Source organism: Lonchura striata, chromosome 17 (genome assembly GCF_046129695.1).
Source record: "Lonchura striata isolate bLonStr1 chromosome 17, bLonStr1.mat, whole genome shotgun sequence".
In the NCBI taxonomy this organism is placed as follows: domain Eukaryota; kingdom Metazoa; phylum Chordata; class Aves; order Passeriformes; family Estrildidae; genus Lonchura; species Lonchura striata.
The window spans coordinates 5,553,279-5,677,677 of NC_134619.1; the positions used below are offsets into that span (position 1 = coordinate 5,553,279).

The window sequence follows — 124,399 nt, forward strand, 5'->3', positions numbered from 1 at the left end:
CAGTGACATCAATTTTAGATCTCATGCTTCATCCCACTTATATTAATTATAACTTCTCATTAACTAGATAAAGAGAAAAACTATTTTAATATAGTATCTCTTGGCAGAAGACTCAATTGAACAGAAAATTGAGAAAAAAATTTAGACTCACAATGCAGTTAACCATCAAAATGAAAATATTTTCCTCAGCTGCCCTCATGTTATAATAGGTCACAAAGTTTTACAGTTCCATTATCTTCCATGATTGGTCATTTTTTACAATGTAATTGGCAATTGTTGTTTCAAACTGAAAATTAAAATATAGGGTCTGGTGACAAAAGAAGTTTATTTTATAAAGACGTATTAAAGAATTAGGAGTAGCTCCAGTGACTGAACTCAGCAAATTTAGCCCAGTGAAATAAAACTTCATCATGTTTAAATTATTTACAGTACTGTTTGCTCATAACTGAAGAGTAAAGGGAGCAGTACAAATGGGATATTCACTGTTCCAGTAAGTTTGTGATCTTCATTTTCTAGAAATATGTTTGTCAAAGAGCTTCCTATTATGAACCTGATTATTACCTGTATTAGAAACAGGAGCCTCAAAGAGCTGTTGTCAAAACTCATTTCAGAAATTGGTCTGGAAGGCAAGTATAAAGGAATTTAATCAGCAATCCTGTCTAATAAAACTGATTAGAAGAGCACAGGTTTGCATGAGCCCACCTTGATCATAGTGAGAACAGATAGCAAATGTTCTGAATTTGAATAAATTAGCAACAATCCCATCAGGGAGCAGAGATAAGGTAATATGCAGATATGAACTGCAGCAATAAAGGTAAAGTGGGAAATGAGATAAGATTATTTTTCATAACAACTCCACTAAGTTGATCCAAGAAGAATAACTAAAAGAATTCAAAGTGAATGCAGCATATTGTGGTTTTGGATTCCTCTTCCAGATCAGACTGTGGATACAGTGGAAAATTCATCAGCTCTCCCAAATCCTTTGAAGGTTAATTACACTTCTGCACAAACAGCTACACACCTGACACTTGAAGTAGTTTTTTAAGGGTGGAAATATTTCCATTTAATCCCACTTTTGATCATGGAATATATTCATAAACCAACCAGACTCCCTTGCAATGGAGAGAAAATAAATTAAATCAAATTGACGGAATAGCCAGACTCCTTAAAACAACTTTAGTAACTGCTATACACAAAATGGGGAGAAAGTGCCAAACACAAAATGGGGAGAAAGTGCTCCTTTCCTTGCTGTGCCCAGGGATGAAAGCCACCATGGATCATCTCAGCTGGACACTCAGAAAGGCAACAGCAATGAAATGTTGTCATGAGCAGGACTAGAGCTTCTGAAATGAGAATACAACAAAAATCAGCCCTGGAGATGAATATTTGGCACCTGTACAAGGACAGCAGTCACAGCAGGCCCAGGGCTAACTCTGCATCTGGGTTTTTATTGCTTTCACTGATGAAAATCTGTCCCATAAAAAACTAAAAAACAAAATAAAGGAATATTAAAATGATGAGACCAGTTTAAAGGGCATCATTTAACAGAGGCCCAGCACAAAAAATTTGCCACTAACATTATTTTTTTTCACCTCTTATTTTAGGTCTTTTTCCACTTTGGCTATTGAACATTTGGTTTTCAGATTAATAAGTAAAAGGGAGAACAGCAGACCCAGATATCAGGGAAAACAGACATTGTGAGACAGGCCATAACAGAAGGCAATTTCTGAAAAACTCAACTTTGTTAAAGTAAATTTGGTGGAAGGTTTTTCCACTCACAGAGCTGGAGCATTTTGCCCCCTGACCAAGGTCAGGTGGTTCTTGTAAGGTCACAGAACCCTTCCTTTAAAAGCATCAAACAAAACATTGGTAGATACAAGTTCTAAACTTACCCCAGCTGTAAATATTTTCTACTGGAGACTTAGTCATTCAAATGAAAAACAGTGGTGATTATATTTAACATCACTGAAAGCAGAGAGCACTTAAGGTAATAGCTTCCAGGGAGGGGAAATGAAACATTGGGGACAAAGCCATCCTTTAAACCTTGTATATTTTTATTATCATTGCAGGAGCAATTCAGAATTCTGGTGTGCAATCTTAATAGGACAGATTATAGTTCACCTGAGCCCCAAATTTCTTACTGCTAAGGCAAAAGAGATTTTTACTTATTATTTTCTTAAAGTCTATTGAACTCTATTATATGGGAAGACGTACCTGGATTCCAAACAAACTTGCATCTGCTTCTAATGGGGGATAAAAAAAGAAAAGCTTTTGAAAGTCAGATATATGTGATTGAATAACTCCTATCACAGGTGAAGGCGAGTGAACCTTGGGCCTAATTTATCTCTCTGAAGTTACTGCAAAAAGAAGTTTTCATTTTCAAGGTTTTGGTATCTCATAGCAGCCAAGAAAGCTTGAAAAAGAGCTGTGTGCTGAAAGACTTGGATTTAGCTCTGAGGTAAAGTAAGTTTGGCAAATATAAACTAGACATTAAATTTTCCTTCACGTATATTCAGTCCCTATAATACAAAGTGCATAGAGCCATCAGAGTTAACAAAAATCCCTCAATTAGGATAGCAGTTAACAAATACACTGATTTTGTGTGAATGAAGGGTCAGTTTTGCCTCTGTCCCATCCAGCCAGAACCAGACTCCTTGGTAAATGGGAAAAATTGTTAATGAATGAAGATATTTTTTTTTAAAGAGGATTTTTGTCCTTGTTAATTTCTTTTGGCCATGCAGCAGCATCTCCAGTGTCCTAAAGAACGGGCATGAAAAGGTTGGGGAATCAGAGAACTCTGATATTGCTTGGATGTTCTTAAATTATCTCTCCAAGAGAAAATGTGTAGCAAATGCTGCTGCTCTACCCCCATTCCCAAGGGCTGCTCGGAAGTCTTGGGAAGGCAGGAGAAAGACCCCCAGGGACATTGGCACCTTCTGTATCAGCGTTCCCTTCTGTATGTCATCAGCATTTCCTTTTGAATGGGAAAGTGTGAGTAACTCAGATCTCATCAGAGATGGTTTTAAGAATGGGAGAAGAGTGAGGGAGCCTTGATTTCTCCTTCAGGGACTGGAGGATGAGTCAGGAGCACCAGGGCGTGTGGGTGGGATCCAAAGCCCTGTGTGCATGATCAGCCTCATCCCTCACCTCCCTGTTCCAGGCTGTGCACACAGAGTTTATGAGCTTTTAAAAGAAAGACCCCCAAAAGACACAACAAAAATCAAACAGGTCTTTTCTTTTTGTCTCACATAGATAAATGGTGAAATTGGCTATTATGAAAGAAATTGGGCTCTTCATACCTTTCAGAAAATGCCTTACATTTAGTACTTTACCTTTGATATTGTCTCAAGGAGCATAAAACCAGCATGAGTGGCTGAGGCAATTGAGAAATCCTGACTAGGAGGAGAAGTTCTGTCTCTTTGCAAAAAGCTTCCAGGCACAGCTTGCTGGGAAAAGCTGTGGCATGTGCTCCCAGGCTCTGTCCCTAACATGATTATGCAAAGTAGATGACAGTAATAGTGCTGCCATGCCATCACTTACATTTGCTCTTTTCAATTTTAGGTAATTTTCACTGAATTTAGGTCCATCAGGTCTATAGGAGTCTTGTGAAAATGAGATCCTCATTCAAAGCAATTGATGCAGTTGAAGAAATGGGAAATGTTAAGATTTATATCCATTATGCTAAGGACAGGAAACGATCCCCAGAATGCAAAGAGATAAAATCTACTTAAAAGTGCAGGTTTTCAATTACTTCCATTCCATAAAAAAAAAAAAAAAAAGCACAGCTGTCCTCAGAACACTTGAACATATGTGTTCAGGTGGGAATTATGATATATATGTAACATTGCTGACAGACCTGACCCAGCAAAGGCTGCATTCCCACGGGAATATCAAGATGGAGTTTGGAGTGAATGCTCCAATCTTCAAATATCAACTTTGGAATAGAGGCTACTGAGCAAAATAAACAAGGGATAAAGCAGGAGCAGTAATTTAAAGGCAGAGCTTGATCTTAGTAAAGCAGCAGAGCACATTGGCCAAGTCAGCCCCTGACTCCACTTTAAATTCCTGCAGCTCCAGAGTGTAATGAGGTGCTGCTCTGAGTAGGAAACAGTGCAGAAAGTGGCAATTAGAATTCTGGATGCAGTAGAGAACTGCTGATCCAGTGGGTAGGTTTATGCAATTAAGTCTCTGATGAAGATATCATACATAATTTACCAAACTTCCTCAGCAATCCTTCATTGGCATCATTGGCTTTTACATCAAAATATAGCACCACACTAGAGTTTAAAAAAATCCCAGAGTTTTGCCACACAAACTGCAATGCACTGAAATAAAGTTCTGCCTGCTGAATCAGAAATCAGGAAGTAGCCAAGTGTATCAATCCATAACAAAAATTGCACATTCTACCTTGGTGATATTGTTAGCTGTATCTGTGCCTTTTAACAGGAACAGATTGATATATATATATAGATTTTTTTAGCATATTTTTTATATAGTGATGTCAGTCATGACAGTGTTGTCTACAGCCTTTCTTTAAACCTGTTTATTTACTTGAGGGTTTTTTTTGCTCCTGAGACACCCTAGGCAGGCACATAGTAAAAACTGACATTTTTTTGGCTATGAAGACGGAAACATTTCAGATCTAACCCAAATACTTAAAATTACTGATAGAGATATTTTGATTTTATTTTTTGTCTGTGTTGTTTTAGAAGGAATAACTGGCTTTGCAATATGTGCTGTAAATTACAGAAAAAAAAATTAAGAGTCCCAGGCCTGAAAAATAATAACCAATTATCCCGTCTCCTCTTACAGATATCTCCTAAACAACCAAATAAACAGAAAACAGAATACATTCTATAGAGAATTCTACCTTCACTGACATAAATGGATTTTTTCCCCTTTGATTCACACTTATGCATAAAAATACTTTTTTTTCAGTCAGTCTGGTTTAGTGTTATTAAAGATGGTGGTGGAGTCATTGAAAATGTAAAGGACAAAACTCAGACTTTAGGCCGCACCAGGCAAAGTTGCTCCTGATCCAGGGCTGCATCTGCCTGGCTCAAGGCAAAGTGACCCAGGTTAAGAACATCTCCTATGGAACCACTGCAAATACACTGGTGATTTCTGAGAATCCAATTTCTTCTCCAGGTGATGGAATTTGGTTCAACAGATAAAGCTTCAGGATGAGATGTATTGGTTTATCAAGCATTCCCTACTGTGAGTAATTATACACTTTGCACCTTGAGGAAAGACAGAATTACACAGCTCTGTTTTGCTTCTGTAAATCCCGTGAAAATTTAGAATAAAACCAGAAGTGTTTATAAAACAAAACAGGAGATGGGACAGGACTTATTTCCATAATCACTGAGAAAAAAAGATCCAGTTAGTAGAACTCTGTGAACTCTTGTTTCAGAGACACACCGACTTTAGAGACCTATTTCTACAAATTCAGACAATCCTTGACAAATTACCTGGCTTAGACCTGGCTGGTTCTACTGATTTATCATCACTGCAAGCCAGATTTCAAGCGGACTTGTTCCTTCCCCAGCTTTCTGTGCTGTTTCCTGCAGCATTGCCTGCCTGGCTGTGGCTGCAGTTTTGCCCCTGCTTCGGATCCATCCTAGGAAACAACTTCAGGCATCGCCCACACATTGCAGCCTAAGGCATGATGCTGCTGAAAGATGCTTGTGAATACCCTTAGCAAAACCAAATGCCAAAAAAAAAAAAAGGGTTCTAAGAGGATCTCCCAGACCCCTGAGTGGTTCTGTGCGTGTTTAAAGGAGCAGACGTGCTCCATGAAAATCTGCTGCCACCCACCGCCACAGCGACAGTGAGTGTGGCTGCGGTTCCAGTGCCAGCTAGGCAGGGTTACTGCTCCTCTGCTTCCCCTCTGCAGATCCTCTCTGCCCATGCTGCCTCTTTGTTATTTTACAAATTAATAGTTGTAGTTAAAAAAAATTAAAATTAAATGCCCCTGAGAAGAAAGGATGAGCTGAACAAGCCTAATCAAATGTTGAAACTGTCAAGGAAGGGAATTCCTTCTGGATCTGTCCGGACCAGCTGGGCTAATGGGACTTTAGTTTGCTGGCAGGTACAATCAGTAAAAATCACCTTCAGTAAAACATACTCTGATGTAGGCTTGGGCTAGCCAAGGATTCAGGAATTGATCCTTGTGCTCAATGTTCAATTGAACCTTGAGCTTGTTCATTATAAATCCACTGGTTCGTCTTTCTGCCTCTCTGTAAGCCTGGGGTATGATGGATTTATCAAACTGAAAAATCAGTAAATGGCTTTTCCTTCTCCAATCCCCTCTGTGCTGGGATATTTTAAAGCACAACAGCAGCAGTAACAAACGCCTCTGTGCATGCTCAGAGATAATTATTTGCACTGTTTTCATCTACTTTGCCAACGTTTGCCATCTGATGCCCACCTAATATGAAGCTTCTCTCCGCTGGGAGAACGAGCACAAATGATCACAAGGGAAAAATTCAGTTTGGGAACATATGTTGGAGCAGAGTGGATCCCCTGTTTGACAGCTGCTGCCCTCAGCCTTGCTGCTTCACCCTCATTGTGATTTAAATTCCCTCTTTTGCACCTGTAAGAAGCCGTGCAGAGCAGATCTTGAGAGTGAATTTTCCATTCAATGTCCTTGTTTAATATAATCTAATACACCTTTAAGCAAAGAAAAAAGGTAATTATCTGGAAGAGGCAATGCTGCTCTAAGGGGCTTTGTGATAAGACTCTAACAACAGACTGCTTTATCTTCTAATAGGGAGAAAACCATCCCCATATCAAACTATCTTCACTGATTTATTAAATGATATGTAAAATAAACAAGCTCCAAGTTTTGGACAATTCCCTGGGCAGCTCTGTTAAAGCAAATTTTCCCACAGATTTCACACTTAAAAAAAAAATGGATTCTGAAAGTACAGCTAAAGCTTACAAATCTCATCAGAACTCTCTCTTCAGGAGGTCCTCCTCAGTCATAAAGGGTATTTTATTCAGAAATACTGGAATGTGCCAAGGTATGGAGGTTACTTATTTTGTAGGAGGACTTATGGATCTGAGAGGAATTTGTTGCAGGAAGAAGCTCCAGAAAAATGTACTTCTGCATGTACTTCTTACCTGTGTAAGAAAAAACCTGTTAGACTCTCTATTCAAGAAGTTCTAAACCACCCCCAGAAAAGGTTAAAAGATTTGGTTTAATGCAAAAGTAGGCAGATGATACTCTTTTACAAATGTTCATGAGGCACACCAAAAGTTACAGGATTTGGAATTAAATTTTTGCTTTGTTAAGGGCACTAGCACATGGTGTTCTAAAATAACGACAGAAATAGTTGTAGCCATATTGCTTATCCCAGAAATCCAACACTTCTAGGGAGAATGCCAAATGCCAGGCAGATTTCTCAGTTGTTGCAAAGTCTTAGGAAATTACTGATCATCTTCTGGTGGGGGAAACACTGATCCAGCCAAGGGCTCAGCACCCTTAGGTGACACAACAACCAGCCAGGTTTTTTAAGCAACCTAAAGAGTAGGGAGAAAAAGGAAGAAATAAAATCATGCACTTCTTACACAGCCCTTATCTGCTTAAACCCAAAAGTAGAATTTAAAGTTGAATGGGAGAAGTGCAATTTTTTCTGAAAAATCTGTTAACTGACTGGGAAAAAAAACCAAACACACACACAAAAAAAAACCCAAACCAAAAAAAAAACAAAAAAAACCCACAAAAAAACCCCAACCTAGTCAAATTTAATGAGGGAAAAAAATAAACTCTGGTCAAGATCCAGGTGGAGGCTGTACGTAGCATTATTATAGGCTCCCATATGTTTCCTAGAGGCATTGAATGTGACAAGGGAATTTAGACACACAGAAATTATTTCTGATTGAAACAAAATAGCAGCCAGTTTGTGCACATACTGCTCCTGTTGCACTAATATTATTGTACTGAATTGAATTGTTTTCAGATGCTGTTTTATTTTCAGAGGTAGGCATCAGTTTTTTCATACTCTGTTTCATGTTACTTTTTTTAGCCATCAGAAGTTAGTGACATAAAAATTGCTGTCTGAGTTGACACACTTATTCCCTCTTGATGTCTTTAAGTAGGAGCATAATGTGACAGATGAGTGCTGAAACTCAGTGTCTCACACAGGCTTAAAAATAAGTTATGCCTGCAAAACTTTGAAAACTGTTCTACTGGGGAACAATTTTTACACTCTGAAAATTTGCTTTCCTTTCTCCCCTCATACAGAAACATGTATGAAAACAGGGATTTAGTTGTGCAGGAGATCATTTCCTCCTGCTGTGCAACCATCACAGGAAATCATAAGCCTTTCTCTCAGTAGCAGCTGAAGACCAGGCAGCAGTGTAGATCAAATAAAAACTGGAAGATTAAACAGGGCTGAGATTTAGGGCTGGGTTTAACTGCAAAAACATGAGGAGCTGTCTTTGAGATTTGCAAAGTCCTGTGGATAGGTAATTTTGGTTCAAAACGAGGAAATCGGTGTGAAGCCTGAGCTGTGTGAAGGCAGACCCAGCACAGCCAGGACACAGGTACAGCAGTGACAGCAGGCAGAAGGAATAATCCTGAGATTCCTGTGGTCTTGATGCAGAGAAGTTGTTCCAGCAAGATCTCTGCTCACTCTGGAGCTCTCAGAGAAAGCTGTTCCTGGAGAACTTCAACAGCATCAAAGCCAGACTGGAGTCACAGAATCCTTTCCATTCCAAGAGGCCAGAATAAACCCCACTGGAAAAGAGGATTTGTATCCAGGCATCCACATCCAGGATTCACACAACAAAACTTCTCAAGGCTTCACACATGAGGTTCTGGGCTTAATTTATTTCAAATGTTTATTTAATGTTAGATTAACCTGTGTGGGGTATTAACTACATCAAGCCCAAAACAATGATACGAGTCAGCTCTTTGGGTATGAACAGGTACAGAAAGTTCAATTACAGAAAATTGCATATTTCCCTTCCTGCTTTTTATTATTTGGATAATTTGCATGAAAATAATATCTCTGCTTGTGAGTGTTTGCCCCCACTGCTTTATTATTCACTCAGAACACTCATTCCTTGCATATGACGCGATCGTTATTTGCTGTTGAAATATTTTTAATGTCACAAAATGGATTAAATCTTCAAGTGAGGAGTGAGCAGTTGGAAAGCCCTATCACCTAAGCAACAGCAGTCCTATTTCATGCTTGTGTGTCTAATTATACTTAACAAGGCAAAAACCCTTTATCGCCGAGGGAGTAATACGTTCCCTTTCTTCCCAAACATTTTTTTTTTTTTTTACATCTTAAAAGATGGGCAAAGCTGGTAGGTTCTGCATTTTGTAACCAAGCCAGGCACAGTTATTTGTTAAGCATCAGCGCCAGGTTGGTATTTGATATAAAACGATCCTGTTGTGTCAAGGAGCAGTCAGGGGGGTTGCAGTGCTTGGGACATCCTTCACCGTGGCAGCTCCTCGTGCCAGACAAGGACAGGCCATGGGGATAGATGCTGAGCTGGCCAAGACCTCACAGACCAGGAGGGGAAGCCCTGGGGTGGCCGAGGCAGCCGGGCTGACCGCCAGCCCAGCCGCAGGGCTCTCAGAACGCAGAGCCGAGCCCTGCGGAGCCCACGGGCACTGCAGCGCGGCCTGACACAGCAGCGCGCTCCCTCAGGCCCTTCCCAGCGCTCCCTAACGCTGCTCCCAGAACCCCGCGAGCCTCCTGCCGGGCAGAGCCGCGGGCTCGCCGCTCCTCAGGGCCGCCCACCGCCGCTGCCCGCCCGGTGCTGCCCGCCCGCGGGCTCCGGCGCTGCGAGCGCGGGGCTCCCCGTCCGGCGGAGCCCCCCCGAACCTGCGGGGCCCCGCCGAAGCTCCCCCGCCCCCAGCCCGGCCCCGGCGCGGCCGAGCCCGGCTCCCGGCCGGCAGGAGCCGCTGCGGGCGCGGCGCGGCGGGGATGAGCGAGGCGGAGGGCGGCTCGGCCGCCGCCGTGGAGAAGCCGCCGCTGCCCGCGGCCGGGCCCGGGGCGGCCGCGGCGGTCGCTGCCGCTGTTGCGGCCGCGGCGGCGGCGGCGGCCGGCCCGGAGCCCGGCGCGCCGGCGGAGGAGGCGGCGGTGGTGTGGAGCCCGGAGGTGGAGGTGTGCCTGTTCCACGCCATGCTGGGCCACAAGCCCGTAGGTGAGCGCGGGCCGCGGCCTCCGGGAGCGGCGGGGCCGGGCGCGGGCTCCGGGCGGCCGGGCCGGGCCGCGGGGCCGGCGGGAGGGAGCGGCGGGCCCGGCCGGGCCGGCGTGCGAGCGGCCGCGCTGCGCCTCCACGGCGGCTCGGAGCGGGCCGGGCGGCGCGGGCCCGGCTCGGCAGGGTCACCGCAGAGCACGCGGCGCAGCGCCGTGTGCCGGCCGGCCTGCGATAAATCCAGCGAGGGAGGCTCCGCAGCCGCTCTGGGCAGTGTGTTCCAGTGCTCGCAGTAATGAGGTTCTTGCCTGTATGCAGGTGGAGCTTCCTGTGCATCAGTTTGTGCCCGTTGCTTTATGTCCTATTGCTCTGCACCACTGAGCAGAGCCTGGATCCATCCTCTTGGCACCCCCCTTTTCAGAAACAATAATTCATAAACATTGTTTGAGATCCCCTCTTAGACATCTCTTCTGAGACTGAACAGACCCAGCTTTCTCTCCTTTTCATTGTCAGAGGGATGCTCCAATTCCTTCTCTCAGTGCAGCCACACCAGGAGCTCTGTGTCTGTATTGCAGTCAGGAGCCCAGAACTGGGCACAGCACTCCCTATACATCCCTTGGGATGTTTCTCACACAGCCCCTCTAAAAACTCTGTGTGTGTTAGAATTAGCCACAGGGGCACCCGCAGCTCCCTAGAGAACAGCACCTGCAGTGTAGGGTGAAAGATCAGCCAACCCCGCTGCCAGCTGTCTCTCCTGTTAATGTATGGATTCCTTGTAACAACATAGCTTTTTTAATTCATAAGTAAATAAATAAATCTCTTTATATCTCTAAGTATCATAACTAAAACTGTTAGCAGCGTTAATTGCACTGGGTTCTTCCCCCCAGGTGTGAATCGCCATTTCCACATGATTTGCATCCGGGATAAATTCAGCCAGAATATCGGACGGCAGATCTCATCCAAAGTGATCTGGGACCATCTGAGCACCATGTATGATATGCAGGCTCTTGTGAGTATATAGGGTTGGTGCTGCCACATGGTTTCATGGAGTTCAGAAGTTTTGCCAGGCCAGAATCACTGGGCCTGTCATGGTACTTAGAATTAGGTGTCATTCCAGTGAGTTGATCGGGTTTTCCCTGAATAAAAGTAGATTAGGTAGGAGACAATAAAGCCTGCAGTGGCTTTTTTTGGGTTTTTTTTTGATACCATGTTCTGACTTTGTTTATTAAAGTCACCTAAATTCTGATCCAGAAAATGTTGATATACATTTATAAGTGTCAAAGGAGAATGTTATCATTGTGTACATAAGAATTTGCTATGTTTGAGTTCCAAAAATGATCTCAGATGATGGTGAGTTGTGATCTTAGGTATCCTGACCTCAGTAATCAGTTTGATATTAGAAGCCTCCTGATTTTCTAACATCTGAAGTGTCTTGTTAAAAATTATATAGCTCCTAATTGCATGTAAAATAGAACTTGAGATTGCATGTCAAAATTCAAATTAAAGTCTTTACCAGTCACTCACAGAGATCCTTCTTTTCTTTCTAAGCATGAATCTGAGATTCTTCCATTCCCTAATATAGAGAAGAATTTTGCTCTTCCTGACGAAATGATTCAAGAAGTGAGAGAAGGTGAGATGTGATTGCAGGCTCTGATTCTTGGTTGCTTTATTCTCATCTCAGAATTTTTAACAAAATTCCCCCCAGAAAACATGTATTGTCAAATCTAATAGAAATGTACAGGAGTTTGACAGAAATCTCAGGTTGAACAGCGAGAGAAGGATTTTGAAATTTAGCTGATGTGTGTTATACAAAGTAAGAACTAGAAAATTCAAGCACCTGCCAAAGACTTCTTGGGATATTTTAAACTTCAGTGGAATGCTTCTCAATTATGAGGTACATTAAACTTTAAAAATTCAGTGAAAAATCTTAGCACAGATAAGACATTGCAATATGTTTTGCCCATGCAGCATTTCACTTTCTCATGTTAATAATAATTTCCTGGCACTGAATTATTGCTGAGCGTTGCATGGACTATTTGCAAACATACAAATATGCAGAGGCTACTAATCCAGAAAAAATTCACGTGGTTCTTTAAAACCATCTAACTAATGCTAACAATCCTTTCTGTAGGAAAAGTAATGATGGAAGAAGAAGTGAAAGAGGAAGTTTTAAAAGAAGAGATGGAAACGCATGCAGGTCCTGAAGAAGGTAATTTTGTAACTCTCTACTGTGTAATACGAGATTAAAAACCAACTGTAATTGAGAAATTAATGTTAAAATGTAAATCCAAATGCAGTGTACTGTGTGATTTGTACTCAGACTTAGCCTGTGCTCCTGCTAAGAACTTGACTAATAGTGCACAGAGTAAGCAGCTGCTTATTGAAAAGATTTCTTTTTTTGCTCCTAATTCATCTGTACAAAGTTGTATAGCTTTGGAGATTTTTTGCTTTAATATGTACTTGACAAACCCCTGGGAGTCTGAAGGAATCTGAGGATCTCTGGAAGAAAGCTGAGTCTGATTTTTTTGAACTTAAATGCTCTGTGTTTGGAACTTTGTAGTCATGGGGGAAATAGGGCCTATAAATCAAAAGAGATTGTAAAATTGCGTGCTGAAATGGGAAGGTGGGCAGAATGCTTATTTTATTTTATTCTCATTATCTTGCTGCTTTTAAATAAAAGGCTTGTTTTCCTAACACTTCGCTGTAGAACAAGTCAAATGTGAACAGTAGAGATCCTGCTATTTATCTTAACAGACCAAGCCAACTGCTAACTATATAATTTCATCATATTTATATCACTGAATAAGTGGTGTTTAAAGACTGTAATAAAAGATTTAAAATGTATTTTAAAATATATTAAATTTTTGGGTGTTCAGTTTTAAAATTATCTATGGTACCAAATGTAATGACTCCTGTTGATTATAAATTCCATAGATTGGTCCTATGTTTCTGTAAGTGTTCATTTTAATTATTTCAATATTAAGTGCTGTTTAATTCCACTTAAAGAGTTTGATTTTTAGCCTGTCAAAATATATGCCTGTCTTTAAAGCAAATAATAAAAGCAAGATGTGCCTTTCTCAGAGATTTTTCCTTTAGAACTGAAAGTAAGACTTAAATGATGGACAAGTATGCTGAGAGTCGATTGTTTTGAGAAGTTTTATGGAATATAAAGAAGTTTGATATCACTCTTGTTTGCCTATGTGTATGACTCTGATCTGGAATCATTACTTTGGTCCTATTTCAGTTTTTGCACCCTCTGGAAGTTTAGGAAAAACAACAGAAAAGCCAAGCACCAAAGAGAAAGAGAAAACTTCATCAGATCCTGGATCCAAAGAAGGGTCTGATAAGAGGAAGCGCAACAGAGTCACCGAGAAGGTTCTAAATGCCAACAGCAACCCCTCGAGTCCCAGCGCCGCCAAACGACGCAGGACATAGAGCTGAGGAGCAGTGGCAGACTCTGGGATGGGAGGAGGGAGCAGCAAAAACAAGGAGCGGCACAGTCGCTACAGAAACTTTCAGAGGAAGTAAAAGATACCTGAGCCAGTATTTGAGGAATTTGCGCTTTGGCTTTGTCTCTCCTGGGGGTTTTTCTGGGCAGCAGCGAGGAGCTGCCTTCCCGGGGTGTGGGGACAAAGCTGGCAGTGGGGAGGGTGGGTGTGGCAGTGCCAGGGCTGCATTTCAAACCAGCAGCACACTCCGAGTCAGCACAGCTCGTGGAAAGTGCCCCGTGGGGCACAGCGCCTTGGACCATCACCCAGAGGTGATTTCTCTAAGTGTGGGATTGCATTTTCTGCTGTCTGTGATTGTTACAGACCATCTGTGGGTAATGTTTGGCCATTTCCCTTCCATTTGTATCAAATGTATCAATTTGTTGGTTCAGCAAAGTAATATTATTTTAAATGCAGATGACCACTGCATTTGAAGTGTTCTGTTGCTCTTTGCTGGAGGAACCTAATTTCACCCTTTCTGATGTAAAATTTTTTAACCATAAGTCAAGTGAAAATTATAGTGCCCCTAGCCCAAATAATTTAAAGTGTCCTAAATAAAATACCTGGTGATGACACATGGTTTTATAAGGGATCAGCTGAGCTGTGCCTGAACGTGGAGGTGTTGCTTCATCCATTTGTAATACAGTAGTGTATGACAGTGGGGTTTGTACTTAATTTATTTTTTTAAAAGCAGTTTTAGTAGATGTGAATGGAATTGGTTTTCCAAAATGTTTGTTTTGTTCTACAATGCAAGAATCTTGCTGACATTGTAATGTTTATCTTTTATATGCTAGAACATTGAGATTTGATAAAGTTACTATTTTTGTGTTGTCAAAAGATAAATTACAGTCAACACACACCTGTTAAATGGTGAATGAAGCAGGCTGAAATGGTACTGAATTTGTTTCACTGTATTAACTATCAGTTAATAAAAAGAAGAATTACTTCTTGATCTCTCACTATTACCTTCAAGGTGAGGTACTAGGAGTCTTCTCATGTTTTGGCTTTATTCTAGGTACATAGCCAAGTTCTTGTCTGCCTAATTTGCTTCTCTTGTTTTATACAAAGAATAAATTTGGCTTGTTTTTATTTTACTAAATGGCAGTTGTTGTGTGACTTGATTAAAATCTGGCCCAACTTATTTTAAAAGTAATTTAGCATTAAAGTGTTGGTTATGTTGTCACGATCTACACAGATTTTGGTCATAAAATGCAGATTTTGTAACTCAAGTCTCATGTCCCTGTGGGCAAATCCTTCTCATCTATGGGATTCTAATCAAAATTTTTTCCTCTACCAATGAAGTGATTATATGGCTTGAAGTAGAAATATGTCGGCAATAGCGTGTACTGGTGCAACCACTCAGAACCAACCTCGGAACAAGGAAAGTCCACTTGGGGATTTCGCTGTCAATCCAGCAATGCCGATTTCTTAGGAATTGTTTGGATGTGAAGTTGAGTATCAGCAAACATAAACACTTTGCCTGTTGCCCCCATTTGCTTTGGGAGTGCTGGCTTTTGGGAATTCCGTTCTTTAGCCTGGTTCCCGTACGAGTCTGGGAATGCCATTCTTTATCCCGCTTCCCGTACCAGGCCGGGAATGCCGTTCTCAATCCCAGTTCCCGTACCAGGCCGGGAATTCCATTCTTTGACGCCCGTTCCCGTACCAGGCTGGGAATGCCGTTCTCAATCCCAGTTCCCGTACCAGGCCGGGAATTCCATTCTTTGACCCCCGTTCCCGTACCAGGCCGGGAATGCCGATCTTTATCCCGGTTCCCGTCCTGGGCCGGGAATGCCGTTCCCGATCCCGGTTCCCGTCCCGGGCCGAGAATGCCAATCTTTATCCTGGTTCCTGTCCCGGGCTGGGAATGCCGTTCCCGATCCTGGTTCCCGTCCCAGGCCGGGAATGCCGTTCCCGATCCCGGTTCCCGTCCCAGGCTGGGAATGCCGTTCCCGTTCCCGGTTCCCGTCCCGGGAATGCCGGTTCCCGTCCCGGGAATGCCGTTCCCGTCCCGGGAATGCCGTTCCCGTTCCCGGTTCCCGTCCCGGGAATGCCGTTCCCGGTGCCGGGAATGCCGTTCCCGTTCCCGGTTCCCGTCCCGGGAATGCCGTTCCCGTCCCGGGAATGCCGTTCCCGTTCCCGGTTCCCGTCCCGGGAACGCCGTTCCCGTCCCGGGAATGCCGTTCCCGATGCCGGTTCCCGTCCCGGGAATGCCGTTCCCGGTGCCGGGAATGCCGTTCCCGTTCCCGGTTCCCGTCCCGGGAATGCCGTTCCCGGTGCCGGCTCCCGTCCCGGGAATGCCGTTCCCGTTCCCGGTTCCCGTCCCGGGAATGCCGTTCCCGGTGCCGGGAATGCCGTTCCCGTCCCGGGAATGCCGTTCCCGTTCCCGGTTCCCGTCCCGGGAATGCCGTTCCCGGTGCCGGGAATGCCGTTCCCGTCCCGGGAATGCCGTTCCCGTCCCGGGAATGCCGTTCCCGATGCCGGGAATACCGTTCCCGTCCCGGGAATGCCGTTCCCGTTCCCGGTTCCCGTCCCGGGAACGCCGTTCCCGTCCCGGGAATGCCGTTCCCGTTCCCGGTTCCCGTCCCGGGAATGCCGTTCCCGTCCCGGGAATGCCGTTCCCGTTCCCGGTTCCCGTCCCGGGAACGCCGTTCCCGTCCCGGGAATGCCGTTCCCGTTCCCGGTTCCCGTCCCGGGAATGCCGTTCCCGGTGCCGGGAATGCCGTTCCCGTTTCAGGGAATGCCGTTCCCGTCCCGGGAATGCCGTTCCCGTTCCCGGTTCCCGTCCCGGGAATGCCGTTCCCGGTGCGGGCGGGCGCAGGGCGCGCGCGGGCGGCGCAGGAAGGGGGCGGGCGCGGCCGCGCTTCCGTCCCGCGGTCCCGCCCACACGTGCCCGGGCTTTGTGCGCGCGGGCGGGCGGGCCCGCCGCATCCCCGTCCCTTTCGCTTTCCCTTTCCCTGCACCTTCCCATGGCGGCCTGGTTCGCGCCCAGGGCGGAGGAGGACGAGGCGGAGGACGAGGCGAACCTCTGGAAGTACGACTCCACCTGGGAGGGGGAGGAGGAGGACGGCGAGGAGCAGGAGGATGGCGGCGGAGGCGAGGCGGAGGCAGCGGCGGCGGAGGAGGCGGAGGATGCGGGGGAGCAGCCGGGGCAGGGCCGGGCGTGGGGCTGGCGGCACGGCCAGGTGCGTGTGGGGGACACGGGACAGAGCGGAGCCTGCGGGGCGGGACGGCGTGAGGGGAGCCCTGCCAGCCCTTCATCCCTTCCAGCCCTTCACCCCTGCCAGCCCTTCATCCCTTCCAGCCCTTCATCCCTTCCAGCCCTTCACCCCTTCCAGCCCTTCACCCCTGCCAGCCCTTCACCCCTTCCAGCCCTCCAGCCCTTCACCCCTGCCAGCCCTTCACCCCTTCCAGCCCTTCACCCCTTCCAGCCCTTCACCCCTGCCAGCCCTTCACCCCTTCCAGCCCTCCAGCCCTTCACCCCTGCCAGCCCTTCACCCCTTCCAGCCCTTCACCCCTTCCAGCCCTTCACCCCTGCCAGCCCTTCACCCCTTCCAGCCCTCCAGCCCTGCCAACCCTTCATCCCTTCCAGCCCTGCCAGCCCTTCACCCCTTCCAGCCCTTCACCCTTTCCAGCCCTCCAGCCCTTCCAGCCCTTCACCCCTTCCAGCCCTTCATCCCTTCCAGCCCTTCATCCCTGCCAGCCCTTCACCCCTTCCAACCCTTCAGCCCTTCATCCCTGCCAACCCTTCATCCCTTCATCCCTTCCAGCCCTTCATCCCTTCCAGCCCTTCATCCCTTTCAGCCCTTCATCCTTTCCAGTCCTTCATCCCTTCCAGCCCTTCATCCCTTCCAGCCCTTCATCCCTTCCAGCCCTCCAGCCCTTCATCCCTTCCAACCCTTCACCCCTTCCAGCCCTCCAGCCGTTCATCCCTGCCAACCCTTCATCCCTTCATCCCTTCCAGTCCTTCAGCCCTTCATCCCTTCATCCCTTCCAACCCTTCATCCCTTCCAGCCCTTCCAGCCCTTCCAGCCCTTCATCCCTTCCAGCCCTTCCCCTTCCCGACCCTTCCTTCCTTTTCCCCGCCGAACTCGGTGCCGGGGGAGGCTCCGCGGCCCTCGGGGGATCCTCAGCACGGAATTTGTCCTTGTGGAAGCGAATCCCCCTGGAGGAGCGGGGAGTACAGGGATGCTGTCACTTCGTGACTCCTCAAGGTTGCCGTGAACTGGGCAATGTAATTTTAGTTTGTTTTTCCCCTCCGTTCCTGTGATGTGGGTACTTTATCCCATAAATACAGGTTGTGTGTAGCACCTGCCTGTTCACCACTGCTGATGTTATGGCATTGATGTTCTTCTAAGTTTTTGGTTGGTATCTTCAGCTTTCTGTGAGTGGCCTTCCCTAGGCTCTTTCATGCCATCAATAAAAGTCCATTACATAACTGCTCGATTTTAAAAATGAGCTGTAACTCTTTATTTCTCATAGACATGTTTTATTTCTTAGGGAGCTTGTGTAGAGCAACTTTAACAACCAAAAAATGGTGTGCTTTAAAAACTAGAGTTGCATCTGCAGTTTTGAGCAAGTTCTGCAAAGCCCAAGCACTTGTGTCTGGTGCCTTAAAATAATATTGATTTGAAATAAAAGGAATTTTTTAGTCTTATCAGAGGTTTCTGTGATAGCATCAGTGGTTCTCAGTTTGACAATGGGTGTCAGTAATTTCTTCTCCAGTACTGCTTTGGTAAATACAACTTTTTCCTTTTCAGAACTTCCTATGCCAGGCAAAACACACTACAGTCCTTTAACTCCTCCTCTTTCTGGGAAGGGGAAACCACTCCTTCACTTCGAGTTTCATTTCTGCAGCTCATTCTTATTTTTAGAATATAAATAGGCTGATAAAGCTTTCTAATTAATATACTTTTAAAATAGCTTAATATTAAACTTCCTTTTTTTTTCTTAATAAACATTAAAATAGAAATAACATTAAGAATAAGAATAAGAATAATAAAATACTGTTTTGAAGGAACAGTAAATTATCTGTGCACATAGATCAGAGAAAGGCCAAAGGTATTGTGGGTAGAATAGCTGTAATTCTGAACGGAATAGGCAGAGATTTCCTTTGAAGTTTTTTACACTGAGTGCACCCTATCATCTTTTCTTTTGTATGTGGCTGGACTTCACAAGCTTTAATAACTCCAGAACATTCCCATTATTCTGCTTGAATGTGTTTGTTCTTCAGGTTCTTTTTTTTTTTCCTTAGAGCAACTCTGGATGGTGACAACTGTAAAAGCAAGGACCATTTTTTCACTCCAGTGAGTGGACTTTCCCAGCTTTGCCTTACAAAGGAGAATGTTGTTGTCTCTGAGACAGCCCTGGAATATTATTCTGCATTTTTAAATAGGAGCTCTTCCTTCAGTGATGAATGTGTAGTCACCTCTCTCAGGCAGTGCCCAAAAAATTGTAAGGGCACTGAGAATGAATGCACAAAGAAGTAGTAAATCTGCTAGCCATTTATGCCTTTGCAGCCTGTCAAAGGCATAGATCAGTTCCTCAAATTTGTTCTTATTTCTGCTTATTTTACACTAATTCTCATTCTTCTCCCCTCAGCTTGAATGGTTTTCTTTATGCCTGAAGCAGATAATGTCTTTCTTTGGTACTGAGGTTAGAGTTTTTTATTGTTATTTTCACTATGCACTTTCAAAACAAACTTAAAATTCTGCTTCTCTTTGCATTTCACTGGTGTCTGTGTGAGTGTTCATGGCCTGAAGCTCCTGCAGGTGTGTCTTTCCAGCTCTTTTGCTTTTCAGTGCCCTCAGCTTCTACGAGTGAGCTTTGAAAACTTTGAGGGTTGTGTTCATTTTAAGAAGTTCCCTCTGAGACTGCTGTAATACCTGGAATTCACAATCAGCTGTTTTAACAAACCCCACAGTCATGCCTTCTCCTAAATCTGCGTCAACAAAAGGTTTCAATCACTCTTCTGGACTCTTACGTTTCATGTTCCTGGCCTTGTTCACAATCCACATCCCCTTTGGTTACAGCAGCTTTCCAGCTGGTTTCTCAGCCAGATCCTCTTTCTGTCACCCTCTCCTGGTTATGTTCCCTGCTTCTCTTGCCTTTCCCACAGCAATGCATGTTCAGCCTGGTGTGATGCAGGTTTGGAGCGTGAAACCCACTCAGTTTTGCTGTGAGACAAAAAGGTGTTGGATTTCTACAGGGAGGTTTCAGCCTTGCTGTTCAGTTTGTGTTTCTTACCTAGAAAGAAAGGCCTTAAGTTGGAAGTTTGTAGAGACCCAGGAGCAAAGCTGAGTTTTGCTCTCTTTGCTTCCCCGTCTTGTTCTCTGGATTGCTGTGCTCCAGCTGCCTTTTCCCTGGATCTGGCTTCCTTCTGGACAAGCCTTTTACAGCCTCTTACACCATGGCACTGCATCTCTCTCTGTACCTGCAATGGCTCTTCAGCAAACCAGTTCTAAGTGGGATCCAGTCTGCTGTTCTCATGTCCCACCTGGCATGTGTTCAAGGATGTTACTTTAGAACCTTAAATGTAAAGAATTTCTGGGATTATTTGGTAATTGGTAACAAAATTGTCATTAATGCCACATAACTATCATTAGGGCAACTGAATGGGTGACCTCAACATCAAGGTGTTACAAATGTAAACCAATTCCTGCCTTAATAATTAATGAACTAGTGATCAGTGTTTGTTAGAAAATGGTTTTCTTTTTCTCTGGGCATGTGATGTTAAGAAATACCAAATGAAGTAATGAAGTAATTTCAGGGAGTTTTTTCTGCTTCTTCTGAATTTCATTTAATGCTTGTTTTGCAAGACTCTGAACATGTTACCCCCATTTCCCAACTTCCCTATTCTCTCTGTGAGCTGGCATTGAATGCTCTGGCTGTGCTGTGCTTTGGGTGCCCTCTGTTCATGAGCAATCTTGTTCCTTTTGGTGGTTCTCAATTCACAGAACACTGTAAAGTCCTGTCATGGTTTGGGGTAAGATGGTTCAGCACTCAGCAAGATTAAACCTGTCTGTGTTGCTTGTGAAGTGTAACAAAATCCCTTATTGCTGAGGTAATCAAATGTATAAATAAATATGTATATATTTCAGTTAAAATGCACTTTAAGGCATACTTGAAACTTCTATTTCCATGATGTAGTTCAGAGGGGGAACAAAAAGCTATTCTTTATGAGTTCTGTCTAAATGTGACACTTGGAATGAAGCTAGCACATCTGTGATGAGAACCTGGTGTCTATTCATGTGACACCACAGGTTTTTCTCTGTAGCAATTTGAATTATGCATAAAATATAGTGAATTCAGCTGTAACTAGGTAAATCTGTCACTTGGCAACTAATAGGGATCCTGTGAGTCACTGTTGTTGGTATTCTCATTTTGTATATATTTTTTATTTTCTTAGTGAAGTTTGGTTTCACAATGTTCCAACTAAATGCTTTTTGTTTGCAGGATCAAAGCTCAAATTCCTCACTGCTGTCTTGGAGGGGTTTTCAGGTAGGCTTGACATAAAATTTGTTTACATGGAAAGATGGGTAATAATGAAGATTATAATTGGAAGAGAAGTCCAATAAAAGATCTAATTTGACCATGCAGCTCTGGTGCTATCCACTGTTTAAATCAGCAAGGATTTGCTGATTTCAATGCTGATCTTGAGCATAAAGCAAAGATGAAGAAAACTTTTATTTCAGCAAGGTCTGCAGGGAATGAGAATCTTGAATTCAAGGGATATTTCTGCATCCTAAATTCTACAATTTTAAAGTCTCTGTCTTCACTAGGGTTTATAGCAGCTCAGAGACATTTCTTGTTTGAAAACCTTTGAGTTAAGGAAAAACAATCTCATTTTTGTATTTGGGATATCCGGCTTGTTCTGATCTTCACAAAAACCTTGATTAATAAGATGAGAAGGAAAAATAAGTATTTTGGCTACAGGAGATTGTGTTACCTTCTCTTGGTTTAAATTTGTCGTCAGGAATGCAGAGACATAACTACAGCACCAGTCTGGTTGGTTTTGGGGGTGCTGGGAGTGCAGAGGACATGCAGAGGAACCTGTGTGAGGTGCTGAATTCAGTCATGACGTTGTTTTATTTTGCAGAAGGTGATTTTATTCTGAATCTCTGCTCTGTCTCTTCTCTCCAGTGCAGCGGGAGGCGCAACTGGACTGCGGCGAGAGACCTGCAGAGATACAGAAACCATTACCCAGTACGTGCTCCTGGGGCTGCTCCTCACCACTTCTGCCTGCAGGAACACTTCCTAGATTTGGGAGCACCTTTTTGCCTTTGCTTTACAGGCTCAGCACCTTCCAGGGATTCATTTGTGAGGGGGAAGGGATGATGTGCATGTGGGTGCATCAGAAACAAGCTGCTACTTTCCAAAGCACTTTTTGAGGATTTAGCTTGAAATGTGTAGGGAATGTGAGGGAAAACAAGGAGAAGTATTGCCTTTTAAAGGGTTGCTGCTTGCTCATTTCTTCTTCTCGTCTCCAGGATTTGAAAGAACCAGAGAATGAGGAGGATGAAGAGATGTGGAACTTAAGCTTTTACAAAAATGAGATTGCTTTTGTACCCCACGGTGAGTGCTTTGTGTGGTGGCTGCTTGATGCCATCTGCTGCAGCTGGTTGATTAAAATAGTTTCATTCATGTGAGACAGTAAGAAACCAAACCAAGCAACCAACCAAAACCACCACCCAAATCAATAAAAACCCATCAAGAACTTTTCATTTTTAAATATTCCTGCTGTATTTTCCTTAATATTTTGGTGGTAGGAAACAAAGACTTTTTTCTGGCTGGTTGTCTTGGAGAAGCTAATGCCTGTGTAGAATAGTGAGCTGTGTGGAGTCACTGACTGGCTAACTTTAATTTTAATTTGGTGTCACTTCTTGCCTGACCTTTTCCTTTTCCTTGCAGGTGTGAATATTGAAACTCTGCTTTCATCCTGGGGGGACAAGTATGAAACACTGGAAGAAAACCATTCCTACATACAGTGGTAAATTGTTTGCATGGACACAGTGCCTCTCTAGTTGTGCCTCTTTTAAGTGTCAGCTGGATCTGTGTTCTTGATTTCAGCTTCACACAAGAATTACTTTAGTTAATTGAGTTGCACTCCTCAGGAAGCAAAGCACTAGAACTCCTGAAAACACAGATTTCCAGTGCAGCTGTGGCAATAGATCTCAGTCATTTGTGGTCTTGGGGCACAAAGTTTAGGCAAGGAAAGAGATCCACAAAAGCAAAGTTTTTTTGTTATTGGTGTAGACAAGGATTTTTATGGGAGGGGTTTACTAGAAAACTACTTCTGTGTCCATAAGGGTGGGAGTTCTCCAAGAGCTACCTGTGATACCACAAATTTTGGAATCTTTTTTGGTTTTAACAAGTTGGGTACCATGGGTTGGATGTTATCCTTGCTCATCTGGCCTGAAAATTCCTTTCTTTTCAGGCTGTTCCCTTTACGTGAACATGGGATGAACTGGCGTGCCAGGCCACTCACCTGTCAAGAAATCCAGGTATTTATTTTAAGCTTTTCTCTCTTTTTTCTTTGAGATCTGAAGTATGTTAGGATTTCATATAAATACCTTATATTTTAAGTCTAGTTTTTTTTTTTTCCCCATTGTTTCCTTGGGTTTTTAGTGTGCACAGAGCTCAGAGTGAAGCATTTGCCTGTCTCGTGTCAGCAAATGAAATGCTTCGTGATACAGTCAAGCCTTGTTTAGAATTCAGGTGCCACTTAATTTGTGCAGGTAATTACGGAGTTGCATTTTTTTTTCTAATTGCTGCATCTTGTTTTCAGGCCTTTAGGAAGTCCAAGGAAGTCATGGACAGGTTTATCCGTGCTTACAAACTCATGCTGGGATTTTATGGCATCAATCTGGTCAATGAAGAAACTGGAGAACTTGAGAGAGCAGAGAATTGGCGTGAACGATTTGAAAACTTGAACAGGTGATTGTGTTGATGCTGTTGAACATTTACTGCAGCCATGCACTTCTTCAAAGGGGAAAAAAGTCTAAGCCTAGGAAATCCCCAGCCATTGAGGAATGGAGCCTTTTGTTGATAAATGTTCTCTAGTGAAAGTATTTTTAACTTTTATTCTGTTAAGCTACAAAATAGAAGCCTTCCCATATGGTTCCTTGATTGTTTATGAGGCACCCTTAATGTGTGTAAAATGCTTTGAGTCCTTGTGTGAAAAGTGCTCTGCAAATGGGATGTTTTTATATTATTGCAAGTTTTGTGGAGTAAGTAACAATCCTTCCTGGTGATACTAACCTCTTGAAAGGAGTGAGCATAATCACATAAGAAAAAACAGCTTTAAGTCCATAAAACATTAAAATAAAAAATGAAAAAACAGCTGTGTCTAGCTTAAGTCCTGAGGTTTTGGCAGCATCTTTTCATGCCTGTATTCTCAATACTGCAGGCTTACCCTGCAGGGTCTCTGTCAGGGGCAGGACTTGTGTATCTGCCCCAACATGGTGGTTCTTAACTACTGGTGGCTGATTCAGAAAGCCAAAACCTTTCCAAGCAGCCAAGATGATGAATCCTGTAAGCCCAGGGAGGGTTAGGAAGGAGCTGCTGAAGGCAAACAGCAGCAGTGGGTGCCTTAAAAGTAAGCTCACCTGTGCTCCCATTTGCATTGTCAGATAGTCTTTAATGCCTCACAGTCAGTAAATGATGAAACATTTTGCAGATGTCCCAGAAGTTCAAAGTGACTTGTAAGACTTGCCTTTGACAGCTTTGCTTATCTGTTTCCTTCAGGTTCAGCCACAACAATTTGAGGATTACTCGCATCCTGAAGTGCCTGGGGGAGATGGGATATGAAGACTATCAAGTGCACTTGGTGAAGTTTTTCCTCACAGAAACTCTTGTCGAGGAGACATTACCAAATGTCAAGAGAAGTGCCTTGGATTACTTCCTGTTCACTGTCAGAAGCAAAGAAAAGAGGAGGGAACTCATCCACTATGCTTGGCAACACTTCAAACCTCAGAGCAGCTTTGTGTGGGGGCCTCGTGACAAACTCCGAAAGTACAGACCCCGCTCTGCCAAGCCACAGCTAGACCAAAGGCCTGAGGAGAAACAGGACACTCCGTGTCAGGAATATGGTGATCCTGTGGAGAAGGATCAGAACCAGTCTCCAGAGGTGGAACAGAAAGCTGGAAAAGCTGCAGAGTTGCAGCCTGAAATGAGTGATGAACATGTAAAGGAGAAGATAAGCAAATGTGTTTTGAAGGTAGGAGATGATGAAGAGGAGAAAGAAGCTTCATTCTCCCAGCTGGAGGAAAAGGATTTAAAAAGTGAAGCTGAAGAAGGGCAGGGCACTGCAGAGAATGACTGCACGAAGGAAAGCAAGAAGAGAAAACTGAATGCAAGTTTGGCAGATGCTAAAGGGGATGGATCATTGAAAAACTCTGCTGATATTGAAAACATTTCCCATAATCTGGGAGAGTGTGCAATTGATGCAGAGGTCCCCTCCTCAGACCCAGTCTCCCAGGTAGAAGAGAGTCAGGAAGCACTGAAGGAAAGTGATTCAAGCACCAAAGAGCCGGCGGTGCCGGAGGCAGCGGATGCAGCTGTGAAACGCAGGAAAGTTGATAAAAGAACCTTGAGAGGCAAACAAATCAACTTGGCCATAAACCTGAGCATGGGGCCCTCAGCTTCTGGTGCCAAGGCAAATCCATCTGCTGCTAACGGCGAAGCTGGAAAAGAAAGTGTCAGTGAGAAAAATGCAGCTGTGGAAGTACCAAGTGAGAAGGGAGGTGGTGGTGGTGATGCAGATGGTGGGGCTGTGAGACCCCCGGCTGCTTCCAGGCCCCCCAGGACTGGCTGCACTGCTCCAATCAAGGATGGCTGGAAGTCAAGTGGAGATCAAGACTTAGCAGGGGGTGATCAGCACCACTGCAACAGCAAAATCCTGGGGGGTAAAAGTGAACTAGATGGGGTAGGACAGCAGGAAAAGGCAGGTGAAAAAGGGCAAGCAGAAGACACAGACAAGAAGCAAGCTCCAGAGAGTCATGAGCAGACAGTAACACCCACTTGTCCTGAAGAAAACAGAGCTGAGGTCCCAGCAGAAAAAGGTGAAGGTTCTGCGAATGGAGCAGAGCCTGGAGGAGAGCAGGGAGCAGCAGAGTGAGAGCTGCACGGCGAGCACCTGAGCCAGGGGAGATGGCACTGCCCTGTCTGCTGGGAGCCAGCTTTGGTGGCTTGGAGAGCTGAATAAACTTCCTTTGGGAGATCCAGCTGGCCCCTGTCTCACTTTCACTCTCCCATGATTTTTTAATCATCTCTAGTAAACTCCCTGAAATCCAGCTCTTGGTTACCCTAAAGAGGAAAACTTTATTTACTCACCTCCACAGACAGGCTGTGTCCTGTTCCTGGGTTTTATCTGATGTTCAGGGCTATCTTGGAGCAACGGGGATTTTTGCACTTTGCTTTGATTCTGGTTATGTCCCTACTGAAAGAGAAGAGGAAAATTGATCTGTCTCCTTGTTTGAATTACCTAAGTATTTATTAAAGACGTGATTTTTTAATGCAAGACAGCATGACCTAATTTGCCAGGCCTTGCTACTACTGTGTAACTTCTGTTCGTTATTATGAAATGCTGTACCTTCCCAGGAGTTTTTTTCCTGGCAAAAGTGCTGTTTCTTTAAAAGACATGAATATATGGATTTCACATGATGTCAGTGTAGTTGCCTCTCCTCCTATAAGGAAAGTAGGTTTGGCTCTAAACTGGGATAAAAACTGTAGCAAAAATATGTCTCTGACCAGTATGAACCTTTGTTTAGAGAATCCGTTTTCTGAGGTGCAAAGTGCTGAGTAATTATTTCTCTTTATCCCCACAGAGATTGGTTTGTAGTTCTTGTTAGAGTTAAGACCACAAATTGCCTAAGAGAAAAAGCTTCTAAGAGAAAAAACTCCAGGTTTTGTATAAAACTGTTTAGAGCTGCTCTTCCCCATGTTTTCCAACCACTTTATAGTCTTCCACAGATTTTTTTGTCCATGACTGTTTCAGAGGCCCTCATTCCTCAGTTGCCAAAGCAGTTTCATATTTCATAGTGCATTTTTTTTCAGCATTTGCTGGTAATTTGCAGTGGCCTGGGGAGGCTCTTTCCTGCAGGCCCATGGCATGAGGTTTGATGTGTCAGATCCAACCTGTTTCCTACTTAGGGCAGGGTTCCTTTGGCTTTAATGTCAGACAGCCAGGGCATGTTCCAGTGCAGCATGTCTGGAAACCACTGGGCTTTGTGGGGCAGTTAATTGAATTGTTAATTGGAGAGGCTACTACGCTTGTCTGGTTCATTTATTTCCAGCCCTCAAGAATTTACTTTCAGACCTTGCCAGCTCTTTGCCTGCCTCAGTGTTCCTGACTCCCTGTCAGCTCTTCTGCTGCACTTACACTTCCACTGGGTCTGAAGGAGCATTAAAACAGTTTACCACCTTCACTCCTAAAAATTTACAACAGAGGTTCTGTTTCATGAAGCAGAGAAAATTGTTTTCAACAGCCCAAAGTTCTGGATTTGCTGTTTGCTCAGGTTGTTTGGGTTGGTTTTGAGGTTCTTTGGTGCTGTTTGGTTTGTGTAGGAGATGGCCAGACAGCAGATGCAGCAGTTTGTGCAATGTCAGTGTTTTTCCTCTCTGCCACAGCTTTATATTTCAAGGAATTTGAGGAGTGATTTGCCTTCTCAGACTTTAGGTTCTGATCCAGCATGCCACATATGTGTGTGGGAATAAAAGTCTGCTAGCCTAACATCTGATGTTCATGGTCACACACGTACTGAAAAAAGGCTTTAATGTTTTTAAAAGACTTCTTTCTTCTTAAGGACAGATGGAGATAAACAGCCAATAAGAATACACTTAACTACAGATAGAAATACTTGAAGATGTTGAGTGAGAATTCTTTCCTAACAGATTCCTAAAAACTGTTAATTGTGGCTTTTGTACAGATTTATAGTAATTTTCTTATTTAATGAAGTTTTCAGTGTGAATATGTGCTCAGTTGGGGCATAGATCCTATATCTTGTTATGATTTTGTGTTTAATGGGATTTCACTCTGATCCCCAGCCTGGAGTGAGTGCTCAAACCAACCCCTTCCCTCTCCTACCAGGTTTACTTTTGGCTGTAGGTGTGGTGAGTTCACAAAGTGTTTGCCAGCACTCAGAGCTGTATCACAGAGTCTGTTATGTTAATTCCCCTATTAAAGCATGACTTTAATGCATATCAGTTTCCATTTATATTTTTTCATCTTTGAGGGTAGGATATGACCATGTATTTACCCATCCCCCTGGAGCTGTTGCTTGGTTCCTCTCAAAAGTGGGTGCTCTGCTGGGCTCACTATGGCACACAGCTGCTGTTTCTTCCCTGTGGAGGTGATGCCCAGTGAATGTTTTGGAGGAAAAGACCCTCCCTTTGCTGTTTGTTTAATAATGTGCTTGGAAATCCTAGAATTGCAAAATGGTTTGGGTTGGAAGGGACCTCAAAGTTTGTCTTGGTCCAACCCCCTGCCAAGGACACCTTCCCTGGACCAGGTTGCTCAAAGCCCCATCCAGCCTGGCTTTGCACACTTCCAGGGATGGGTGTCTGCTTCTTTCAGAATGTTTTGTACTGCTTTTGCAGCTCTTCTCCCACTGCTGTTGTGGTGCTCTGCAGAGCAAACCAGGACTCTGCTTGGAGCATCCCCTGGGGCTCCTGCCCAGCCTGCCTGTGGGAGCTTCACTTCAGGGTTTTTCCCCCTCAGGACACAAGAACAGGGGTGTATTTATGGTAACATTTCCTCTAAGTCCCTGTGTCCCCTCAGCTGTGCTGCCTGTGGGTGTGGGATGAGAGGGTTTCTGGAAATCCATTTGGTCTGTGGGATGGTCCTGAAGGTGAACACTCCCAGGCCCTTCCTGTGCTGGCCATGGGCAGGCTCCAGCTGCTGCAGCCCCCCAAGCCCTGGCTTGCTCTGGACAAGGTGTGGCTGAGGAATTTGGGTCTCCTTTGCCTTCCCTCCTGCCACCAGTTGGCCTCAGTGTGAAGGAGGTACAAGATGTGCAAAGCTGCTCTCCCTCTTCGAGGTTTGGGGTGTCTAATAAAGGATTCCAGTGACTCTGAAGCCATCAGAAGACTTAGAGACACACATTCCCCTTCTGTCCCCAGCTGCCTGTTCCACAGAAAACTCTGGGAGCCTGGTAAATCTGAGTCCTTTATCCCTCTGCCAAAGCTCTAGGAATACTGGCTGCTGGGGAGCTGGACAGACAAACACTGTGTCCCTCCTGTTGCAAAGGTGTTCAAGCTAAAATTAGGTATTTCAGTTCCTAAGCTTTGATTTTCCACTTTTCCTCTTGTGTTCCTATCCAGATGAGCTGTGTCGCTTCAGCCCTGAGGAATCTGGCCACTGTTCTCTCCACTTCCAAGTCCTGCTTTGGATGAAATTGTCTTTAATCAATAAAGGCAATAGTGAGGCTCATTGCAGGAGATGCATCTTCATTAATCTATTTCCACTTGGGATCACCAGGCAGGGAACTGTCCTCCTCTTCCTTCCTCACAGTATTTCAAATATTTCCTTGTGCCTTTGAGAATTTTCCTCCTTTTTCCTTCCTCCTCGTATCTGTCTGTGATTGTCTGTTTTCTGACCAGCATTCATCACTTCTCAAGGAATCGGTGCTCTTCAGATCACCCTAAAAAAAACCCTGAAGCCAGATGTGAACAACTTCCAGAGCTACCAAAGCACCTCACTAAGCAGTAAGTGCATTTCTGTGTAGCCATCGTGCACTGTTACAGTAGTGTCCCTGCTGGAGTTAGGTGGCCTCAGGCACTGAAAAACTCACCTTGTGTTGCTTTTTACCTCTCCAGCACAGAGGTGGTGATGAACTTTGTGAAATGTCCTGGGTGAGACCTAAGGAGCAGCTTTGTATTTGCAGCTGGAGTAACCCAGTTTATCTCCTGTGTCCCATCTCCCAGTCCAGCCCTTCCACAGGCTCCTGGAGCAGGAGGCTGGGGCTGCCCAGCAGGGCAGGAATGAGAGCTGCTGCTCCCCCTCCTTCTCCCACCTCCTCTCCTCCAAGCTCGGCCCCTCTCGCCTGGCTCCAGCTGGAGCCACAGGTTTATCTGGAGCCGAGGAGTGTCTGCTGTGTAAGCTGAGAGCCAGGAGGAGGAGGAGGGATCTGCTGGACCCTGGAGGAGAAAGGGTTTGGCTGCCCCGGAGGAAAAGGAGAGAGGCAGAGCCTGGGCACCATGGCTGGAATCTCTGCCCTTGGGCTCCTGTCCCTGTGTCAGCTCTTGGCCACAGCATCAGCTCAGGTGAGAAACCTCATTTGTGTCTCGTGCTCCAGGAAAAACCTGTAAGGGTGAAAAAGAGTGATCTTTGTGTGTTGTACCTGTGGGGTGAAACGTGGCAATAGGCAGGTTATTATTCTAAAGTTTATTACAAATGTGTGCCTGGGTTTGTACCTGTGTGGGTAGGTGTAAAAACTGCTGCTTTCTGTTGCTGTAGAAGTGGTGTTTTCCCATTCAGGACTGCAATTATGAGAGGGAAAGCCTTGGAAAGGGAAGATCTGTTAATGCAAGAGAAACAGTTTGCTTTTACAATGAAGTAACAGATTTTCAGCGAATCTGAACTGATCTGATCTGGGTCTTTATCTGAATCAGAATTTCTTACTCATTCCCTCAATCAGTTTTCAGATTTTATTCTTACAGTGTGTTTAACCCTTGCTCACTTGAGACATGAAGCTGTATTATACTTCCCTGTCTGGTGTTAATATTATCATTGTCTGGGGAAGTGACTCCTCCGTAAGTTTTTCATTGTTAGTGAGGAATTTTCACAGCCTGGCTTGGGAATTCAGAACTCTGCTGTGAGCAGAGTTGCTTCTACAATGAAACCTTTGTTCCCTGAAGCTAAGTAAGTTGCTCTCTGGAGCCCTCTCCACACAGAAGTCATTTATTGGACCTTTCTCTCCTTCCCCCCACCTCAGACCTTTCCAAAATCCCAGATTCTCAAGTGTCACCCCGCTCAGAGAGGAGACTTTACCTTTCTCCTCCTGTCTTCATTGGTGTCTGCCTGGCTTTGCCATCACCCCATCAGACTGGGGCTATAAATTAATTATTTCTACCAAGTACTTTGCACCTTTTCCATGGCCTTTGCATTTCCTCCTCTGCCCAACCCAAAACATGCCTGTAGTCAGAACAATTTCCTATACAACAAAACCCCTTTGCTGCTCAGTGTCCAGTTTGCATTCCCAGTACTGGCCACCAGTAAAAGGAGCTGGAGATGTGCTCAGCCAGAGGGGTTTTCCAAAGAGCCTTGCACTGCTCTGGAGCAACTCTGAGCCCACCCAGGCTGGCAGGGGGTGCAGATTTAGGGTGAAGCTGTTAAGGACTTGACCATTGATTTCTGATCTAGCACATATGTTCCTTCTGATGGAAAACCAAGCTCTTGTCTCTCACTTTTCCCCAGTCCCTTCCAAGAATTGGACCCCAAGGCCCTCCTGGACCACAAGGACCCCCTGGACCATCTGGCAAGGACGGCATTGATGTGAGTGGCACAGGGCTGGCTCGGGCCAGGGGTGGGGCAGGGGCAGAGAAGCTGCTCTTGCTCTCCAGATCCACAGCCTCTGGGCATCCCTGGGGGATGGACCTGGAAAACCACTGTCCTCGTTCTGCAGGAGGCTGAACAGCCAGTGGAGGTGCTGAGCAGGTTCTTTGCATGATCAATCCCCTGTCTCCAGGGAGAGATCAGGGCTTTGTGACCCTGCTTGCAAAGTAGAATATTTCTCTTTTTGTGCAAGGTTGAGTGCAGGGGTACGATGTGTGTGGGGTCAGTGCACGTTCAGCAGTTCAAAGACAGACTTATGTGATGCTTCAGGACATCTGCATTTCTAGAGGGTCTACAAGAGACTCAAATATGCAGCACTGGACACTACTTTTGTCTTATTAGTTTTATTTCAATATTGTCATCATGGTTACCCCTCACTTTTGGCACATGATGTATCAGGATCTGGCTCTTGTGTTGCCAGACTTGAGTTTGTAGTGGCCCAAAAGACAAATAAAATGAAGAGCCTTTGTTTCAGCAGGTAGCTCCTTACACCTCCTGCAGAGGGAGAAGACTACATAACCCAGGACTTAATGGAGGAGAAAATCTTGTTCTGTTACTTTTAATTGATGTTTATATAGAAATTAAACTGAATTGTATCCTGTAGTTGGCAGTGGATATAATGAGCATCAGATGGACCTTCAGCAAGAGCACATCAAATGCAAAAGTCTGGGTTCCTGCTTCAGTTTCCAGTTTGAGCAGCTCTTGTCTCTCTGCGCTGCCTATGGAATAGTGCAGAGGTTATTAAAACTCATCTAAAGTACATTTATTGGAATTGGGCCCTCAAGCAACCTTGAAAAAATCAATTCATTCCATGCAGGTCATTTTCTTTTGAATAAGGAGGTTAAAAAAAAAATACAAGTTCCCTGGTACATGATGAACAAGGAGTGTTTGTGCCTGCAGTGGGGAGCTTTCCCTGCAGCTCCCTGAGCCAGGCTGGGCTGAAGAGAGAAGCTCATTGATTTCCAGCTGCTCCCTCTGAGTGTCCTTTTGGCTAAAGGAGTCTGTACTCCTGGGAATCTCCCTCTGGTTTTGTGGTTCAGAGAGAGACGTTCAGAGCTGGCACCTCGGCAGCTTCCAGCTGTTTCTCGTGGTGTCACAAAAGGCTTCAGGGGACACCCCAGGAGAGGGCAGAGGACACTGGTTCCCATCTGCAGCAGAGTCCCTGGGCATTGCTGTGCCAGCATGCTTTGGGAAAGGCTGGCTGTGATCCACTGTGGAAGCAAAAAGAAGAGTTTGGGAAGGATGAAGCCCTTCAGGCTTCGCGTTTCAACTTCTGCAGAGAGGAAATGGGAAGAAACCCTGTAGTTGTTCATTTCCTGCTTTCTACAGGATATTTAATTCTGGAACAGCACCTGCATGGCTTCTAATTGCTCTTGGAAACAGGAGCCCAGGGAGGTGTCAGTCATGTGGACCTGCACCCCTTTATCCACTACTAAAATCTTTGGAAGGCTCCCCGTGGGACAGGATCAAATAACAACATCTAATTAATGTGAAGAACTTAGTCCTAATAAATCAAATGGCTGAGTGAAGTGTTTAAGGTGCAAAGTCCTGCAGTCCCAACTTCAGTCTGGAGTTTTGGCAACACAGAAATAGTCTCCAATTTGAACAGACCTGAAGCCCATCCCTCATATGGATAGAGGATGTCAGGTGCCCTGCTCAGTGAGATGGTCTGGCTGTCCAGGGCAGGCTCCAGGATGGTTCCTGCTCTTCAAGAGGAAATGGAATCCTTTCAGGAATTGCACAGGAGGAGATGCTGGGCTGTGGCTGGTGTTGAGCAGAGTCACACAGCCTCTCTGCTTATGAGCTGCCCTTTTTGTGTCAGTACACTCCAAAAAAATGATGGTATAAAAAATTCAGCACTGCTCTACATTTTCCTAGTGCTGCATGGGGAGGGTCATGTGAATCCTGAGTGGCAGTATCAATTATGCCACTGCAGATTGAAGCCATTATTTTCTTTTTATTTTTTGTGCTGAGATTTTTTTTTTTTTTTTGCAATTGAAAATCTTCTGCACTGTATTCCTGAACTCTGTAAGCCACTCCAGCCAGATCATCGTGATGGGTGACTTTGGATGAAAGTGGTGTGGAAGTGGTGCTGGATGTCTTTGAGCTGGGTGAGTGCTGCTGAGGTGTTCAGCAGTCTCTTACCATCAGTGTGAGCACTGAGAGGTGCAGAGCGTGCAGCTGAATTATTCAGGATATCTCCTTGGATGAACTCCATCAGCACAATTTCTCAGAGGTCCAGCTTTCATCCCTGCCTTTCAGGGGCAGCTGCAACATTAAGTCCCTCTGAAATATTTTATAATTAAAGCCTTTAACAAGCTTCTTGTTTCATACCCAGTAACAAGCAAAATCTCTCTCCTAAGACCAGAAACAGCATGTTTTGATGGAAAGAATTAGTGACAAGTTCCTGTGAATTATTTCTGGAGATGTAATTCCCTAAATTGCTAATAAGCAATTGTCACTTTTCAAAAATCAAGGTTTTTGGTTTTTTTTTTCCTCTGCTTTCTGTCTCCTGGCTTGACTTGCTGAGAAAGACTAAACCTCCTATAGCTCTGTCACATAGCACCAGGAGAGCATTTCCTTTTGCTGACAGCCCTTGCTCTAATTCCCAGTGACCACTGGGGGTACATACCCTGATTAGGCTTTGCAATCAGCTCTCTGAAGTTCTGGTGCTCCTGCAGGGTCCTGCAGGGGTCCAGCAGGGCAGGATCAGGGTTTGAGGTGGTCCCCAGCAGCCTTTGCTGGTGCTGTGACCTCCCTGTGCAGATTCCCACCGCAGAGGCAAGGAAAAATGCAAGGGGCTGGTAAATCCCAGGAGCAAACCACCCCTACAGCCATTTCCAGCTGCCTTTTCATTTCCAAAGAACTGCTCCTTTCATTTCCTGGGCAGGGAACCTTCCCCAGCTGTGCTGTGATAACTATTTATGGAAAAACTGTGGGCAAAGGCTACTGAAGGAGTTGTTCAGCAAGTCAGAGCATAAAGATGCCTCTGTTCAGGGACCCTCTGGTCGGTCAGTGGTGCAGGACATAAATCCTGAGCAGCTCCAGGCTGCAGGGATTTGCCCACAGGCTTCCCAGTAAATATAGAAATATTTGCAAATCCCAGCTCCTGCCTCCTCATTACCAGCCCCATGCTGGGATGGTATTTCCAGCCTTGCTCTGTTCATAACCACGCTTCTTCCACAGTGGTTTTCTCCTTCCTGGGTTGCCCCTTCCCTTCTGCTCACCCACAACACCTCTCACAATATTCAGTACACTTACCTAAAGCCAGGAGGGCAGGGTAAGCTCTGGACTGGGCCACAAAGTGTTTTTCTGTGGGATGAGTTGGAAAGCAAGCTCCAGTCAAGCTCCTGCTGTTCACAAATGTTTGCTTCTTTTGAGGCCTAACAATAAAATACAAATTTTTGTCTGGGGTACACACACAGACTTATGAATGGCATTACAACTGGCCGAGCTGGAGGAAGTGATTAAAGACTTCTAAAATGTTGTCTCACAAACACATTTAATGCTGTTCTAAAAAGTTTATTTTTATTATGATAGAGAAAAAATAGAATGCTTTTGAAATATTGTATGAAAATTGTGTTTAATCCAGATTGTGCAAATGGATTAGGTGGGAATCAGCTGGGGGCTGTGCTTGTTTGCTTTCCCTGTCCAAGTTTAGTCATATGAAGAAAATCATTGTATACAATTTGTTCATCCTTCACTTGGTGGTAATCCCCAGCTGCTGGCAGTACCACAGCTCCATACTGTGCCCTGGAAAGCTGGAGTTTATCCCTGTATCCCTCTGTTTCACCAGGAAGATGTTTGGAAGCTGTGACACCCATCCAGCTTCCTCTCTGCCCCACTTGCTGCCAATCCCAAGTGCAAATAAACTCTAGCTATGTCTGGAAGAAGTTGAAACTTCTGGGAACTGTTCAGGAGCTGTGGCTCTCTCTGGGAGACTGGGGATGTGGATTTCCCAAAATCTGCTACTGCAGATGTTGGAGAAAGCTACCCAGGCTCATCCTGCTTAGGGGGTAGCAGGTTTAGAGCATCAGCTCATGAGGCTGAGCCAGGTAAATCTTGGAGTGGGCATGAGGAGAGGTTTGAGTGCACTTGGGAACACCCTTGTTGGGAAAAGCACAGGTTCATCACTAACCCTTTCTTCCTTTCCTCCAGGGAGAGCCAGGCCCTCCTGGTTTGCCAGGCCCACCAGTAAGTATTTCCTGCTTGGTATTGACTTGTCCATCCTTTCAAGAGGGCACAGGACACAAGCTGGCACTCACAGCCTCACTTTCCTCTTCATCTGCCACAGAATTCCCAGGGCTGGGGATGCTCAGCACTGCCCCAGGGGACAAACACCTTCATTGCTATCAGTGAAATAGAATGAAATTTAAATTAATGGATAACTGAGATAAAGCTTGTGCATCACCTGTATGGTGACAGGTGTCATGGCACCAAGCCACGTTATGTGGTTGTTTTTGGCACTGCCCTGAGTCTGCTTCAGCCCCTCAGGCTGCCAAGGGGTGCTCAAAACTGTACCCTTTGCCTTGGCCACTTACTGCATCCCTTCCTATCCCCACTAAGAACAGCTTGTGAGCACATGGGAATGAGCCAAAGCACTGAAATTTAGGATTTGGTTATGGCTTCATAGCAAGATTCACCTCTTTTCATGGGATTCTCCCATGTTGCATGCTGTAAGATTAACACATCAACACATGAGCTTCCATCCTTGCATCCTTGCCATGTTTCTCTTGTTGTTTTGTTATAATAATTGACTTTTTACCTCATGTAGGGGCCAAAAGGTGCACCAGGGAAGCCTGGAGCTGCAGGTGAAGCTGGATTGCCTGGCCTGCCCGGAGTGGATGTGAGTATTGTGGCATCTTCTCTTAGGTTTTTTAAGCCTTTCAGCTAGGCTGAAGTGTTTTCCTGCTGTGTCTCATCAACCTCCTCTGTGCCTGCTGGAGAAGGAATGGGAGCCCTGGACCTACATCTGTGTCTTGCACAACAGGAGAAATGGAAGGAGAAGCAGCTCTGGCTGAACTAAGGAATATGAGAACAATTTTGAGATGTGTTGCTGACAGGATGGCACTCTGTTTATCTTTTGGGGTTTTTTTTACAGGGTTTAACAGGAGCTGATGGCCCACCTGGCCCAAATGGGCCTCCAGGAGACCGTGTGAGTACCTCATTAAATCCTGAGTCATTAAATGGTCATTGTCACTGATGGTAGGGATGATTTTCACATTCTGCTGTAAATTGGTGATATTCAAGTGTTGGTTTTGATGTAAACCTTTGCAGAATACTTGGACCCTCGAAATGCAGCCCCAGGTGTCTTTTCATTAGGCAGGACATGAACTCCACCTTTCTTTCACATGGCTTTGGGTTGCCTCAGTGGTGGCTGTACTGGGGATATTTCAAGTATCCAAAAAGTTTCTTGAAGCAGTCAACAGACTCAATGGTGAAGTTTATCAAAGTGAAGTGATTTTGGCCTTTACTTGGCAGATCTGTGTTGTTTATATTTAATGCTACTGTGTATTAATTGTTTGAACTTTTGCCTTTTATTATTTCTGGAACTGTCCATATGGTTGAATTATTAGTTGCCATAGTGTTCCCCAGCCAGCCTAGCAAGAAATAAGAGTTTTTTGTTCTTTCTGCATATTCTAGCTCTGCTGAGGGGCACCACAGGGACAGGGAAACAACTGCCAGAGATGATACAGATGTCCTTCAGATCAGCCACAGTCATCACCCCCTCTTAGGCCTGCCTGTGACATTAAGGAATAATCATTAATGAGCCACTCAGCACAGACTGTGATGCAGCATGGCTATTCTCCTCTCTCCCAGAAGGCAATATAAGGCTTGTGTCCACAGCTGGCTTGCTGGCCTCTTGGACTCAGGGCTGCAGTGATGGGCTGGAGTTTTGTAACCTGTTCAGTATATCCCAATAATCCACTTGGCCCAAGGACTTACTCAAATCTAAACAAATCTGCGTGTTATTTAAGGGGATGAGCAGTACAACACTGTATTTGTGATATGCTCTTCTTCCTTTGCCATGTGACAGGCAAAGCTTGTGTGGCCACTGGCAAAGTTGAGTGGCAGGACCCAAACAGCCCCAAGCCTCTGTCCATCACCACCACCCTAAACCTGCTCCTTTTCTGTCCTTTGTGCCCATCTTCCTCCCCAGAGATCCAGGCCTGCAAAATCCTGGCTGCTCTCAGACATTCTGTGGCAAGAGCCCAGCAGCATCTGGGAACTGATCCCTGATTTTTAAAGTGGGAAAGCTCAGGACCACCCGTGGCCACTGTGAGCAGTTCTGTGCCCTGTTTTGGGCTGGGTGGCAGTGCTTGCCCATGCCCACGTTAGCACACAGCTCCTGCCCTGCAGGGTAGTTGAGCTGATCATTTTTGGGCACAGAAATTCCTCTCTGGCTGCTGGGCAGGAGCCCCAGGCAGAGCTGCCCTCGCTGTGTGCTCGGGTCTGCTGGGCTCTCCCATTTCTTGTAACTCAGTTGTGGGCAGGCCTGAGACCCCTCATCGTTTATGGGAGCTTTTCAAGGTCAGTGGTCCATCTGGGAAATTGTTTTAATTGGTCTGATAAAAACCTGGGGAAAGGGAAGACCTCAGGATGCTTTAGCACTCTAAATGGACAGCATTGTTAGCCCAGCTTTTTTTCTCTCTGTCCTGTAGAACATATCTCAGTCTTGCAGGACTCACTGAAATAAGGTGTTTACTATTGCTGTGGGTTTGAATTCATGCTTAACACTCTGATTTCTTCTAAATAAGCTTAATTTTTTGAACTGGAGTGTCTGAGATTAAAGCTGTTTAGCATAGGGAAGTGGGCTCATGGAAGCCAGTTTTCAGTAATAATTTATTGCTAAACATATCCAAAAATATTTTTATCTTAAATATTTCCTGCATCCATTAGCTTTTCTCCTGCTTCTGCTTAAAGACTGATTAGATAAAGTCTGCTTGTTTTTTTCAATTTTAAAACCCCTTTATTTTTAGCTGGGGTTGAGTTGGCTCCTGACTTCCATGTTAGGTGCTGGTGTCCTTCATTGGAAAGTTCTCGAAAACCATTTTGAAATTTGTTTCTTTCCAATGAAAGCAATAAGGAAAACATAATTATTCACTTCTATTTATGAATGTCATAATAATCAAGTGTTTTCTACTCTCCATAACTGTCTATTCACAGAGTAAATTACTACAAAATGAAAAATTATGGTGATAGTGTTTTCTAATCAAAAGAGAAAGAACATTGTTATCAGGAGAATGAGTCGAGTGAGACAGTGTTATTAAAATTGAGATGTAAATTAGAGTTTTTCCTTTGCCTTAATGCAGTAGCATCAGCTCATTCAGGGACTTCATGCTCTCTTACTTTACCAGGAATGTTCATTCTGCTGCATTCTGCACCTTACACCCTCCAGTGTGTCAAAATTAGGGAGTGTAAAGGGCCAACATTTGGAATTTTGGGTGCTCTGCCATCCTTCTGGCCCGTTGGACAAAGCAGAAAGGGGCAATGCAGCTGCTCTCAGAATGAGGGTGCAAGTCAGAGGTGCCAGGAATTCAATGTTTTCCTTGCAGGAGGAGATCCCAGCTTGTCCCTCACAGCCAGCAGCAGCTGGGAGGATTTTTAGCCAGCAGATAGAAGTGACTGGAGGCAGAGCAGAGTAACCTGCAGCAGGAGAAATGAATGAGCTGACATTCACAGCACAGCTGATTGTTATTGGATTACTGTCCTCTGCTCACAAGACCACTCTTAACAAGGCCTTGAGTCCTCGGAGTCTTTCTCCTTAAACTTGGCAAGGGAAAACATTTCTGGTCTCCTTTGGCCCACAGAACATGAGCAGAGGGCAGGTGTCATCCCTGGGGGCAGCTCTGTGTGCTGGATATTCTCCACCCACCTTGTTCTCCTGGCCCCAGGGGCAGGCACTGTTTAATTCCAGCTCAGGAAATCTGCTCAAGATGTTGCTGTGCAGCATTTTGGGGATGTTTGGAAAAGAGGTTTGTTCTGGGGAGAGGCCATGGAAGCTTTGTCCTGCACCCTGGTCCCCTGGAAGCTGTCCCTGCCCACGGCAGGGGCTGGAATGAGGTGTTCTTTAAGGTCCCTTCCGACCCAAACCTTTCTGGGATTCTTTTTTAGAATTATTACCCATAATGAATTTTACAGCCTGCTGGCCAGCTTTGCAATGCAGCACAGGGGTTAAGGAGGTCTCTCTGTGTTATCTTCAGTCAAACAGGATCTTCACAGCTTCAAGAGTGACTTAATTCTAGTCTAAGCCATGAGCTCACCGAGCTCCAGTCAAGCCTAAAAGTGGCAACGAAATTGGGAAAAGGAGATGGGGGATTTGCCAAGGAAGCAAGTGAAGAAGAAGAAGCTGCCAAATCTTGGCTTTGCTTGAAAGGAAAATAGATGAATTAATAAAATTCACTAGAACAAATTTTGCTAATAGTTTTAGGAAACTTAGTAATTGGATCTACAATATGAATGTATTATGAATGGGAATATTTCAAGTAGATAGAATTCAGGTTATGAATATTTAGATATTCATGGAGGTTATTTAGATATTCATCTGAGGCCAGCTGGGACTTCTAGAGTAATTTTCCATAAGTTTTTGTCCTTATATGTGTGACTTTAGCTGAATATCTCCAGTTGTGTCTTGTTTCTGCAAGGCACTGCTGGAGTTTCCAAGCAAAGATATCAAGGAGAGCAGGCCTTGGTGACTCCCCATGTGGAGGTTTCTCTTTTATCCCTGCTAACTTTTATCCTGTTTTATTCCCATAGGGTGCTTTAGGACCTGCTGGGCCACCTGGACCAGCTGTAAGTACCTCCCAGAGCAGCACATGTGATGAAAGTGTGGAATATTGTGCCAAAACCATCTCCAAGAAAGGATGGGGAGCTTTGTATCCCAAACAAAAGGATCAAAGCCTGAATGAGTGAATATGTTGTTTGAAATGTTAAAATATGTATGTGTGACCTGTTCTGGTAACACAGACCTGGTTTTATTCTCTAAGGTGCTCTAAAAGCAAACCAGCTTGGGATACAGACTGACATATCAAATGCTATCACAATTATTAGACATTATGTAATGTCTAATAAAAATTAAAAGGAAAATAAAAAGGAGAAATAGGTAAACTGGAATGTTGTCTTCCTCTCCATGTCCCACTCTTGTGTCATCACTCATCTCTTTTCTCACACGTCTCATAGGTAACAGAGATGGAAAGGGAATACAAATTATTAGAGGCAACAAAAGAATTCATCAAGACTCTGCTCTGATTGCAAATTATAATCATTAGGAGCAAGGGAGTGATAAGGAAACTTAGAACAAAAAAAAAAATTATCAGTGTTTTTTGAGGTTGTCTTTTATTCCTGTGTGCTCAGTTTCTGAGTGATCTTTTACTGCTTCAAATGTTGTTTTCAGGGCAAAGGACTACCAGGACCTCCAGTAAGTAATAAGAATTTTTTAAAAAATTATAAATTAAGATTCTGATTTTTTTTGATACCCTGAATGTTGCAAACCCACCCCAGGCCTCAGGTCCTTCTCCTGTGCCAGGCAGAGGGACGTGGAGTCCTGCAGATCATTGACCCTGTGGGGTTTTTATCTTTGCCCCACCCTGGGGAAGCTGGCTCTGCTGTAAATTCAAGGCACAGCAGCCTTGTAGACAGTGGAAGTGACCAACTCTGGGGCAGCTTTTGTTGGGTGGGTTCCTGGGAGCTGCCTGTGCCTGAGGGATGCAGGTTGGCAGTGAATTCCAGGGGAATGTGGAGGAAAAAGCAAAATGTGCATTGGGAAGCTGCTGGTGTGGTGCAGGATGGGGACAGCCCAGCTGATGCCTTGAGTTTACCTTGCATATTTTCCAAATTCTGTACTGCATTAGTGTATAACTGAACTTCATACAGAGTGCTAGCAAGCTCTCCTCACAGTTCAGTCACACCAATCCTTTTCCAGCCCCAGAACCAAGGACACCATTACAGCTCCAGCCCCAAAAAGTATAAACAACAGCAAGTTGAGGAGAGCAGTCTGAGAGGATGGGACTTCATAACCTGCAGCTGTAATTGGACATTTAACCCAATACAGAAATGGACCAAAACTTATAAAAAGTCTGAGAACTTGTGACTCAGGGTCCACCTCAGGTGTAGCCATGGCCAGGCCCAAGGTGCATCCTTTGAAGGCCTTTAATAAGTCCCTACTTAATTCCTTTTACAGTGTCTAGCCTCTGTTCTAGGCAGCCTCTCAAGGCATCAAACTGCTGGTTTTGGGGTGCCCAGGTCCCCACAGATGTAAAAGCTCTTCTCTCTGTTCAACAGGGGCCTCCAGGACCCAGTGGGCTCCCAGGGGGACATGGATTTCGGGGCCCTTCTGTGAGTTTTTTCTACTATTTAATCCTCATTTACTGAATGTGCCACAATCACAGAAGAATGAGTTAAATTTTTGTTTCTTACCTCTCTCTGAAGTGATACTTTGGTAGCCACCCCTCACATCCCTTTGCATCTACACTGAAAGGGAATTCTTACTATTTTGCTCTCCTTTTAGGGACCTTTTGGTCTGCCAGGATTCCCAGGGCCTCCTGGACCACCTGGGCCTCCTGTAAGTTGAGACTTGCAAATAAATGTGAGAAAATTCCCGGGGGGAGTCTGCAATTTTCTTCTCGCTGCCCTTTTTATTTGTTGCCACTGCCAAGAACATTCAGCAAGCACCATGCCCTGAGGAGATCAGGGACTTTTCCCTGGCTGCTCTTGGATGCTTTGATGATCTCCTGTTTGTTATTTGTGCTCTGTGTGACCCAGTGAACCCCACCTTTATGGCACACGGGGCACGGGGTGGGCTTGTTGTTCTCTCCAGGAAGGTTTTTGTGCTTGCTTGGATCAGGATCTGCTCTTGTAGGGCCAGCAACTGGGAACTTGCAACCAAGTCCCTGCTTTGGGTTTGCTGTGGCCTCTCTGGAGTGTTGGACAGTGGGACTGGGAGGTCTTTCCCAAGGCCAGGAGGAAGCCAAGCACAGCTGCTCTTCTCTAATTGCTGCCTTCATCATCTAAGAGTCTTCCCAGCCCAGTTGGGCATCTCCAGGGGATGTTTTCCCCCCTGCTGAAACCACCCAGGGGATGGTTTCCCCTGTGCTGTGTCTGGTTTTGGGGTCTGGTGCAGCTCAGAACACTCCAGGTTGAGGGGCAGCACTTTGGGCTGTGGGGCTGAGTATGTGCCTTGTGCTGATCCAGCTGAGCTGGGTCTGTAAGAATTGTCCTAGAAATTGCGTTTCCTCCTGGTGTTTGTCTTGTACTTAAAAGCCACCATTCCCTGAATTGCAGGGTCTCCCAGGGGCCCTTCCTGATGGCGGTGGGGACCTTCAGGTAGGTTTTTCTTTATGTAGCATGAAAATATGTTTTCGTTTAATCCCTGATGTGACTTTTGGTTGGCACAGCTGGGGGAGTGTCAGAACATTTAACATGCACTGCTTAGAGCTGTAGATGTGGATTTAAACCAACTTATCAGAGTGGGGTGTGTGTTTACTGGACTGAAATGTTTATTCAAGGAGGCAGATGTGCACTGGAAGAGATTTCCCAGAGAAATCTCTGGGAAAGGACCCAATTCCAGTGGCTGCCCCATCCCTGGAAGGGTCCAAGGCCAGGCTGGACAAAGGTTGGAGCACCTGGGATAGTGGAAGGTGTCCCCGCCATGGCTGGGGGTGGAATGGGATGAGCTTTAAGGTCCCTTCCAACCCAAACCAGTTTTTTATTTTGTCCTTGATTTTTGCTTCCCAAAATGCACATTTTGCATGCATTCTTCATGTGCTAAACAGAATTTGGTAAAAGACATCAGCTTTTCATGCTTCCAGTCCTGCTCTGCTGCAGGAAAGGCTGTTGTGCAGCACTGTTTGTTCCCAGGGATGGTGGCCCTGCTTCCATGGGCTTTGTTTAGGCTTCCTTCCTTGATCCCTTTCTTTCAGGGGACTGAAAGGAGTGCTGGGTCCAGGAATGATGGAAGTGACATTTGCAGATTTCACAGCTGTTGTTGTGACAGCTTCTCTGGTTTTCTAATTGGCGTGTCCCAAAAAAAGCTCCAAGTCAGTTTAGACTGCCTTATGGCACATCACATGGGAGTTAATAGGAAATGATGCTATTTCTGCATGTTTAATTTAAGTTACCCCGTGGAATATTGTAGAAAATTACATTTTTGCTACAGAGGTGCTGCCTAAAGTTGTATTAAAAGCAAAAAATAACAACAAAACAAATTAAGATCTATTTATAAAGTTTCAAGAGTATGGCCTTTTCCTCTATTCCATTTCCATGCATGTTCTGGTCTGTTCCCATTCAAGCTGGAGTTCCCACCAGGGGCTCTCCCACCCCTGGACATGATATCAGCTTATAGGTATTGTTTTTTTATTGGTGCCCTTCAGTTAACTCTGATGCCTGTCCTTGTTTCACTTAAGGAGTTGGCTAAAGAAAATCAATAGGGGTCAGTTAGTGCAGAGGATTAAATCTGGTCCTAATGATTTAAAGAAACTGATCCAGCTTCACTGGGAAACCTGGGTTCTTCAGCATTTTGGGCTGTGGACACTCAGCCTTCAGGAAGTCTCACAGTCCAAGTGGAGTAGGCCATTCATAAATCATTATTTTGTGGGGTACCAGGACCTCTAGAACCCCGTTGCATAGGGAAATGTTGGTCAATCCATTGAGCTGTGATTCCATTAGATTTAGTGAATTTAGAGCCAAAATCCACATGAGTTTTTCACCTCATGGACAAAGCCAGTGGGTGTGCTGTGTGCCTGTTCAACCAAAGTGTTCCTGTTCCCTGCAGTGCCCAGCTCTGTGCCCACCAGGTCCCCCAGGCCCCCCAGGAATGCCAGGCTTCAAGGTAAGGAAACACCTCCTGCAACACCATATTTGCCTCCCAAAATAAACAGCACTATGAAGGCATTAAATTGTATATACAGTCTCTATATATAGGCTCCACACCTCCCAAAGCAGCCATGCATTTGCATTTATTCCTACAAATGAAATTTAACCCTTGGCATAGATAAAAAAACCCTGTAAGCCCAGTGGGGCAGAGCTTATGAAGGAAAAAACAGAGGCAGCATTTCAGAGCTGCCTTTCCAGCTGTCAGAGCTGAAAAAAACCTCACCAGTTCTTAAACTGCAAAACGTAACTTACATAATTAAAATAATACAATTTAATTGTTGGTTTTTATAGCCAGTGTAGCAGCAGGCAGATTTATGTTTAAATATTTTAAACAGAATTATTTTGTTGGCCTCTGGTATGTTAATTTTCAGTCCTCAGGAGTTAAACATCTCCTCGTCTGTCCCCTCTATGGTTGACATGAAGTCTTTGCAGTTATTGACTCCAGCAGTGAGACAAAGTAAAAAGTGACTCAAGTTCTTTTAGCAGGAGTTAGAAGTTGGCAGTGAGTGGGATAACTCCTGGGAAATGCTCTCAATTCCTCCTGAAGTGACCTTTCTCATTTTCCCTGTCTGTTTGGGCTGTGCACTGAGTCATAAATATCATTACAAATACAAAATAACTGCTCAAAATTCATAGAAATGGAAAACCCTGTGAAATTCTCCAATTATGATGCAAATGGTGCACAGGACCTTTGCTGTGGTGAGGAACAACATCTGCCATGGCTGAAATTAGCCTGGGCCTCTCCCACAGTCACAGGAAGAGAGCCAAGACACAAAGTGAATCAGAGCTTATATGAAGGCTTCCAGTGGGACATGGATTTCTTTGAAAGCTTGATGATGCAGAATTAAAGATGACTTAAAAAGGGAGGTTAAAAATGCAGAATGGGGTTCTCAGGAGTGACTCATCCCCATTTTTCTGGGGCGATGGGAACTGAGTTCTGGTGCTTGATCTGTGTTTGAGGGTTGCATCCAGACCATGAGCTTAGACCAGTGCAAGTCACTCTGGAAAACCAAATCTGGGCATTTTCAGGAGCTACATCAATTCTGACACTGGTACCTGATAAACCTCCCCCAGGAGGGATCTCCATTCACAGCACACCTACAGACTGTTTTCCCTGAAAGTCATTTGGGATGTGGGGTTTAGCTTTCACAGCTGTCTCACCAAATTGAATTTTAAAACAAGACTCTACTGGGATGTGAATAATCACAACTCTTATTTCTAGGGACACACTGGTCACAAAGGGGAGCCTGGTGAAGTAGGAAAACAAGGAGAGAAGGTAAACTTAAATTTAAAAGTAATGGGGGAGGATTTTTTCTCTTTAATAACACCATGCAGAAGAAATAAGGGATTTTTTCAAGGAGGCAGGGAGGAATGAGGCTGTTTGCTGAACGAGGAGCAGTTACTTTGGCTGAAGTGCATTGGGTTCCACTGCTCTCCCTGTAGGACCCTGTGCTCACTCTCCAAGATGATTCATCTTTCCAAGCATCATCACGTTAGGATCAGTGTGAATTCACAGCTATCCTTTCCCATGCAGGGATGTCAGCTCAGGAGAAGCCCTGCTTTAATCACTTGGATAAATTCCTGACTGATCTCAAATGTTCTTGCACATAGAAATTGTCTACAACACAGCAGCAAATTCTGTAGGGAAATCTGGGAGGGAGGGAGAGCGGGAGCTCAAGGAGAAATGAGGTGGGGATGTCCCTGGCTGTGTTTGCAGGTTCCTGCTGTCCCTTCTCCTGTCTGATTGATTTTTCTGTCCCAGGGTAACCCTGGCCCTCCTGGCCCTCCAGGGATTCCTGGCAGTGTTGGCCTGCAGGTAACCCCAGCTCTTCTCTTCCCACCATTGCCTTGGCCTTGTCACTGTGGAGTCACCTTGGTTGCACAAACAGTGACTGACTTTGAGCTGATTTGTTTCCTTAATTAGGGCCCAAGAGGACTAAGAGGCCTCCCTGGTCCAATGGGTCCAGCTGGCGACAGAGTAAGAAAAAACTTCTGATTTTCTGATTTTTCCTTTTCCTCTCCACCACCAGTTTGTCTTGTGAGAGGTGCCAGTGGCACTTGTTCTTACTGAATTCCAGTGGGAAACTTGTAAAGGTATAAAGTGTGGGCTGTTCCCTGCATCAGAACAGCCTTCCAAAGTCAGGATAATCCACACACCCGAGGGACAGCCAGGCTGAATCATCCCAACCAAGGTGCAAGACTGACAGTGTTAGAGAATCTTGGGAAACAAAAAAAAAAAAAAAAAAAAAAAGGTACATTTTACTTTCTTTTCTGCCTCTTTACAAGAAAAAGCCAAAGAATCACTGATGGACAAAGGTTTTCAGGACACAAAAAGACTCCTCAGTGAGAACAGGATCAATCTCCAGCTCACTGAGGCTTTGGGCTCTAGTCACAGTCCCTTGAGCAGCAGCCCAGAGGCTGAATGGTTTTGAATTGGATGAAATCATGCATTTATTTAGGAGTAAGGGTGTTATCAAGATAGCAAGGCCATGAATGGTATCAGTGTATCAGAGGTACAAAGGTGGGGAAATCCAGAGGAAAAACCCATTGTTCAGAGTGGGATTTTTTGCACGTCTGTCCTGCAAACCAGCAGGAGGTACAGGGAGTCTTTCCAGGGTGTCCTTCCAGGGCTTTTGTGTTTTCTCAGGTTGTGGTACAAGGTGGGGATTCTGTTACTTCATCCTCTGCCAAGCCCAGCCTCACAATGGTGTCTGTCCTCTGCAGGGTGACATTGGATTCAGAGGCCCACCTGGAATCCCAGGACCCCCAGGGAAAGTTGTATGTATCCCAGACCTTCTGTGGTTTATTCCTCCTTCCTGAGCTCTGCTGCCAGTGAGCAGAGGCTGTGCTGACCACCTCCATCAGATTATTCCCTTTGCCCTTGCCCTCCACTCAAAGCAATGTTATTTCACCTGACCTCACAATGTCTCTCTCTTTGCCCTGCCCCACACCAGAATAAGTTCACCACATTTCCATTTCTCTCTGTGCTTCACTGCTCTTCCTTAAGCACCAGCAGCTGTGGGCAAGCCCTGGAGAAGAGGACACAGTCTCAAGCTATGTCAGGGAAGGTTTAGGTTGGATATTAGGAAAAAAATTTTCACTGAAAGAATAATAAAATACTGGAATTTTCTTCCTAGGGAGGTGGTGGAATCACAATCTCTGGATTTGTTTAAAAAAAGACTGGACTTGACACTTGGTGCTATGGTCTCGTGGTGTTAGGGCATAGGTTGGACTTGATGATCTTAGAGGTCTCTTCCAACCTCATTATTCTGTGATTCTGTGAATATCCATTACTTTTGGAGGAAGAATCAACCCTGTCTGAGCTTACATCCCTTGAGCCTGGTCTGTTCCCAGGTGCCCACAGCTCTCAAGGATTTTTGCTCCAAGAAGGAATAGCTGTGTATTGAGGATGCAATCCCCATCCTTCTGCAGCACCACCCTCTGGGGACCCCTCCCTAGTCTTGCAATTATAGAAGAAATTGATCCAAACTAAAACAAAATGAGGTGCTTTCTCACCAAACCTTTCATTACATCCAGCAGGATCTATTCAGTGAATATTAAAGCTTTTCTCCCACTCTGTTTCTGCTTAAAGAAATTGCTTCATTAAATGAAGGGGAAAATGGCAAAGTTCTGAGGGATTGCTGGCAAAGTCCCTGCTGCAGGGAGTGTGTCAGGAATTAGAGTGAAACTGAGAAAGTGCAGCCCAGCTCTCGGGGACTGTGTGTGCTCACACCTCTGCTGGGACCAGCAAACAGCACAAAAACCTCCTCATTTCACCCCCAAAGCAGCAACCTCTGTCACTGGTGATGAAGATGCTTAATGGCTTTTCCTCCTCTGTCACAGGGAGACCAAGGGAGCAAAGGACCTCAGGGATTCCGGGGGCCCAAAGGTGACACTGTAAGTGCACTCAAACACCCTTTGCTCCAGTCCAAAGCCTGTTCCACACGTTTATTGTGGCTTGTGCCCCTTTAATTTGCTTGAAAGGGATGGAAGCACCATCTCAAAAATGAGATGTTTAACTCTTACTAAAGATGATTGAGCAATAAGGTGTCCAAGTGCTGCTACAGCCTGGAGCACAGGGAGCAGATCTGACATCCCTTGCAATGATCAAGAATCTTCCCAGGTGTTGTATCCTGCACTGGGCTGCTTTCCTGCTGTGTCCCAAAACAACCTCCATACTTATGTGGGCAGAGAGGACCCAGCTGAAATGGAATGAAATGCCCCTACAGAATCTGAGTATTGTCTTTGTTGACTGTTCTTCAGGTTAACACAGGATTTATTGCTGTTTTCTAGGGTAAACCTGGACCAAAAGGAAACCCAGGGGCTCGTGGGCTCATAGGAGAACCTGTAAGTCAGTTAAATGGGATGCAGGTCTTGCTGTTTGTCTTGCTTGCAGATGAGGAGATAGAACAGGCAAAAAGCTGCTTCTTGCCATCTTTGCTGTCAAGCTGCTGCTCTGTGGGTCTCTGTGTAAGCCCAGGTGGGCTAAGCCACAGTTGTACTGCTGCTGATCAAAATCTCCCAGTACAACTGCAGCTGGACTCGTTGCCAGAAGCTTCTTTGATGTGGATGTATTTTGCAAACCACAGAGCCTCCTCCTGACCTAAAGGTGTGCTGTCCATGATTGCAGGGAATGCCTGGCAAGGATGGGCGGGATGGAGCTCCTGGACTCGATGGTGAGAAGGTTTGTAAAGTCCTTCTTAAACACTGCAGGGGAGATTCCTGAGACTGAGCTGGCTGTGCTGCAAATGCTCCTCAAGAAGCTTGGCTGGGAAGCTTTTCCTCCTAAAAAGATTTCTGATATTGTCACTAGTGAAGGAGAATGAAATTCTCCTGTTCGTTAATCCCAAGGGAATTCCCTAAAGAAGGAAGGTGCACATGTGATGCAAGCTCAGCTGTGCCCCTGGATTTAGTGATCCCTGCTGGCTGACTCCAGGCCTTCAGAGATGCCTTTTCAGAGCTGTTGACAGAATTGTTTTAGTAGCCCGGAGACAAGGTGCTGTCAGGTGCTGGTTGCCTGGTTCCTGAGCAGTGCTCCTGCAGGAATATTGAACGTGTGCTGCCAGGGCAGGCTGGGAGCTGCAGCAGGCAGGGGAACACCTGGGAGCTCCTGTCCAGTGGGTGCTCCCTCCTCTAGACACAGCAGCTCTTGGTCCTGTGCATACAGGGAGGGAGGAAAGTACAAATGCCTGTTTGGGAATGTGCCCCCTGCCTGTGCCAGGCCACGTCCCAGTGCTGGAGGATCCCTCCTAACCTCTCCCTATCCACAGGGTGACGCAGCTCCCATGGGTGCTCCTGGAGAGAAGGGGCCAAATGGACTTCCTGTGAGTATGGAGCAGGACCTGCCACCTCCGGGGTTCCAGCAGCTCAGAGATCCTTCCTGGGGACAGGGGAGGGTCCTTCTGTGGGCTGTTTCACAAGGAGCTCTAGTTAAGGCAAGAGGAAATGCACTTTTCCCACCATGCAGACAGGGTTGGAGTGTGCCAGGCAGGATTGGAGAGCACCTGGAGCATCTCACAGTAATTCCCTGGCTGTTGGCTTCTCTGACTCTTTAAAATCTAAACTTCAGAGGGATTTTCCCTTTCACATCCCACTGATGTGCTTCCCTTATGGAGGGAGTAAGATCTGGGGTATAATATTCTGAGCTCTGTCCGTGCCTTACTCCAGTGCTTATTGGCAAAGTGCTTCATCTCCCCATACTTCCCACTATTTAAAAGAGATCAAGTATTCCTTTCTTCCTGCATTTACAGAATATTTTGAACTCCCCTGGAGAGAGGTTTCTGCTGTGCAAAATGTTGCTGCTGCTGGTCCATTTGTATATTCCTGCTCTTTGCTCTCATGCCAAGGATTAGTGTTCATGGAGCTGCAAGGGCAGCAAGAGAGGCATTGAAGTCATAATTTTCACAGTGAAAGCTGCAGAAGTCTAAACCTTCCATTGCTTCAAGCAAAGGTCGCTCCTTGTGTGTCAAATCAGACCAGAATAACAAATTTAATAACTTCACTTCTTCTGACATTGCTTTAACATAATTTTTTTTCAGGGTCTGCCTGGAAGAGCAGGTATTAAAGGCTCAAAGGGTGAACCAGTAAGTGAATCTCTTTAATGATGGGGTCTGGTGGGGAACCTGGTCACAGCAAGACTTTTTAGCTTTGGGGGATTGGGAAGACTTACCGCAAAGTGATGATTTCTGTATTTCTGCTGGGGCTGAAGAGCAGGAATTAGGTAAAATAACTGAGCTGGCACCTGGGTCAGTAAAGACACAGCAGATATACAGGAGAGGCATCAGTGGTTCAGTAAACCTCATCCTTTTGTCAAAGTCCCAGGAGGAGACTTGATCTTTGGGAATCAAAGGACTGAGCACCAGCAGGAGCAGAATGATCTCATCTTGCCTTCTGCACATTTTCCCTCACTGCAGGAGAAAAAACTTCCATGAAGCTTTAGATTGACACTTACCTTTGAGATGAAAGAAAACCTCAGGCAGACCAAAGCAGTCCAGAACAAAGCTGCTCTGAGAGATGTCTTTTTTTCCCCTGTCCCTCTCCTTTATGCATTCTTCCCTCTGCATCATTATTGCTTCTAATCCTCATGGAGGAGAGCACACTGCAGGAAGGTGGTGCAGGAATCTCCTCCTGATGTGGAGGGGGTTCAGGAGTGAATGTGATGGGATGTCCTGGCATCCCTGTCTCATGTGGGACATGGGGACACTGCCCTGGGGCTAGCAGCCCTCCCTGGCCAGTGGTGCCAGGAGAGAGTGTGCAGCTCCTCTGTTCTCTGGTGCTGTGAGTTTTGCCCTAAATCTGTACAAGTTTAAAGCTGTTTATATTTCTTGATCCAGGTTTCAACGCCCTCCTCCTTTTGTTGCTTCAGGCAGGGCAGAAAGGATGTGATGCCCTGCAGTGATGCCCTAACTGAGTGTTTGCTTTGTGCTCTGCAGGGCAGCCCTGGAGAGACAGGAGAGGCAGGTCCCTCTGGAGAGCCAGGCATCCCTGTAAGTGCCCCACATTTCCACTTAGCATGGCCTCTGCTGGTCAGTTTTAAACCAAACTGGGGAGCTGGAGCTCACATGCTGCTCCCAGTGACGCAGCACCTGCAATCCCATGGGATTGAGCACTCCAGGCTCACACTGGTGTGAGCTCCCCAGGGAGCACTGAGCTGGCTGGGCAGGGTGCTGAGCACTGGTGCTGGGCAAAACCCAGCAGCAGTGGGCTGGCAGATGGGCTAGTGGGGCAGAAGTTTGGGACTGAAAGGCCTGGGATCCAGGAATATGTCCCAGTGGGCTGGGAAGGGTGGGTCTGTGGCTCCTAAATATCACAGCTGACTTTGGTGTCCCTGCCAGGGCGATGTTGGCATTCCTGGTGAGAGAGGCCTGCCAGGACCCAGAGGAGCAACTGTAAGTACAGAGCTGGCTGTGAACCAGAGAGGTGCCAGAATAGGGTTTGTGTTGGGGGGTCACTCTCTGGCTCCAGCAAAAGGCCACTTTCTCTCTCAGTGGTGTCTCTGGGGAGCTCTGGCAGCAGAGAAATTCCTCCCCCAAGCTGGGTCAGATCCTGCTCTCACTGACAGCTCCGTGCAAATGCCAAGTGATCCCTCCCATTCCGCTTGGCAGAGCAAACTGCAGCTGCCCAGGAGGTTTGTGGAGCTGCCAGGAGGGACTGGGCAGTCAGCAAGCCCCTCATTGCACAGGAGTAGGGAGGTTCTGCCCATGCTGAAGTCAGGCATTAGTGAAGCAGAGCTTCACAGTTGCAAAGGACTTTGCCACCAGCACATGACACCTGAAATCCTCCCCAGTCCTGCATCCTTTTCCTTGGAGCAGTGCAAAGGGATTCCCTGCAAAACCTGCAGCCACACGTACAACAAAACTGGGAATAACTGCATGGTGTCCCTGCTCAATAGATAACAAATAATATCAGGAGGGTAAAACCCTGATTTTGTTCCCACTACTACAAATGCTTGGGTACCTTTTTAAACTTGTCACTCCCCAGCTAGTGCTGCTGTTGGGGTTGGATCTGATCTTCTAGTGGTTTTGTTGGTTTTGTTTTCTTTTCTTTTCTTTTCTTTTTTTCCCCTCTTTTTTTTTTTTTTCCATCTTAATCTCATTTTGAAATCCAGGAGCCTACAGCAAGTCTAATATGATTTCTGGTACGTGCCACTTGGAAGAAATTGAACTGCATGATTTATTGTTTGTGAGCAGCTTCTGCTTTAACTTCCAAGGAGAGGGAAATCAGCTTTAGAAATAAGCTGTATTAATAATGTTTTCTTTTATGTCTGCAATTTTTCACAAAGTGGCTGGCTTCACAAAAGGTACCACATTACTATAGCCAAAAAGCAAAAGCAGTTGAGCTAATTGTGTTGGTGCAGAGTTTTGACAGGGGTGCAGTTGCAGCTGAACCCATGGTTATGTCCAACCTGGGCTTCTCATTTCTGATTTGTTTTATTAGAATCATAATTTGTTAGTTAAGACTGGGCTGTTCCAAGGGAGGTGCAGGATTTTTCCAGTGTTAAGGCTCAAAATAATTTGGGTTTTTTTAGCTCCAAGTACCAAGGATTTCTCAGAACCTGTCAGGTCCCTCCAGCTCCCATCAGCATCTCAGCAGAATCGCTTTTGATGCAGCTTTTAACTCAGTTTTTCTAAAGCTTTGTATTTATAACTTTCAAAGTTCCTTGCTGAATACAAGCAGAAAACAAAGTGGAAACCAGCAACCACGAAAATACCTGAGCAGTTGTTCAGCTCTGTTTGAAGATGATGCTGCTTTATGTCAGTGGCCAGTTTGAGGTTTATTTGTGTCCCTGAATGCTCCACCCAGCAGGGATGGCAGTGAAAGGAGCCCAAGCTGCAGCCCTGCCTCGTGACAGAAGCTTGCTGAAGGCATCTATTTCAAGAAAACAGTTTACAAAATGAGATTTAAATGCCTAAATTACTTTTTTTTTTTTTTAAATCCAAGATCTTTATTGGATATGTGATTTTTCTCAGGAGAAAGCAATAGAGACTCCTAATGGTAAAGTGCATGTTCTGTCTGGTGAGCTCTTAAAAGCCTGACAGCAGAAACTGCTGCCTTTTTGTGCATTGCTGGAACCAAGGATGTCCAAGCAAATGGATGCAATTGCCATTTTTCATTTCCAAGGGCCTGTAGCACATGTTTTGCAGGAGTTCCTTGCAATCAATTAAAAGCATAATACTGGGATAGCAGATCCCTCTAATGGATGTTGTCTATGCTCTGTCATGCTGGCACTTTTTGCTGTCCCTGATCTCTACTACTCATGAGCATGGTATGTTCTTAAGCATTGATTATCCAAATGAGCCTTCCTGTTAACAACACAGCCATTAACAAAGCTCAGCCAGCACCAAACCCAACTTTGCAGTGGTTCAGCAGCAGTGCCAAGGGGCTGCAGCACAGAACTGCACACTCTGCCAGTTCAGGGACACAGCTGACTCACCTGGCCCTAAATTTCCTCCTTCCCAAAGCTGATCTCTCTCTTTGCAGGGACCACTGGGCCTCCAAGGCCCCATAGGAGCCCGTGGTGTCCGAGGTTTCCAGGTGAGTGTGGTGGAGGGGTCACTGTGGTGTTTTGGCAGGTCAGTGTTCTCTGCGAGCCTCTGGCCAGACCCTGGGTGATGGCCACGAGGGAAAGGGAGAAATGTCTTTCCATTTGCCAGAACTGATGTGGCACCTTCATTACCACGGGATGGTGGAAAGAGCAAAAGGCCAGATAAGCTGCCTGCAGGAGAAATGAATATTTAGTGTTTGTTTGCAGAGGGAGGGGTTGAGTTTTGAGCCTGTTCCCTGGCACAGGGTGCCCAGAGAAGCTGTGGCTGCCCCATCCCTGGAAGGGTCCAAGGCCAGCCTGGTCTGGGGAAGGTGTCCCAGCCTCTGAGCTGAGCTTGAAGGTTTTTATGACTTTTTAAGTTTGATCTTTGTAAAGACACCTCAGTTTCTCCTTGATCTGCTCCACTCTCTGCCTGTATTTCTTCAGTGAGTTTCTCCTCCTTTTTGCTGCACTGGGGTCTCCAATGTTTCTTCCTCCCTCCTCCAAGGATGTGGGAACTCCTCCACTCCCCACTGGCACTGGCTGAGAGGAGCATCACTTGGTGGGATCACAGATATTGAAGGCTTATTAATTTTAAGAGGTTTATTAATGAAGGACCCAGGGCAAAGTTTGGAGCACCTTGGCACGTACCTGACCAGGAGAGAAGCTGGAATGAGCTCTACCAAGCAACACAAGTGTTCCCCAGGTCCTGGGGAGAAAGGGAGAGACACATCCAAAAATAACCTTTCTGAACCTGCTATGGAGACTGGTGAACATCCAGGGTGTTGAAGGCACCGTGTGCTGTAACTTGGATTTTGTTGTTTTCCCAACAGGGGCCCAAAGGTGCCAGTGGGGAGCCCGGCCTTCCTGGCCCGACTGGGATCCGTGGAGAAACAGGAGACAGGGTAAGGACAACTCACCTGGGACTCATTCCTGTTTGGGATGAGAATTTAGAGGTCACTGGGGATCCAAAACCTGGTGTAGTTGATGTGTGTTGGGTGTCCCTGAGGCTGCCCAAGTCACACCTCAGAGCAGGGAGCAGGACTCGAGCATCCTATCCCCTCTGTTCCTGGTTTCTGTTTCACTCCAGGGTGGATTGTTTAAAAGTGACTTCCAGACCCTATCCTAGCCAGATTAGAGAGTCTTTGGGAATTTTCCCTGTTCCTTACACTGATTCCAACAAAACCTTGCTCCCCAGGAGCACAAGAGAGCTGAATAATGAATTTTTGTTACTCAGATGGTTGATGAGACTCTCTGTTTGTTTTAAATTAGAGTTTTATCAATGATTTTTCTTTCTGAACAGCAAAATACTTGGGCATCCCACCTCACAATAAATGTGACTTTTTATTTAAATGAGTTCATTCTCATTTGAAAGAAGCCATCAAAGCATTTGTTGGGAGCTTGCAGGAGAACAGGAGCCATGTGTTCACCAGCTCCCTCCTCTTCAGCTTTAAGGTAGAAATGTTTTTAAAAAAAAGCTTTAAGTTGCTTTCTGTGTAAGCAACTGCAGCAGCACCACAGGGGTTCCACAATGGTCCTTCTGTGCTGGCTCCAGGCAGGTTTAAAAAAGCCTCTTGGAGTGGCTGTGGGCTGGAAGTGTGAAACAGGAGCGTTATTGTGGAGCTGTGGGCTCTTGGCTGCATTCAGGGCTTTGCTGTGGTGAAAAATGTACATTCAGAGGGGAAGAGGCCCCTGCATGAAGCATCCAGGGAGCTGCTCCAAGCAGAGGGAGGGAAAACGTTGTGCATAAAGCAATAAAAAATAAGCTAGGTTTTATTTCTGGCTCTGAAGTTCAGTGTAGTTACTCTAAGATGTGACTGTTGGTTGCTCAGAATGAGAGGAAACGGCCTCAAGCTGCACCTGGGAAAGTTTAGATTAGATTTTAGGAATTTTTTTCACATAAAAGGTTGTAAAGCATTGGAACAAGCTGCCCATGGAAGTGGTGGAGTCACCATCCCTGGAGGAGTTCAAACAAGGTGTGGATGTGGCCCTTGATTGTCAGAATCTGTGTTATTGATGATTCCCAGATTGTAGAAAGTCTCTGTCAGCCCCATTGCCAAAGCAGAAGCCATAATTGGTCTGTGCTGGTTTCCAGGTTGTTTATTCTGTTTATCTCTCACATGTTCTGCTGCCCTGCCCAGCTCTGTCCTGCAGGGCAGCGTGTGGGGCTCTGCCCTCAGTGGGATGTTACAAACATTAAATACCAGAAACTCCCTGGGCTGGATTTACAATAACGTGCCAATATCTGTCACCTACGTTGGACAGTGTGTCCCCAGCCTGAACCAACATAAAAATGCCAACACCACAGTGAGACATGGAGGGCATGAAGAAGGAGAAAAAGGACAAGACACACCCAATTTCCTCCATCTTGTGCCCTTTGAACCCCTAATCTAGAATCCTAAAATTTTACTTTTGCACCCGTGCCACACTTAATTATTACTTATATCAAACACTGAGAGCTTGTAATTCATCCTGTAAGATTGAAAACTCTTTTCCATGGACAGAGATCACAGACAGTGTCTCTGGGGGCTCTGTCCAGGGGGTTCCTGACCCCTGCCAGGGTCCCAGACCTGCCAGGGCAGCCAGAGGGAAGCCCTGGACTCCCACACTTGATGGTTTAATGGGGACTGTGCTGATGGTGCTGGGTGACCCTAAACCCTCAGGTTGTGTTTTTAAAGCCTGAACAAACAGCCTGTGCTGCTGGGGACACACAGAGCACCCAGAGATCTGCCCTGGGCTCGCTGCACTGCTGGTCTGGCCTGGATAAAGGCAGAACTGCACACACAGATCGATGCAATTGGCCTCTCCCAGCTGCAGCCAACCCATCGAACTCTGCTGAAATCAATTGTGACTTTTCTGTGAAAAAAGAACAATCCCCCCATGCCTGAGCTAACTGAGTACTGACAGGCTTTTTCACAGTCCTTGGACTGACTGGTCAGGCATATAAACCAGCATTTCAATAAATGTGCTTGCTGGCATGAAAAATAGGATTGATTTAGTGCATTTGATGGTAAGATATAAAATAGTGTTGAGATAAAGTACATCAACCATCCTGCTGGAGTGGGATATAGGGAGGGGAAGGGCTTGGCTGTTGTTGCTGACTGAGGCAGCAATAGACAAATATTTTTCCTAGGGATTTTTATTATGATCAAATTCCTGAGGATTCTGGATGCCAGAAGCCACCTGGGGCATTGCCTCTCTGGGCTCCCCACTGGAGCAGTAAATACTTGGCCAAAACCATGAGTTTTGTTGCACTGATCAGAGGAAATGTGTGAAGACATGGGGCTGGCAGTCCTGAGCTCCTTGTTCCTGCTGCTAGGAATCACCACTGCAGGGAATTAGAGTTTGGAATGAAAATCCCGTGGGCTAAGCTTGTCTTTAAGGGAATGTTCCCTGCAGGGCCTGGTCTTTGGTGACTGAAATGTGGTTTATTGCCATAAACTGTCATGGAGCCTTGAAACTCTGTGAAGTCAGAGGTATAAAATTTAGATTAAAATGTTCAGAAAGGGATATATTGCTTTTGTCATCAGCAAGCATAAAAGGGGTGCTATAAAGCTTTAGCCGCTCTTGCATTTCTACATGCCCTTGTCTGTTTTTCTGAGTTATTTTACATTAATAGAAATCCTTTCTCTTTTTAACTTAGTGCTTGAATTGAACAAAATAAAATGTCCTTGCTGTGTGCATTTGTTCTCCTCGAAGATTCTGTTCTGCTGAGCCATCTCTAGACCTAGTTAATAAAAAGATCAGTTTGCAGATGCCAGATTGATGAGTGTGCTGTAGAAATCCTGCTTGAAGGGTAAAATGGCTGAATTTCACATGTAGATTTTGCAGTAGAGGAAAAAATCAGGGGTTCTCCTGAACTCCTTGTTGGCTCTGCTCTGTGGAGCAGAAAAGTCACAAATAGGACTGAAAATGTCTCTCTGTGAATGTCAGGTAGATAAAGATGGAAGGATTTTCCAAATTGCCTGGATTATTCCTGAGGTGATAATCGGTTCATCATCTAAATGTATTTTATTCCTGTGGCCATGTTGTTCCATTAATCTTTAAATCAGGAGCACCTAATCCTAAATTCTAGGAAAACTGAGAGTCTAATAAGGCCTTGAAAAAAACATCTTGGCTTTTTGCCCTTGTGGTATGAAAATATTCTTGTCTGTTTTATACCACAAGTAAATCCAAGCTCCTCCTCACATCCCAGGCTGAGAAATTACCCCACAACACAAACCAGGGCCTGTGGAGAGTGTCACAGAGCTAGCAGGGGTGCTGAAATCCCTTCTTATTTCTAGGAACTGTGAATGAGATTTGTACCCTCTAACTTGGCAGCTGGGAGACTGATTCTGACTCCTTGCTGAGAGTGTCTGACCACACCAGGAATTCATAGGAAAGTAACAATTTGAGCTCACTTGCTTCTTTCTCTTATTTTCAGGGTCCTCTTGGTGTTCCTGGTCCCAAGGGGAACCAGGTAAGTGATAACTTCCATGCCCTTGCCAGCAGAGAAATATCAGGGACAGTCTTTGACAGCACAAATGGCTTTTTCTTCCACAAATGAAAATATCCTGCAGCAAAACCCAAAACTCTGTTTGGTCCCATTTTCCCTGCATTGGCACAGATGTTGCTGTTCTAATGGAGACTCATGAAAATGCTGTGGCACAAACACCAGGCCCTTGCTGTGTGTTTTGTAGCCTCAAGGATCTGTGCAGGAGCTCCTCACATCAAATTCCTCCCAATTTATGTTTAGAAGTGCAGCTTTTCCTCAGCTTCATGTGCCTGATGAAGGATATTTCACCCTAACCTCAAAGATTGCCACACTAATTAACTACTTATATCTTTTGCTTTTTGTTGCTCAGCTTCCCTGCTTGTTTTAATCTCAGCAGTTTTTGAGCCAGTTTTCATCAAATATATGGCTCTCATTAATGCATGGCTGTGTTCTTGCAGAAGGTGAAGCTTCCCTAGCAAGCCTTGCTGGTTTGGTTTACCAGCACCAGTGTGGTCTCTGTTTTGTTGCTAAGGGGAAAGACCAACCTGATGTCTGTTTGTCTTGGAAAACTTCCCCTGGAAAGCTGTGGAGTCACCACAACAATGTTCATTATCTGCTCTAATAACAGAGCTCTGTGAGGAGCCAGCTCTGCCTCGGGCAGGGCAGTGATTGCAGGGAATCTCTCCTCCAACCCGTGCTTTCAAAAAAAAGCTCAGCAGCCTCTGTTATTCAGTCTCATGGTTGTTTATTGCAAGTTACCGAAAAGATTTTCTCCTCTGGCTGCTGTGGTTTGCTCACAGCTCAGGCAGAGGCACACACACACCCTGACATCCTCTCTGACCCCGACTGCTTCTTCTCTCCCCACCCAGGGCTGCTGCTGTCTTTTATATGGGACATTACGTGTTACATGGTTACAGTTTTTCCCAATGCCTATTGCCTATATTAAATGGTGCTTTTCTATCTTTTATATGGTGCATTACGTGTTACATGTTTACAGTTTTTCCCCAGTGCCTGTTACCTATATTAAATGGTGATTTTCTACTCTAAACCAATCTGTGAGTGCCAACATCACCAAGAACGTGGAGGTGAGGAAGAAGAAAGAGGGAGGACAGGGCAGGCCCAAATCCCTCCATCTTAAAACTTCTGACCCCCAAAACCAAAAGCCCCTGTACAAGACTTAAAACCACCCTGTACAGCACTCAAAAATTCTTCCCTTTACTTTGTAACTACTTCTACTCTAACATCTAAACTTTTGTGCCTTCTTGTTCTTCCTGCAAAGTTGGTAAACCATTCCATGGTTCAAACCCAAAATCACAGCTGTTTCCAGCTGCCTGTCAGGGTCTCAAATGCTTCTGACCTGGGCCTGGAACATCCAAAAATGTCTGAGGGACATTTTGAGTTCCGACATCACTCCAGCCTCACTCAGATTGCTCAGGCAGCTGCTGGTGGAGGTGAGCAGCAAAGGCTGGTGCAGTGGATGCCACCAGAGCTTTAGCCACCTTTGTATTCCTGTCCCCAGGAGTGGAGAGGGATGTTCCTCCAAGAGATCACTGCAGTCTGAGGGTGGCATGAAGCTGTTATGCCTGAGGCCGTGCTCAGGAGGCCATGAGAACAGGGCACTCAACATTTGCCTGTGGCTGTAAACCCTGTTTTCTGTGAGACAGAGCAGGCAGAGCTGCAATTTAGGTTCCCTGCTTGAGGAATGCCAGTGCCAGCCTGTGGATGTCTTTCTTGGCCAGCCCATCATATGGATTCAGCCTTTCACCCAGGTCCCAGCTTGTTGCAAAGGGCAACATGCCAGCTGCCTTGTGGCACACGTGCCCTCATCAGCAGGGGAACAGCTACTGTGGAGTCCAGCTTTGGGAAGAAAGAATTTCTTCTTGCTGGAGCAGCTGTGGCTGCGGGGAGCCCCCATCTCCCCCAGGTTACCCAGGCTGCAGGGAAATCCTTGCTGTCAGCAGTAAGTGTGGTGTTAACTCTGGTCTCTCTCCCAGGGCATTGCTGGAGCAGATGGCCTCCCGGGTGACAAAGGAGAGCTGGTAGGTGTCCTTAAATTCAGTAGAGTTGACTCCTCAAATAACAGATGGTGCAGAAAGCCATGGATCACTGTGGTCAGCCAGAATTAATCCCCTGAGGTCTCCAACCCTGCTGTGAAAAGGGGGCAACCCAAGCCTTGCACATGTCACAGCAGCCTGGGAGATTTGGCTTCAGATGTGCATTTTCTGAATGAATCACTCTTTCTTATTTCCCTTTTCTTTCTGACAGGGTCCCTTTGGACCCCCTGGCCAAAAAGGAGAGGTAAGTGTCAGACACTGGGGGCTCATACCCCAAGGGGTTTAGGAGTAAACGTGACCATTGCACCTCTATAACTATAGAATAAACTCTGCTCTGGTGTCATTGCCTAGGAGCAGGCTTTCCTCTCAATCATGTTATAAAATCTATGAGAAAAATGGCGATTTGTGGCATTAAAAATATTGAAATCTGTTTGATAATTTTGCTGCCACAACAACTTCTCTTATCATGACCTGTATATGCAGAAACACCCTTAGGTTGTAAGGAATGTATCTGATCATGCAGATCCATTCAGGAAACCTGAAGAAAGATTGAACTAAAAAGAAAAGGAGAAAAGAATGGACCATGACTTCCATTTCAAGTGGTTTTGGCTTTTTTATTCTTCACTGCAGCCAGGAAAAAGAGGAGAACTTGGTCCAAAGGGTGTGCAAGGACCTAATGGGACAGCTGGAGCACCAGGGATCCCAGGACATCCAGGACCCATGGGTCACCAGGGGGAGAGGGGTGTCCCTGGCATCACAGGAAAACCTGGACCTCCTGTAAGTATCTGCTGCTTCTGCAGCACAGTTAGGGAGCCTGTGAAGTGAAAATATGGATTGTGGGGTTTTGGATGATATACAAAAAATAAGGTCCTGCATTTCAGCAGGCAAAAATAAGGCCAAATAAAACCCAGATTAAATATCTGGCCTAACATTAAAATTACTGGCTGCCATTTGTACAGCAGAGTTCTGAAGGGAAGCTGTCATCTTTTGAAGAGGGGAAAAAAACCCCAGCTCTTCATGCAGGACCCTGTGCTGCTTCCCGAGCTCCTGGAAATGTGTTTTGTGTCCTGCAGCTTCTGCCAGGGCTGGTTATTGATAAGGAGGTTCCTACAAAGACAAATTCTTCTGTTAACTGCAGGGCAAAGAGGCCAGTGAACAACATATCAGAGAACTCTGTGGGGAAATGATAAATGGTGAGTATTACTGAGAGAAAACCAACTTTAATTACCAGATGAGTAGATCCTGAACACAAATAGCTTCTGAGATTTTTTTAATTTTCTGTTTTCATATGAAAAAAAATACAGTGACCTTTAGTGTAAGGAAATCATTCAGGAGGTCACTTAGCTGGGGATGTCTTTCGGTGTTCTAAAATTAGAATTTTTAAATGATTCATCATGGCAATGGTCAAAATTCACTGAAAGCAGCTTTGGCACAAGTGTTGTGTGAGACCTCGTGCCCTAACCTGTGTCATTCTGAACTCCACCTCTCCTCAGTGCACCTCATTTCCTTGGAGGAGGTCCTCGTGGAGTGTCCCTCTTTCTTCAAAGTGACTGTTTTGCATTTGGAGGTTACATCCCCTGTTTGGGATGAGGTTAAACTCCGAAAGTTTTTTTCAGAAAATTATTTAAGTGTCATTTGTTAGAATACTTGACATCCTTTTAAGTGGTTTTAGAAACAGGAATAATCAACCCTGCAGATTTATGATTAATATCTCCATCTTTGGAGATGTAAAAAGCCCCAAAAAGCTACAGGTGAGCTGAAAGGACAGATGCAGTGTTCCCTCCTGCCAGGAAGTTCTGCCTAAGGAAAGAGTGCAAATGGACATCAGTGTTTGATTGTGTTTTTCAGAGCAAATTGCACAGTTGGCTGCTAACCTGAGGAAGCCCTTGGCTCCTGGAATGCCAGGACGGCCTGGCCCAGCCGGGCCCCCAGGCCCTCCTGGAACCACGGGGAGTGTTGGGCATCCTGGTCCTCGTGGGCCCCCTGGATACAGAGGGCCAACAGGAGAGCTTGGTGATCCTGGACCCAGAGGCAAGTTAAGAGTGAAACAATTTGCTTCTCTTTTATGCCTACTGAAATAAATTGTGAACTGGTACTAAATTCAGCACTGGGGAGAAGCAATCAGGCCTTGGTGGAGCTCCAGGTGGAGTTGTGCATCTGGAGGGTGCTGTGTGAGCAAAGATCCTGCAGCATCCAGAGGATTTGTAGCTCCTCTTGCTCTCTCCCCTTGCTGTTGGTGGCTCCAGCTGCAGAGCACGGCTCAGTGTGGGAATTGTGTTTGTGATTGAAGGTGACACTGGTGAAAAGGGAGACAAAGGACCTGTTGGCCAAGGTATCGATGGGCCTGATGGTGACCAAGGACTGCAGGGTAAGTGTGGGGAATCAATTCAATGCTCCATGGCTGAAGGCTGAGGAGGGACAGCTCTGATGCTGATGGCAATAGATGATCATCACTAATTTAAGTGTGTGACAACTCTGAGGCTCTCCAGATTAAGGGAGAGGATGACACCTGCTTCCTGATGATTCATTTATTAAAAGATTCAATATTAACTTATGCAAATTAATATCTATTGGAAATTTGGAAGAATAGTCTTTATTCTGCTCACCTATTAAAGCAGCTTTTCTAACTGGGATTACACCTGTACAGTGAATAAATTGCAGGCACCAAAAGTAGGCTCTCCATTCACAGAATTTCATAAAGCCAAAATATTTACAACCATGTTATCGTAAATTCTTCCACAAAATCTATACCATAAAATTTAATAATATTTATACCTTGTTGTCTCAGAATCTTTCATAAAATAATTAATCCATGTTAATAAACTGTGAGATCACACAGCTAAAACATCCCTTCACCAAATTAGGGATAAAAAAATCCAAAGCACATACTCCAGATTCAGGGTAAATTTATTGAAAACACCTTGTACCCAACAGGCCATAACAAGTGTGATGTACAGACACTCAAAGTATATTAAGATCTCTAAAATCAACACATATATACAGATATTAAATAAAGAAAAGATGGAAACATTTCATGTATCTTTCCCCTCTCTTGTTTAGGACTACCTGGTGTGCCTGGGATTACTAAAAACGGCCGTGATGGTGCTCAGGGTGAACCCGGGCTGCCAGGGGATCCTGGGACTCCTGGGACTACTGGGGCTCAGGGAACTCCAGGAATATGTGACACGTCGGCTTGCATGGGAGCTGTTGCAGCATCAACTTCCAAAAAATCATAAACCAACAGTACAAGAAGTGAAGAAGTGACTGAATATTTAAATAAACAGTGCATTGTAAGAAAAAAGAATCCTTCTAGTGCTAAAAGGACAGATGCTCCTTCTATTCTATTAAGTGGAGACTTTGACACAGTTCTATGAAAAAGAATGCATCAGATGAAAACTTTAATTAAAAGATGCTTTATGACTATCTTTTCCTCCCCCCAATTATTTCCCAGAATTTTTACTGCTAAACAACCTCACCTTTCCTTCCTCCCTTTGCTCAAGAGACCTGCAAGAGGAAGCATTGCTCCTTGGTACCATCACCCCCCCTGTACTAAAGATCACGAGTTTTTCCTAAGAAAGTTTGGGCCTTTTCCACTGAATTCCTTGGTGCTGCTCCCACTGACTTCAGTCCTGCAGGTTTGTGCACTCAGACACGTTGTTAAGACACTCAGGCACCGAGCTGCCTCTTCCATCAGTGGAAATCAGGCATTTCAATATCCTGTATTTTAACATCTGAACCTTCTGGCCTAAGGAATGACCATTGCTTGAGTCTGTGCTGCCAGCTAGAAATTTTCAGATTGCAACTCAAATATTTGCCAAGACTAGTAAACAGTAATCCTCTTGCAAGCAAATTCTGCAAAAGGAGTAATGTAAATATTTTAATTTCCAGGGAAGAATTTTTGCATATTTCCATATGATAACGAAGGAAATGAAGTAACAACATTTTCATGACCTCTACTTCAGCTATTTGCACAGTAATTGTGATGGAACCCCACCTAAGAAAGGATGCTCTTTTAAAGTCCAGCCAAAACCACCTGTATGAACTGTTGTAAAAATAAAAGGAGATTTTTTTTAACCTTTTCTTTGTGATGTTGTAAGTGTCATTATACAAATCAAATTAACTTGGCTAAACTCCATTTTCCAGAACTGGTTTTACTAGGATTGTTTGGACATAAATTGCTCCAAAATTGTTCTTATCCGTGATTTAAACCAGTATTAATTTTGGTAGAACTTTTTATACTTCAAAACTTGCTAGCATCATCTATTAAAAAAAAAATTATAAAACCCTTTCAGGTCACACACAGTTCTATTTCTGTCCTATATGCCAAAGCCTATGAAAGAAGCATCATATTTCTCTTTAAATATAAAAATAGTTTGTGCATTTAAATATCTACTGTTTAAAATGTATCACTTTTGGTCTAAAGCAACAACACAAGAACCTGTTGGACAGTTGTGTGGCACACACTAGAAATAGGACCGAATTTAAAAATGCCAACAGCATTGCACTACTCTTTGGAGCTAATTATGTTAAATATGTATGCAAATGCAAAATTCATAATACACACAGTTAAGAAACTATGCACTTGTCCAAATAACCAATACAATATTTACATTTTAAATGGAAAAATGGGCATTATGATATAGTAGCTTCAGTTTCTTTCTACACTGGCAGAAGGAGTTTGCATCTAGCCATTAAAATAAGAGGAAGATGAACGTTCTACAAGTCTTCCACTCTGTAGTGCATCATCTTCAAAAAAGAAAATAAAAGCAAAGAATTAAATAAGACCTCAAAGCAGGACAAGCAAATTTTGTCTACCTAAAGGGTTAAAATACTTAGACATGACATTTTCTTGTAGCTTCTGGTCCCAAAGCCCCTTGAACAGGGCACTGATTCCCATTGCTGGTAGCTAACTTCCATTTTCATTTGCAATAGAGAACGTTTCCTTTAAATTTCTATTTATATATATTTACAAGTTACACTTTCAAATTCCTATTCAGCATGTAAATGGAAAGAATAAAACACAGTTTGGACTATTGCCCCACAATTCAGGGTGGGCAGGTCAGGCTATTTGGTCTCCATAGCTGTGCGGTTTTCCTGCGCTGGACACATTACACATGAGTCTGGTCTTCCAATTTTTAGTCTCCTGCCTGTTTTACCACAGAACACAGTCTCAAATTCCTGAAAAAAAAATCAAAATACAAAAGATAAATGTGGTATTTAATGTAGATACTTACTTGAGATGGATGCTTTTGTTTCATTAGGGCCTTCAACAGGAAGGAAGAGGGGTCATATCCATATCTAGACCAGCAGGTTTTCCAATACACACCCTCCCAAAATTCTTGGCAGAGCCAGAGCTACTCTGGAGCTGCCACTGCTGCTGAGGAGAATGGGAGCTGCTTCTAAGGCATGTAACCCTTTAACTCTTAGTGCTCACCCACTCAATACAGTGTGGGCATGTAGCTGTGATCCCCCTCCCTGGACTACCTAGAAGCCTGTGAAAGAGGTAGAAAATAGAGAAAATGAAGGAGAAGAGGAATGATTGAAGATGACCTTAATTTCATATTGTTGTCCAAATAGAATCATGCTCAGGAATTGTGTAAATAAAAAAATTAATTTTAAAATCCAGTCTGAAAACAGTGACTGAGGACAGTCTGTAATTTCTCACTAGTGAACTCAAACAGCTGACAGAAATAAAAAATAAAAATTTAAAGGAATCTTCAAGGATATGGTGGGTCCTTCACAAACAGCATCAAGCAGAAGGTTTGCATCTCAGTTATAGGCTATGACAGCTTTAAAATATTTCCCCTTTTTATCAAGACCAAACATGAAAAGAGATTTCAAACCTGCTTCAGGGAGTCGCCGTGCCTTTCCTGAATGTACTTGAGGAATGCAGTTGTCCACTGCAGAGTTGTTGCCTTGTCAGTGTCAATGGTGCAGAAGGGAACGAGGAGATTGAGCTCATCACAACAAACCCGGATCCTGCGCCTGCAGGCAAATACCCAAGGTTATCAACCAGGGGCCAGAGGGAAGGGAAAAATACAGAAAACAGGAAGACAACTCACATGTGCAACCAGCCATGGACTTTGGGCACTGCTTTGTGTTTGCTACAAGCTTTGTGTATTAGTTTTGTTACACACAAGTCACCTTATCTTTATAGAATGGGTGAAATTTTTTGAAATGTTGTTTGTTTAGAGTGAAAACACAAAGACAATCACAATGAAACAGATATTATATTTTCCTTCTAACAAACACCAAACCCTTACCTCCTGCACTGCTTTTTCTTGGAGCTAACACAAATTCTGTCAAGTTTACATTTACTCTGGATAATCGAGTACTGCAGTACCAGTATTTCAGCCTTCAAGAGGTGTTTCATGGCCCCTGCTCCCAGAATTACCTCCTGTCTCTCTCCAGGCGGTTGTGCCTTTCCCTTCTCTGGGCGCTTCCATCCTGGGAACCACTTTGTACCTGCACACTGGAGCTGGGCTGTGCTGACTGCCAAGGGCTCTGGGCAGCTGCAGTGCTCTGGTTGTTGTCCCGGGTGTTCCGAATCTCACCAAGAGGTTTGCGATCCATGTTTGAATCCAACAGATTTATTCGGCTGCAACTTCTGTTTATGGCTTGCTTGCATAAGGTGTCTTGTTGGAAAAATAAAAATAATTACCTATTTATTACTCTCCCACTAACCTGAAAATAGTGATCATGGAAAGTTCTTTTGGTGCTTTATTTATGTGGAGTAATCTTTGAAGCTTTACTGCCAGCCTACATTGATTCTAACAGCAAGACATGTCCTGCAGAAGACCTGAGGCACTTTTGCTATTCCTAAAATCCAAACAGCTTCTATTTTCTCAGAGAGCCCACTGAGATTGTGCCTGCCCTCCCTTGGTGAGCACTTGAGGCAGCCCTTAAAATGTTCTTCAGTTTGATACTGACTGGGTCTGCTGGATCAGCTTTGGGATCAATGTACCTCTCTGCCATGGGGTCTGGTGGTATTTGGTCAAAGGTTGGACTCGATCTTGGAGGTCTTTTCCAACCTTTATGATATTAAAGAAACAAGCTGCTGACCCAAGGCCCAGATTTTCAAAGGTACTTTTTAACCTCAAGTCTCCTCATTTCAAGCCAGAGGTGCTAAACAATTTTGAAAGTACAGCTAAACTTATAGGTGTTGAACCTCCTTGGAGAAATCCAGCCCCATGTTGCCTATAGAACTTATTTGCCATAAGAACCCCACCTCCCACTTTCACTAAAATCATATTAATTCAACAAAAGACACACATTCAGGAAAAAAAAAAATCAGATTTGAAGACTAAGAGAAAACTAAGTGAAAATAAGATAAATGGTTTACCTCCAACTTTAATCCAAACTTCCTCAGGCAAAGCTTTATTTATAGTGCCTACTGTCTGTTTTGTGGATTCAGCTTCCTGATAGATAAAAGGGAATGTTTTGGGTATCCCAAGGTCTTGATGTTTGGCAGCTTCCAAAATAGTGCAAGATGTTCCACAGGTCTGTGAAAAAAAAATAAAAAAGGAAATACAGGACTATATACATTAGAACAAAATAGACTACTTTGATATCTTTCTGCTAGCTTCTTATATTACTTCTTCAGGCAGGATAAATCCCAAATACACACAACCATAGGGTTTTGACAGTGATGAATTTTGGGGACACCTCTGACATTTCTCAGTGCCATGCTAACACTTTTGCTTCAGAGGTTACTGCAAGTTGTGGTGGGGGAAATGCCTCTATCATCAAAATTAATTAGAAAGAAAGGAACTACAAAAAATTGTCTCTTGTCTTGCACAGATGAAACAGATTATAAACTGATAAACTCTAGGAAAAAAGAAATCTGATGGCCTACTGCTCTTTACTGGGACACACGTAATTACAAATGCCACAAAAGTGACTCGATTGTCTTAAAGATTAACACATAAATTGCATTACTGATCATTCTGATCATCCCTATTCAGCCATACTCTACCACAAACCTTCAGAATTCTACTACACCCAGGAAGTTAATACTATCAGCATTGGAACTGGGCAGAGGAGTTACCTGTGCTTGGGAAGGATTAGCACTTCCAGCAGCAGAACATGCATTCATGGTAAAGAACGGGTAAGTAAATGGTAAGGAATGTGTGGCAGGTGCAGCCTTATTTTTCCCTAGTGCAGCACACCTGTTCCCTTGCTGGTGAAGAGGAACACCCACCACTTCTGAGGGCCGGCGTATCAATGTCACTAAACTTCAGACAAAAACAAACAAACACAGAAAACATACCAGGCTGACTGCTTGGAAATGAGTGCAGAAATAAAGTACAGCTACAAATAATCTAGAAACTATCACCAAGAAACCACTTTCATTTACTGTAAACAGAAATCACTGTTATTGCTGTATTGCCCACTTCAGGGGCCAAATAAAAGAAAAGAAAAACCAGCCAAGGAGGTATTTTATTCTGTGCAATAACAAGGTGCTTCACACCTCAATAAAACATTTTTGTCAGCACATTAAGATAGGTACAGGGTTAGGTTGTAAAACAATATTTTTGCTCCAGTTTTCCCCATAGTCAGGCCTCCACATTATAACCCGAATCTATCATTATTATTATTATTTTTATTATTATCAAAAATCTACTTTGCTTTTAGCAAGCTGCATATTAAAACTAGGTAATGTTCTGTCAACTTTATTTACATGTTTATCAAGAATAAAGTTGTAAAGTAATTAATTTTGGAACCCCATGCTGTACCATTTATGCAATAAACAGAAGGGCCTAAGCTGAGCTCAGCAGAGTCGCAGCCATGTTTGATGGCACAGTTTAACAAAGCCCAGCCCATCTTTCTCATATATTAAAAACAAGCACTATTCACAGGTTTCACTTAGCAAATCACTTTTGAACTACATGATACATACTTTAACAACATAAACCAAAAGTAATTGCAACACACTTGTTAAGAGTTACTCCAGATTCTTGGGGTTCTTGACATCTGGGGTTTTCTGTCGGGCTGCTGTTGAATCTGTCTTCCAACCGAGCTCTGACTGCAGGTTTAGATCTAACCTCTGGTGCCAGTGCCAAATTTTCAACAAATACGTTTTCCTTATTTTCCCCCAAGAAACTATCACCCTGTTTAGCTTTTGCTACACTGCATCCCGAGACTTCTACAGAGCTACTGCTGTTGGGCGCTTTCTCTCTCTGGTTCGCGGGGAGGTTGGACTCGCTAAGTAACATCATCCTGAGCTCCTGCAAGTCAGCATAGCCCAGGTGCGGGTTAGAACTCAGCCAGTAGCTGTCACAAGGCAACCCTGACTGACAGGTCACTGGGCAGACCGACTGGTTCCCAGAGCTGTTGGATGAGCCCCCGTCCTGACTGGTGCTGGGGGAGGGCTGCTGCAGAGGGGGGTCTGCAGAGGGGCCAGGCGAGGAGAAAGTGCTGAGCCTGGCTTCCACTTCACCTTCGCTACTCTGCGCCTCCGTGTGCGAGCAAAGTATGTGCTGCAGCTGGGTGTACTCAATGTCCATCATCTCCACCAGGCTGGCCTCGGGGGTGGCGAAGCCAAGGTTTTGCTCACCAAAGGAACTGTCACTTGAGCCTGCAGGTCCGACAGCAACGGGAGCGGGGTCAGGAGCACTAGCTGGGCTCTGAGGAATGGTCTGAGGCTCCTCGGGGGCTGATCCTGACATGGCTACAGCAAACCTAATCAGTTACCAATGTCCCTTTCAACAGAAAACCATAAAACCTTCAACAATTGTCAGTACTATCAATTTAAAAAAAAAAAACAAAAAAAAGAAAAAAAACAAACCCAAAGGCAGAAAAAAATTGCACTTAACACTGATTGGCGAGGTAACAGAGTGGGGAGCAAGCTGCTGCTGGCGGGGTACCTGACACCCTGACCACGTCTCCCCACCCCGGCTGAGCCCCTCCCTCCCCCTCCAGCACAGCTGCTCACGACAAACGGCCTTCACCTGTCCCCGGCCCGGCCTCGGCGGGGAGGCTGCGGGCACTCTGCGGCCTGGCACCCCCTGAGACAGCGCCCGGACGGCGGCGGGGCCGGGCGGGGCCGGGCGGGGCCGGGCGGGGCCGGGCGGGCCGGGCGGGCCGGGCGGGCCGGGCGGGGCCGGGCGGGAGGGGCGGGAGGGGACGCGCGGCCCCTCAGCCCGGCCGAGCGCTGCCCGAGCGCGCCGCGCGCCGCCGCCAACGGCCGCGCGTAACCGCCGCCCGCGCGCCCCGCCCGGCCCGGCCCCTCAGGGCTGCGAGTGACCCAGAGCGGAGCCCCGGCCGGGCAAAGGCGGCGGTGGTGTGAGAACGTAAAGGAGGAGAAAGTGTGGCTGCGGTGTGTGTTTGCAGGCGTACTTCAGGTTCTGGACACACGGTTTATGGTTTGAGCTGATTTGAGGTTCTCGGCTGGGTAGCCGCTGTTACGCCAGATTTTGATTAATTAAACCGATTGGCTGGTGAGCCTACGGCTGAACTCTGCTCCTCGGCTTTGTCGCTAACGGAAAGCTCACGGAGAGCAACGGGCGGGCTCGGCTGCGCTGAGGGAACAGCCCAGCTGCGCCAACCGCAAAACAGCGACACGGGGCACGCAAACCGCGGCCCCTGGTGCCAGGGGGAACAGGCAATAAAACCGGCTGGGTTAGCGGGATGAACAGCTGGGTTAGCGGGATGAACAGCTGGGTTAGCGGGATGAACAGCTGGGTTAACGGGATAAACAGCTGGGTTAGCGGGATGAACCGGCTGGGTTAGCGGGATGAACAGCTGGGTTAACGGGATGAACAGCTGGGTTAACGGGATAAACAGCTGGGTTAGCGGGATAAACAGCTGGGTTAACGGGATAAACAGCTGGGTTAGCGGGATGAACAGCTGGGTTAACGGGATAAACAGATGGGTTAGCGGGATGAACAGCTGGGTTAGCGGGATGAACAGCTGGGTTAACGGGATGAACAGCTGGGTTAACGGGATAAACAGCTGGGTTAACGGGATGAACAGCTGGGTTAACGGGATAAACAGCTGGGTTAGCGGGATGAACAGCTGGGTTAACGGGATAAACAGATGGGTTAGCGGGATGAACAGCTGGGTTAGCGGGATGAACAGCTGGGTTAACGGGATGAACAGCTGGGTTAACGGGATAAACAGCTGGGTTAACGGGATGAACAGCTGGGTTAACGGGATAAACAGCTGGGTTAGCGGGATGAACAGCTGGGTTAACGGGATAAACAGCTGGGTTAGCAGGATGAACAGCTGGGTTAACGGGATAAACCGGCTGGGTTAACGGGATAAACCGGTTGGGTTAACGGGATGAACAGCTGGGTTAACGGGATAAACAGCTGGGTTAACGGGATGAACAGCTGGGTTAACGGGAATCGCTTGTCATTCCTTCCCCACGACCCCCGCCCAGGCAGCGAGGGGTCCCGGCCCATCCCGCCCCGAGGCACGGACGGGGAAGCCGAGAGGAACAAATGTCCCAAGTGTGCGCCGACAGTTCCATGAAATGCAGCCGCAGTCCGACGGCCTCACTCGTGACTTCCCTCTAGACACAAACCCAGCAGCTTCAAAAGAGGTTTTGTGCGCACTGAACTCAATACACACTTTGCTACTTCTCTAATCTTCTTCCACACTGCCCTTTACAATGCTGACAGTTGGAATAGTACAGCCTTTTATAGAAATAATAATATTTCTGCTTATATTGTTCTAGATTTTGCAGGGGTTTTTACAAAAAAAAATTATCAAAATACTTTTAGTATAAACACAGACAAGAGCTCAAAATAGCAAGTTCTTTCATGCTGATCAAAAGTTTGGACAAAGCCAGAGAATTGTTTTTCTTGCAATGCAAGACAATCATTCAGTACCAATTTTATTCTCTGTAAATTGAGTTAACTTGTAATGTTGATTTCAGCCTGGCTTTTACTGCCTGCGGCCGTGGAGGATACAGGAACCCTGCAAAAATCCAACTCCAGATGATTGTTAACTACATAAAGCTGTGGTTTAACAAAGTCACTGGAGCCTATGCTGTTGCTTTTTTTGTCACTTGATCTCTGGGAAGATGGATTTACTGATCCTAAAGCACAAACAGGTCCCCCAAACTACTAAAGGAGAATTTCCTAAAAGCCACACACCCATTTCATAAAAAATGTAAAACCAAGAAAATCATAAATGGTGTGACCTGAATTAATACTTTTTCTTTTCTTCAGAATTTTTGATGTAAAATTTTTTTAATTTCAAGCATTCTGATGCAAATTAAAAAAAAAAAAAAAACACCAACAACAACAAAAAAAACACCCTTAAAAATAAATTAGGAGATGGCTCAGAACTGAGAAAAGAATTATTAGCACAGATTTTTGCTATTTTTAGAGGGCCTGCAATCACACACTGGTTGGCTGTGACATCCTGCAAAATGTCTGTCATTAAACTATGAGGAAACAAAACCTGTGTGCCATCAGTCTCTTGTGGTTTGTTGAGAAATAGCAAAATGTAGAAAATAATATACACATACACATTTAGGAAATGGACAACAGCTCTCTGTAGGTGTTTATTCTACTTACAGTAACAAAAACCTGTGAAGTCCCATATTTTAATGTACAATTATATATTTTGCCATATAAAATACAATTTACAGAAATTTCTATCAAGTAAACCTAAACAAACACAGATTTTGCATACTTCGATGTATGTCTTTAAATTAGAAACATGTCATTAAGGAAAAAAATCTTACACCGTAGTTGATGTTTGCATTTTATATGATTTCTTTGCACATTACCGTTTTCCCTTAGGTTCAGGACACAGATGATCATTTCATCCAGCAAATCCTGGATGTACAAGGACCTCAAGGATGCACCAATGTGACTGTGGTGACACACACTCTACCTGTAATATAGTCCTCAAGATGCAAAATGTTTACAGGAATCTTAATTTTACATTTCCAAATCTATCTTAGCAAAATACCACAATATTTACCCAGCGGTCAATTTACACATTCAAATAAACTAGTGGGGGTTTATTTCACACTTTAGAATTGCATGCTTGAGGACTACATGGGAAGTAGCAATGTGATGTATTTCACCATGAAAAATGTCCCTCTTCAATTACAACATGATGTACCACCATAATTTAAACTTCAATGCAGCTGTGTCTTTTTCAGTGGAGAGTTTTATATACACTGCCAGCCTAAGTAGGGCCTAACAAAAGAACAGTATCATTTAATTTTCAAGAGCCCTTTTAGAATGAAAGAGCACTTCTATAATAAAAGTTCAATCACACTGGGACATTTCTTAAATCTGTGGGAAAATTCTACAAAATCTAAACAAACCCAAAAAATGCTCCACTAAACCAGTTCAACGGAAGTAACAGATTTAGTGGCCTATTTAACCAAATGCTCTTCCCTTCCTTTGGTTTACCACTTTTCAAAATAAATGTCTGATGCTTCTGTAAGTTTTGCTGGTTATAAAGGTGCTACTCTTGCATTTTCTTTAATGACAGGCTTGTAAATATGGGATATTTAAAACCCCATGAAAAAGAACTAATTATGACTTGTTTCTTTGCTGTACATTTAACAGATGGATTCCAGACCCAAAATACATGTATATAAAAGGAAGATAGTGCACTTTAAGCTTATAACATTCCATTTTCAAACCCTTCATCAGTCACAAGAAATTATTAACACTGTTCTTTTGCAGCCTTTTCCTAAACAATGACCCTTCCATTGTAAAAGAAACATGACACCAACATTTTTAGTGTGTGCTGTAGGAACAATTTTGACACCAAAATATCACGTAAAGGTATGGCTCCTCAGGTCTGGATTAAATTCTCCTATAAAATTACAATTCAAGTTACTGGAAAACATAACTTTATAATCTTAAAAAGCAATATGCTCTTCTTAGATTTTTTCCATTTCTGTACTGTAAATGGAAACTTTAAGATAAAGATGCAAGTAGAAAAAACAAAATTTCAGTACAGGTAACATCATGAATTTTTATAAGAAAAACTTTATGCACAAAATGCAGCAAGTGAAAGTCCAGTATGTTCTTGCTTTTCATCTATCTGATTATTTTCATTCACAGTTGTTCAAAAATTGCTTATTTGTCAGTACATCGGGTAAGGCTAGTTTTACAACAGAATTTTTTAAAAGGTGAGAAAATGTACAGTATTTACAGATGTGCAGTCCTTGCTGTGTTGCCGAAGTGTATTATTTGTGGGAAGTATCAGTCACAGTTCTATGACTGATTGCTGGAAGATGAAGCTTCAGTTTCCACTGGTTTCTGAGTTTCCTTCAGTGTTTCTGGCTTTGTCTCTTTACCAGTTTCCTTACTCTTACTCCTATCTTTGCGATCTTTCCCTCTGTCCCTGTCGCGATCTCGATCTCTGTCTCGATCCCTGTCCTTTTCCCGGCTTCGATCCCGGTCCCTGTCTTTCTCTCTGTCGCGATCCCTGTCTCTGCTTCTCGATCGCTCTCTATCACGTCTTCTGTAAGAGTCCCTCTCTCTGTTTCTTGTCCTGTCTCGGTCTCTGCTTCTCTCCCAGTCCTTACCTCGCTCTGAATCCTTGTCTCTATCTTTGTTTTGGCTCCTATCTCTGTTTTTATCCCATTCCTTCTCTCTGTGTCTCTCCCAGTCCCTGTCTCTGTTCCAGTTTCTGCCACGGTCTCTTTCCCAAGGTCTGCCGTGTTCTCGATCTCTTCGTCTTTCCTCAAAGCCTCTACCTTGGCGATTATCTGCTTGTTGAAGCTCTTGCTGATCCAAACCCTTATCTTTATTTCCTCCCTCATATCTCTGCCTCCCTTCAAATGTCTGGCCTCTATAGTCAGGGTTTTTGCCTTCTCGGAAGTCAGATGTGGGCCACTGTCCTTCCGACTCAGGTCCTTGTCCAGACATTGATGCAGATGGTCCACCTTCTTCCCACATGTCTTTTCTGTGAGTTGGTGGATGGCTTGGAAGGTCCAGGAGTGGTCTTGGGGGTGGTTTCATACCTTGTGGTGACTGACCCTGGTAATGAAATCTAGAAGGAGGCTCATCTTCATCCGGAAACATTGGAGGTGTGCCTCCTCTTGGTCCTCCAAACTGATGTGGTCCTGGGCCTCTCTGGTTGGAAAATCTGGGTGGTGGGCTCCCTCTTCGTTCTTCATATGGCTGTGGTAAAAGTCCCCTTGGACCAGGCATATGATTTGGAGCTGGACCTCTCTGCCCTTCAAATTGATTTGCGTGAGGTCCTCTTGGTCCCCCAAAATGACCTGGGGCTGGACCTCTTGGCCCTCCAAACTGAGGGCCTCCTCTCTGTCCCTTAAACTGACCTGGTGGGGGTCGTCTTTGACCTCCAAAAGGAAAAGGTCCTCTGTTTCCCATAAACTGGGGGGAATCTGGTCCTTCAAACTGTCCTGGAGGCCCCATCATTTCATCATATTGGGAATCTGAGAATTCCATTTGTTCCATGTGAGGTTCCCTATGATCTTCAAAATGAGATGGTGACATTCCTCTTGGACCACCATGATAAGGAGCAGGGCCCCTATTATCACCAAAAAGAGGTGGTCCATGCTGTGCAGAAAATAAGGAAGGAATGGGACCTTTCTGACCTCCAAATCTTCCAGACTGAGGTCCTCTTTGCCCATCATTGTTTGGAAAACCATGCTCTTCAGAGAACTGTGGTGCTGGCCCTCTAAAATTAGGTCCATGAGGTCCTCCAGGTGCATTGAGCATCATTGGAGGTCCCCCTTTCTGCCCAGACATAGAAAACGCTCGGTTTTCTTCAAAGTGCTGTGAGGGAGGTCCACCCTCACTCTGAGCTGGTGCAGATTCAGTTTGTTCTACAAACTGATGAGACTGAGGATTTCTTTGTTCATCATACTGCACTGACGAAAGACCCATCTCTGGTTCAAAGTGTCCAGCTGCCTTTTCCTGCTGAGGAAACATCGTATTTGAAAAGGAATCCCTTCCCATTGCTTCCTTTGACTCATTTGACCATGACACTTGATGCATATCTTGCAAAGATGGGCTGTCATTTGATGTGGAGAAATTAGGCTGAAAAGATGTACTTGGTGGGGTTGGAAGCAGCACTTTACGTACAGGTTTGGAAGCAGAAGGATCTCCAGAAGCTGTTTGATTCAAGTTTTCCAAAGTAACTTGAATGGTGTGTTCAAATTTGCTATTAGATGTCTCTTTCTGGGCCACCGTAGATGTCTGTTCACTTGAAACCCAATTATCTGCAGTAAAACCAGGCTGAGTAGTGGAAATTAAAGCATTATCTTCCTTACCAAGTGAAGTCTGCAAAGCATTTGGAAAACTTGGTGGAGCAACTTCTCTTGTGGACATCTCATTCTGTACTGCCTGTGGCTTCATTCGAGAGTCAGCGCTGTCATTCTCTGTCACCATCCTTCGAGCCTGTCGAGGATCTCTGTTCTGCCTTGGGTCACAGCTCTGGTTTAAAACCTGTGCTTGCTGATTTAAAGATGAAGGTAAATCTACTTTTTGTGTAGCTTGTTGGTCCTGATGGAATAATTCAGGCTTCATTAGGGAAGCTTTTGCTGGTGGAGGTGACATTAAAGCATCAGACACTGAAAAGTGAGCCATTGAAACACCAACAGCTGCTCTTTGTTGTCTGAGGGCTTCTTCTTGTTCCTCTAGCTGCCTTTTCTGTTCTTCTATTTGCTTGTTTAATTCTTCTAACATTTTTTGCTGTTCTACCAAGGAGGAGGATGCAGATAAATCGGACACAAATGAAGCAGATGCTTCTGAAGAATTGCTTTTACTATCTGTATACATTTTGTTGGGTAAATCATCAACAGTAACTTTTGCTTCTTCCAAGATAGTTTCATCCTCTGGATCATAGGCCTCATCCTCTAGTTCTGCTGTAGTAGATGGCTTTTCCACACTGTAGCGTTTGTCACTTTCACCAGTCTGCATTTCAAAGGCTTTCTCTGGACCATATTCTTCCTCAGGATCATAAGGTCTGTCATCCTCCTCCTCCTCTATGGCTTTGTCCTTGGACATCTGCCCAAACTGCTGCACAATGGGATCTAACAGAGGAACCGCTGACATCCCACTATCTGCCGCAGCTTGACTTTCCTGACTGGAAGACTGAACAGTTCCAGAATCCTTGGCAAGGGGCTCAAAAGTTTTCTTTTTCCCAAAGAGGGTCTGCAGGATGTGCTCGAGAGGCGTGGCGGTTTTTGAGGATGAGGAGTGCGTGGCAGTGCTGCTTGCAGGAGCAGCTGTTGAAACCGGTGGGGTCACAGTAGCCGTGGGGCCACTTTTAATGGACGACAGTATTTTTAATACTGAAGGTGTCACTGCCGAGGTGTCTGGAATGGGAAGCGGGGGTGGAGGTGGAGGAGGAGATCCAGGTGGTGTTGTACTCATGGTGGAGTCTCCTGAATAAAGTGTGTATTTTGGAGTTTTCTTCTCTTGTGAAGCTGGAGGCCCTTTAGAGAACAGGGATGGTTCGGCTTCCTCATGTGTTTGAATTCTGCTTCGCTTCTCCTCTATTTTTTCTGTCTCAGTGGCAGGACGTTTCCCTTTCTGACAGATAACCAACCCAAGGATCAAATTTGGCCGAGATGATTCAAGACCTGAAAGAGAACACAAAGATTGTATATGTAAAAATCTGGTTTTTAATGATGCTTTCAATAGAAGCCTATTATTTTACTAAGTGGCAGGTACAAAAGTCATAAAGGTAACAGTTTTCTAAGTTCCATCAGACCTATTAGCAATTTTAATCAGTCCACAAGCATATGCATTTGTATTTCTTACTTTTTGTATGTATTTATACATAAATTGAAAAGTTTAAATTCCTTCCTCAAGATTTTTAATAAAGGACTGCAGCACCAGGCATCATTGTTAAAGTGTTTCTGCAGAAGTTCAACCCCAAGCAAGCTGTTATTTTTGTATCTTTACATTGTTCCTACTGTTCAACTACCCCCACCTCTCCTCCTGAAAAAGCAAATATTTACATTTAGTTTGCAAACATACAGAGACACTGAAAAGTGAGAAAAAACTTGGACTAAACATTGTTATGTGTCATATAATCTGTACTAAAAGTCCACATTGACACCAATCTGTAAATATTTTGCCTGTCTTCAAGCTAAACAAACACCAATAAATGGCAAAAAAGATCACATCAAACAGCGTTTGGAAACAGCGTAAAGATGGTAATTACTCCCAGTTTGTTGTGGTTTTTTCCAGCCAGATATTATTTAAAGAGGCAAGAGAAGCAGGGAAACTATGGATGTCCCAGACAAGCCCAGGAGAGGTGTTTGGTTGGGCCAGTGCCTGGTATGGGGGCGAGAAGGCCTTGGGAGCTGCCAGGGATGGGGGGGGTGTCAGGCCTTGATAGGTCAGTAAAAAACACCATGAACAGAACTACTGCTTCTTGAAGAGCTTCAGACTTGAAGGAGAAGTATGTCCAGAAATGATAAGAAAGTTTCAGATAAAGAGGAAAAATGCAAAGGTCTGTAGGCCTGTGTGCTGTATTTTTTCCTCTTACATGCACAGTCCCACTGGCAGATAAACATGCCTAGAATGAAGGGCAGGGATTAAATCCTTTAACATACAGTGATGGCAAATGTAGAAATCTTTTAACTTCTGGACCAAATGGTCTTTAAAAGACTCTCATTTAAGGACCACTGCCCTCCATGTATGTGCCACTAGTTACGATTTCTATTTAGCAGGGAAGCAGCAATACAGAAACATAAAATAGCCTATGAAATAAAAGATAATACTCATTGTGGATAAATGGTAATGTGAGAGGTCTGACTTATGTTGACCCTTCTATTCAAGAGCCCATAAGTAGGAAGTTTTTATATATAAGTTTTTCTCCTTGTTACACCAACTTCTCACTGAGCAACAATTTTAAATATCTAATTATTAGCACGAAAAACCTTTTCATACCAACACGACCTCCAAACCCCCCAGTAGCAGATACATTCCATTAGCAAACCTCATCACACATACATTAATCTGGTGAAACAACTCAGAAGTTTTACTGGGACTCCTAAATTTACCATCTAGAGAGGAAAACACATCAGCTGTTTTCCTAAATTTATGTTAATGAATAACAACTCCCCAGCTGGTGGGTGTTGACCAGTGCAGAGCATCTCACAATCAGGAGTTCACCCAGAAACTGCCAGTAGGCATTTGTTGTTCTGCTGTTGTTAAATGTTTTGATTACCAAATTTCATGCAGATACTTGTGATTTATGCGATTAGTCACAATGAATTTCAAACACTGAATAACTGAAATAAACAGGTGTCAAATATCCATCAGGCAGGATATCTAATAAACAGTAATTACTGAGATATCAGGTTTGAATTCCTGTAAGAAACAGAAATCAAATCACTAATTAAAACAGGGTAACATTTTAATACACTTTCAAGGCAAAAAATTCCAGCAGCAAGTTAAGAGCATTAGTTATAAATTATCATGTTTAGAATTTAGTCATCATAGAATAAATCCATTAAAATGTTTCATTTTGATACTGGAATTTTACACAAATATTAGACATTTTGCCCAAGCTGACTTCTACACTCACTCAGTTCTGAGAGATTAAATACTGCATGATTCCTTCAATGAAGACACATGGTCAGAGCAGCTTTCAAAGGCCACAGCCCCATTCTATCTCAATATCCATAAATAAGTTAAGTGCCTAATTTTAGGAACAACAGAATGTTGACTGCAGTCTGCCACTACTGCTAAATGACTGCCTTTCACAAACATAGGTTTTAAAAGTGCTGCAAGCTGTGCTGGCAGAGTTAGTAGTTTTCAGTGCTAAATTATTTATAACAGTTATTATTCTATTATGCATTTGAAATCCCCAGTCTGGTTTTATTGAGTTACTTCCTGTAACTAAAGCAAATAAAATAGGATCTACTAAATACTAATATTGAATTAATACTATTTTCCTTGGCTTTAAATATATTTCTTCATTAGATCAAGTTTACCATATTTATAAGCTGTATACTGGCCCCATCTTTCCCCATTAGCAGCAGCTGGTAAAAGCTGACCTGCACTGCTCAAAACACAGCTTCTGCCCATCCCTGAGAGACCCAAGGGAGGGACTAAGCACACCTGTGGTGAATTTTAAACTGCAGAGACCAACACAAGACTCTATCTGTATCTTATCAATGCCATTTCAATATTTGTCCCAATTAATCATGAGAGCAACTGACAATTGTCATCAGATTTGTGCCCCCTTAATTCAGAGCTACAGCTGGCTCCCAGCACTGTGACACTGCTCCACGTTCAGGCTCCTTTGCTGAGTGGAACTGACTGGCACAGAAACTCGGGTTTGTAATGCCACATTCCTCCACTGCTGCTGCTTTTCCTAATGAAATCTGCTCAGCTGAACACAACAAACTCCATTCACAGTTCAGGTAAAATTTTGGTGCATTTGTTTTTTTAAAACCATTCCAGCAGCATGAGGAGATTTCATGCCTTTCTATTTTATTAAAACTCACAGTCCCTATAAAAAACTACCAAAAGACATACCAGCATTTGTGGAATCTTTGCTGATACGTATATGTCTGTTTTATTAAAATTCAGCTACATAAGATAGTTGCTACATTCCCATCACCACTAAATCCCTTAAAAAATCACTTTCTATCAGTAATTAATTCTGATTATAGTACTTTTACAACTGGAAGTGGTGTGTATGTGAAACAGAGAACTGAATTCACATACCGTAAGCCACTGAGAAAGGACAGTGCAGAAGAGCCCATAGCACATAAAATCTGGTAATAAATATCTGAGTTAATATAAATCAGGATAACCCTCCATTTTCCTGTGTTTTTAAGCCACCCACATCAAAGTTTTCTGCAGATCTTCTAGGTACTAGCGCAGTCCTCAGTTGTGCTCCAAATCCAATCCATCAGAAAACAGGAGAAATTCCTAATCCACACGTGCCTGATACAGCTGGAAAATCTTCTAACTAGGATTTCTGGAGTGGCAGGGCTTGATTGTCCTCTCCCTCCTCCCCCCTCAGCTCATATTTATCTAAATACGACAGACCATCCAAAGGCAATGCTTTTCCAGGCCTTGCTAGACTCTATTGGAAGGCACACGATTAAATTTAAGGAGACAATGACCACGTTCCACAAAATATTTTTATTGATTGTGAAAGAAAGAAAACACAGTAAATTCCATCAGATGTCATTAAAAAGGTGTGGATTACATGCTGTGGTTTTCATACATATACAAAACAAGAGGAACAGCTTACCTGATTCTTTTCACTCGCTTTTAAAACACAACACAGCTTAGCACGTCTGAGACAAAGGCTGCCACAGGAGTTTCCAACAAGTGTTAGCTGATGGCAGAACTCTTTAGTGAATCTTCTATGAAACTGTCCCATCTCATGGCCTGCCTGCCGTTGGAACCTTGTTTCTGCTAACCTTTAACCTACTTGGCCTACAACTATTTCTGTCAATTTGAAAACCTGCATTATAATATTTGCCTCCATGAACACCTGCAGATGAGACCTGAACTTGTTCTGAGCAACTCCTTCCAGTTTTGAAATACTTGTGCACTTGAAACTCGGCAAAACCAGTCTGACATTAAAAATATCTCTTATTAACAGTAAAGTTTGGCTATATTTGCCAGCCTTCAATCCAAGGTAAAAGAGTTTCATTTGAAATGAAGCCCATAATGTAGAAGTTAAAAAAGTGTAAAACAGAAAGCTGGTATTTCCACAGGAATGCAAGCAGCAACAATTAGATAAACGGAGTTATTTATCAGACCAGCAGCAGACATTTATAGCAGCTTCAATGGCCAGTCCCATCCTTGTGCTACTGCCCAAAAAGGATGGTATTTCTTTACTTCTGCCTTGAAAAGCCAGTCCATGAATTAAGATTCTTTGCCTACATCCCTGTGCCAAGGTCTTTTGTATATGGTCTTTTCAATTCTTGGCTATGAAATGGGATTAAATTTTTTCCTAGCTTTCAAAAATACAGTAAATTACAGACTCTGGAGTACTGAGATTCAACAATCCTAGTTATCCAGTAATTTAGACAGCAACTATCCTGCCTCTTTAGTTATTGCCTAAAAACAATCACCTAGTCTGTGCACTGTTCAAGGACAGATAGAAGAGATTTGAAGTGTATGAGAAAAATCTTGTCTGGGGATGCAGTACAAGCCCTCAGCCATCTCATGGAGGAAGAGACAGCACTTAACTCATGATGTTCCATTTGTTGAACACCTGTCCCAGCCACTGTTGCTCCTGCATTAAGCTCTGAGAATGCTTTATTGAGTTTTGTGCTACACTTGTGTCTGAGGGGCAGAGCTCACTCAGTCCCCCAGAAAGGTGAGCTCCTGTTGTTGTTCCATACCTACCATGCAGTGCCAGCCATGGCCACGACAATGGAGTTCTGCCTTCAGTGCAGCCTGCAGCTCTTCAGCTTCCCAACTTGGTATTTGCTATAAAACTTACATCCTTTTTGGAAACTAAGCATATGCATTTCCGTATCCTTAGATGAAGATGGCTCCAAATTTTGTAGAAGGGTGTTTCACAGCTGAATTAATTCTCATGTTCAACATGGGGCAAACTGACCAAACATCATTACAGCTAATTTTTTTTTATCTAAAGATAGAAGAATCTAAGCCTAAGGAATGGGTCCCTTTCTCCCCAAAGGACTGATTTTCTGAAGTCAGTGATTTGACTAGAGTTTGATCCAAGTAGAACAGAAGATTTCAAACACCTCATGCCCCACACTGCATGTACATAGTAACTCAGCATGGGCAGTGACAATGTAGTGGAAGCATCAGAAATGTTACCTGTGTCTTCACTCTGACTTCTTGATGCCTCTGTGGGATAAGTTTCCTGCTTGAATTAAGTGATGGTGAACAGCTTGTACAGGTCTAGGGGTTGTGAATGTAGTAGTTGCTGATAAGAGGGTGGGAGTTTTTTCTGGTTTTTTTTTTTGTTGTTTTTTTTTTTTTTTTTTTTAAATATAATGGCTGTTCCACATCCTTGACTTTACATGTAAACTCATTCTCCTAAGAGCATCTTGTTGGAAAGACTGAAGTTTGGACAATTTTATCTTAGAGTTTGATTTCCAGTTTTTCCCTAATTATGTACTTCAAAATTGGTATTATATAAAAGATTTAACTAATGATTACATTAAATATTCAAAATTTGTCTCAGATTGCCTTTTGTCTTGTGATTTTACCTAGCATTGAACCTCCCCTGTTTTGTGCTTACCTGGTCCCTCAAAGGGCAAGAGTTTGGAAGGAATTGGGTCCTTAGAACTCAGGGGGATCAGGTAGAGATCCTTGACATGTCTGTTGTTATTAGCTACAACACCAAAACGACCACGACTGCTAAAATAGGAGTAGAGAGAGATATAGGCAACTTCTTCTTCTTCTGTTGCAGGATGGAAACGAATCAAACACAATTCCTGGAATACAAAAGCAAAGTGGAAAAATTCAACCTGCAACATACCAGCAAATGAAATGGTAAAGGACAAATTCCAGAGGTAAAATAAACTGCACATTTATCACTCCAACTATGCCTTCAGGATAACACTCTAGATTTAAGAGACTACTGCTGTTCAATTTGCAACATTAAAACAGAATTATGTTTGTCATTTTCAGAAACACAAATTACTTGTGTATCTTATTTCAAACTGAACAGCTTGAGGCTCAAATGAAAAAGAAATGGAAAATTCTTAGTTTCATGTTTTTCTCTATAATGTCTATAATTTTTTCACCTCTGAAGTGGTTTTAATACTAAAATATTAATATTTCTTTAATATTTGAATTTCAATCTCCAATATTTCAGTTAGTAAATAGTTTGAAGATTTAATTACTGTGCAGGAAGAGAGATCAAGGTTTACAGCTTAATAAACACATTACTAAAATAAATAAAAAATTTCAAAGAAGTTGTTTAGGTAGTTTTCCATGCGTGATCTATGTCAGCATTTGTTGTTTACTACCCTGTATTATAAAAAGTTGTCATTTTACATTGTTGTCTATTTCTTCTGGGTTTTGCAAAGGATTTTAAGTGAATACCTTAGAAAGCGAAGATTTGAGTTTGCCAACATAATCCCAGACTGTCTTCGGTGAGATCCTCCCACCAATGTGAATTGTGTCAGGTAAATCCTAAACAAGAAGCATTACATGGTAGAGTGAGAAAAACCAAAAATTAAACCCAAAAAAGGTAGTGCATGTTGCCCCATCCCAGTAGCCCAGTGGATAGTTAAATTTTAGTAGACTTTTGTACATGCTTTTAAATTCAGACAGGCCATTCCTAAATTTGGAGGTATTTATGGCCTGTGACCCAAAGGCCCACAAGATACATGGAACAGGTACACACCCCAAACAGGGAGAGCAACAATACATCAAATAGTCCTGTATACCCATTACTGGCATTTATAGGAAAACTATAATATGTATATATATTGGTTTTTATAGAGAAGCTGCTATCTGAAATACAGCTTTTCTCCACATCTGCAGAGACCCCAAATCACTTGAATTCTGGTGAAATTCCTGCTATGAGGACAGTGAAAATCATTTCAGCAAAAGCAGTATTCCAAAGAACAAGCAAGCCTACTAAGTCCTAAACCATACATTTATGTTTGAAAATTCCTAAGTCACCTAAAAGGCCCTTGAAAGAAAAAAAGAGAAAGAAAAACCTTTCTACTGTCTCAGTATTTGAATGTATACCCTCTCAGAACAGTATCATCCAACTGGTTTTACTTGAAAGTTAGTAACAAGGATGATACTTTTCAAAAACAGCTGAACAAAATTTTCTAACAGATCACATCAGTGACCCATCCAGCTTGAGAACAGAACAAGGCACACACTTTAAAACACTGGCTCCTAAACAAGGAAGCTGATCTAAGGCCATTATCCCATGTTAGATCCTAACATATGTATAAACACGTTGAAAGACATTAGAATTCTTCACAGATTTGTAAGGAATTTTTAAAAGGCTGAAGTTTTTTTCTTGAGCTACTTTTCCTATTACTACAAAGATGTCATTTATCACTGCTACAGTTCTAATGTAACTCTATAAACACACAGTGCCTCCAGCCTTTCTATCACCAGGAACTGCAGCACAGACCCATTCCAGACACACACACACCTCACTAAGATAATCAAAGCACCCGGAGACTGGATAGGCTTTAGTGACAAATTTGGCCACACTCTGCATGTTAATAAATCCTTTCCAAATGGTGTTGAGACGGGAGAGAAAGAGGGAAGTGTCGCTGTCCTGAGGTGAGCGAGGCTCTGCAGCACTGCAAAACAAATCCAAACAGAAAGGTTACAGAATGCCAGTGAGGATGGGTCCTTTATTTTAAATTTTCTTCCCTCCTCCTATTGATCTGATACTTTCTTTCGAATAAGTAACAAAATTTTTACTAGATGGTTCGTTAATGTTTTCCATCAACTTGGTACTAGTCAAAAAATCAAGGAATAGCAGAAAATAAACTTGTAGCTGCAGACAGGCAAAGAGATGCCAAAAGGTACAACTTTTATAAAACCAATTATAGACTTGTCATTAATTAAGTAATCAATATCCTTGCAAAAGAATATACTCAGCAGTATTTATTTTTACTATTCTGTATATTCAGGATGTGGAATAAATCCACTTCCTTTCAAGATGACCAATTGGTTAATTTAAATTTGTATTTAGATTCAAGAGTATTTTAATACAGGATGAAAATGCACCTCTCCTATGCATTGTCTTCCTAGATATTAATGTATATTAAGACCTCTAAGTCTGCATGACACCCTCGAGTTTTATTTCTCTGCTGGAACACTGAAGAATCTTTGTTGATACTCTGTGCATCTTGTTGATGCATACACTGATACTCTGAAAACTTTACCAGCTAGAGAAAGTAAATAAAGAGAGATGGTATTTTAAAACGTGAATCAGGCTCCCTGAACTTTAAACCTCAAGAAGCCTTTTGGTTGAAGGAAAGGGAACAGGATATGGGACACATGGGAATCTGCAGAGAGCCACAGGAGGGATGTGGCAGCTGCTGAGGATACGCACTTGATGTTGGGTGACTGATGAACTGCCAGGTATCTGGTATCTGGTGAGGAAGAGGGTTTGGTTAATATTGATTTGGGGGCAGCCATAACTGATTTGGAAGTTTCCTGTTTGGTTTCCCCCGTGGAGACTTTGTCAGCTGCGGGCCCAGGATGCAGGGCCGGTGTCACAGTCCCAGAGGAGCTGCTCATGGCTGTCCTGGGGTCTCTGCCAGAAACTGTCACAGTTGTGACAACAGGGCCAGCACAGGAGGCAGCGAGAGCAGACACCTCTTCAGGTACAGCAGAGTCTGTGCTGTTCTCGCTCTGGCTTGTAGGAATGGAAATTCCTTCTGTGGCTGGCTGGGAAACCGTTTCTGCTGCTGGTTCAACATCAATGTCCATTGCATCATCAGCGACAGGCTCTTTGTCAGGCTCTGCTGCTGGGGCTGCTGCAGGACTCTCATACTTGGCCTGCACTTCTGGCTTGGATTTCGACTCCACCTTCTTAGCAGAAGCCCCTGACTTCACCTTCTTAGCTGGTATCTCATCTTCTGATGCTGAAATCTGACCTATAGATTTATATCAAGCACTTCTGATTAGTATTTAATAGTAGTTTGGAGCAACTATTTAAAAAAAACAAATAAACAACACTTAAGTAACAGCTCTTTTACTTTGCCCAAGGTCAGCATTGTCAATAAATACCTGTACAGATTTTACAGTTCAGGTCAAAAAGATGGGCTCGATGCTGACTTGTTGTATCCTTCAACATGCTGCTAAAAACGTCTAGAGAAGGAGGACTGTTCAAATTGGGTGCAGCTCGCGTTGATTCCTGCTGTTCCTAAAAGTGATTGAGCACAAAAAAAATTACAGTTTATCATTAACTTCAACAATAAAAAATACTCTGACAGCTGTTAATTCAGTTTTTTAAAAGACTGCATAGAAGTCCTTGCTTAAAGCATATCATGTCAGTTGGAGTTATCACATTACATGTGTCCAAATTTCAAGCCACAGTGCTTTTAGGTAAAGCTCATGTTAAGAAAGAAAAGATTTTTCTGTAAATTGACATCAAGGGCTGAAAAATACACCTAATACTGGCTGTTGCAGTCCTTCACACTTGAATGCTCACAGCACACCCAGTGGGCAAATGATATCCCCACAGTTCAGTGAAACCATCTGCCCAAATCTGAAGCCTTAACTGCCATTGCTCCCACTCCACATCCTCATGCTGAAGGAACAGCCCCAGTACTCACATCAGAGTCAGATACTGGTGGAGAATCCTCCATATTGACAGCAGGCACATGTTCCCGTTTTACAGCTGCTTTCTTGATTTCGTGAGATTTGCTTCTTGACTCCACCTGAAAGAAACAAAAGTGTTGGTAAAAGCTCCATATATTTATTTTACTCTGTGCTTTGCTATCATTTGGTATGTGGTAGGGGAAAAGTGTATTGAAACTGAGTGTTATGAGTATTTTGTCAGGAAGAAAATGGTGCATTAATGTATAATGGGTGGTAAAGGCTGGCAAACTTGTTCTTAATTTGCACTTAAGGACATCGGGAAAAATTATGTTACTTACTGCCTTAGCTGGTTTCTCTTTCCACACAGACAGTTCTTTAGATAAAAGTTCTTCTGGCTTCATTCTCACCAGTTTTGACAGGGAGATCTCCTCACGAAGGACACGATGGAAAAGTCCCTGAAAACAGAAGAGACTTTTGCCATGCAGAAGGGAACATGCTCAGGTAACTGACAATATTAACAGTGTTGGACAGGCAAAACCTGCTCCAGTTTCTTAATTCTCTATTTATAATATCACCTACTTATAAGCAAACTTGGAAAGGTGCAGCAACCAGAAATCAGGGATGAAATAAACTCCAAGTATAAATATATCACATCAAATGCTCAAACTGTATAAATACCAATCACCAACTAAAGGCTTTGAACTTCTACTTAGATAAAAATATCATTAAAATGCTTGCATGCCTTTCATAACATTTCATAATTTAATTCATAAGTCTCTATTTTGAGACTCCTAACGTTGAGGGTAGAGTCTGACATGCCATTCAAGCCCAAAAGCATATTTCTATACAAGTTTACTGTTTAAGACAATTCCAAACCTGGTTTTTGGGGTCCTTGAGATTGAACATGATGCTACGGTATTTGCTCTTGTATCTGTTGTCTGTCACTTGGAACAAATTAAACATCTCCTTCTCAATGTTGAGTGCCACTTTCCCTACTTCACTCTCTGTCATGACCAGGTCATCGCTGTCATTGACTCTGTGGCAAAAAAACCAGGAATGTGTGGTTATGTCAGGGTGACACAAAAAATACATTTTTCAGAGCTGACCTCAGCTGCTCCTCATACAAGAAGGGCTTGAGACTCCTTTATATGAAACCTCAAAGCCAAAGTCTATCTCAGGATCTTGAACTCTAGCACACTTTAATTACTGCAGATGGCCATGGAGGACACAGCTTTGGGAGACTCCTGCCATCTGGAGCTTCTCTGCCAGGAGTGACACAGGGAGCCCAAGCACCTGAGTTTCAGTCCTTGATTCCCCACTTGTGACCAGCATTTCCTTTTCAGAGACAATACCAGACTGCAGTGCTCTATGGCAAGTCTATATAGTTGTCATCTTTAATGTGGGAAAAGCTGCATTTTTTGGTGTTATTTTTTCCTAAGTGATAGCTGCCTGTTGACAAGAATTTCTTGTTGATTTTCATGTTGGGATAGGAGGGAATCTCTCCTTCAGTGAGATTTAACTATGGTATTTCCTGTACTATGTTCCCTACAACTCTACATCTCCAGATTTTAAAACTCAGAGCACCTACATTATAAAAACTTCTAAGATGTGATTTAATCCTTCAACTGTAATTGTCTCCATATAAATGGAATAGAGGTTTCTTTTTATAAAGGCTTCGTCATATGCACATTTATTTTCTATCAGGAATTTTTATTTCAAATATAAACCTGAGATGCTGATTGCACTTGTAGTAATTTGTTGCATAAATTCAATCCCTCAAAATTCCTTATCAAGACAAACTAAACTCTCCATGCTACTTCTAGGTGTAACTTCCTATATAAAGTGTTTTGAATTCCCACCTCTTCCACAAAATTTCTTTCAGGGATCGTCGAATATTCTGTCGAATCTGCGAGTTGGGCTGTGACTGGGCAGGACTGGCTGAGGCTTTTGCTTGACTACTTCCAGCTGCAGCTGACACAGAAGACAGTGAAGGCTTTTTGAGTCCTCCACTCAAACCGGAAGATGGAGCTGCTTTCTTGGCAACTGATGAGCCATGAGAGAGAGGTGACTGTTTGGAAGGAACACTGCCTGAGGAAGGCCAAGGTTTCTTGGGAATGACACCTTTGAAACTTCCAGCAGGTTTCAGTGGTGGTTTAGTTAGTGAGGTGTTGGAGTAGGATGGGGACTTCTTTGAAGGCAGATTTTTGGTGAGAGAAGAGGACTGTTTCTCCATGATAGATACCACAGCCTTCTTTGGTGCCAGCATGGACTCTGCTCGATCTTCGTTCCTCTTCTCTTCCCTTTGAGCTGTTAAAACAAAGAGGAAAATACAATATTAAAGGCTTAATTTTATAACTCTGTATTCATGAAGACCAAATATCAATTTATAAAGAAAAGTCTGTGAAATACCATCTCCACTGAATAGCTACCAGGCAAGCAGTTTAAGCTATTTATTCTCACTTGCCTTGTTAAAAGTGATTTTTAAAATCATGCCATGGTTGACTTGTTTGTTGAAAATTTTGTGCAAAAGAAAAATGAGAGGGGGGGAAAGGCACCACCTTCAAAGATTCCTGAGTGGGATTTCATGGTTAAGCTTCAAAATCAACCCAAATACTTACACATATAAAAAATAAAAATAATGCAATACAATCCACATGCTACATTACATGAGAAAGTCTCATCAACACTTTACAGAACCAGTCAATTACCGAGGTTGACCTGACAACAAAGTCCATGAACTTGAAATTGCACTAGTATTACCCTAAGCTGAATATTACTGAAGTTTAATAAACCTATTCAGTTCCTAGCTAGAGTCTAGATTTAAAGAGTATTTAAACATTAGCACTGCTGTCAGGCTGCAACAATCTAATTCTCACCATTCTCAAACTATTCCATTCATAATATTCAGTTTTCCATTGAAAATTCTAATGTTACAGTAACTGATACACATCATATACAATGAAATTTACAGTCTAAGTAAAAGCTCTCATTTTCACACCTGTAAAAGATAAACCTGGCACAGGATTTTAAAAGCAAATAAGTTTTTAAATTGCATTTCATCTATACCACCTGGCACTGAAAGGAACAATTCAACCCAGCAAAAAAAGCCAAACCTCAAAACATACACATAACAGAACACAATTTCCAAGACATCAAATTTACATTAGGTAACATCAGCATATGGATCCTGAGAGCTCAAATGAGGATGGGTTCTGAGGCAAAACAACCAAAAATCAACTCCTAAAATAGAGCTGTTTCAAACTTTGTTGAAAGTCTGTAGCTGTATCTGCTCACACCCCTTAGGTGCAAAGTGCAGGACACTTCCTGGGCAACATCCAGGAGTCCCAGCAACTCTACCAAGGACCAACTGGTCCCTCTTCACCTTCCAGGTCTGCTCCGATGAGGGCGGCAATCACTGGAAAAGGCCTGAACTGTCCTTAGATGGACTTGATGGGGACTAAGCCCTCCTAGGGGGGGCCTGGTTCAAAACACCCCACACATCAGCATAAATTCCCAATGTAATCATCCCCCAAACTGCAGAAGGTTTGGCATTCTTAAGGGACAAATTATACTACCTTATTTCATGAAGAAATGGCCTTGCAAGTTTCTGCATGCCTAGTGGAGACCAGCACTTCCCTGGGCAGCAGCATGCACTTGCAGCAATGCCCCTCTCAGCCCCCTCCCCATAACTTGCCCTTGGTGCTGGCAGCTTCCATGGACACTGGTGGGAGATGAGCCAAGAAACACCACAGGAGCTGACCTTTTGTTAGGTGAAGTGCAGGAGTGTATGCTCAACACAAGAAGCGAGAAGATGGAGAGACACTGTATCTTTAGCCCAGTTTTCTCCTAGAAATGTTTTAAAACTGAGGATTTTTTCTGAGCCAGATTAACTACTTGAAGTGTAAAACAAAACCAGCTATCAAAATATATTAAATAATTTCATAGGCTGGGCTGATTTTGCTATAAATGAAATGCAATTAATACCCTCACACTACCCCCAGTTTTCCCTAGACTGGCCTTGATTCCTGTCTGAGCGAGCAAGGGACACCTTCCACTGTGACCAACAGAGTCTCTCTGTATGTGTCCCCTAACATTATTCCAGTTGTTAAGAGACTCTGGCAATGCCAGGAGGGAAGAAGAGGATAAGGAACTATTGCTGATATGGTTGATTTGGTCAAGCAGGGTCCCCAGAACCCGAGAGATAACCAGCCAACCTATTGTGAGGTCAGTCTTGAACAGAGAGATGGCAAATATCCAAAACATGTGCACTGGTAACACTGCAGAAATTTCCCATTCTCTTTCTCCTGGTTTATTTATCTTCTGCACAGAACTGTGCCTTTCCAGGCAGGTAGGACAGTAGCACACTCTGTGACCTTACATGACAAGGCAGGACAGAACAGCTTGGCTTGCAGTGACAGCAAAATTCAATCCTCAGTACTAAGATGCTTAGTTCTTTGTGGTTACAGCAGAAGTATGACTGTAATTTTATTCTTAATCCTCTAACCACTATCTATGTAATGATTAGTTCACAGTAGTTAACAAAAACTACATTGATAAAACTAAAATCAGCAGAACCAAGATGTTTTGTATCCATCAGATGTTGTGTATATATAAGAACTATACCTGCACTAAACACCTTTCTGTTCCAAAGAGCTATACCACAGTAAGACTATAGATTTGTAAAATAAATTAATAAACAAAAAAACCCAGCTCCTAGTACAAAGCTGGAGTGACATTCCTGAGCCTGAAGGTCACCAGAGTCTGTAAGGTCAAAGGACACACAGAGGCATCCTTTAAACCTGCCAACTAACACCATGACTATTCTTAAGGTGTGTGATTTTATGCTTCTTTAGCCAACAGAAAACATGTAATTAACTCCCAAGCATCATGCACACCTGACTGTTTCAAGACACAACACTATTTTATACCAATTTCAAGTGTCTCCTGAGCAGGACTTGTTGATCAGACATGGATGGCACAGATTCTCTATGTACTAGCTCAGCCATAAATGACTCCTTCAGCTCTCCAGAACTACCAAGGTCCTGTTCAAACTGACACTGTCCAATCAAGCATGTGCAGGTTTTAATAACAACTCTAGAATACTTAGATCTTCTGTACAAACAAATAATCTGTAACACCTGTACATAATCTAAAAAAAACCCCAACTCTTACTCTGTTTTGACAATGAGAAATCAGAATTTTTATCCTATCAAGTTTTGGGTTACAGTGTCAATATGCTGTCCCATAATTCAGCTGAAGCAACTCACTGTGCATTACATGGGTCTTAAATGCAACGCCCAAGAGCAGCCAGTGGAGGGTGGGGAAGGAGCAGCGCTGTCTTTTGGAGTGGCAGCTCACTCTCCTATTCATTTAGCCACAATGTGAGCACACCCCAAAGGTGACAGCACCTCCTGACAGGAATGGGAGTGTGGCAGCATTATGTTTGGAAGCACTAACAGCAAAATGTGCTCTTTTCTGAGAGCAGTGTGCCAACACATATGGAGCTTTACTTCGGAACAGATGCCAGAGCTGCTCAGCTAATGGATGAGACAGATCATGGACCAGGTATTCCCTCAGAACCATGACTTCCAACTTGGAAATGGCCAGATTGCTTGGCCCTGCAGTCTATGGGCAGCCTGAGAAGGCACAGCCAATGCTACTGCACACACTAGCCACTGTGTTTTATACTATTATGGTGGGTTTGGTCCTTTCCATCAGTAGCTCCAATGCACCTGTAATAAATACCCTAAACCAAATTTAAAATAAAAGGATGAGACAAGCACTGAACATCAGCCTATCCCACCTAAGTGATTAACATGGAGTTTCACCACTGGCAGTTTAGAATAAGGCATTTGGTGGTTCTTCTATTCAACCTTTTAAATACCCAGGTGAACCTCCCTGGCTTGACATCAGAAACACAACAGAAAAGAACAGTAACTCCCAATTGTCCCATTTTGTCTTGTGGGCCACTTGTTAGGACAGGAACAGGATCCTTACTGACTGAAGGGAGGCATGGACTAAAGAGACCGAGGTGCAGCTGCAGCTAATACGCCAGCACGTTCCCAGGGTGAAACCCAACAAGTCCTCTGCTAGAAAACTTCGCTCCTCCCAGGCTTAACAAACAGCATTGCTTGGTGTGCTCACTACAGGCACACACAGAATCTCTCCCACCAGGTGTTGACAGACACAGAACCCCTCCCCTGAGGAAATTTCCCCTGCAGTTACACTTGACATTACAACACACAGCTGTGAACGAGGTTTCTGCATGCGGAGCAGAGCTTTCACAGCATCTGCTGGGACAGATGAGCCTGATGGTTCACATCTCAACACGGTGTCTCAGCACTGCCAGGCCACTGTGGAGGACCAATTAAGCAGGATTTCCAGAGCATAGGGTTGTTAACTTTGCATGAAGGATTTGCAGGTTGTATGTGTAGCCCAGTCCCTCACCAACACCCAGAGGGGCTGGGTTTCACACCACCAGCATGTACATTATCCAAAGGAAACTCTTGTTTCTTCTCCAATCCTTAAAGGATATTTCTGTATAGCATTTAAATCTATTCTGGTTCTTTCCTCTCCACCCAATCCTTCCTTGGATTTACAGCTTTTGAAAGCCACTTCAAAACTCCTGATTTCTATATAGGTTATCTCATTTGTGATGAGCAGTTTTGCTGAAACTATTTTTTTTTCATTTTTAAAATACTACAATAAATGTGCTATTTCTTTTCTCTGTTTAGTTTTAAAATTATTCAAATCACTGCTCTTGAAAAGAACATTCATTTCTGGCTCTAGTTGATATTAAAACTTTTAAATGCTGTGGAGATAAACCACAGGCTATCACACCTGAAGAGCCCATTTCACAATGACTCCAGTAAAGCTGGAGGTTTTTTTTTGGTGGTTTCTTAAATTAAGAAAAGCATCATAGCTCCTCTTACAGGACATTAAAATACTTCTGTGCAATGTGCCTTGCAACCATGCAGAGTACTGCAATTTCCTCTACCGAATAAAGATCTTGGCATAAGGCTGTTCATACACCAGCACTACTATCTCTGGTGTTGAATATCAACTTAATGTCTCCCATGTTCTCTTCCACCTACATTAATCTACTTTGTCTCCCCAGGATGAAATTCCTCCAGGCACTGAGAGGAGCTGACAGCTGTGTGGTGTCCAGCTTGCACAGAACTTTCTGCAGTGGGAGCGCAGGCCCAAGGGAGCAGGACGTCAGGAAGGCAGTGCTTGAGGGGGCACTGCCCAGCACAGAGGCAGCTCAAGTCTGAATGGGTTTTACTGCTCCTGTTCAGACTTCTGTCTCACTACAATAGGGAGTTTTAGGGAAGCATCCAAACCCCCATATCTAATTTCAGTCTTATGCAAAGTATATGAACTTCTGTCACATGAACAGTAAGAAAGCTAGTAATAAACATTTTTCTTTAACAATAAACTGTAAAATTCCACAAAATTAATAATGCAACCTAAGCAGAGAACAGCTACTTGTGAGCCACTTTTTCAAAACTAGATATTTACTATTGTTTAAAGTAGATTTTTATACCCTTAGAGGGATGAAAATCCACAATGCTGCAGCAGTGCTGTTGAAATAAACCCTTTAATATCTGTTATTAAGTATTTAAACAGCCAGTGTAAAGGCTGAGCAGAGCCTGAGCCATTACATCCTGTGACAAGAGCTGATCTCTAGAGGACCCAGCACTGGCCCTTACACCAGCTGACAGAACACAGGTGAGCCCAGCCCAGCACAGCCAGTCACCTTCGCAGGACCTGCCCTGCCAGTGTTTCGGTGTCACACCACTCAGCAGTGACCTCGGCCTCCAAGTCCCGCGGCTCCTCGGACTCAGCCGCAGGTGGCTGCGGTGGCTGTCCCTGCACTGTTGTTGCAGCACTGCAGCTTCTCTGCTCCGAGCGGGGCAAGGCGAGGGCAGCCACTGGCACACAGCTGGCCTACGAGGGAAACATCTCACCCCTTTGCCAGCAGCTGAGAATTTAACAACCACATTTCCTCTCTGGACAACTGTTGGAGAGGACAGGCAGGATTTCCCAACCTCCAAACTGGTGTGGTTCAGCAGTTTCCCACTGCCACTCAGCCCATGTCCCAAGAGGAGTCATCCGACACAGCTGTGTGATGACCCCCTCCTGTGTGACTTGTGACCTGAGCAGAATTTAACCAACCCCGCCACCCCCCCACCCCAATGCAGTGGCCACTACCAAACTTTAATCCACAGCTTCTTCCGAGGTGAAACCTTTCAGAACTGAAAAAGCTGAGTAAAAGACACGGGTGAGCAGGTGCTTTAGCTGTCAGTCCTCAAGCACTCCACATCGGGAAGCTACTTACCAGTTGCGAGCCAGCTGTGCCCAGTCCCTGACAGGCGAGCCTCGGGCACGGCGCAGCGCCGCTGGGTGCCCCGAAGCCCCCTCTGGTGGCACCAGCACCGCTGCTGTGCAGATCAGCTCTGGGACCACTGCAGCTCCGAGCCTGTTGGACTGACCTCACACCTGCTTCTGCAGGGCCTTTGGTCACTCCCCTCACAGATAGCTCGGTGCTAGCCCTAATTCAGACGTGTTGAGCTGCTCTTAAACCGGTTTCAGTGTTAAGTTTTCACTGCTGTCTGCCCTGTCGCCTTCCATTTTCAAGACTAGAACAAGCTTTATTGAACACTAGTGTCTGGCACATGCTGCCTGCCCCACTGCTGCCCTCTGAAAGCCTCCATCAGTTCCGATCTGTACTGCAGTTAAGCTGCCTGTGTGCCAAGCCTCTACATTTAGGCACACAAAGTACATCTGTCCCTAAAGTTAATTCAGGAGACTCAAGAGACAAGGGCCTGCCTTTCCTGCAGTGATTTGTATTCAAGCCAACCTGTAGCCATGTGCTGATGCACATCTGTAGCTTTGATATACAAGGTTTATTTTAATCTACATGATACTGTAATGATCTATCTGATCTCCATTATACAACTACATCTTAACTCCTACCCCCCTCTTAAGGGAGAGAAGCACTATCTGAGGCAAAAAAAATGACTTCTTATTTTCCAGACTGTTCATGGATTGGCATCATCACTCCTTGCAGGAACAGGCCATCTTCAGGTTCCAAGTTCAGCACAGACTGGACACAGTGAATCAGCAGTGAACTTGAGTCTAAGTGCAAGTGATCACCTCAAAAAAATCCCTTTTATTTGGGAACTAGCAAAGAACTTTTTCACTGGCTATGAAGTCAAGTGAGCAAGTTCAAAGAACTGAAGTAAAATTAGTAAAATAAAGCAAAACAGCAAGAGGGTGGTGAGTGTTTTTAATCAAAATTTCATCGCTTTCAGTGCTGATGATGAGATAAACCACCCTCATATGTGCAGTGCCTCTGGAAGCTGTACCGGGTTTCTGCCCCCCAACCCTTCCCCTGAGCAATGGTTCTCACACTGAATGCCAGCACCCCTGATGGCAGGAGTGCTGGCCTGCTGTCTCCGAGTGCCTCGGGTGTGCTGCTGGGTGTCTGAGAGGCACATGCCAGGAGCAGGGACCAGCCTTCCTAACTTAAGAGATGGCAAAAATCTTCACGTGGCTGCCAGCCACAGGGCACGTGTGACATACCTTGCAGAGCAGAGAAGGGGAGCTCCAGTAGTTCACAGGCAGGAGATGAAAACAGCTCCCCAAGGATCCCACTGCTCCTTTTAACTGGCTGGGTCCCAGGGGACGTTGGCTTCAGCACAATTATGGTCTGCCTCCCTCCACAGGCAGGGCTTGGGTCTCGTGCCAGCCCCAGGCCAGCACAGCCCCTGCCAGTCTCACGATGGGAGTTCAGCACTGGAGCCATCAGGTTATTCTCCTGTACAACCCTTCCAAAGCCAAGTCTTCAAGGTGAATTTCTCAGAACTTCTGGCAGACTCATCTTGAGTAAGCTGATCATTATTGGTCTGTCAGCCCTTCAGAAAACTTCTCTAGTTCAAACATTTAGGCCAGACCGCTATACAGGGCAGCCAGGTGTCCCAGAAAGTGGACAGTACCAAAATCAGTAATTAATTTCCCTGGTACTACTTGATACTTACTGCCTCTCAGGATGGGCCTACATTGCAGCATACAGCATTAAGGAAGACACCTTGTCTTTCTAGGAGTCAGTTCAGATGCCAGCAGTACTTCAGTAACAACAGTATAGAATCGTACAGCCTAGTTTTTCCTGTGGGGAGGCAGTCATACCCAAAAGAATCCAGTTTACCAATAATCTGTCAGTCCTTGCAGGCAAACATATCTATGGCTTAAAAAGTGAAGTTTTACTAAAATGTATTTTAAGTTAAGCTAAACCAACAGCAGTATATCCACATCCACTGCACTCAACAGCCACAACTTCAGGTGGCATAATCTTGCCTGAAGAGCAGCATTAAATTGGCACCAGCCTGTGGGTAGACAAGACCTTATCTTTTACTCTTCATATCAGTACTTACAGCTCCCTACATCACTACTACTTCCTGAGCCATAAATCCTGTCTTTAGTGCATTCTCTTCCCCCTGCTCTCTGTAGAGTGGTTTACTTTCTTTCTTTCCTGTCTTCGTGCTGTTATTACATAAAGGAAAAAAAACACAAGCAAATGCACACAAATTATGCATACTATAAAATAATCCTGCCATTTTGATACAAACAGCAATTTCTGCTGGTGGGGCATCCCACTATCCCTGTGTTGCATTGTCAAAGTCTCCTTATTTTGTTAGAGGTGTACAGGAACAAACAGTGCAAGATCTGTAACTACACATGCATGTCCTATTCCCTTTGTGTGTGGTAAAGTTCAGATGTAGAAGAGATTAAAAATACTGAGAACAGGTAACAAAAGGAAATCTGTATCACCAGAGCCAGGGCTCCCACTTCCAGGAGGTGGCAGAGTTGTCTCTTCGGAATTCCCTGCTGGGAAGCAGGAGCAGGACCACACACATTGACGTTTTCTCTGAAGGAAACACTCCCCCTTTTCCAAACCCCACTCATTAAGAACTTTAGTGAAATACTGGTACCAAATAAGGTATGAACATAATTTGCTGTAAATTCACATGGTATCTATCTGCAGTTCATGTAAACACAAGTTTAGTGATTTGGTGTGACAAGTGCTCTGAAGTTTTCCCACAAGAACATTAACTTAAGCCTTTGAGCTTCTATCTAATAAACCCTTCTCATTCTCCTGAATGCTTAGTTGCTCTTCTCAGGAAAAGCAGGCAAGATATTTAAACCATTTTAATACCTGAATTAAGTAAATTATCACCTTGTGTATATATATTAACAAAACAGGTGAACTTCAAAGCTTTAAAGCACTAATGAATACTCAGCATTCTTAGGACCAGGTAGTTTAAAAACTGGGATACTGCAAATGCTTATCCTCTTCCCCTCCTTTGGGATTCATTTTCTATTTTAAAATTGCATTTGCTACTGACTTCTGCTTGACAATCATTAGCAAAAATACAGAAAAAAAGTGTTAAAAGTGTTGCTGTTGTAATATGGATCTTTGAACAATGTTCCTAAATCTCAACAATCCACATACTTGTGTGAATTTGGAAGCCAGGATGACTGTTGAAATGCAATATAAAAGCTGAGTACTGCATATTAAATTAACACAAAATTTCCTAACAAAAGTAAAAGCAACTCTTCTGTAAGGGAATACGACTCCAAGCTAATTTCCTTTTATATATGTACTTCAAATGCTGTCTGAAACTTCGGAAGTACTTAATGTTTGTTTATCAAATCCAGGTATTTCCCATGCTAGTTTTTTAATTAATCAAAATGATTATTTTCACTGGGCACAGAAAGATGGAAGATACGTATCATTTTTCAGGCACCAGATTCTGGTGTACCAAGTCACTTCAAAGTACAACCCTAACTCATATCCCCAAAAGAAACTTAGGGGAACACAGGGAACTTAGGAAGTGAAAACACACAAAGTAATGGGGTAACAGAAGGAAAAAAATATGACTGTTCTTGATAACTGCACAGCAGTAGCACCAAATATCCCTTTTCTAAACAACTGCAGAACAGGTTGGGAGAAGGGCCCTGGTGGTAGGCTTAGATGCAAATACCCTACATGCTCTGACCACCCAGTACATCTTTAGGAATGACTTGATTTTCTTAGTACTACTTAACAAAACAACCTCACATAATAACAACAAAATCTTGTAACTCATAAGTACTGAGTAAATACATAAAAAGATTAAATCTATGGCTGAAATTATACACAGTTTGATGTAAAGAGTATTATAGAGTAATTCTGTCAATCTGGTTAAGTTTTCTGAATGCCTAAAAGGCCACCTGCACTGAAATTGCAAACAAGGATTTGGTGAACATGGCTGGAAGCTCTGAAGAACACGGGCAGCCTTCTGAAATATTGCATTTGGAAGTCCTTTGCCTCTTCTGGACTACAAGTCCTTCATATTCAATGTTCAGAAATGCACATTTCTAAACTGGGAGTTGCTCAGTTTTAAGATTTGCATCTAAACCAGATTATGTTTGGTCCACTAAACATTTTCTTTGACAGACTAGTTCAGACTTAAGAGACTTCTCACTCTTAGATACCTGAAATGAAGTGAGATGACTCTCATGAATTTCCCTAATGCTGTAACTCTTGGGTTTTGAGCAGCATGTAACAATTTCTTAAAGAAATAAAATCTGCCACTTTTGCAGATGGTGCATTGGCAGCTTCTCAGGAAGATTACAGCTCAGACCTATCCACTGAAAAGCAGGACACTTTTTTTACAAATACACAAACAATTTATCTGGACATTTAGTAACAGCAGAGTTCCCACATATCAATGCAACTTACCTTAAAAGAAAAACTGAAACTCTTCCTTACATTTGATATGAGAGTTCTTCATCACATGAACTAGGCTGTTCTCTATTTGTTGCTAAAGTCTAGTATTTACAATGTTTTGGAATAAATTTCACTATTTAGCTGCAGGAATCCAGTTTTCTACTGGAAGTGGTTAAATCTGTAAAACCTACAGTGTAGCAAATCTTAAGAGCAAACTACCTTAAAAAAACCCCATCAAACTTCCTGCCTCAAAACCTGTATTCCTGTCTCTTAGGAAAAAAACAAGCCCTGTAGGAATAAGAACATTTTAAGTGAAATAGTTCCATGGACATCTGTAATTGTCAGAGTCAGAAAAATCTGACATAAAATAAGCTCTTATAGTTTAATTTATATCTTTTTACTAATTTTAGTTAGGTTTAAAACACTAATGTTTCTGATAAAAAAAGCTAAATTTTCTTTAGAAGAGCCTAAAAGGAATGAAGTTAATTAAAATATGTACCTTAAGGCAGTTTACTATACAAGAGGACAAGGGCCTAATATGCAGCAAAAATACACAGAGAAAAACTACAATCATTTAACTTGATGTAGGTAATGACCATTAAAATATACCTGGTATGTGCTATGTTCATCAACAGCAATTTAGGGTAGGTGTTCCCTCAGTGCTTTAAAGCTCTAAGTAGAAAATCTCATCTCAAATATTATTTATAACGTTATCAGTTACTTTAGATGTAAGTGTTCAATAATTAGGTTTACTTATCAAAATAAAATGTAAATTGGCTGAAGTGTGGTTACAGAAGCTGTGAGAACTGAATTTCTGATTCATTACTTTTCAAAGGAGTAAAGTGGAGGTCACATGGTTGGTAACTGAAATGTCAGATTTCATCCCAAGTTCCAGTTCCATAGCTGCATTATAAAACTACTCAAAGTGAGTCAATAAAAAAAAATGTCATAAGCAAAAAGTTTTGTTGAGGCTTCAAAGCAGTATTTACTTACCTTTGCATGACTTACAAGGATGCTACTCAAAACCTGCAAAAATATGTAAGGCAGTATCTCTGCCCAAAATCCAGTTGAGATGTGCTCTTGTGTGTGTGGATCATGTGTGGAATATGAACAAAGAAAGGGGGGGAAAAAAACCAAAATGAAGATAACAGTTCTGCCTCCCCCCCAGCATAAAAGCAGAGGACGGTCCGTAAGTTATTTCATGTAAGAAAGAAAAGCAGCAGGAGAATACTTGACAGTTAAAAGCTGTTTGCAGAGGTGTCAAGTATCGTTGGATACCACGCTGAAGATTTCACTCTTGGCACCCGGCACTGAAAATGCAAGACCTGAGAGACAGGTGCCAAATCTAAATTACAAAAATACAATTGAAATTAGTATAGGCAATTGCTGATTCACAGTGCACAGTGTACAAACTTTTTGTAAAACTTAACACAAATGTCTCAATACTTACCTCTAGATTAGAAACAGACACTTTCTTTATGGGAAAAATTTCAAGCTTAACCATGTAGTTTTCATCCAGAAATCAGCTGGGTAGATCGACAGGCTCTTAATCATACAACTGTCATATGATACATATGAAACTCCTAGAAGTGTCTCTCATTTGTGTGCATCTATGTGTGAATCTTTGAAGGTGGAGGAAAGTAGCTTGGTGCCACAGTAAGAAAAAAAACCCCAAATTCTAAACTCCCTAGTTTTGCAGAGCCAAGAATGGATGGGTATTCAAAGAAAATATGATTATTCAGGAATATCCCTAAGCCATACATACATTTGAACAACAGTGCAGGTGAAATGGCAGCAGTCCTTTCAGGCTTTACAGCATTGTAATTATGATCACTGGCCCAGGACGGCGTGACGGGTTCTGCCACCGGCTCTCGAGCAGGAGCTTGGGTGTTTGCCTCAGTCTTGGCTGTGCTCACAACAGTCTTCTTCACATTCACCTCTCTTTTCTCAGGGAATTGTCTCTTCTGGTTTGAAACTGGTTTGCTGCCCACCTGGATAAATAAAAGAAGCCTGATTATGAATAATCATCAAATATATTGCATTTCACAAACAAGCCAAGAGTTATACACATGTACACCTGTTTCTTTTATAGTAAACGCCTTACTTTTATAGTGCACCATTTGAAACTGATTACTCCAAAACCTGGTAATGTGAAGTTTAGTGTAAGAAGGCAAAATTAATTTGACTTAAAGTAAAATAAAGATGTATACTTAAAACAGTACTTTTTTAAAGTCGTTGCCATCTAGAAAACCCTTGCAAGGAACTATCTCCATCTAGAGGCAATTATTAAGATTTTTTTTTTAAATGACCGAAAAACATTTTATTGTCTTTACCACAGGAAAAGGCAAGAGAATAATAAAAAAAGTAACAGAAAGCTCCTCTTCAATGCAGGACTTGGCAGTTTTATTTGAGTCAAAAAGCAGAGCACAGAAATAAGGCACAGTGCTCCAGTGCAATTGCTCTGGATCATGAACACAAGCTTACCTGCTGCTGAGACTTTGGTATGCCAGGTTTTTCAGATTTCGGTTTGATCCTCTCTTTAGGTTTTGGTTTTGCATCCTTGCCAGAACTCAAGATCTTCATGGTGGCAGCTGCGTGTTTGAGGATGCAGTCATTGCTGCAGTACACGGAGTCAGGCTGGGCCACGTTGAAACAGCCAGGGCCAATGCACTTGGAAGCACCAGGAGCTTCAATTACCTTCAAATACAGAGAGAAATGGAGCGAGGTCAGACTTCAAAGGGTAAACAGCAGGAACAGCCTCTGCAACATGGAGAAATGCTGACACAGCTCATGTGCAGACTCTGCAGCTCTGACCTGCACAACTGCCAGAGCGAGGACAACAGCTGTTCATGACACAACACAAATAACCCATACAAAGGTTAGAATTTCACTTCTCTAACACATTTTTCTCAGTATATGCTGCATTTCCAAGTGGCTGCTCTGCTAGCCCTGAATAAAAGAGGCTCGTTTCCTACATTTTCAAATCCCGTAAGTACACAAATGCTTTTTACATCATGTGAGAAATGTCCTTAATAATGCAAAGCTGGGTTCTCAACAGCAAGGTCTCTAAAGCATCCCCATCGGCTGCTATCTTCGCCCATGCACACATGTAAGAGGAAGCACTCAGATATTCAGGTGTACAGCTTATTCTTGCTCTAGAGGTTTTACCAATTTCAATTTTAGAAGTCTCTAACTTAAATTCTTATACACAACTTTCACATAACCTCCTACTCCTTACACATTAATAGGTTTGTCTCCGCAACCTGAATTTTCCTCTAATTCAAAATTACTCTCCATTTATGTTAGGGTGTTATAGATGAAGAACTTCCTCTTCCAATGTTATGATACAGAAAATAACACATTCCTTGAAAACAGAGTGCATTAAGCTGAAGTCTAGAAATACTTGAAAGCTTTTTAGGCTTCAACCTATCACCTCTGGGTATTATGCTTTTAGTCTCTCTTCTAAATTATTCCTAAAAATGATACAAGACACTACAACAACTGTAGTTCTAAACAACCTCTCATCATTTGAAATTACCAAAATTTTCAGGAATGTTTCCAGTTAAGTAAATATTATTTTCATCGTGTGATTGACTTCTCTGCAATCAAAAGTCAGTACACAGCTTTATCTGCACCAGCCTGATAAAACCTCGATTTGGGAATTTTCCCATTATGTACACTCTTAACAGAGAAGTACAGATAAAGAGCACTTGGTGATATTCAGTAGCAGAACCAACACCAACAGTCTCTCAAAAACCTTTGTGTACAAAGGTGTACAAATGTATTTGAAAATATTTTTGAGAATATTGTTTTCCATACACTTATCTTAAATGTGCAAATATTTATCTATTCAGCTCAAACTGTTCTATCTATACATTAATCTCACTGTGCTGCCATGGACAGCTCTGAAATCAAAAGGGAAATGTCCAAGACACTGGCACTACTGCAGTACCTTAGGCAGAAGAAAGACAACCACTGTAGCACTAGATCTTTTTTTCAGTTCAGGTACATTAAGCTGAATAAGCTTCTAAGCCTTTCCAATTGGGCATGGAACTTTATATTACAAAATTTAAACTTCAAATTTTGAAATTTAAAAATGCACATTTTTAAATTTAAAAAGACAGTATAAAGAAATTCTCTATTTGCTGATAACCTAAAGCAGCTTCAGGACAAAAATCAGAACTTCAAAGACTAACTGGAAGTGCAGCTGGAATTAACTCCAACAGTCTTGTTCATGTTAAGTAAAAAGTTTCATTACCATTGAAAATGTTCAAAATGTTTGAGATTATTTCAAAGATAGTATAAAACAGCACAGGATTCTAATATTTTTATTAAAAGAATACTACATTATTTGACTTGCAAAACAGTATTCAAAAAGGGCAGAACAGCACAAACTTTTAAATCCCTCGTTGAAACTGAGTTTTAATTCCTGTACTGATAGAACTATGGATAAACTTCTGCTAACCAGAAGTGTTCAGTGGGCTGTTCAGCTTATGCATACCTTTTAAATCAAGTCAGATTTATAACCATACAGGTCATTGTCTGCATGTACTCAGTGAAACATGAAAAACAAGAAGCAATACTTACAGGCTGAAATATCTTTAGTTTTTTCTTCCCACTCGGATTTGCAGCTTTTTCAATCCTACCCTTGATTCCTTGGTCCTCAACCGATTTTTGTTCAATTGTTCCTATGCTTGTGAATTCTGTGCCATCCACATTTCCTTGCTCCATTTTAGCTTCCTGCTGGTCTAGTTCTGAAACAGGCTCATCCTGTCCCTGGAGAATGGTGCAGTTTGGACAGATATAGTCCTCACCATTCCTCTCCAACAATCGCCCTCGAGCCTCAGAAATACCCACACAGTCACCATGAAACCATTCCTCGCATCTATCACAACAAATCATAAACCTGGAAAAAAAAAACACCAAGGAACAGTAAAACACTGTAAAATGAAAAGAGAATTAACGTTCAATGAATATTTCAAGCAACACAACTACAGCACCCCAATAAAGCACCAGTGCACGGCTCTGCCTTACTGGTTATTTCTGTATCTGTTTATCCTCTTTTAAGTATTTGTTCAGAACTCCCTGCCAAAATTCAACAAACCCATAAGCTCATTCAAAAAGTAAGCACTAGCACCTAGCTTAATTTTTTTATCACAAAAAAATTCCAAAATTCTTGCACAGTGTCTGCAGCTGAGCCCTTTGCCTACCTGTTGTTATGAGGCTGACGACAAATACAGTACAGGGCATTTGGGTCATAGATTTCAGACTCAGGTTTGCTTTTGGGCTGTTCTTCAGGTTCCTCATCTGAGGCCCCATTTGCACCAAGGGCAGGCTTTTCCTCCTTCTGAGCCTCAAGATCTTCAGTGTCCTCCTCACACACAACCACCTGACTCGCGATCTCAGTGCTGTCTGCAGTCTCAGGCTCCTGTTTGACAGGCAGCTCAGACTCATCCTGTTTTCCAAGTGTGACATCACCTGTTTTGGAAGGATCTTGCTCTGAATTCCTTTTCCTCAGATGGTTCTGCACATCCTTCAACACCAGCTGAGGAGATTTCTGCTCTACACGTTTCTTTCTTAGCCGATTTTGCAGTTCCTTTAGTGTCAACCCATCGCTGTCACTATCAGAAGTAGCATCTTCTTCTTCCTCCTCCTCCTCCTCTTCTTCCTCTTCCTCTTTTGGGGGTCTGCTTTTAGGGCTTTTCTGCTCCTTACAACTCCTGGTGCAAATCCTCCGAGTGACAGGTTTTGTATCTGGAGTGCTCTCAACACTGTCTTCAGAAGCAGTTTCAGCATCAGTGGCTGGCCCAGAGGCTGCTTCACTGGAGTCCTCCAGGATAGTGGGAACACTCCTCCTCCCCCTGCGCCTCACCGTGGTCAGGAACTCTTCCACCCTCTCTGTGCGCTTTGGCTGCCGCCCGCTCCTCCTGAGGTTTATGCCTTGTTGCTGCTGCTGAGGCTGCTGCTCACTGGAGTCCACATCAGCATCTCCTGCACCCTCTCTCTTGGCAATCGTGGTCCTCCGAAAACCCCAGGTTTTCCTGAACTCTTTACTTGTTGGCTTGACAGACTTTTGTTCCTCCTCATTGCTTTGCTCTCCTTTATCATCCAACATTGATGCTAAAAAACAAGGGAAAGATTAATAAAGTGGTGGTGATGAATGATGTGCTTTGATAAAACCTTTTTCCAATGTGTCATTTTCTTTGTAACATCTGTGTATCTCTAGTCCATATGATGAGCCTCAAAACAGATAAAGTATTTTCTTGTGAATGTAATACAACAGCAGTAGCAATTAAATACAGTGCTGATCACTGTGGCAACATAATCCTGCTGTTCCTGTTACAACTCTTGAGTTATTTAAAATAATTTACACACATGTAACACACACACACATACATGATGGACAAATAAGCATTTTCAATTGCAAAGGAAGAACTCTTACCAGGAGAACTGTTTTCCATGTTGTCAGTATTAGCTTCAGACTCTAATGGCACTGTGTTTCCAGCTTGTTCCATAGTACAAGCAACAGTGTTCCCACTCTGAAATGCTAAAAGGAAACAAAATGTCCAAAACTTTCATTCAAAAACATTCCTAGAACAAGTAATTAGTAAATAGTCTGATTTCTGTATTAATTTGAACAAGCACTTATATTTCAAGCCACAATGCTCCTTCAAAGTACTAAGTTAAACATATGAGTTTGGATTCTGTACCAACATATCTTATTGAGTAGCCATAGGATTTCTGATATTTTCTGGTTATTTCTCAAAAAAAACAACCAAACAAAAACTCCTCCATGGAGTTTTGAATTAATCTACTCCCTAGGGTTTGGCTGGGCAAAAACTCTACAGCAGTTCCACTCACTCCTGTGTGGAATGAAATGAAATGTAAGAAAGGCTGGTCCTTGACATAGTTATTTACAAAAACATTTTCAGCTTATGTGATCTACCAGAATGACCAAAAAAAAAAAAAAAAAAAAAAAAAAACCCTGATTCAGTAAAGAACCTAAAACTGTCACAAACTCAGCCACAAAAAAAAGAAACTCTGTGTTGACAACCAGATCTGTTTTCTCAAAAGTTTTTCCCAGCTTACTGGAAGACTTATTTGAGAAGGCAGAAACAAATGACAGAAATAAATGTAGGATCTATATTTTGATAAATTTGAGAATAACCTGGTTTGAACAAGTATTAAAGTTAATATATTTCCAATGAGCTGCATGCCCTGGAATTGCTCCTAAGGAGATTGACACTGCTCTGCAGCCACTGCAGTGACACTGCTCCCAGGGAACTGGAACATGCAGTAGTAACTGCACCTCAAAGAACAGGCTGAATAGAAAGTTATTTGACAACAAAGGACACACCCCAACTCTCCCCAAGGATGTTTCTGGATGTGTAAAACCAAAAGAGAACATGAGCAGAATTCCTAGATAACAGCACTGAAGATTCAGATGCTTTTAACAGCTGTACATAACACAGCTAAAAGTTTTCAGAGACATCCTTCAGCAAGCTTTTCAGTGCTCCCTGGGAATAAATGCCTCCTTATTTCATATACTGCATGATTTCCATTGCTGTTCTGTCTTAACACAATCCCTCCTCTGCAAATCCTCTGCTTTCAGTGTTACATTTAACACTGCTGGAACAGAAAACTTAAGGGGCAATGCTATGGAAACATAAAAATCTATGCAGATATGTTGAAAAAATTAACACTTCAGTTGTAACTGTGAATACTCTAAATGTCACTGGAAAAGCAGCAGACGTCAGAACATTAATTTAAATAGTAACTGATTAACATTACAGACAGAATAAGTGAAATTTAAGCTGGCAGTACACATGCAAAGAGCTCAAACTGTCTCAATCCAATATGAAATTTCTTTCACTGCCCCCATTAAAAAAACCACTAATGATAAATTTTTAAATTTTTTTTCAGCAGCACTAAAATTATATTTGTACCAAAATTACCACAATATAATTAAGGGAGCAAGTCAAAAAAGTTAAAAGTTTACATCTTTGCTCTGGAACATGAAGAAACGTTCAAATGCACAAGTAGAGGTTACCCAAATTCTGAGATACAAATTTCAGGTAAAATGTAAATAACTAAGAAGGGCTCTCCAATGTCCTCTGTACCTGACACAGCATCAGAGGCTCGAATGATTTCTCCTTGAAAATCTGAGCCAGAGGAGGGCAGCACGGGATCAGAGTCATTCAGCATCCTCCAGCCAGGACATGCTGAATTTCCTGACTCACAAGTGCCACAACTGAATCTCTGGGCTGTCAGCAGGTCCAAATGCTATGAATCCTCTTTTTCCTGCTGGCTCCTGGAAAACAACAAAAGGAGAAAATAAGGCATCAATATATTTATTAACTTATCTTACTGTTGTTTAATTGAATTTGGAATTGTTTTGCTTCTATTACATTATAAAGCAAATTCCATTATTTTGTCTTCTTGACAGTTTTGCACTTTCAGAAATACACTGGAACTGCCAAAAAAAAAGTCAAAATTAAGCAATACCACCTCCCCAGTTACCAACAGCTGAGAACCTCTAAAAGAAATACAAAAGATTATTGCACTCTCATTAATTCATTTAGATACAATTAAGATTTCCAGAACAGCAACAAATCTGTAATAATTAATTTAGTCCATGTACAGCATTTAAAACCATTCTGGGAGTTGAATTTACTAAGCACAGACTGTCAGTGAAAATACAGAAATGCTTTTAAAATCCATTAGCATGGCCTAGCTTACAATAGGGCAGATTTACTGATTTAGACAAAATTTCAATCCAGGAGACACTACAGCTTTGAGTGCCTGAGTTTGATCATCAGTAGGCAATGCCTGCACTAACTCAAAGTGGCCTACCAGACTACAAGAGCACTGGAAAAGAATTTGGGAGGTAAAGGAGGACCAGCTGGACAGGATGAACTGGACTATCACAACAATTAGTGAAGACAAAAGAACGAAACTGAACACAGACCCTGTGTGTCAGCACCCTGCAATTAAAGATGCTGGGGAATTGCCACAGCAGGTGTAGGACACAACTAAAACAATAATAATTCTCTGAAAGGATTCAGGAAGGAGACATATAAATTTTAAAATAGGTTAGATAATCCCTCAGACACACCAATATATAGTCTAACTTTGATTTTTAAACAATACCTTTTTTTATATTTACAGATCTCTGAAGCCTCAACTCCTAAAGCACCTGTGCTCTCCCAAAACCACTTTTTACTTCCTAAGCAGTCATCTCTAGGTGTTCTCTGTTGTCACTGACCCGAAAAATAAGGAATGGGGAAAAGACAAAACCCTCCCACATGTGATTTTCATCAGTAGATCCCTTTATTTAATGAACTATAAATCTCAAGATTTGCATGACTGTGGCAGAGCAGAACTATTGAAAACAATACTAACTGGAGTAGGGAGCTAGATTCACATTGGTATTTCTTTTCCCCTCACCTGCCTTTTCTATAGGATTACATACATTCTTTGCCTCAGCCCATCACTACCACTCCAACAACAGGAGGAAAAATTAAACAGCAAAAGAGAACAGAACACACTAATTATAAAGACCCTAGTGCTGTATCTCATGGCATTGAATACCTGCTCTAATAGGTATTTTGCTCCACTGCCTAAATCCGGGATTATATCCAGGGACTGTCACCGAGTTTAAAATGCCTCCTCCTCCCACAGTGTAGTTCTGCAAGAATCTTCCAATCTCCCTGTGCAGAATCTCCAACTGATCACAGATCATGCAATTTTTAAGTGATATGCCTAAAGAGAGAGGAAAGCTAATAACTTAATTTAACTCTGTATTAAACTATGAAACAAACTAAATGCCTGTAGCATACACAAAAAGTACCTCCTGTTTGGGCATTGACCCTGAGGAGAGAACTGTCTGCTGGGCTGTGCTCTCAGTGCTGCACCTGGGCATTCAAAGCCCTGTGTGCAACCTGCTCTTCAAATGGTGTTTGAGTCACCAAGTATCAACAACATTCCAAACCCAGAAGCAGCATCATCTCTTAGGAGACACAGCTGGTTGAACACAAAGTGCATTTTCCAGGGTCACTCACTGCCCACCCAGTGCCTCAGCTGCACAGGCTCCAGCTCTGATTTAACAGAACAGCAGTAACACCTGTGACACCTGAAAACCACTAAGCTTCTACACCAGAACCATTCTTCTTTTTGCCATAGTAAATATTATCTAATTGCTCCTACCTATATTATCACCATTACTACAGGAAAAAAAATTATGGAACGTCAATTTAAAAATAATTCAAAAATTGAGAAATATAAATATACAGTGCATTTTAATACTGAAGTTACAAATCTCATGTGTTTGCTGTAAGATGCCTGGTTATTACTTATTATTGTTTAGTATCTTCACTTTTTCCTTTCCCATGTGGTTCAAAATATTTTTTACAAAAAACGAGGAAGTTTCATACTTACTTTAGATGCACCTGCTCTTGCAGAATTGCATCTTAATACAGACTAAACTTAATTGCCTAAAAGAAGCTGAAAAATCAAGTGCTATCAAAACGTGAAAGGATGAAGCCTTAACTAGCAACTATACTTTGTACTTCTAAGCAAATGTTCTACAAACTGCCTGCAAAATATTTACTACAACATATGGCAACTTTGGAATCTTCAGTATCTCTTCCTCTTCCAGATTCAGTGGGACTTTTTGTTCATTTTGTTGTGTTTGTTCTCAAATTCAGTGTTCAACTACAGCTGAGATACTGAAAGAAATACCAACAACAGAAGCAGAAAACTGGCTATCTTGTTTTAAACAAGCTGAACATCCAGGATAATTTTACTTATTTCTCCTAACACAGTGTATTAATGACATTTCTGAAATTGGAAGTTCCAGCTGGAAACTGAAAATTATTGTATTTCCTCTAGTAGACAATTCCTATAAGCATCATCCTGTCTTTCTATGTTAGGTAACTATAAGGAAACTTTTGTTCCTCTGAAAAAAACTGAGGCAAGAACTTCTACAAATGATGGGATAAAAAGGCAAACTAACATTAACAAATACATATTCAAAAGGCCGGGTTCTTGCTGAGGTTCACAGCTTCTGTGAGAAGCAGTCTTCTGTGGGAAAATGTCTACGGTTGTAAGATCAACTATAAATTAATTTAGAAATACAAATCAGGAGTCGCTGCAGTAGCATGAACATTCCAGTGAAACAGAACAGTCACTTAACTGAAGTGGAACATAAAGCTGATGCTCAGTATCTCTAGAAAGAAGGTCCAATCAAGGAAATAATTCATTTTTTCCTCTTCCAGTAGTTTTCAGGTTAGATGTTTCAAATTCTCCAAAAGAAATTAATTAGGCATGTGATTTCATTCTGGACTTAAATTCCAGATGCAATGGAAGCACTGAGGTATTGTAACCTAGAAAAACTGTAGAATTGTCACAAGCTTTTAATTGAAATTCAGTCAATTATTCTCAAGCAGTAACAAACCCGAAATCACAGGGCTGCCACACTGCAAGAGAGCCCAGCACTCACATCCAGCAGCCCCGTGGATTCTCCAATAACTGCAAACCCTTGTGGTTTTCAATAAACAGACTGAAGACATTCCAGAGCAGACTCAGCAGCCAATTTAATCACAGACTGAAAAGAGTCCCGAATTTCAAATCCTACTACTGCAACACCTCACAACACACATTCAAAATCTAATCTCCAACACACCTTCAGCAATCAAACAAAAAATTCGCTTGTAATCTCCCTTTCACATTCACACAAAACCTCACAGGAAGCACACTCTTATCTACTGCCTTCCATTGTGAGCCAGCACTCAGCAATCACAGGTGAAAAAGGAGAGATTATCTCTGCCAGTTACACAGAGCTGAGATATTCATGGCAGGATGGGCTCTGAAGACACCTGATCTGCTCATGCTGACTTCATTAAACCTTTTATAGGATGCCCACGACAACATCTTTATCTGAGATGAAAGAAGAAACTTGTTCAAGAACATCAACATTTGCCCATCTTTTTGTTTTTCTTTAAAGAACCGATTCCATAAATTATGACAAATATTCATTCAGATCGGGATCTGCTTTTTTCTCATTTCCCTGAAGAGGAAATAAAAGCTCTGACTGCATCAAGGTTTTGTCTTTTCTGGAGCTGATAAATTTTTTAGAGTGAAGTCTTGCCAGTTACCTGAAGAAGGGAATTCTTAATGCAGTTAAAATAATCTCGAAAGGAAGCGTAGTCATAAAACCTTTAACATTAACTAAACCCATTCCAAAAAAGGTAACTTAATTTCTTGTTTCTCTGAGGACTTCCATACGAAAAAGTCTGTCAATAGTCGGGATAAATTCTTCCAACTCAGCTTACTGGGGATTTTATTCAGTGTTTGAGGAATATGTACGAAAGACCAGTGATCTTTATTCCCTCATTATGCAGCATCTTATTCCCTGATCTTGGATGTCAGCACCCTTTAACACTCAGCCAATTTGCTGTAATCTGCACCGAAGATGGTACCTCATTAGGGATTACACCAGCCCCTTACACAAATACTTTAATCCAAATGATTAATACCTGACACCCATTCATTCTCTTAACTGCTACTGCATTGAGAACTCTACAGGAATTTCTGTGATTTTGAAAGATCACACATATACCCCTAAACAAACACCCATGGAAGGAAGATTTACTCCTATTTCAGACTTGTGATAGACAACATTCACATCTTTTAGAATTTTAAAGTCTTCATACTGAAACTCCAGTTATAGCGTTAGATACATTAAGGAAATGCAATGGCAACGTCCCAAGGACAGGATGGAAATCTCAACAATTACAATGGCCAGTGTAAAGTTCTGAACATGAGGGTTGGTGAGAAGACACTCTTTGCATCTGCAAGGAAAGCCAAACCACAATTTTACACCAGCTAGGTTTTCAAAGCAGGTATCATTCATCAGTGAACAATTTCATGTCCATGTCCTAATAGAAATCCAGATTGTCCCAGTATATAAGATACTAGTTTCAGTTAGAATGACTTGTACCTGGCTTTTAGATGTATTTTTCTACAGGTTTCTTTAGAATTTGCCTCATATGCAAAGTACTTGGCTGAAACAATGATATCTGAGTCTTGTTTCTTAAATACCAAAGAAATTGTAGAATGCTACAAACAGGACAGAAAACATCCTTTCCAGAATGATAAAACAGTGATTTCAGTCCAAATTTCCACTATCTTCTAATTTTATTCTCTGTAAAAGAGTTAATGGGTTTGGCCTATGATAGCCTCCTTTAAGTGTTAAAAATTTCTAATCAGCAAATATAATCACATGAGCAAAACCAAAACACTGTGAGAACTCATATAAGGATTTAATTTCTGATGCAAATAAATGTTGGCATGGCTCAGCTGATGCACTCCTACTCAGAAGATTGATCCCATTGAAAATTATTCTGCATCCCTTTTTGGCAAAGATGACAGCTGGGAAATCTGCACTTTCTGCTAAGCAGCAGCAAAATTAATCCCCTGTATCAACAAACACTCCAAAAGCAACCCTGTGGATGCCAGTAGGGCATCACCTACTTTGTACAGGAACAAGCGGTTCCAGTGAGAGCAGGGACAAGTGCCTTTCAGTGACCCCCAAGAACAGCAGAAACAGCTTCTGCCCTGGCTCTGGACATGCTCCCTCTGCCTGCTCAGTCATGACAGATGCAAGGACAGATACTCTACTAGCATGGAAAGCAACAGAAAATCGGATTCCACAGTGCAGCCAGTCTTTTATCTTCATGTGAAACATATCCACTGCTCGCTAACTTAAGTATCTTATGAAGGAAAACGTCTTGCTAACAGTTGTGAGATGGACTTTGCGACAAAGAGAGGCAATGTGAGTTGAAGAATGAGAGGTGACAGTCCTAAAGCTTAAGGCTGGATATCGTGAGACACAAAAACTGTGGCCTTAATTCCTCCCCTGCACTCCAAATAAATTATTATATCAATGCTTGACTGCTATAGCCAAGCTGCAGCTCAAGGTCAAAAGTCCAGACATTCCAGACAAGAATTTTATGCCAGAAGTTTACACTTGAAATATCGTGTTAAAAAACAAGTTTGCATAGAATCACAGCATTTAAATGTTTATATTTAGACCTAAAAGAATAAAACCAAAGAGAAATAACACTACAAAACCTGTAACACTTATCTCTATGTGCTTTGCTGGCTATCATTAAACATACTAAATTAATTCCAAGACTACACCTTCTCTACCTACAATACTAACAACTTAAAAGTGGCAGTTCATTTCTTCCTATTCTCGAGTCAATGTATTACTCCCATTTGAAAAAATTAACAAGCTTTTACATTTGCAAGATGTAGACTGAGCAGTAACACAGCCATGCTCCTCAGGAACAACCCAGCCTCACACAAGAAACCTGTGCTCTTCTTAAACGCTGCAGGAAGCAGTAGTCATTCTAGGCCAGCAGGAAAAGTTCTTTACAGCCAAATTAAGACAAGGTATCACCAAGGTCTAGTTTTACGGTAGCTTTTAGTATCAGGACAGTATTTCGATGTCTGATGTACAGAGCATGGCACGGTAATGATTTGTCAGGGATGGCACCATGGATACCTACAGTCCAGACTCACACCACACCTCAGTCTACTCAGACCTGCTGCTTGTGCCCTCACCTCCCCATCTCCCAATACAAAGAGGTTCTACTCCTTGTACAGCTTCCTTTTTCAGTGTTGGGGAGTATCCCATAGGGTTTCTGCCAAAAGTAATGGAAAAGAACTGACCGGTTTGGGAGACCAGGCTGTCCCAAGACAGATATGGCTGAACCAGAGGATGAAGGATCTGCACCCTTTGAAGGTGGTGGAAAGAAAGGGTGTTTATGGTACCAACACCACAGGAGGGCAAAGCTCACCAAGGACACTTGAGCACATCAATGCAGTGAGATGAACAGAGAAAGCATAATTAACCCAGAGGTTTGTGGATCTGTTGAGATCCTCTTCCTCAATCTCCCTGAGGTTTTTTTCAAGAAACCTTCGAAGGCAGCGGATGAGGTGTAGTGATGTGGTGCCATGAATTATTCAGGAGTGCCCATCCCTACCACCTCTGTGCACCCAGGACACTCAGGAGATTTCAGTGTAGCTTTGTGGACTGCAGACTTTCTGCCTTTTTTAAGTTTGGTGCTGAAGAATTCTTTCAGATATTCATGGTATGAACACTCGTCCTGCCTTGGTACAGGAAAGCCTATTAAGTGCACATTCACATGATACCACATACCAACACACAGTGCTGATGACAATCAGCTAGTGAGATTTAAAATGTAAACAAATATTAACTATTTTTGACATTTTCAAAGATGCAGAAACAAGTTTTCAATCTCCTAGATTTTTCCATCATGAAAAATTAGACAATACATTTATAAATTTCACAAGATCAATACTTTTCAAAGGCAGAAAATAATAGTTGAACTTTAAAACAATTATAGCAAACCAAATGAACAGCTTACTTTTTAAAACACAAAGCAATGTATTAATTCCAAGAAGAAATAGCTTCCCTTAATAAGATAGAGAGACTAAATGAACAAGCTACTTGCAATAATAAAGACATTAACATTTCCAAATTAATATGTCTTTAGTCACGCATTATAAACCCTCTCTGCTGTGTCTGAAACTACAACACCTTCAGGCTTTCCATGGTTGATGTCAGGCTGCTCACTTACCTTACATAAGCCTTATAGGAGGGCCAGTGCCTCACAGGATGGAAACCTGTGCTCACACAGGTCAGCAGTCCTGCGTGTTTGCAGGGAATGTGGGACCCTCCTGGAAGTGAGGAATTTAATGTGTGTGCAGAGCAGCAGATTATCAGATCAGCAGCACACACAGACTGCGCCCAGCAGCACACAGAGAGCAAAGACAACGAGGGACTCCACAGAACAACAGAACTGCACCAAGCAAAACCACAGAGCAGCTCCCTGGTTTATGCCAAGCAAAACACACACACACTGAAGTTTATTTTGATGTCTTTCAGGTTAAAACCCGCTTAATTCAGATGGCAGCACACAGGACCCAAGCAGTCATGGGAAGAAGGGATGGGTAGGTCATGCACAGAATGAGAATGGCACCAGGCATTAAAGGCATTTTATTCTGGGCAAGTAGCAAAAAGAACTTATTTGAGCCAGATTGAGGTTCTCAAAGTTAAATTCAGCTGAAGAATTTCTCATAGAAATACTTAAGGCTTTTTAGCAGCCAGCCCATCAGATATCTGGCAAACAGGAAGATTTAATTTAATATTAGATCCTATCTGTACTACAGATGTTGCCTGTCACAGCTGCACAAGTCAGGAACGTTAAGGGCTGCAACCCATAATCAACAGAGCTGCGTTGGCACAAGTGCCTCCCACTGCTGCAATGACATCTGCAAAACTGTACTTTTACCTGTCTGTGCAGTTTGCAGAGTGGGCCACAGGAGCACCATCCTGTGCAGGGGGCTCTCAGTGCAGCTGCACACAGAACCTCAGCTCTATGCCAGGCCCCTCCAAGCAGTTCATCTCAGGGGGGGGAAAAAAAGACTTGGAAAGCTCAATCAAATTCCTTGGGAAAAGAAGTCACATTGGCAAAGATTCCAAGGTAGGTGTGTAGGCAGGAGAAGCTTTGCCAGCTCAGCTCTGTGTCAGCAGCTGGGGACAGAACTGTGACAACAGCACTGATGAACTTTGTAACCCCTACTAATACAAGGCACTTACACTGTGCACATCCTGCAAGCTGTAAGCTCATAACTGTGTTTGGGAAACAAAATTCATATTGACTGCAGTGCTTTTGGCACTTATGAAAACATTAATTTTAAGAGGGAAGTAAAGTATTACATACATGTCATTTTTATTTTCTAGTCAGAGCTCCATGGGTAACCTAGGCAGATACTGACTTAGTAACTGACTGACATTTGGCATTTCACTACTCCTACAACACCTTCTGAAGCCTTTACTCATATTCTTCTGAGTAAAATAATCCCATACTCATCCTAACAACGAAAATTTAGCCCCCCAAAAATTGAGGTTTTATCAGGTTTACTTCTGCTTTCAGGGTCTGAACAGCAAGTGCAAAAATCAGGTAACAAAAAGATTTTGCCCATTAAGGAAAGCTGTGAGTACAATCAAAGCAGCATAGAGAGCTCTACTATTTAGGATTTTTTTCTCTTTTATACAGATTAAGAATCAATAAACGCAACTTTAGGTAGTCAAATGCTTAGATTAAAAGCCCAAGCACAATCATCACTTAACAAGAAACCTTCTTAAAGGCTCCAGCAAAAGCCAGTTTTATAAGTCATAGTTGAAAGTTTAGTCAACAGAAGTATCAATTACAAACACTGCTGGGGTATCACTCAATATACAGGATCTTTAGCACTCCTTTTCCATCATCTTGAACAAAAATATTTTGCAAATATATACTATATATTTGCTTAATGTTCCATTTCTGCAACTGAACTTGATATCTTTGGCAACTGTCCAGGAAACATTGCTTAGGGAAGGCAATTCGCACCCTCTGGCATTCCTCCACCGGGGCACCAGGGAAATTAGTTCTTTATCAGGGCCGTTAGAAACTTTCAGTTGTAAGTTCAACAGCTAAATCAGAGAATCTTAAAGTTTAATTTTTCACAATCCCACAGTTTGTTTATCTTTAAATAATCTATCATTTCTGATCATACCAGTGCAGCTGTTGAAAAAAAACTAACGTGGTTATAAAATTTTTTCCCTTATTTCAGCTGTAAAAAGTGAGTTAAAATGTAACCTCTGAAACTAGCTATCATTTTTAATTCTTATTTCATCAAAACAGCTTCATTAAATGAAATAAACAGAAATTAACTTTTTCCAAATTTGGTGAAACATGGTAATTACAGCATACTGATTATGTTATTAAGGATGCAGTAAACACAGTTGAGTTTCCAGTTTTGGTTAGAATTTACTGGGAGAACAGGCATAATGCTAATTTAATATGTGTGTTTGAGCTGCCTAATTAGAAATTTAAGCATTGTAACCTCACAGTCTTTCAGTGCTCTTGAGACCACCATCAATAACACCTGTCAAATATCTGCTTATTTCAGAAGCTGCCTTAGATAAAAACTTCCCAGCATTAACTGGGAGCTGAGCACTCAGGCCTGACTGCACACACCAGCAGGAATAAGCTCTTGCATAAACTGGGGAAACCTTACTCTTATTAAAATCTTCTTGTATCTCCTACCACTGCTCTACTACTTGTGCCACAAGAGACACAAAGCAGAAAGTGCACCAGAGAACAAAACTGGTGCAAAGACACCAGTTCTATCAAGTAAAGCCATCTAATGTTACTCTCACCCAGCCCAGGCCCTGCTCCGACTTCCATCAGTTAGGTTTTATAACTCTCAGCCCAACCCCTTTAATCCTTGCTCTTCCTCTTCCCACTAATACCTCCAGCTTAAAGTTTCAGGCTGCACAGAATTAAAATCCCACAGTCGTTACGTTACAACTGTAAAGTCAATTACTATCTTAAACCAGAAACAAGTAACGTGATCAACTGCCAGAAAAATCTCAGTAGTAAAGCTGGATTAAGCAGAACAAACACTGGCTTCTGTGAGTCCACTAGACACTGAAAAAATATTTATTCTATTTTATCTACTAACCTAGATTCTGTTCTATTTGCATTGCGTTGAGGAGTTTCAAGGTTTTGGTGCTATTTGGTTTTTTAATTCAAAATCCATCTTTTAATTATATAAAAACACCCTCTAAATCATGTGTGAATAGACATTAGTTTATATTATGATTTTATATTTCAACAATTTTAAAAACTGCAGGTATTTTTGCACTGTATATATATTTGCAACGTAGCAAAACCTTCATTTACATACCAAAAGAAAATACCCCTTAAAGAAACAACCCAAAAACTTTGTTAAAAGTTACCTAAACGCTGGTCTTGAAAACACAAATTATTTGATTTTCTAATCACTGGAGTCAAGCGGTCTCAAGGGAGGCTGAAGGCCAACATGGGCCTTTAGTCTTTCACACCAGTGCTTTAAAACACATTTATGTGTGACATGCTTCTGGAACTGTCAAGGGAAAAAATATTAAAACCTAACTGAAAAGCTATTTTAAGCTGACTTCTATATTTATTCCTATAGAAAGTTCTAAATGTCAAGGAATGATAACAAGCAGCTGGCACACATAAAAGTGGAGCACAACCCAGAATATCTACTACAATTAACATAGGACATGGTACACTTGGAAAGTAACTACACATCATTTTTCACTGACCTACAATTAAATTGCTTTAGCAGCTAGCAAATTTTGTTTGGAGAAGTAGCACCAAGACAGTTAAAGCTAAACTAATTCGAATTACCCCTTAAAACTGAGGAAAATACACAAAATAAAAGACATACAGTGGAAAAAGTTATAAAATAAAGCAAAATATAGTTTAATATTACCTGCCAAAGAACTTAGTTTAACACGACTGTGATTACTAAGTATTCGAAAGAGCTATTTCTGAAAAAAATGTGAACTCTATAATCCAGGGGAAAACTAACTAAGTGGAAAACCCAGGAAATTAGGAATGTTATATATATTCTTCCGAGTTAAATAAAAGGAATTGGCTTTTTTTTTTTTTTTTCTCTGTGAAATTCCTGGAACGAAAATCCATTAAAGCCCACGCAAGAAAAAGAGCAGGTTACACTGTTTCAAAATTTTGGAGATTAAAACTGCAGGGCAAGCATAATACACATTCATTTTATAACACGTTTTGAGATGATAACATTCTTTCTAAGTTAAAAAGGACAAGTTAAGGTAGTAGCATTTTCATAACCACAACTAAAACATAAGCCGTTGCTTGGAGGTATTAACTATTTAACTGTATGAAATAAAATTTGGTCGCCACCAAAGAATTTTTTTTTGTAAGCCAAACAAATAACTCCAAATTATCACCACCTCCAAGAGACAGCATTTAAATACATTAGTAACATTTCAATACATTAGTGCCGAGGATAGGAAATCGACAAGGAATTTATTAAATATTTTAAACCGACCAAAAATTCCTACTGTATAAATATTCGGTTTTTTCTCCCTACAAAATACGCAGATCATGATTAAGTTCGACTCCTCGTGCTGAACTCACCAGTGAGGAGATCCCCTCCTTTGCCCAGAGAAAACCAACAGCTCTCCGAGGCGGGGAAGTTGCAGTCCCGCCCGCCGCAGCCCCGGCACGGTTCCGGCTGGGCTCGGTTGGGTTTCTGGGCGCCCCGGGCGCTGCCCCGCCCCAGCCACCCCCGGCGCGGGCGCGGGGCCGGCGGTGCAGTCGGTGGTGCCGTCACGAAGCAGCTTCCCGGCGTCAGCTTGGCCATGACGGCGCCGGGCTCCGAGCACGCCCGGCCGCTCCTCGCCTCTCCTTCCCCCCAAGATGGAGGAGCCGCCTTCAGCCCGCTCCGCCCGGGAGCGGCCGTTCCTCTCCGCCCCGCCGCGGCGAGAGCCAAAGGCTTCCTCCGAGGCCCCGCACGCCGCCGCCTCCTCCGGACCGGACCGGGCCGGACCGTGCCCGCGCCCCGCTGCTCCCCGGGGAACCCCCCCCACCCCCGAGCCACTCCGGCCGCCCGCCCGCCTCCATTTTATAGCGAGCCCAAAGGCGGCCGGGCCGCCTTGTCCCGCGGCCTCCCCGCCGCAGCGGCGGCCCCGCTCCCACTCTCCTCCCGCCCCGGTGCTCCCCCACCCGCCTCCCGCACTCACCGCGAGCAGGGAAGGGGAGCTTCTGGCCGCGGCCGCCAAAGGTCTCAGCCGCGCCGCGCCGCCATTTCCTCCTCGCTCCGCGGCAGCGCTGGGCGGGCCCGCCCCGCCCCCGCCACCATCGACACCGAGATGGCGGCGGCGGGGCCAGAGCGCCGCCCTCGGCGCGCGCCTCCCGGAGCACCCGGCGGCCGCTGCGCGGGAGAGCGGCGGCGGCGGCCCCGCCCCTCAGCGCCCTCAGCGCCCGGGCGGCCGCTCCGCTCCGCTCCCCACGGAGCCCTCAGGGCCGTGGCGGCTTCTCCTTGCGCGGCGCCTCTGCCCGTTCTGCGCTCACTCCCCGCGCCCCTCCAGGCCCCCTCAGGCCCGCTCCCGTTTCTCCGCTCGCGAACCCGGGCTGGTCCCGGGAACGGCAGCTTTAGCCATGATTCGTGAGGGTGGACGGGCAGCGGAGCCAGGCCGCTGCTGCACAGCCACCTGCTTACAGCAGCTGTGCTCCCCACCTGTGCGCATTCCACTGGGACTTGGATGCTTTTTCTGCTCTACTCACACTGTTTGGCAAATAGCTGCTGTAATGCCTTCCTCTGACTCCAAGTTCGGAGTGCTAAGAGTGGAATGTTCTCTGCATCTGCCCATCCAACACATGGAGCCTCCACAGGAAACATCCTTGGTCAATGATTAAGCTACTAAAAAAACCAATGCAGGATCCAAGTTTCTACAAATAGCTACAAGGAGTTAATTTCAATTTACGTGTGGAATTCCTTCTGTTGCTTTCTGGGACATTGGCACCCAGAAATACCTACTTATGACAGACACTGAGGGATCCCAAGGGGTGCAGAGCACCCCCAACACCAGACTCCTGACCTGGGCACCTGAAGAGCCTTTAGAAAGCTGGAGGTGCAAGGTTTGGCTCTTTGATTACCCTGATCCTGCACATTTTTCCTCATGGGTTGATAACACAGGTTTCAGGTGAATTCCAGATAGATACAGTGTTTACTGAGATTAAGGAATGAAAACATGAGGGAAAAAAAAAAACCCACCTAGAAATAATTCTACAGAATTACAGGATTCTGTCAAGTAATTTGATTACATCTTTTAGGAGTCTATTCATGACACTTCTGGTGGCAAAAGCTCAGGATAATGTTGGAAAACCTGCTGCTAGCATAGTCAGCCTCTTTCTCTAGCTGTAGAACTGGGCAGTTTTAATACTTCACCCAGGAATACCAAGAGGTAAAAAACCACAACAGATTCCTGTGCAAAAGTACAAAACACCACAATTATGGGCAAGCAGGAATTCAGATTTTGTTCTGCAGCTACAAAGCTGCAATAAATGAAATCACATGGAGGGAAAATACCTTAGGGTTTGGTAGATCAATCTGCACTGTGATTTATGCTCTGGGAAAAGCTAGTAACATGCTTTTAATGGATAAATTTAGCATCTAGGGAGTGCTCAAACCCAGGTATTACACACCAACAGAGAGGGAACACACAAAACAAGGAATTCAACAGCAGCAGGGAATGGGGGATACCTGCCACAAGGAATCCTGCAGTGAAACAGGTATTAAAATCCTCTTACACACATTTAGTAAGAGGCTTACACCGCTTCAACGTAGTGGTGATGCAATCTGCACGCGCAGTGAGCACCACATGAGCACACTACACTTGAAACCACAAAACCTCTACACCTTTGTGTTAAAGCCAGTCAGAGGATCTACCTTTGCTGACTAAACATGTGTCACCTTCATCAGCAGCACCTCAGTTCTTTCCCTGCCATGATGTCTTCCTAATTATTTTCCTTTTACAGCCTAATTTCTTGTAATTTGGGAAATTTACTCCAGGGTTACTGGTCTGAATCTACATCATCTTGTCAGCAAAGCAACAGAAGGATTTTTTTTTTTTTTTTGTTATAATGTGAGGGGTTTTTTTTCACTTTAGGCTTTCTCTCCTGTAACATGATGGTAATTTGTAACTGTTTGAAATGAAAACTCTGCTAGGAAATCCTAGAAGGGATTAATAACCATCAATCAGCTTCTAAAACAGTCTAATAATCACTTTAGCTGTCACTGCTCAGACACCAGAGAAGCTTATTCTGAGATACCTACAAATCCCTGAGCACTAACTCTCCTTAAAACTTCTTTCCACTTTCTTCCAAAACCTTTGGATGGTCAGTGCACTGGCTTTGCAGCTAACACATCTTATTTATGCTTTCAGTTTCCCTAATTAATGTTTTGTTTTATCTTTTTATCTTTGGGTTTCTAAAATTGGCCTCGCTTATATTTGTTGTGTCTCACACAAGGGTTGTTACATGTGACCCATAAAACCTTGTGACAAGACATCACTGTTGTGTGGCACCATGTCCCCAGATCTGGGATGTCACTTCTCACCCCCCTTTCCCTTAATCACTGTTTGAAGATGCACGACCCTTAAATATAAATACCACACTTATTTTATGTTCATTCCTTCCCTCAGTTCTCTGTCACTGATTCCTCTGAGTGAGCCAGTTGCAGGAAAAACTGCAGATGAGAGTTAACCCATGAAAGGAGCATGGATGACAGCAAACAAGTCTTTTTTTCCTCCTCAGTCTCTGGTGATTTTGTTGTATTTAACAGATAATTAATACATTTAAGTCAGAATAGACTAATTTCGATTGGCTGAGCTCCAACTTTACCTTTTTTCTTTTAGTGGAAAAAGGCCTCTGTCCTCAGAGCTCTGCACATCCCAAGACAGACATGTCAGGAGTCAAGGTAAGGTTTCTTCAGGATTCTTGATTCTCCAAGGCTCCTGGAGATTTTCCAAAAAGACTGGATGAGCACAGAGAAATACTTTAATGAGGGTTCATCATGTTTGCATAAAGTAACCCCCTTCTTTACCAGCTGACACAAACTTGCAGAATTTTCCCCCTCTCCAATTCTAGGTAAATTCCTTCCCTTCAATACAAGCATTTTTGTGACTTCTCCTGGAATTAGTGACTTTGGTTTGGGATTCACTGCACAACTCCAAATATTAGCCATCAAAACACCACTTTGAAATGAGGATTTAACAAATTCTAATTAATGCTAAAAATCTATAAACTGCACTTACAGTTATTATAGGTTTCTTTTAATCTCAATTTTGTCATCTTGCCCCCTCAAAATCCAACTTTCCATGTTATTACTGCCCTCATCACAGTAAGATTCTTGTAGAACTGTGGCATATGGAAACTGTATTTTGGGAGAATTTCCCAAGAGCAAAGTAGTTGTGCATTTTAATACAACTTAGGAGTCAAAGGAGTCAAACCTGCAAGGTTTGCCCTGAGCAATAAAACAAAGGGTTTTTTCCAACTTTTGAGAGAATTAGGAAGGTTTGTAACAGAAATCAGTGTTTGGTGCTAAGAAAAGACAGAATGATGTAGGAAACCTTTTCCCCTGCATTGTTGCACAGCAGGGGATCTTCCTAGAGTATAAAATATGTATCATTTGTTGCTCAAGGCACTGCTCAATTCCCCAAACATGCAGAATTTTCATTGCATTCAGAGCATTAGTAGGGAAATAAAAAAGGCATGGATCAGGATTTCCATCCCTGGTGGTGCTCCAGGCCAGGCTGGATTGGGCTCGGAGGAACCTTGTCCAGTGGAAGGTATCCCTGCCCTCTATCAGTTTAAAGCTATTCTTCCTTTT

General features: G+C 43.3%; 5 protein-coding genes across 5 annotated transcripts; 3 read left to right on the plus strand and 2 right to left on the minus strand.

The window, feature by feature from the left end:
- The first annotated feature begins 9,944 nt into the window (after positions 1-9,944).
- Positions 9,945-14,799, plus strand: MRGBP (MRG domain binding protein). The gene is made up of 5 exons (XM_021553580.2): positions 9,945-10,164; positions 11,046-11,167; positions 11,707-11,788; positions 12,290-12,367; positions 13,403-14,799. The coding sequence occupies exons 1-5, from the start codon at positions 9,945-9,947 to the stop codon at positions 13,591-13,593; spliced, it is 693 nt and encodes a 230-aa protein (XP_021409255.2). The 3' UTR covers positions 13,594-14,799.
- A 1,732-nt stretch (positions 14,800-16,531) lies between these two features.
- OGFR (opioid growth factor receptor) lies at positions 16,532-27,843 on the plus strand. Its single transcript, XM_021553559.2, has 8 exons — positions 16,532-16,828; positions 21,099-21,143; positions 21,786-21,848; positions 22,133-22,217; positions 22,554-22,632; positions 23,080-23,146; positions 23,431-23,579; positions 24,390-27,843. The coding sequence occupies exons 1-8, from the start codon at positions 16,613-16,615 to the stop codon at positions 25,759-25,761; spliced, it is 2,076 nt and encodes a 691-aa protein (XP_021409234.2). The 5' UTR covers positions 16,532-16,612; the 3' UTR covers positions 25,762-27,843.
- A 1,781-nt stretch (positions 27,844-29,624) lies between these two features.
- On the plus strand, positions 29,625-63,354 carry COL9A3 (collagen type IX alpha 3 chain). The gene is given in 34 exon segments (XM_077787074.1): positions 29,625-29,657; positions 29,660-29,782; positions 29,784-29,906; positions 31,060-31,137; positions 35,356-35,391; positions 35,972-36,043; positions 36,299-36,352; positions 39,955-39,990; positions 40,592-40,615; positions 41,479-41,532; positions 41,705-41,758; positions 42,478-42,519; positions 43,967-44,023; positions 45,290-45,343; positions 45,830-45,883; positions 45,992-46,045; positions 46,792-46,845; positions 47,911-47,964; positions 48,361-48,414; positions 48,698-48,751; positions 49,338-49,391; positions 50,106-50,150; positions 51,000-51,053; positions 51,402-51,455; positions 53,548-53,601; positions 54,424-54,495; positions 58,014-58,049; positions 60,059-60,103; positions 60,330-60,362; positions 60,749-60,895; positions 61,257-61,311; positions 61,967-62,149; positions 62,409-62,486; positions 63,179-63,354. Coding segments are annotated over 34 exon segments (2,250 nt in total).
- A 1,828-nt stretch (positions 63,355-65,182) lies between these two features.
- On the minus strand, positions 65,183-69,918 carry TCFL5 (transcription factor like 5). The gene is made up of 6 exons (XM_021553578.3): positions 69,053-69,918; positions 68,166-68,352; positions 67,461-67,620; positions 66,513-66,753; positions 65,962-66,103; positions 65,183-65,296 (listed from the first exon to the last, which is right to left on the minus strand). Exons 1-6 carry the CDS (start codon positions 69,784-69,786, stop codon positions 65,183-65,185), a joined length of 1,578 nt encoding a protein of 525 aa, XP_021409253.2. The 5' UTR covers positions 69,787-69,918.
- A 2,681-nt stretch (positions 69,919-72,599) lies between these two features.
- DIDO1 (death inducer-obliterator 1) lies at positions 72,600-120,870 on the minus strand. Its single transcript, XM_021553577.2, has 17 exons — positions 120,750-120,870; positions 108,184-108,374; positions 106,506-106,610; positions 105,274-106,183; positions 104,651-104,969; positions 102,548-102,760; positions 101,829-102,054; positions 89,148-89,595; positions 88,165-88,324; positions 87,627-87,743; positions 87,303-87,407; positions 86,755-86,890; positions 86,075-86,621; positions 85,160-85,313; positions 84,085-84,174; positions 83,276-83,471; positions 72,600-77,657 (listed from the first exon to the last, which is right to left on the minus strand). The coding sequence occupies exons 2-17, from the start codon at positions 108,266-108,268 to the stop codon at positions 74,314-74,316; spliced, it is 7,155 nt and encodes a 2,384-aa protein (XP_021409252.2). The 5' UTR covers positions 108,269-108,374; positions 120,750-120,870; the 3' UTR covers positions 72,600-74,313.
- Positions 120,871-124,399: the final 3,529 nt, after the last annotated feature.

Excerpts from the sequence above, each read along its gene's own strand:
- MRGBP (XM_021553580.2), top strand. The coding sequence starts at position 9,945 with ATGAGCGAGGCGGAGGGCGGCTCGGCCGCCGCCGTGGAGAAGCCGCCG. Across the intron at positions 11,168-11,706 it reads TGTATGATATGCAGGCTCTT|CATGAATCTGAGATTCTTCC; the intron begins GTGAGTATATAG and ends TTTCTTTCTAAG. Across the intron at positions 11,789-12,289 it reads GATTCAAGAAGTGAGAGAAG|GAAAAGTAATGATGGAAGAA; the intron begins GTGAGATGTGAT and ends TCCTTTCTGTAG.
- TCFL5 (XM_021553578.3), bottom strand. The coding sequence starts at position 69,786 with ATGTCAGGATCAGCCCCCGAGGAGCCTCAGACCATTCCTCAGAGCCCA. Across the intron at positions 67,621-68,165 it reads CTAATCCTTCCCAAGCACAG|ACCTGTGGAACATCTTGCAC; the intron begins GTAACTCCTCTG and ends TTTTTTTCACAG. Across the intron at positions 66,754-67,460 it reads AGTTTGGATTAAAGTTGGAG|ACACCTTATGCAAGCAAGCC; the intron begins GTAAACCATTTA and ends TTTTCCAACAAG.
- DIDO1 (XM_021553577.2), bottom strand. The coding sequence starts at position 108,268 with ATGCTGAATGACTCTGATCCCGTGCTGCCCTCCTCTGGCTCAGATTTT. Across the intron at positions 102,055-102,547 it reads TACCAAAGTCTCAGCAGCAG|GTGGGCAGCAAACCAGTTTC; the intron begins GTAAGCTTGTGT and ends TTATTTATCCAG. Across the intron at positions 86,891-87,302 it reads CACCAGTATCTGACTCTGAT|GAACAGCAGGAATCAACGCG; the intron begins GTGAGTACTGGG and ends AATCACTTTTAG.
- OGFR (XM_021553559.2), top strand. The coding sequence starts at position 16,613 with ATGGCGGCCTGGTTCGCGCCCAGGGCGGAGGAGGACGAGGCGGAGGAC. Across the intron at positions 22,633-23,079 it reads AACCATTCCTACATACAGTG|GCTGTTCCCTTTACGTGAAC; the intron begins GTAAATTGTTTG and ends CTTTCTTTTCAG. Across the intron at positions 23,147-23,430 it reads TCACCTGTCAAGAAATCCAG|GCCTTTAGGAAGTCCAAGGA; the intron begins GTATTTATTTTA and ends TCTTGTTTTCAG.